The 121,896-nt window shown below is 39.3% G+C and overlaps 1 protein-coding gene, 1 long non-coding RNA gene and 1 other non-coding gene across 3 annotated transcripts; all 3 read right to left on the minus strand.

The window, feature by feature from the left end:
• Positions 1-43,580: 43,580 nt before the first annotated feature.
• LOC148594988 (uncharacterized) lies at positions 43,581-44,665 on the minus strand. Its single transcript, XR_015913276.1, has 2 exons — positions 44,616-44,665; positions 43,581-43,675 (listed from the first exon to the last, which is right to left on the minus strand). It is a non-coding gene; the product is annotated as an uncharacterized LOC148594988 (long non-coding RNA).
• Positions 44,666-46,275: 1,610 nt separating this feature from the next.
• Positions 46,276-121,662, minus strand: IARS1 (isoleucyl-tRNA synthetase 1). The gene is made up of 34 exons (XM_010217312.2): positions 121,579-121,662; positions 119,987-120,106; positions 119,162-119,318; positions 118,596-118,715; positions 117,061-117,143; positions 112,199-112,316; positions 109,466-109,613; positions 107,317-107,404; positions 106,050-106,110; positions 104,340-104,435; positions 100,679-100,801; positions 99,717-99,808; positions 96,696-96,794; positions 86,341-86,467; positions 84,337-84,410; positions 83,787-83,981; positions 78,413-78,499; positions 77,695-77,778; positions 72,587-72,734; positions 71,218-71,338; positions 68,115-68,206; positions 67,642-67,719; positions 67,059-67,180; positions 64,729-64,831; positions 64,507-64,590; positions 61,729-61,903; positions 60,879-60,991; positions 60,484-60,579; positions 58,562-58,738; positions 55,854-55,965; positions 54,767-54,892; positions 51,006-51,149; positions 49,954-50,106; positions 46,276-46,888 (listed from the first exon to the last, which is right to left on the minus strand). Exons 2-34 carry the CDS (start codon positions 120,103-120,105, stop codon positions 46,806-46,808), a joined length of 3,798 nt encoding a protein of 1,265 aa, XP_010215614.2. The 5' UTR covers position 120,106; positions 121,579-121,662; the 3' UTR covers positions 46,276-46,805.
• Positions 120,895-121,030, minus strand: LOC148594989 (small nucleolar RNA SNORA84). The gene has a single exon (XR_015913277.1). It is a non-coding gene; the product is annotated as a small nucleolar RNA SNORA84 (small nucleolar RNA).
• Positions 121,663-121,896: the final 234 nt, after the last annotated feature.

Raw genomic sequence — 121,896 nt, forward strand, 5'->3', positions numbered from 1 at the left:
GTGCACTGCAGCACCGCAGCACTCCCTTCTCACCTTGGATAAGTAGGTTAAATCCAGGACAAAAATCTAGGCCTTTAAAGCATAACATTTTATGAAAGGTAGATCATGTAATGTAAGAACTCCAGATTTAGATTTCCTAATGAGATGATCTGGGAAAACATTGTCTCGCATTAATACAACCATGTCCAGCCTAGTTTTACTTTTTATAAAATTGCTCTCTGTGTGCAGAAAGCCTTTACAGGGGCATGTTTCTTTTTGCTTCAACTATTCTAAAAATATTATTTCCTAATGAGGATCTCATTTGCATGACAAATTCTCTGTGCCGTGTCAGAAGCATCTTTAAATGAAGATGTCATGCTTAGCCAAATTATTCTGCACGCAGATGAGTTCTCACCAAACTTGGCTTCTGACAAGTTCATTTCATTTCTATCATCATGTGCTTTGACAGCAAGGTAAGAGAATCGGAGCTCTTCCCCGGTGAGAATTCTCTGCTCATACATTAACACCAAGCAAGGAGCCATCCCGTTGTGCTTGTCCCCACCTCCCTGGCCAGGCAATTGGAAGCAGGCATGTACAAAGATAAAGGTGAACCATATTTAAGGAGAGAGGAGAATACACACACACACACACTATACCTGTACTTCCTCCCTCCCCATAGATTTAGATCAAAGAATACATAGGGCTTCTAAAATTTGAGAAAAACAGCATGAATCTCATTTCTAAAATAACTTGTCTGGTGCAGCTGGAGACCTCATGTTTAAGTACAAGTGAAAACTGCCCATCTGCAGACTCGGAGCCGAGCACTTGCCATTTATCCTCAGCCTGCAATGTTTGGGAATTAAGGAAGTAGTGAAGGAAGCAGCAAATAGGCTGTTTCCAACACAACTGGAGGTGGTATCCCTAGTTTTTATCTGCTTCAGGTTCCCACTCTAATCTTCAGCTATTTCTTTTTCTTCTTTCTCTACCTCTGAGCTTTTCCATTTTCTTACATAATGCCGACTAAATATTTTACAGCCAAAGAGGATTTCTCACAGTTATGTAACTTGCATTTTTGAGGCCAGATTCTCCTCTCATTTTTACTGATGCAGTGCTCAGTGAAAGCAGACGAGTCTGTATTTAGGCGAGGGACTCAGCAAACTGCTGTATCCGCTGCAGTCAAAATGCAGGATGGGACGATAGGAAATTTTATTTCATCGATGTGCATATGAGGTTGACAATACTGAGGAAAATATCAGCATGTGTTTACAAAGTTATTAATTGTCATATAATGAGGGAGCAATTTAAGCATGCCCAGCAGATAGATTGCAGCTAAATTGGAAAAAGCAGCCATATTGTAGTGCTGAACAGCCCAGGATTTTAGAAATGTGCATCTGCTCTGGAGGCTCTGTTTCAGATACGTCAACAAGTCAGAGTGCTTCAAAGTTATTCATAGTTGAGAGTCTGATGTCCCTCACACAGAACAGCAGCAGCAGTTACACAGAATCACCAAGCTGAACATATGTTTTGAATGCATAGATTTTTAAATAATTGTATAATTAGAATATCAAGCTATTAAGTTGTAATTGACCTAACACAATTAGCTGCCTTCACTTGCAATTTTATGCTGAAAACCTGAGAGACTAAGGGAGAAATGTTGTACATTTACTTGGTTTCTCAGATCGGTTCAGGGAGACCACGTACCAAGCGGGTAGGTCCAAATTCTTCCTTCCCTATGGCATTAGCTGAATGGCAACGCACGCGCAGCTGCATAGAGTTTGCTGTTAAACAGGCGCAACAGCCCAGCATTGAAAAAGAGGGAGCAACTACTCGTCCCGCGCTCAGCACCAGGCAAACAGGCAGCTGGGCCTGGAGCGCAGGAGCCTGAAACGCTGCGGAGATGGTGCCAAACGCTGAAACGCGGCGCTTCCCCAGAGCCCCCTGCCGGTCGCGCGGCACCGGCCCTCGCAAGGAGCTAAACGGGAGAAAAGGGAAAAATACACCAAGCAGATCAGATAAGCACCGCGAGCCCTGGCAGTGTTTAAAAAAGCATCTCTACAGTCAATAGTATCAAAGACTGATGACAGAGTCTGGACATTTTATCTTCGTTTACCCCGGGAAGATTGCATTATCAGCTGCTGAATGAGTTCCCTGCATAGAGAAAAGGCCTAACATTGAGTCTTTTGTTCCAGATCTTTAAGACCCTTTTCAATAATAATAGTTAAAAAAAAACGAGAACATAACTATTCTTTGCATCTTAAATAGATGTCAAGTGAAAATTTTAAGTTTGAATACAATTGTCTATAGAAGATGAATTGAAGTGATAAGAAAAAGGCACACTGCGACCTCTCATTTTGTTAGAATATGCCATTTAGAGACACCTGAAATATGTGTGTCCCTCCCCCATTGCAAGTACCTTATCACAAGCTAACAAAATTGAAAGCCCACAAAATCAGCTAGGCATACGCAGTATAACATATAACTGCTCAAGCTTTCAGCAGAACAGAAATGGGTGAAGCAGATAATATATATGTATTTTAAAGCACACATATATTAAAAAAGAAGAAAAAAATAGTTAAAGAAGAAATTATCAAAAAAATCAAGCTGCTAGCCTCCATGACAAGCCTTTTAAGCACCTGAAGTCCATACTTTCTGTTCAAAAGTTTAGGAAAAATATGGAACCAAGAGTCATGCACGTGGCATAAGCCATATAGCAAGGGGTAGACACATTAACTCTCTCACTGAGAGGTGAAGGTTCTTAAAGAAGGGCCAAGATTGGAATAGCACTAAAAGGAATTTCAAATGACTGCTTGGAATAGACATCCTTTTTTTTTTTTTTTTTTTTTAACTCAGAAAACGCAGCAGTTTTATTTATTACTTTCCTATTGCAGGAGGAGGATGCCCTTAGCTCGAGTGAACAAAGAGAAGAGACAGAAAGAGAACATGCACTGCTGAATGGCCAGAGCTACTGCAGGCATTTTGAGGGTCTCCAAATGGCATATTTAGCAAAACAAGAGCTCGTGCCGCTGGCGCTCCAGGGCGAACGACACCTGCAGAGCCGCAGCGTTCAGTGCGCAGCTCCGCATCGCTGCCGCGGCCCTGCAAGCGCGCGCTTGCCTCCACATGTGCTTACCTCCCTGCGCGCACACTTATTTTTTGGGCCTCGGCGGAGCAGGAGGGTCCAGTAGCGAAGGAGCAGGACTGAAAGCTGCATGGCAGGCAGTGCCTTGGCACTGGGGAGAGTGACATCACACAAACACAGGCACCTCCGGCAGGAAAATGAGCGCCCAGGTACCTGCCAAGCTCCAACGTGGAAAAAGCTCAGCTGACAAAATTCTGTGCATGGACATAAAGAATTTCTTTGATACATGCCACAATATCAGCTTATTTTACTGCTATCTTAACCTCTAGGTATTACCACTCATTAATATTTTATAGTAACAATTGCACTGAAGTCAACCTCTCAAGGCACCGAGTGCATTGCCAGTCGGTGGTACCAAGGGGCTAGCAATCAAGTCAAATATTTTAACTCAAGCAAACAAAAAACAAACAAAATCCCCAAACAGCTGACTTCATTTTATATCCACCATGAGACAGGCAGTGATTGCTGACAGAAGTACTTGTGTGCAAATACAACGATAGCATCGTATATTAAAAAAGGTTAAATACCATTTACTTTCCAGGGACTTTTAGCGCATTGGTAAAGATGGTTGCTCATTCTCTCCTGCTCACTCTATACCTTCACTGGGCACCATAGGAACTACTGGAAAAGCAGTAAATTAAATGCCCTGAGCCATGACAACATTTAACATCAGAATGTGACTTGGAGTAACTTTGCCGCATTTGCAAAAACACTGAGGAAAAAAAAAGAGCCTCTAATTACACATTACGTCTGCAAAACTGGTATGTTCTTACTGGCCAGGAAAATTCACAGACTTCTGCAGAAATCCCAGCTAGCCACGTGCCTGCTACCAAAGAACTGAGAACTGTGTACACAGCAGCTCCGCTCCCTCCCAACAGCCACTTCCCCCTTCTTGTCTGGCCTTCTGAGGGACAGAACTGCAGCCTAAGTAGATTTTTTTCATCGAAGTGTAACGCTAAAATGTCAAAAACAAACACATACACACTCTTAAAGCAATCTCAAAGCCATGTAAATGTGTGAGGGTGCCATGCTCCTATAAGTAAAAAGGAACTGAATCAAGAAGTGTCTGAGGCTGCAGCCTTTTCAGAGTTAAATTTTGCCCGTGTTTAATTTTTAAGGTCAGACGCATATTCCGAATCCTTCTGACTCAAACACAACATTTAAAAATTACAAGTTCCAGGGATATCAACTGGTATAATAAAATTTAGCATTTCTCCCAGCAAACTTTGTTGCCTTAACTCCCAGCCACTGCAGCTACCACAAGACTATCACTACCAACTGACACACATGTATTTAAGTCCACTGTGAAGACGCAAAAACTTCAGGATTTAAAGCAGATAATCATCATAAAAGAAAAAAGAAAAGCTGCAAGTGATTCCACCCAGAAACAGTTCTGAAGATTCGACATTTTGAATTCCTGCTCTCCCATAGCTAAAAACGCCAGTGCATCCCAGAAAACGGTGCAGTAACCACATGAAGATGCCTCGTCAGAAAATGCAGTGTGCTTTGGGCAACGTTTTCAAGGGTATGGAACAATAAATTAAAGAGTTGATATACTCAGAAAGATAACTATTTCCCTCCCACCCCTCCCCACTGTTAGAGCAGTCTTTCCTATTTGAGTAGGATTTCACAGCAGCAAGATTAACTTTTTCTCCACGGGAGTATGACGCCAGCCTGCACACATGGCAAGAAATCCCATGTCCTATGGACTGCAGGGAAGTATTTAAGCATTTAAAATATATATATACATATTTCACAGGAGAAGAGGGAAGGAAGCAAGGAGAAAAAAAGTTTTTATTTGCCCTTCTGGCTGTGCTCCTCCTCAGCCTGAGCAAGGCTCCGCGAGGAGTCATGCTACTGGCCAAAGAGCACACCAGCAGGCAGTTTTTTGAGTTTTCATTGCAAAATATGAGCTAAATTTTAAATGAATTTGAAATAATACTTGTTTAAAACCAAGAGCAAAGTGTGGCATTTTAATATTTTTTTTTCTTTCAAAACCCTAAACTGGTCTGTAGCAAGATCCTGAGAGATACCACAAAATACCAACCCATTGCCCTTTTCATTCCCTACAGGCCTCATTTAATCATCTTTATGAGCGGAATGCTCAAGTTTCTGTATTCATCTATAAGGGGGTTTCTCCACAGTTTGGCTGAAGAGCAGGACAAAGGGAGGGGAGACTGAGTGGAGCCATGAGCTGAGTGCGACAAAAAGGGCCATCTGCAAGGAGATGGGGGCCTTTACAAAGGAGGGAAATAGGGCAATTCCCCCACATTCTTCAGCAAGGGGGACAAAGGAGTTGGTGAGCTCAGGTGAGAACAGATGGCGGGAGGCCGGAGTTCGGTGTAGGCGAGCCGGGAAGGCTGTAACTTCTGAGTACCTTGGCCAAGGGGGAAAAGGAGAGGGCGTCCCTCGGTCGGGAAATTAGGATAAAAGGGGGGCTGCGTCCCCCAGCAATTTGAGAGACCCCACAGGGATATGCCCGGTGGACTCTCCCTTTATTCGAATAAAGTTTTAGGACTCCTCTGTCTCCTTTTGGACATTCAGTTCTTGACAGCAAGATTTTCCGCACATTTACATTTTTGCCAAATTAAAGAAGTGCTATAAAGTATCAGCAAGGGGCTTGCATTAGAAGCTTCTGAAAAAGCTTTAACAGTCCAAAAATCAAAAGCATTTACTGAATAAAACATTTTTTTAGTCAGCAGCACAGCACAGAGCCTGCCACGCCCTAATGCCTGCCCAGGACAAAGAGCATCGCCTCAGACCCTACCTCAAAATGGAGAAACAGAGAAACTCTGAGATCGAGAAGGGAAGAGCCCAAAAACAGAAAATCAAAACCACACACACAACTTACCGCCATTTACCCGGAGAGCCTGAGCTTTATTTACACAGCAGGTCAAGTATTAATCTTGCCAGCTTGCCTCTGGCCACCCTCGCTGGCACCTTGTGACGGGAGGACGCTGGATGTACTACGCGAGCGGTTAGGAATTACAACAAACCAGCAGAGAAAAACAGAGAAAAAAAAATGAAACGAGAGAAAAGAGGAACAGAGGACATAAAGCACGAGACTAGAAGAGCAGAAGGGTAGCAACGAGGATGGCCAGAGGTTTCCTGGGGAAGCCCACCTGCTCGACTGCTGCATTTTGCCGCTGGTGCTCAGCTCAACGGGAGGAAGCGTCGCTCTTCGAGCCCTTTATGTCTTTGAACTGGAATATTTGGGATATTCCAGCTTCCTGGGGGTTGCCCCAGGGAGCTTTGCAAGCTCCCCCAAAAGGCTGCCCAGCTCCCATGGCTCCTGGCCCAACATCTCTGTAACGCAGGGTGAGGGGAGGGAAGCCGCTGTGCTCTGGTAGCCATCACAGGGCACCTGCTGCGAGCGGCACCTGCAAGGGGCGGAGCCGCCGAGGAACCTTCTGGAACCTCCAGTGCGACCAACACAGGCGAGTGTGTGAGCATGCAGGAAGGAGAGAAAAGAGAGGAAAAAAGAAAAAGGAAAAAGGGAGAAAAATAAAAAAGAAAAGAGAAAAAGAAAAAGGAAAACAAAAAGGAGAAAAATAAAAAAGCAAAAAGAGAAAAAAAATGAAACAAAAAGGGAGAAAAATAAAAAAGGAAAGAAAAAAGAATAAAAAAGAAAGCAGAAGAGAAAAAAATGAGGAAAAAAGCGAAAGAAAAAAAAACCAAAAAGGAGAAAAATAAAGTAAAAAAGAAACAAAAAGGGAGAAAAATAAAGAAGCAAAAGAAAAAAGAGAAAAAGGAAAAAAAATAAAAAAGCAAAGAAAGGAAAAAATGAAAGAATGGGGAAAAAGTGAAACAAAATAAAAAGGAAAGACGAAGAGAAAAGAAAGGAGAGAAGGAATAGAAAAGGAGAGGAGAATAAAAAGGAAAAAAGAAGAAAGTAAATGGAAAGAGAAACAAAGCAAAAAAAAAACCTAGAAAAAACAAAAAAGAAACACAAAAAGAGGCAAGCCCTCCAAAATAACAACAAAAAGACCAAAAAATTCACAAATTTCTGACTGGAAATTTAATGCTGCTTCATTGACACACGCCTGCAAATAAATGCAGCATTTTTAGTGGAGGTTCTGCCTGTCATTCATATATATTGAAAGAAGGGAAGGAAGGGAAGGAAGGGAAGGAAGGGAAGGAAGGGAAAGAAAATGACAGGCCTAGTTCTTACTAAGATGAGTAGGAAAAGCCTCATTATTTATAAATTATGAAAATGTTTCCCATCAGTTATATACAATCCATCTAAATAAATGTGACTAAGCTTTAAGCCAATGGCACACAGCCTGAAGTCAGTACTGGCATCGATGCAAGTCAACTTTTCTGCCTTTGGACGTTGGTCATACCTACCCAAAGAGAAAAACTGCCCACACAGAGTCACCATGCGATTTATGGCTGCTGGCATTTCTTCATTTAAATAAAAGTCATTTAATGATGCACTTCTGAATAAGTGCAAGAACTGAGCTATATAAAGGTATCTTTTCATCTCCGTTTTGAAGTAAATGAGATATGGCACACAAACCATGGGCAGGTAGTGTAGGCAGATTATGCTGGAAAAAAGTTTAAATTGAAAGTGCCAAAGGGACAAAAATCTTGGTCTCACCCCTGCAACACTGACCCCCTGTTTCACCTGATTCGGACCCTGTGTGCAGCACGAGGGGCTCTAACATCCATCACAAACCTCAGCAGAGAGGCGGTGAAGAAGAGGATGGGAGTTATCTTCCCAAAGGAGCCTCTCCCTGGGGAATGTCACTTGAGCTCCCTTAGACTCTGGTTGTGGCTCAATGGATTTTCTAGCCCACTTTCAGGGCTTTACTGCATCCCCCAGGAAATGCAATGCTAGTTTTTTATGGCTCCTTTGAATGAGTCAAAGCAGCAAACGTTATCCCAAGCAAACACAAGGTTTTTGGAAACACTAAGAAAATTAACAAGCAATGCACTAAGGCAAAATATTCCTGCAGTTGAAAGGCAAACAGCGCTTGTTCTGAGAACGAATCAAGTGGGAGGATTTAAGCCCTGGCAAGGACACTATATTCATCCTGCCCTCCATGCGGAGCTGAATAAATGGGGAGCGCTCTGCGGGTGCTGATGGCCACTAAAACCCTGCCCCTGGGCACACGCTGCAGATACGGGCAATCGTTCAAAGAGGACCACGAGGAAATGAAGGAGGGAATTGCTGAATCCCTGCAGATAAGCAAATAAACCTCATTCTCTCTAGCGAGCATCCCCAGGACCTGCCTGCCTTAACTGCATCTTCCCTATTGGAGGTCCTCACAGTATTCTCCGTGCCTTGTCATTCTCTCATAGCTCCTTGTGAAACTGCAGCAATGACATGCTGCACCTGGCATCACAGCCCACAAATCACACGACATAATCAGCTAAATAAATAACTGTTTAAAAAAAAAAAAAACACCCCACAACAACAACAAAAAACCACTTGCAGACAAGAAGAGTATTTTTCATATTCCTCCTTCATCCCTCTAGCAATAATTGTATTCTATGCACTGCAGAAAGCTAAGGAAATTGAGCTCCTTAGCTATAAAAACTACTGTACTCCTTTTCTCAAAGATTTGTCTCCAACAACAACCAAACGTCACATGAGTGAGAGTCTGAATGATATTGTACTCATGTGATTCTGTTTCTATGCAGGCTAAACCTCTCTTTTCTGTTTTGCATGACTCCACAAGTTTTTTTGAGATTTAAGAACTAATCCTATTTCACCAAAACATTTTTGTTTGCCTCAGATCCAGTTCCCCCTTCCCCTTTATTGGCAGTCAGAGAGTTTGGAGTCTTTTCAGTTAGCAGGCACAGAAACATGGAGGAAAACATTTATATATAATATATTAAAAAAAAAGAGTAATTTCTATAAAGGATGCTGGTTATAGCTCTTATGAGAACATTAAGTCTTTAAGTCTGTCTCTTAGGAGCTCTGTTTTGAAAATAACTTACTTCAAACATTTGGTGTGTTAGAAGATTGTATCTAAAGCTTACAGTACTAAAAGTATATTAACATTTTTTAGAGCTAATGCTACCGCAGTTTGGGTACACATTACCCACCACACTCGGAGCAAGGGCTCTCAAGCACTCGGGTCCAGCTGCAGAATTACACGGTCCTTGCTGCACGGCCGGTACAGCTGCCCCCTTCTCTCAGCTTGTCATTGGCTTCCAACACAGACACAATCACACCGCATTTTGCCAAAACATTTTGTGTTTCACCTGTGAGAGCACGTTGCTATTTATTCCTCCCCTGGCCTGGGTAACATGGTATTGGACAGCATGTTAGGGGAGGAGTTGTTTGCAAACAGAGGAACGCATTGCAATCGAGAAAATCCTATTTCAGTCCTCCAAGTCAGTCACTTATCCTTAGGTGTTCTTTTTGTGTGAGCCTGCGTTGTGCGGTTTTGCAAAATATCCAAGAGAGGAAAAAAAAAATCCCTTTCTTACAGATATTGGTAAAACACGCGTCAGGTCTGAACGCACCAGAAGACCCCTGGGCTTTGCCTCCCGGCACAGGGAAAATAAGATAGATGAGACTGATCCTCTACAACATTTGGTCAGAGGATTTCAGGCAGTGTTGGGCATTTGCAGCAAAACTTCCTCTATATAATTCCAACTATTTCTCCTTCCTTTCATATCTGGGGACCCTGAGCAGATCCAAAGATGAATCACTGTTAGATTTCCAACTACATTACCAGGCTATGGCACTCAGGGATGCCATTTCCGTGATTTACACAGGCGAGGCTTCTCCAGAAGAAATGGAAAGGGGAAAAATGCTGCAATGAATTCGTTGCTCAGCAGAAGATTTTTACAGAGGGAAAAGAAAGATAAGCCAAGTTTGAGGCAGGAACTGCTGAAATGCATATGCAAATTAAAAAAAAAAAAATTGGGCAGACATTTTCTCAGGAATTTTGACAATTAATACTTGGCCTGTGAAATGCCTAACAGCTATGTTAGACAGGACTGCAGGAGAGCAAGGAGATCAAAGCAGAGAGACTTTACATTTAAAAGCAAGAATGATCATTAACAGATATATAAAAGTCTTCAGAGCAGATGACAGAAATGCCACTGAGCAACATAGTCACTGATGTACATGATGTATGACTAACAGCTTTATATTGCACCTTTTCTCATCCTTTATACTGTTATCTCCTTGCTTGAAATTTAATTTCAGTAATTCTTCATTAAATATTTCTTTTTAAAGGCAACAGTTTCAATCCAGATTTGCAAATGCAGAATTTTTAACAACTGAAAAACCCAAGTAAAGAGTGTGTCACTCCTGCAAATGGCATTTGGTTAGCAAAGAAACATTCTGGGAAAGTGAATGGGACTGGTAATAATATGATGTGTATTACCTCCAGCAAGGAATGTAGCTGCAGGTACAGGAAAAATTGACCACGTCTTGGCTATATCTAAGGAGGAGGGTAAAGAAGTTGGGAAACTAATTATTAGTTTAGATCTTATTTGAAAATGAGGGAAAAAAAGTCAGGGCACAAGTTTTAGAACATAAAACATTTCCTTTTTTCAAATCAAAATATTTCTTTTGGACAATTTAATGTTTCATGTCAAGAATTTTATGTTTTAATTCCCAAATTCATCTGATTTAAGATATTTCGGAAAATGTTTGCTATTAATTGTGCTGTAAATATTTTAGGCTGAAAAGTAAAGCATTAAATGTTGCTTGTCAACAACTCCCTAATTGCTGTTTTAGATCAGTTCTGGTTTTAGCTACTTGCAAGACATTTCATTCGGCCCCTAAAGAAACCAGAGCAGACAAAGATTCCCAGCTTTAGCTCAGCAGAATCTCGCAGTGCTGCTAGTGCAGAGTGGGATGGAAGAGCACTGCTCGCAGCCAGGTAAAATCATTGGTCACACTCTTACGATACAGGTGCCCACATGACTAATAAAAATAAATCCCATTATGGACTCGAGGCATTTGCTTTCTCTAAGGCGAGTGCAAAGTGCTCTCCTCAAAAGGCTGACACTACTAAAAGGGCAAAAGATTTTGCACTTTCCTCTGGGAAAAGCTGGGCAATTGATTCCCTGTTGCCATAGACAGCAAACTTCACCTAAACTTTTACTTCAGTCCTGAGAAAAAACATAGACCAAGGAAATAGCTAAGAGACGAAAAAAAAAGAAAAAAAAAATCAGAGGAATTAGGGTCAGAATTAGGGTCAGTTTGCTTTGCATAGTGACTTCTAAGGTCTTCTCTCCAAACCTCCTCCCTTCCTCAACAATAACCATTTGTACTTCAACGCCTTTGTGCTTAGTTTGGAATGCTACGAATAATTAATATTTTAGCAAGGATAAAAGGTTATGCAGCTCGAAGTCTATTACTTGCTTACAGGGGCGGTTTACCCTCGAGGCAGCTGCTGCACAAGCAGGCCTCCAGCCCAGAACTGGAGACACCACTTCCAAGGATGAGAGCAGCCCCGCTATTATTCATTTTTATTACAGTGGTACCCAAGCACTGCATAAATATTATTTCTGTCTCAGTAGTCTCTTGCTGAGCTAACCAACAGGATGCCAATTAGTGATAATTTTTTAATCTTATTTTTAGTTTTCTGCTTCAAACATCTGTCTGCTAGTAAAATGACTAAGGTCTCTCAGCTTACATGAATGGTCCAAACAACACTCAGCTGAAGCTGAATCAGCAGCCTGATTAGATGCAGCTAAAATAATGAAGTCTTATAAGAGAATTATTAAGCTATACCTTGTTTTTTACACCCTCCTATGCATGTGATGCCAGATAGCAAAACACTCCATTCAGAAGTACAACATTCCCTTGTAGTTTAATATTTTAGCATATATTTTCAATCTTTATTTTCTACAACCAGTTGTAAAGATATAGTATTCAATTAAGCTTAAGATAAACATTAAAATTAAGATGAATAACTTAAACCATTAAGGAAATTTACACCTCAGGAACTGGTAAACAGATGAGCCTGCTATAAACTTGTCGTATGAATGTGAAAATTCAGCCTGTGCACTACCTTCCAACAGTTTAATTTATATTAATTATTAAAGGTAGTAAGTACGAGTTAGATATGAGCACATTGAGGACAAAAGAAAACAAGGGAAAAAAAAAGTTTTAAAATGTTTCCAAGTTATTTCTTTCAGCCAAGGCAATCTGTTAATTACAATCCAGAAAAGCTAGAAGTTATTTATACTTACAGTTAATGCTTTTATAAGAAAAAGATGGGAACCCAAAACAAATAAAAAATAGAAAATGGAATATATGTCTATGAAAGTATATGTCCATGTGCACAGAATGAATATGCAAATTATTTTAATTATGTATGCAAAAACCCCCAAACATTTAGGCCAAATTAGATTTTTAACAATATAAACATAAACATCAAATATACTAGCAAGATGCAAGGAAGGTACAGAAAATTTCATACAATTCAAATTGTCAAGAAACTGTGATGTATTTCTAATTTTTGCAGTCATCTCTACTATGTTTCTGTGGACTCTTTAGTATTCAGGTACGAAATGACATGTTTCAGAAGAGTATTTAGCATATTGCCCCTAAAACAACAACAACAACAGAGTAAAACATTTATTTTGTGCCCCACAAAAGAGAAAACAAGGCTTGTTTGCTCTGGATTGTAATTAAATGCCACTGAGGACAGTGTGTGTGTGTGTGTTTATGTACACGGGCACATTCACTCTTTACTGTGAACTGTAATTAAAGGGCGTTGTGTATGCGGACACTCACCTTTGGCAAATCAGACAGTATAGACAAACAGATCAAACTACACAAAAAATAAGCTGAGAGACAGAAAAAAAGCATCCTTTTTAGGCTTTCCTAAATCTTTTAGGCATTAATTAAATTAATTAATAGTTAATATATGGTAGGTCTGAAAAGCACAGCCCTCTCCTGGCTGCGGTTATTCCTAAGACTTGTTTGAATACACTCATAAACATTTACCTTTGCTGTTCATATAAATTATTATTCCTCTCATTCACATAATTTACCTTATAACTTGACATTTCTTTATTTTGCTGTGGCACCGTGAAGCATTTGGATTTGCTAATGTGAAGTTAACAATGGGACAGGATCAATAACAAATAAAATTAAAGTTCCAATTTTCACTAAAAGTCATCAACAGTTTTAAAACAACTGCTGTAAAACTACTCTAATCTTGTGTTAGTCGAACTTCTGAGTCAGTTACAAACACCGCAGAATGAATTTTATAGTTAATGCATACAACTGAGCGACTCCACTGAGAATTATTCTGCCTATGTTCCAAAGCATTTATTTATACTGCAGCAATAATTACAGTTTAGAAACGTTTAGAGCTTACCTTTCAAAATAGTTAAATAAAAAGGATTTTAACTGAAAATTAAGGGTAGTTATTGCACAATGAAATGCAGAAACTGAAAGGCATGTTTCTATTTGGGAAGGTTTGTTAGGGAGGGGGAATAGTGATTGCCATCCAAATGGTATGTTTTTCATCTCCCAACAGAGTAATCCCAAGCAAGTCATGCAGATTGTATCCTAAATGTCAGCTAGGCACTGAGAGATTAGACCACCCTTAAATCTAAGATGTACAGGCTTTTTTTTTTTTTTTTTTTTAATTCACATCTTGCAATGCACTTGGTCTTAATTGCCATGTTTCTACCCTTTTATTCTTGAACAACTGTGTTCTTCTTTGCTTCTGTATGAGAACTACAAAAGGTCACGTCATCAGGAGGGAAGGCAAAGGGATAAAAACACACTGATGTTTTCCTGAAGGACTTTTGAAATTAAAATGTGTTTTTGACACATGCTACCAACAACTCCATTTGACAGTATTATTGCCTTCGGTAACAGCATTTATTTGCAGATGAGTACTTTGTTATATGTTTTAGGCATTAATTATCTGCAAAAGATAACATTAATATGAATAAATATTAACTTTTCTCTCAAGTAATAAAGCAATAGATTTTTAATTTATCTTGCATATTCCACTGATCCGTTGGTGATATAAGAAAAACACTTCTGCTGAAATAAACCCCTGAATTAAGAGGGAGGAAACGCAAAGCACGGGTGCCCTCCCGCCCCAGGCGTGGGCAGCCGCGTCCTTGTCTGCACTGGCCTCCAGGAGACCCTTGGTGGAGGGAGAACTCCCCGCCCCGCGAGCTCGGCAAGGCAACAGGCTGCTGAGTGCAGCGCAAGGGGCAGCCTTTGCATTTTCTTTTGCAGTGGATTTTGAGTGAATTCCAAAGGGAAAAAAAACACCCTGTAGATAAATCACTACTGCCCCTGCTCTCCCCTGCTTCTGCAGTGGCTTCTGATGGAGTTTTAGGCATAAAGCCCCAGGAAGATTGTACCTCATCAGCTGCATCTGCCTGGGACTGCTTGCTTTTACAGCCTTACTGTTCCTTTGAAAATCTAAGCATATAGCTTATATAGCATATATATATATATATATATATATATATATATATATAAATAAATACAGACACACACACACACACATATATATATATATTTTAATTGGCCTACCAGCAAAGGTGAATTGTCTTACATTTAGATCTACAATTGCAGTTATTCCTTAAGGGATTTTTTCTAGCCATGCTGGAGTTCAACACGGTGTAGCTCACAAAAATGCCTCCATCCTGGCGCTTTGATATGAAGACTGAGCTTATCTGACAGAACTTGGATTTAAATCCTAAGCAGCTTTAAAAATAAATAAAGCATAGAAAAATGCCAATTGCTACTATTCTGTTTCTCTACAAGTGTATATGTATTTCTAGCCTATCTGGGCTTAAATGCAATCTGTACAGTCACAGTAACATTAGAGTTTTTTATCATTATATATATACATATATATATATAATACATATTTTTTTTCTTCTGTACAGTCTTCAAGATAGTTGGTGTTTTCTAAAGAAGAGGAGAAATAGAAATCCAAGGTGGTGGTGCAGTATTTTCTGACTCTAGGAACAAAGACTTTTAAGGAAGCTATCAAATATCAAGAAGACATGCAGAAAGACTTGCACCAGGGAACAGAAAATTATATGCAATTCCTTAATTACATTCTGTACAGTCAAAAATGACAAATTCACTTGTTAATATTAAAACCTTACATTACTAATGTTGTATTTTTGGATATACCCTTCCTAGCATAGGACCCACCAATGCTTACTCATATCACCTATGCTTACTCATATCACTTACTCATTTTCTGCTTAAGATGAAGCTCTCAAAAGGCTAGTTGAAAGATGCCATTTTGGGGGAAATAAAATTTAAATAAAAGTATAACGGAACAGAATTAGCTCTCTGAGTGACACAAATACCCGGGCTCTGAGCACAGCTAGCAGTCAGCGCTCCAGCCCTGCAGGAGCGGGCCGGGGTGCGCGGCACGCGCAGCCTCCGACGCTGGTGCCCGCGCTGCCCTCCAGCTCGGCCCGGCCCGTAACAGAAGGGCTGGAGCAGCCGCAGCCGGGGCAGGAAGGCGGCAGCCGCCCGTGCAGCAGGGGCTCGGATCCAAACAGAGGAGCTAAAGTCTGGGCAGGATTTACTCTGACTTTATGGAGATCACTGCCTTCAGAGAACAACTACAGGACACTTCTCATTTTTAGGAGAAACATCTTGCAGTGTAAAAGGGAGTAAAGATGCATCTTAGCCCAGATAGTTCAAAATGGGGTTAACGTTCCTTATGTTTCATCGCTGCCACATACTCAGCCATAACAAGCCCATCGCGGTGCTGCTCCACTTGCTGCAGCTATCGAGCTCTCCTCGCCTCGACTACTCTATTTTCAATATTCAGATATTCGACCTGCAGCCTTCCTCTATATTTATGGTTGCACAAATATTTATAGCTAGAAAGGGCACAGAAAATCGCACAGCAATATTGCACAGAAAATACTGGTTCCTTCTAACTTCTAGTTCCACATATTTAAAAAGTTTCTCATTCCTCAGAGAGGTGAAATATTATAAGCATCTCCCAAAGCATATATTTTAAGGTATGTTGTATTTAAACACAAGCCTTTACCTCAGAGTGGTCCCAAACAGCTATTCATAGAAATAACAAAACCTTCTATGTCCAAATATAGCAAAGCTACTTAGTGACTTAAATTGTTACTAATATAAGAAGCCATTTAACAAACATTGGGAAACTCGCTATCTAACAACACACTTACAAAATACTTAGTAACCAGGAGTCAGGTTGAAGAAAAACTGTAACAACTTCTATAAACATCGTTTAAAATAATAATAATAATGTAAAATGTTTAGCTAACAGCATACAAGACTATGAGAAGTTGAAGCCTCGCACAGACTATCTGGTCTCATTTGAAAAGAGCTTCAATTCCTGTCAAACTCTACTGGTACTAAAAAGTAGCTTGGACTACAGACTGAAAAAGACATTTTCTTTTTTCTTAAGCAAAATAAAATTATGCTCAGGACAGAAGTATTTTGTCCAGTTTAACACACCTCAAATGCCTACAGTCTTGCTGCAAAAGGATTACAAAACTGAAAAGATGCCATTGGCCCCATCCTGCCAAGGCACGAGCATTGCACAGGCACCCTGGAGGTGACAGGCACAGCTGAAGGAAAGGTGCCTTCCAGCGCCACGAGGAAGCTGCAACAGGAATACAGATCTCTCTGAACTGACACATGTATCTTTCCTCCCTCTTAAACTCTCATGCTCATATCCCTATGCATACACTTGTACATATGTTTCCCCATTCACTTGTCACTCATTTCACCCTGTTCATTTCAAATGAAAAGGAAGAATTCAGCAAAAAGCCACAGTATGAGGAAAGAAAAAAAGGAGGAAAAACCCCCAACCTTCCATTTCATCTCTGCCTCTGCAAAGCGATTCCTCAGCTCACAACTCATTCGTGGCTCCGTGTAGTTTGATTGCAGTCTCCCAAGGATGCAGCAGCTGGGGAGAGGATGCCCCATGGAAGGGAGAGCCCCTCGAAAGCCCTTTGCAGGGTCCCTAAACCAGCAGAGGTTGCTCATGCTTCCCCGCTACCTCCTCCTTCATTTAGTCAAGAGAAATATTCGATCATCAGGATCACACTGCTCAGCTTGACCCACGCTATCCTCAAACACACAGCAAAATCCTATGTAGGAAAACTGAATTCTCTTTCCTAATGGGACCAGAAGGTCATTCAGCCTCGTGTTTTTTTTTTTTTTTTTTTTTCTTAAGCAAATAATTGTAAGACTTTTTTTTGTTCATGGAAGTCAGCAATGGTACTTGATATTTAGCTGAAAAACATTTTCCTTTCTGGAAGCAACATTCAAATGCCCATGTAGCATCAGGGGACTAGATAATTTAAAACACTTTTGGTCATGCTTTGCCAGCTTTCATTAGAAACACTGGGCGCTTTTTCAGTGTTTTGAAAATAAAGCAGAGCAGGGACTTGGGCTGCGCAGATGGGCTTTGCTCCTTCCAGGCCCGCTCAGGCCCGAGCCCGTCAAGCCGCAGCAGCCCATTCCCAGCACGTAGCCTGCTGGCAGCTATTCGTTCTCAGTTGTTTCCTACCCACACACCTACTTAATTACATCATGTAATTTAACTTGGTTAATTTTAACAGAAGTTGTATGGCATTCCACATCCCCATTTTGGTATTTCAATCCCGTTGCGAATCGATACTTCGCTATTTGCTCCACTCGGTGGCTGTTTGTGCGGTCTGAGGTTGAAAACAGACAGAGCTCATTCTGTGGAGCTCCAAGTACCAAACCCAGCGCAAGAAATAAAAGCATTGACATTAACTGTGATTTGTAACAGCTGACCTTTAGATTCAGATCAAAATGGGGCTACTTCGAAGCTCTGTCCCCTCTAATCAAATATATCATAGAGCCGCAAAGGACTTGCGCTCAAATGTTTACGAAGATTTATTTATTTATTTATTTTTAATTGAACAAATCAAATATTTCAACCTTATTACACTAGGGAGATTTCCATGAGCTTATTTTGATTCTATAGACTTGATCTGGTTTAAATTATGAAACTGCTTTATAGCTTCCTATATAAAGATCCAGATTAGAATTCCTTTAATCAGCTCAGACGTATAATGCTTGAATTAACCACTCTTACAGTGTGCTTCTCTTGATAGGGATTTAACACAAACCAAACTGTATACGGATTTGCTCAGCAGACAAACAGGGAGGTGAAGAAGGCGCGTTCCGGCCCTGCGATGGACGCGCTGCAGCCGGGACACCTGAGCTGGGCTTCACGACGGCTCCCAGGAGTGCAAAGGCTCTTTCGGGAAATGTTCTTCCAGGGCCGCTTGTCACATGTGTTATTATCCACAAAAAAGCAGGACGAGCCGTATTTTCATTACTCCAGCCTCATCGAGGGAACTTTTTAAATATCACCCTCACATCAGCGCAGGCAGCTATCACAACCACTTTTAACATTATGGGAATTACAGGCAGTAAAGTCTCCTCAAAGCCAAATTTACCAAAAATAGCTGTCAGGAGTTAGGATTCCTGTGGCATATTTTCAAAAGTGATTAATACTTTCAAAACCTTTTAAAATACATTTTCCTTGAAGAAAATATGTGTTAAGCATTTTCTGACAAAATAGCCTTTTTAAGAGCGCTTAAGTAGGTAATTCAAAAAATCAAGAGATTTAAATGGACTTCAATTATTTGGAAATTAACTGACAGGACACCCAGCTGGATACCTGGATCAATAAGCTCACGCTTTGTATTCCTGACTATGGACCAATACCCACCGACATCAAAGGAAACACATCTTTAAATTAGTTTTTCTAAGAAAATGGAAATTCACTTTAGCAGATTCTAAATGTCCCACTATCATTAAAGACAGCTCATATTGTTAAGTGTGACTGATTTTCAAGCAAAAAAAAAAGAACATCAGAACTCTCCGACACTTTGCTGTGCAGAAGCTCTCTGAGGAAATTGGTCCATGTACAACGCTGGAAGTTTCATAGGAAGTTTCACACCATCTCCACCATTTCCCCATGAAGAATCATCCTTCTTCCCAGGTCCACTTGCAAGGATGTGGTCCCTGATTCCCCAAAGCACTTAAGCCTGATGTTTAATGCTTTATTTCAGCAGAATTCAAAAGCACATGTAAGTGCTTTGCTGAACAAGGAGGGATTTAGGCATATGCTTAAGTACTTTGCTAAACTAGGACCATGCTGCTATATATAGAAAGCTTTTTGTTCTGGTTTTATTGTTCAATGCTTATAGTCATCCTATGGCTTTGCCTTCTGTATACCTTCCCCTGCTACAGGAAAGCACTTAAGGAAACTTCTTCAAGAAGACTGAGGCTTAAAATCAGAGCAGGAGGATCGCAGAAGCTCCTCTGACCTCATCTTTCTTTGGCCATATTTAGAGGGGCATGAAAACCAACAAACAAGCGCAAAACACTTGATTCATAAAACATATGAAGCCAGAAGTCATATATAACAACAGGTTGAAAAGGCCCTTTATGCCCTCTTTGAAGAAAGCACACGCACAGGAATTAAACTCTGACTTATGAACCTACAAGGGTTCATGTCACCTTCTCCAAAAGCCCCTCAAGCCCCTTGGTTCCACCAAGAGATAACTTCAGGCAGGGCCACATCTGAAGCAGAACTTTGTTCAAATTGGAAAGACACCAACGCTGCTAACAGGCACCAACAGGGGCAGCGGGGACAAAATGACTCCCCAATGACTTACTGCTCAACTGTGATGTCTGCTGTGTGTTCACTGAGAAACCTCCATCTCTCCTTTGCAGAGCAATCTGGCCTGACCAGCTCATCTTTGAGTGCTAACAAACATATTTTCATTTTTGTTTTGACTAACCACAATACCAATTGATTACCAAAATCCCCAGTCAACTCAAAAATCTTTCAGTATTTCTCATATCCGCTTCACTGAAAACTTACTGTCAGTGATACGTAGTTGTTCCATCACAGATTTTATGAAGTCTAACACACATACACGGGGCTTCTGTTTTTTGATTTTACAGCCCAGGAGGCTGCAGGGAAGGACGAGCGCTGCTGCTTTTCGTTTGAGGCAGAGCATGTGCTGAAAGGCCACAAAACCTCCCGCTTGGGCCTTGCCAGGTTAACCAGCTTGGAGCTTCTGCCCCAGGGCTGCAGAGGGGAACGCTCTGCCCGACCCTTCCCGCGTTCAGGAGCACGGGCAGCCCCTGCAGATCTGCACATAAACAGGCAGCAAAGAGGACTCCACCATCCGTTCCTCCTGATGCATCCAAAGGCACAGTGTTATTCCCCAAAGCATATTATTCCATGCCAGAAGCCTAACAACATAACAGTCAGGAGATCCTGCATCAGATGCCAATATTCTTCAGCTGAATTATTAATGGTAACTTTTAAGCTTTTTATATCACTATCATGGGAAGATCTCTATTAGTCACCAATTTAGAGGGCAATTTTCAGAAACATCTAGCAGATACAGACACAGAAATACCAGTGATGAGCCAGGAAGACTTGAATTCATTTGGCTCTCTCCTTTTTAAAGGCTCTGCCCTTGATACATTAAGGATTTCTACTGTGTTATCTGCAGACTATTTGACAAACAGGCCACAAGCATGACTTGGAAATGGTCTCTTGATGAGAAAGCACACTCAGTGCTAAGTTTACAAATGTGATATTCTTCCTTGGAGCAGGAAGGGATTTTAACTGAAATGCTCTTCTGTTGGGAGAAGGTTCTGCTCACTCAGATCCTCAGCACTTTGCCTGGATGGGAAACCCAGAGCAAAGCGGTGTTCCCACAAGCCAGGAGCCGTGGTTTGTTGTGTGGGTACAGGCAGAAGCTACCACGCTTCTCTGCTGTTTGAGTGAGTGACTTTAATAATCTTTCCAAATAACATGAGGGATATCTTGCAGATACAAACAGTCCTTTGTACTTGCACAGCACTTTCCATCCAAAATTCCCAGTAGCTCTACAAGTAGTGATGAATTAACCCTTGAAACACGCAGGTTAAGCACATACGGTAGCTATTTAATTATTAATCTAAAGCAATAGCCCGGCAAATGTAAGCAACTTGTAGGAAGTCAAGAAGCATCCCTGCCCAAGCAAGAAACAGCATGGTCTCGGCTTCCCATCGCATGCCCCAGCCATCACATGCACCTTTTCCTCAAGCTTTTCATGCTGCTCCGTTGATTAGGAAGCACAGTGTCCAGGGGCAGTTGGAAAAGAAGGTAAAGGCATGAACATGGAGGAAGTTACTGAAGTTGCACTCACTCTGTATTTTTTGATTATTTTGTGCCGGAAGACTGGAAGAAGGCCAATGTCACGCCAGTCTTCAAAAAAGGCAAGAAGGAGGACCCAGGCAACTACAGGCCAGTCAGCCTCACCTCCGTCCCCGGAAAAGTGATGGAACGGCTCATACTGGCCGTTGTCTCCAGGCACATGGAGGACAAGAAGGTGCTCAAGAGTAGTCAGCATGGATTCACCAAGGGAAAATCTTGCCTGACTAACCTGATAGCCTTTTATGATGAAATGACCGGCTGGATAGACGAGGGGAGAGCGGTGGATGTCGTCTATCTTGACTTCACCAAGGCTTTTGACACCGTCCCTCACAACATCCTCCTGGGCAAGCTCCGGAAGTGTGGGATAGATGAGTGGACAGTGAGATGGATTAGGAACTGGCTGGATGGCAGAGCTCAGAGGGTGGTGATCAGCAGTGCAGAGTCTAGTTGGAGGTCTGTGGCTAGTGGGGTCCCCCAGGGGTCAGTCCTTGGTCCAGTCCTGTTCAATTTATTCATCAATGACCTGGATGAAGGCACAGAGTGCTCCCTCAGCAAGTTTGCTGATGACACGAAACTGGGAGGAGTAGCCGATACCCCAGAGGGCTGTGCTGCCATCCAGAGGGACCTGGAAAGACTGGACAACTGGGCGGTGAAAAACCTCATGCAATTCAACAAGGCCAAGTGCAAGGTCCTGCACCTGGGGAGGAATAACCCCAGACACCTATACAGGCTGGGGACCGACCTTCTGGAGAGCAGCTCTGCAGAGAAAGACCTGGGTGTCATGGTGGACGACAAGTTGACCATGAGGCAGCAGTGTGCCCTCGTGGCCAAGAAGGCAAATGGAATCCTGGGCTGCATTAAGAAGAGCGTCTCCAGCAGGTCGAGGGAGGTGATCCTGCCCCTCTACTCAGCCCTGGTGAGGCCGCATCTGGAGTATTGTGTCCAGTTCTGGGCCCCACAGTACAAGAGGGATGTGGAGCTGCTGGAGAGAGTCCAGCGCAGGGCTACAAGGATGATCAGGGGCCTGGAACATCTGCCCTATGAGGAGAGGCTGAGGGAGCTGGGCCTGTTCAGCCTGGAGAAGAGAAGGCTGAGAGGGGATCTAATCAGTGTCTATAAGTACCTCAAGGGATGGAGTGCAGAGGACGGTGATGGTCTCTTTTCAGTGGTGGCCACTGATAGGACTAGAGGAAATGGCCGGAAACTGAAACATCAAAAATTCCATAGGAACTTAAGGAAAAAATTCTTAACAGTGAGGGTGCCAGAGCACTGGAACAGGCTGCCCAGAGAGGTTGTGGAGTCTCCTTCTCTGGAGATCTTCAAACCCGCTTGGATGCAGTCCTGTGCCATGTGCTCTAGGTGACCCTGCGTATGCAGGGGGGTTGGACTAGATGATCTCTAGAGGTCCCTTCCAACCCTAAGCATTCTATGATTCTATGATTAATAGGAAAGACTTGACCGAGGTTTTAAGGGCAGAGATATTAATTTCAAGTGAGCATTATCACAAGTTATCAAAATTCACTACCTACTAAAAGAAACACGTGAAAGCAGCACAAAAAAGAAAGAGGATTCAGGAAAGCACCTTCAGCAAATGCAGCCAAATGGCTGGGTAAAGGCTCTTGAAGAGATGGGCTGAGAACTGAGAGGTGCCAGAAAACTAAGGTTACAAAAAAGGCTGGATAAAAAGGTGCAACAAATTATTTCCATGCAGAGGAAACCCAGGAAGCATTATAAGAGACTATTATATACCCAGAGTCTTTGAAGGTTTTGACTGTCAGAAGAGATTGTATAAAAGGTGAAATAAGAGTGTAGAAAAGAATAGTGCAAATGTGTTGGGTATGATTCACATGAGCCAATGCACAAAAGGATCAACAACTAACGAGGTGCATAAAAAGGCAACAAGAAAAGGATCTATAATTACAGCAGAAGCAAGCAGGCAACAAAGGTAAGCACAGGTTCTGGGTTTAATGGGAAAGGAGAGAAAATAATATATGTTTAAAAGACAGCTGAAGCATTTAGTATCTCCTTCACATTCTTTGAATGTCTTCATCAAAAGGAGAAAGAAGAACAAAAAGTTTGCACAAGCAGTTATAGCAAAAGGAGAGGACTACAGGCCTGAAGAAAGAGAAATAGGCTAAAACCTCTTCTAGGGAAGCTATGTATATTGACAAGACCCAGCGAAGCTCACTGCAGAGTGCTTAAGGAATTATCTAAAGCCATTCCCAAACATTAGCTATATTTTCAATAATGCACGAAGGGAGGATGAAGGTCCCGAAGGACTGAGAAGATGCAGAAATAGAATAGCGTGCAACTTCAGAAGAAAAAAGGAGCCTCATGGAAGAAGCTGCGCACCAGCCCACCTCACTAGTATACCAGGGAGATGCTGCTAAAACAAGTTAAATCACCACGTATGCAGCTGAAGAACTAAGTGTTTCAAGATAATCGAAATGTCAAACTCATCAAACTCCTTTTTGATATGGAAACCAGCCCACTGAAGCAAGGAAAAGCAGTAGCAGGTAATTTATATGGGCTACAGCAAGGCTTTCAGTACTGTCCCACGTGGCGTTTACACAGGGCAGCAAAGATTGGTATGAATTCACAACTTGCACAACAGGCACAAGCTTTTCTTAAAAGAAAAAAAAAAAGCCCAAATAAACTAGAAATGATTAGTGACAGATGACTGTCAATAAAATATAACTTCCTGTGGCATACTGCAAGAACATCTCACAGCCAGGTGTAGACTTTAGCAAAATCTGATAATGTCTGTGAATTATGCACGTAAGGTTCATCTCACCTTTAGTCCACAGGTGGATAAGATCAGAATTCAAAATAGAACTTAATATATTGAAAAATATGGTCAAAACAAGCTTCAAATAGGGGAAATGCAGATCTAGAAATCAAGTACATTATAAAATGGAGATAGGTTGAGCTGTGCTGGAAAGGATATAGAAGGCATTAAAGACCATAAGCATTATTTTTAAAAAGCCATAGGTACGGCCAGGATGTATGGCAGGAATGCTGTGCATAAGTAACATTAGGCAATCTTTCCTCTTTTTCTCCACTCAAGAAATTTGTGAAACCAGAGGGAAAAGAAAAACAAAATCTTAAAACTTCACAGTCCATGACATTTTCTTCTATTTCTTGCAAATTCATTAGCACTGGACGCAGAATCAGAAGGGGACAAGACATCTCACATTAACTATTCACAGCACTCAACCTTTCAGTAAGAATCACTCCACGCCTTTCCAGATGATTACAGTACCAGCACACAGAACCAGAAACAGGCCTGGTTTTGTCAAGCCTTTTGAACACTACAGTTACATACTGTCATGAAGAACCCAATAATATAGAATAGATGCTTTTCACATCCAATTGTGATGTTTTCTCTTAATATAACTACTTTCTACTACACAAAGGCTACAATTAATGTCAGTTCTATCTTTGGTTTACCAAAATAGGGGTAAATAGACTTGGCAAATTACTTCACACAAGCTAGAAAAAAACTGATGAACATTTTTTTTTAAATGTTGTAAATGCTTTAAAACTGCATTTGAACTTTGGGCAAAAACTTTAATGCAGCAAAATAGCTGCATATATACTAAAAGTTGCCATTAATTAGTTTTTCTGAGTAAACTTGTCAGAACCAACACTGCTTTTACTACTGCTATAGGCCCACATGATAACACCCACATCAATTTCCTCAGATGACAAAGAATAAAAATCTTCAGTTATTTGGTTCAGCTGCATTTACCTTAAGTTTCAGCAGTCACTATCGATAAAAGTGTTAAGTAGAATTACTATGGCAAAGGACATTATTCTGCACTTAATTCTCTTAAATGTCCTCGAATTGCAGTTCTGCTTGAAAAATTTTCAAAACTCCAATTATAGGAAACCATCAACTTATTGGGGATTTTCATACATTGGCTACCAACAACATTCACCTGAAACAAACTTCCTATTATTTCAATCCTCTTAAATTATTAGCCTGTCTAGGAGAGGCAAAAAAGTTTAAAATATCAGTAAAGGAGGTCTCACTTGCACTGCAAACCCTAAAAGGCGGGAGGTTCTAACACATGGGCACGCTTTGTATATTTTGCTGCTTGCAACCCTATACTCCATGCTATAGGATTTCCTGTTAGTGGAAATAGCTTTCACTGATCAAGAGCCAGTATTCGATAAGCAGCATAAAATATATATGATGGGCAAATATATCCAGGGTTACACAGCAGCTTTTGAACAGTTAAACTAGGCAGAGGCTTGAAAAACATCTCCTGCTCACCAGAAGACATCAATATGTTAGTGTTAAGCTCACTATGGACCTCTAAAAGAAATCTCCTACTCTTCAAGAAACTCTGAGAGTTCTTCAAGAGATGCCTATAGCATGGACTTGACATCAGCAATTGCAGCACCTCTCAGCACTCTCCATCCCTGCTGGATAACTTTGCGTTGGACTTTCCTTCATGGAGTTTAACAGAAGTTATCTTAGGCGTGCTAATAGATGAATTGTGCTAAAGGTAACTCCCAAACACTATGGAATTAATGACTTACTAATCTTAGAAATTTCAATGCTGAAGAGACACAGCTTCACTACTCCAGGCTTTTGCACAGTTCAAACAAAAAGCATGTGCCGAGCCAAAGCGCTGCCAGGCTTGGCCCAAGGGGAGACCCGACCGGTTCAGCCCTGCAGCTCCAACCAGTTCAACTCAACCCATGTTTGCAAACGCGGGACGGTGCCCGTATGCACACACGGCGCGCACGCCACCAGGCAGCCACATCCAGGCAGGTCACAGCCCCTCCCTCACGAGAGGCACCCGCTCAGCAAAGGCCTTTCCATCCCCAAGGGCCCAGGGCTATTATTCTTTAAGGTAGTTCTTCAGAGAATAAATAAACGCATTGCGCGAGTGACAATTCCTGCCTTACGGGGCCACAGCGCCACAGCTCTTCTGTAGAAACGTTGCAGCCAGGTTGTCTTCCCGAGCAAGGGGCCCTCCAAGCACATCTACTTCAGGAAGCTGCACGGAGACAAGCGAGGAAGCCTCCCAAATACCCTTCCCACTGTACGCATTGACCACTGCCTCCAAGCAGCACTCAGAGCCTTCCGGGCTCACGGGACAGTGCTCAGAGGACATCCCTGCAGGATGCTGCTTCTTTTATTCATTTGATAATCGTGATGGCAAAAGTCAGAGTACAGGAAACCAAGGCTATCCACGTCGATGACCTTTAGATACAAAACCATGTCGACACTTACGCAGTCACCCAGGAAAATGCCTCTAACACTTAGATTAAGATGTAGTATATTAGATCCAATAAGTGGAAAAAGAGTTCATTATGCCTATAAAGTAGAACTCAAATACTTCACCATTAAATAGCTCCATTTACGAAAAGTAAGAAACTTCAAGTAGGATACACCCAGACAAAAGAATAAGCCTTTCTGATCTGATAATTTCATAGCATATACTAAAGACTATATATTCTCCATATAGCATATGTAAAGACCTCTATGCATTTCAGTCACTACATACTAGTAGGCATGACTGTCACATCTGGTAGCTGCTAAACATAACTTACTGTTCACATTCGCTCTTCTAAAGATCTGATTTTTTGAATAATGAAAATTATTCTATCCTCCTGCATTTGCCACTTTTAATCATAAAAGAAATAACATAGTCTATAGTTATACTAATCTTCACTTCAACTTTAACATATTTTATCTTTTAAAGGACAATTTATGTTCCTCTGTGTTCTATGAATTGTGAATATTTATGGCACGGTAGTATACTATACATAAATCTTTGTTTTAGGCAGAACACTTAATCAAATCTGACACTAATTCCAGCGATAAGCTTTGTCAAAAGTTGGAACTTCATTCAGATGTTTACTTTAAAAGAAGTCTTGAACAGCTGCACAGTTTTAGTGCTATGTTCACTCTGTTCCCCCTTTTCCCTTCCTCTGTGCCTCTGGTCTCTCTGGGCCCTCCAGGAGCACCATCGGTTAAGGGCTGATAATTACCCCGTTTTCCCCTAATGGGCAATACAGATAAGCTAAAGACTTCTTTTCCCCAACTCCATTCATGACCCTGCACTTATACTGCAGATATAATGGTTCAAATAGCGAGACACTTTTGACTATCAGAATTTTTATTTTTAACTCTCTATGCTTTGAGCATCATTCTAACCTGGGGACAAATAACCAGAAAATACAGCTTTTGTTAGTAGAGAAAAACTTTAAACTAACCCTTGGAGGATTATCCGCAGGATTATCAGGAAGGCCCCTTGTCTCCTTCTAAAATGAATCCCATCAACAGGGCAGTACCTCCAAACAAGAAGAGCCCATTAACAGTCATCTCATGGGGTTTGCCAAACTCCCAGCAGGTAACAGGGCGAGGAAACAGAGAACTGATGCTCATTGCAAGCGGAGAGACACTTCATAAATTTGTGTCAATGTTATGTCCAAGTAGCTTGGCTCACCAAGAGGTAGCAGAATTGGACTTACAGCACATGAACAAAGGACAACACTAGCGATGAGATCAAAAATGACGCAAAGTTAACTGTACCTTGCACTGCAAGATTAACCAAAACATTATTTCTCTTCAGTGTTAAACTGAAAATGTTAATGTTGACGCTATACTGAACATATTGCACACTTTCCTATTACTTAGAAGGAACTTACAGCAATGCCCATGCTAGAAAAGGGCTTCTGCATTAAAGTCTGAAGTCAGTATAAAACCCACCACGCTAGTTTAGTAGCGCAACACATACATGCACAAGCAACCACAGGTATTCTTCACATAAATGTCTTGAAAAAGAAGTATAGAAGGTTGACTTCTCCTCAGGAAGCCACGTTACCTCAGTCACAGAGCAGGGAGGCCAAGGCACAAAGCGCTCCTGCGAGCACTGCCACATGCACGGCACTTGCACCACTCTCCAAGACCTACTTAGGGAGCAGCCGAGGGCTCCCAGTGTCCATCAGTGACACATTAGTATTCTTTAAGGGACTGCTGTAAACAACTACCTCTTTTTCCCATTTAAGAATCAAGTTACAGTGGTGTCAACTACCCCCCTGTTTATAAACCTGCATTTTAGTTCCCTTTGGAAGCAGTAACGTCCAGCGCTATGTTCTTTTAGGTGGCCTATCTTCTCGCTACCTTATCTTGCTCCTCAAATACCAAAGTTCACTGCGAAAATACTATAATAAAGAGAAAGTGATAGAAAGTTGTAGCACAGAAGCGGGGCAAGATGCAGTGGTGCAAGGTAAAGAAACAACACAAGTAGTGAAGAAAAAACAGGCAAAAGTTGATGAGCAAGAAATATACAGAAAGAAGTAAACTTTACAACAGTTTAATTTGGTGAGAGTGAGGATTCCTCCATTTAAAACAAAACGGGTCCTGTGAAGGCACAGAAAAGACAACAAACAGGACCTGCTTTGTGTTTATCGCGCGGTTTCCCAGTCAAAGTTTTAGGAATTGAATGCCAGGTGCTCAGTGACAGCACGAAAGCACAGCTCGACGACACCAGCGGAGGTGGCAGCGCTGGGGACTGCAGCAGGCACCTCGGCTGCTGGGTTAGCAGGTGACCGGGAAAGCGAGCTCATGCTGCAGCTCATCCCTGAGCCCGGATAACTCGCAGGACTTCAGCGAACGGCAGGGCTATGAGAGCGACTGCTGCTGAGACCGCCAAGCCCGCGGCGCGGAGAGGCTGCGGAGCGGCGAGCAGCCCCGAGCAAGGGGAGAGCTCCGCGGGCCTGTGCAAGGGAGCTGAAGGTGCTCCCAAGGTCCCTCTGCCTCCGCTCATGTCCCTGGCAGGGGTCAAACCCCCAGTTTCAGGAACAGGGCTGAGAGACAAATTGGAGAGCTAAGAAAGAATCTCTAGGACCAGCGACACCTCCTGAACCTCGGCGCAGAGAACAGGGCTCCCCGGCGCTCCCCAGACTGCCCAGTGCCGCAGCGGGTGCGAGGGCACCGGCCGTGCCGCAGGGCAGCGAGCGCAGGCCCGGGGCTCCGCCGCGCTGGCTCCCCCGGGATGCCCAAGGTGACCGGCGCTGCGGCGGGCGCCGCTCTTACCTGCGGCGGCGGCGGCGCCTCCCTCGCTCGCTCCGTGCGCGGCGGCGGCGGCGCTGCTCGCTCGCGCTCAGCGGGGCCGCGGGCAGCCTCGGGGGCGGGCGGGCGGGCGGGCAGCGCCTTCCTCCCCTCTCCTCGGCTCTGCTCTCCCCTCCCCGCGGAGCGCCGGCCCCCGGCGGCGCTGGGGCTCCCCGCAGCGGGAGCGGCGGGAGAGGCGCGGAGGCCGCGGCGGGAAGCGCGGGGGCCCGCAGGGAGCGCGGAGCCTCCCCCAGGCCGGCCGGGAGCTGCTCCCGCCGCCCTGTTCTGTAACAAAGCTCCTCGCGCTCAGTCAGTGCTCTCAAACACCTCAGGGGAAGGACGAGCTCTCGCTCCAGCTCATGGACATCGCACGTGAGGGGGCGATAGAAGAGGATTTTTACTTTGAGGGTGAAGGGTGAAATACAGACTGCCCACACCCAACGTGCAGAGAAACTAGGGCTCCTATCAGCAGTGTAGGCTAAAAACCACCCCGGAGTTCCTACCCACTCTGCCATGCCACAGAACTCTCCACCATGAGCGTTAGCCCCAGGCACAGAGCTGAGGGGATCTTTATGGGCAGAAGAGTTGCTGGCAGATGGATTTATTCAGCAAAAAGGGTTGCTGCACATCGCAGAGCACATGCAGGCCGCTAAAGCTAATGCCGTGAGCATTTTATTTGGAAACTCTGAGGTCTTCCCCGTGTTTCTGGGTGTCTAGCACCGCAGGCCACCTTGGAGATGACAGGCTGATAATTTTATTCTGATCTCTATCATGGTCACTTCCTCAGCACCATTTAAATTCCAGTCTCAGCCTTATCTCGGCATGAACTTGTGTAAAAGGAGGGCAGCCAAGAGAGCTTAAGTACCGACCCCTCCACATCCTTTAAAACCATTTCTAACATTTAAAACTAGAAGAAACTGTCACTGTAGTTTCATTAACATGCTCTTAAGAATAAAGGTTTCAACTAATCTACAATAATTACATACTTCCTAATTTCCTTTGGAGCTCAGGATCCATACCCATTAGTTTTTTTCCCCTAAATTCATTACATCATCTCTCATATGGGAGATTTACCTATTCCTTTAAATTCCTGCTTGTTTTCCTGGTTAATAAGGGCACATAGAGGTAGTGGACAGTAATCTGCTTTGTCAGGAGAACCTAAAGGGCAGAGATCATGCAGTCACCTCTTTAACATGACATGTGTCTTGGATTATTCAAATTTAAGAGTGGATCAGACAGTTTTTCCAAGGTGTCCACTTCACATGATGTTCGTTCACAACCTAGAACTTAACCTCCACACTAACCAAAAAGAGGAAGAACTTCAGGGACACCTCAAAAGAGAGAGAGTAAAGGATGTCAATTCAAGATCTTACAGTTTGGCTGGAATTACATTAGAACAAAATAGCTACTCTTTGTATTTCAGGATCCTTTATGAAATTTCTGAAACAGAGGTTAGTTTCCAAAGCATATAACTATGCTACAATGACTTATATCATACATGGCATATCACCTTCCCAAGGAATCCTTACACATTCCCAGAGTTTACCTGTAAAGTTGCCCAAATAGCAATATGAAGGATTGAACAACCTGTATCTGCCAGAAATGTAGGAGAGAGCTAAGTGCACTCAAGATCTGTCATCTTTTTCAGTGAAGCAAGAAGTTATTACACAATAGTAAATGGCTTCATGAAACACAGAGACTAGGAATAACATCTAGAAGATGAGCGTTTGGCCCACCGGCATCAAGTCCCACCCTTTTGTAACAAAGTTGGACATTCAATTATTGGAACATTCAGACCCAGACTCACTTTGCTATTACGAAAACTTTCACGGCATCTTGTTCTTCCAAGTTGTGCCCCAAATCCAGGATCTGCTCCAGTAGAAAGCAGACCCTTGTGAATAATCAATATAATGTGCAGTTATTTCACATCCTTCCACCACAGCCAAGAGCCAAAACTCCTAAATCTCTATAGCTTCTAAGAGACCAAGTAATGACAGACTAAGACTCTGAAAATTAACACAGTCTCAACACTGCCAAGAGGTTGTATATCCATCAACCAGTTAAAGTTCTGTGTGATGAAGGTGCTTTCTATATTTAACATTTGAATGTCACATACACTGCAGCAGAAGATAAGAAGATAACTAAAACCTGACCAAATCTTTGCTTTGTAAAAACTCTGTTTGACCAGAGGAGTCTTGGCCACACTGGGCTACTCCACAGCTGCTATCATACAGCTCTAAGTCAGCATTAAAACAAAGATGGCTGCAGCAAACTGCAAAATACACATTGCACTTGTGCAGGCATGAAAAAGTGCCCTTGAAAAGGCCAGGCTTCAGTTCAGTGGATGGTAGATGGACTTGACCTCACCCGGTGTCTGGAGCAATTGCTTAGGCCACACATTACACTCCGAATTGCTGACCTTGTTGGCAACAGCAACCCTGGCTGCAAGTAACCATGATTAAAAGTTATCTATTGATTTCTCTATAAAACAAATCTGATGCTTCCCTAGCAAAACAAAACAAAATCTCACACTGTGAAGTAATTTATTAAACCTGACAGAAGTTGATGATCTTGTATGCCAAGTACTTAGAAACAACACAAAAGGAGGAATCCTGCAGAGATTAAAACCTGGTGGAGGGGTCTGCAATGCCTCTAATCTAAAAACAAACCAAGAAAACACTGAACAGCAACAAGTCCAAACAAAAACAAAACACGCACCAACATCACAACAAAAAAGCAGGCTGGAAGAACATTGCCAATAGCAAGCACATTATACTATGGCAGCATCACCTAGAAAAGGACCACAATGTAGTTTTCCAGATGCATAATTTGACTTGTCCTCTCCTAAATTGATCTGCTAAATATGTTTATATAAGTGGCAGCAGCAGAAGTTTTTTGAAAAATATATTATTCCTCAACTGATTACCAATCATGAAGTTCTTTTATGTGCATGGGGGAAACTGAGAAAGCTTTCTCCATCATTCAGACCTTTTGCAGCACAGTGTTAACATCCACTCTACTGGCAACTGTCAGAAGTCAGTTATTAAAATTAAAATTTTTTTAAAAATAAGCATCATTTGTAAAACCACTTACATGTTTTGTAGGAATATTTCTGTTCACAATAACGTATATGAGACAAAATGCATGAATGGATGCTGTGCTGAAGAAAATATAATACGAGGAACAAAAGACACCGTGCTATTGAATGTATTGCAGGTATCACAATAACACAATTGATAGTTCAGAAAAAAAAAGGCAACTTTTGGCTATATTTTGAAGATGCCAATCATCAGCACAAATAACCTCCTCTAACATCATTCTTTCCGTTTGATTCTGCAACCTCCTATTTGAGTTTGTGTTCTGTAGAAAATACCCAGAGAGTAAAATGGCAACAGTTTGCACAAGCCTTATTGCTAATAAAAAAGAGTTTGAATGTGGAAGATAATTACATTTTTGGACACGAGATGCAGGCCATCTCAGAAGTAAGAGTAAAATCCAGAAAAGCTGTGAAGATGCAAAAGCAACATATAAAGGTCAATGCGGAAAAACAAGCTGACTATTAGCACTAACTTGATTCAACTTTCCCATAAATTTAAAAGTCAGCCTTTTCCTTCTACAGCAATTTCCCAAGGGGAAATAGTGTCATTGAAGTAAAAGCTGGTTGTCATCTGTGGTTTCAGTGAAAACTCATAAAACAAATATTACATAACATTCCATTTAAAAAAAAAATATCCATGATACAAAAGTCTTGCTGCGAATACAGCCTGATTCAAGAGGGTAGCTGCAGAAGCCAGAAAGGGTCCCAACAGCCTTTTATAAATACCAGGCTTTGCATGCTACTGTTTGAGGAAGAAAAATTCAGCTGCTTTGTGAATAACAACATTTCAAAATATCGTCCTTAGACTGAAGGATGCCAATTGCACTCATGCTGTTCTGCTGGGAAGCTCACTCACCTTTTATATTTAAACTCCTAATAAAAAACAGATAGCACATGGGCAAGGCAAAGCTGCCGACGTGTTTTAAGTGATTGCTTTAAGTCCCAGGTGCCAGGATAAACAACCCCAAAGCCCTTGGTTTCACTTGTGAGAATCCACGTCACTGCTAGAGGAAGCCAGTGCTGCCGTGCGACTGCTCTGCAATTTATTGACATTGAAGGCTGCTCTTTCACTTTTTCAGCTTCTGGCCAACTCCTGCTAATTAACATGCTGCCTATTTCTCCAAAGCACTCTAAAAATAGCAGCTCCGAGTCTCCTAGTAATTATTACAAATGAGCTCTGTGGCAAGCCAAATGTAAGCACTCCTGTCAGACATGGACGGACTCAGGTACATCCAAGCGCACTTGCAAATTAATCCCCCAATTACCTGCGTATTTAACATGATACGCTGCCCACGGCGTGCACTGCTGACTACACATGGAAGCCCTGATGTGCACAGCCCTCACATTTCTGTAATATCAGAAAATCACTAAGGTTGGAAGGCACCTCTAGAGATCATCTAGTCCAACCCCCCTGCACACGCAGGGTCACCTAGAGCACGTGGCACAGGACTGCGTCCAAGCGGGTTTGAAGATCTCCAGAGAAGGAGACTCCACAACCTCTCTGGGCAGCCTGTGCCAGTCTTCATCTGCAGTCTCTAATCCTTAAAGGGGATGGTTCTTATCAGCCTCTTGCCTGCACATTCAACGAATCAGCACAAACACAGACTTATACTGATTATCCTTAACTGTGATGCTGAATGTTGGAGCACTCCTCCTGGACTCTGTATGTATGTGTAAAAGCGCATATGTATATAAATGTATGTACATGTATACACACATCCCTGCATGCAGGGGTGTGCACCTGTGCACATGCATGTGGAGAATCAACAGAGAAATAGCGACCTGCAAATTCTTTGCCATGTCTCCTAAGAGCTCGAGTATCATCTTCTGGAGACATTTGCATCTTTCCTTTATTTATATATGACTACATTCCTAAATTAGGAATCTATTAGGATCAATCTCCTTAATTTTATAATTAGGTCTGTTCTCCTGGCTAACAATCGTGGATGTGTATTTTAGTGATGAATGCAAATAGCAGGAAGGAAAAATGTGGATATGCAATGCACTACAGATGAAAAAAAACTACCTCTTTTTCCTTGTTCTTCATTCAGCTTTTTGTTTCCTACAAACATTTTGGCAACTTACTGGTTTATATTGATCGGGGGCTTTTGGGTAAAATAATTTCTTCAGTTTACTAGGATAACTAGTTGTAGTTTCTGCCTCAGACAAATTTTCAACACTGTCAACAGATCACCAGGTAAAGGAGGAAAAAAGGCAAAAAGGTTCTGTACTAGTAAAGTTTGAGTAACCCATACTGATAAATATAATTAGTCTTCCCTTTCCTTTAGCGCTTTGATTAAACACTGTTTCATTTGCCTGATTTTTCTCATTCCTATCACCAAACTTCGAAGACTTTTTATTGTCAGCAACAATTTTCTGAAGAAAAGAAAAAAATAAAAGAGCATCCATACCAGAGTCTCTCTCAATCTAACTTTAACATGTCTTTTTAGCCATCTTGGATGGATCAGCATATGAATGAGCTTTCTTTTCAAGTGCTTTTCTAGAGTGACTTCAGTCTCTCCAAACTTACTAGTCCTGGAAATGCCACCTTATTGACAGTATTGCCCAGCCATAATTGGGTCAAAACTAGCTTTCATAAATCCTCTTGTCTGCATTTTGGTTGCTTGGTTTTCTCTGAGAATGAACAGGTAGGGCTGACTACTAAGACTTTCTCCCTCAACACAGCACTTCTGTGCTCTCTAGTTACTCTTAACAGTTTCTCTGCTTTCTCTGATGGTTCAGAGAGGAACCAGGTATCTTCCCAGGTGGGAAGGGCGAAAATGGGCTATTGCACCGACACTGGAGCAAGGCAAACAGCGATGCATCTGCTGAATGAAGTTGCTTCCTCTGAGTTTTCTATTGTTACTGGTTTATTTCTCAGTATACCAATGCTCATTAGTTATTTCTGCCTTTAGCATCCAGCAATAAGTAAAATTAAAAATACATACTCGATTCAATCTCATGGGAACTTCAACAAGGAAAATTCATAATATCTGCAGTAAGGCAAATGTAACAGGTTGAGATTAATGTAGTGAATCTACCAGGGCAGTGAAAAGCAGTATCTTCCCAGATAGTCTAACAGTCTTATAATCTAAAAATAAGCACAGAAGCTAGACTAAATTGTATATTCAGTTATGCAAGATGAAAAAAGAGCAAGTCCAGCTAAGAAGACACAATATTTGGAAAAAGGTTGATGAATTGCACAGGACAAGAAGCATACCCTTAAGCGAAACGCAACTATCTTACACAGTACAGCAAAAAGGCACAAGCAAATCACCAGCTGTTCCTTAAAACTTTTCAAAAACTATATATACACACATTACTTACTTTTAATGAACTGTGATGGCATATCTTAATCAGAAAGTCTAAGCTAAAGTAGTAATTATTACAAAGTTCTACAATTACAAGGGGGTGTTCAAGTAAATGTACTTAGTAGAGATTAATACTCTTTGAATTATATAACTTACTGGGATCTGAATAAAAAGGAAGCTACAGTGGCATGCTTTTTGAGTTGGCAGTCTTAGTGGTTTCTTGGTAGTAGGCATACAGGACAAAGCTTCACCAGTCTCTCATCTTTTTCCCTCTTTTATTCATTTATCATACAGTTACAGTAAAAACAGCAGGGAAATGAATTATGCATATTTTTTAGCACACTGAAAAGTTAATGAAAAGTTAAATACAACTTATGTGTGTGACTGCACAAAGCACTTATTTGACCTTGCTAAGCTTTAAGAGGCATTCTAAGATTAGCTTGGCATGTATTTCCAGTGTACAAAAAACACAAAATTAGTTCCTAAAATGCTAGTACAGACTGTTTCATGCCTAAATCCTCATTATGTTCGGGGTATTTATAGGAAATGACTCAACTTAAAAGTGGGTAAAGTAAAATCTCCTTTTATTGTGGAAAAGTAGTGCTCATATATCCAGGTGCTTACTCGTCAAGCTACAACCTTCAGTAAATCAAGTTTTGCACAGCAATGATCAGAGACTATGCAAATGTTTCCCCATACCAATTTTTGTCAGTGAGTTCTAAAGCACCATAACGTTTTGTGGTTTAGCAAACAAGGTTGGAGAGAGAAGGGAAGAAGAAGAAACAGAGAGGAAGGAACTGAGCTATTTCAGGATTTGCATGTGAGTGTTAGAGGCCCAGAAGCCCAAGATAACTCTTTCAAAATCCATCTCACCTTCTCTTTTCCATCGTTTGCTACATTTCATTTTAAAATTCATTTTAAAGTTAGGCCTTGACCGTATTATTTAACCACGGGGGAAAGCAAGTTGTTTGGTAATGACTAGAGGTACCACGGGCTGAACACATTCCCATACTCCTAGCAGTATGTACGCAAAATAAAAATAGAGTAAGAGCTTTTTCTTGACACCTCTATGCAGAACATCACACTTTAAGATCTTATATACCATCCTGTCCTGATTCACCATCCTTCCAAGGAAGCTAGCAGTAGGAGCTGCTTCTGTTTATCCATTTGTGAAATGGAGACAATATTTCAAGGAGATGGAGAAAGCCATATTTGGTATGATATTTCTGGAAAGTTTCAAGGGCAGACGTTTGGATTTAGTACTTAAGATGCAAAGAAATTTTTCATTAACTCTGTTGTGCTGAGAATTCTTGGACCAAGTTTCCTTTTCGGCCATAAATGCCCCTCTTGAAATCGGAGGAGAGGCTAAGAATGAAACTAGAGTTTGTTCCTCTCTTTTGCAAGGCAGGTTAGAGGCATTTCAGGTCTAGCTTTTATTTAATATTAAGCCTCATCCGCAGACTAGGTCGGATGAAGGATGTTACACTGTTGTGTCTCAAAACAGAAAATAAAGTTTACTGCCTACAGCTCATCTGTAATATTATGGCCATTAGGGAAAATATCCAGTAGAAAATGATAAAGAGCACTCAAGGGATTCACATCAACCAGCAACCACTGCTCTTGCCTTAGATCCTTACTGATCTGCTATTGGCCTTTATTTTTTAAAAATCGTTAATACCTTCATTTCAAACTAAAAATTGACTCTCCTTGATGGCAGCTGTATCTCCACCTGTCTAACCTTTTAATTTATTCTTCTTATTAAATTGCATTGATTTATATGTCTGTATGTCCTATATGTTTATACATTCCTGATTTCCAGCCTAAAAACTCCTTATATGTGTCTGAGAAGCAGCTGCAAAATTCATTCTTCCAGCTGCACCCCTTGTGGAATGTTCCCCCCTGTCACCTCTGAATTAATAAAAACGCACTGCAGCTATTCCATGGCTGTGGCATTAGCCATTGAATCATGACATTAAATCTATTTGAAAACCGGATTTAATACAGAATTCAACAGCCTGCTGATCAAGTGAAGCATCTTTCTGTAAGCAAACAGCCATTCTTCCAGAGCTACAGGGACTTTCTATTAAGCTCAACAAAAGAAAACAGCATTTCCTAACTTGCTTTGGAAAATCCCTAACATCCCAAGATTTGTCTGCTTAAGAACCTGGGTAATGATACACTGTGGGCTGGGACCACTGCTCGTGCCAGGGCAGAGCGCTCTGCAGAAACGCTCTTCTTCTGGGGTACAGCCCTTCATTTCCTTAAGCAGCAGCAATAGTGCTAACTGGCTGATCTTGAAAAGCCCTGTTTTCGAAAGGCATCAACTACGATCTTCATTTTATATCACCAGCTCTCCCCTTCCTCCCTTGCCAAGAGATTAAAAAAAAACACCAAACTCCTCTGATGAGAAAATCTGGTATAACACATGAAAACACTGACGGATCAGTAACAAAGACACTACTAGCTACCACTATAAGGCTTTCTAATGACTCTTTGAAAAAGAATAGTATATTTTTTTTCCAAAGCAATTCTTATTCCGTGCAAAATGGTTTTAAACTGGCAATATGTTAAGCATATTATTACAAGGCTATATAAAATCTGCTTGGCATTATATTATCCTGTATAAATTATTTTGACCTCTCGTCACTCCAAAACCCTAAAACTATTCACTTAAGGAGGCAATCTTGCAATACACATTTTCCCTTGTCCTTTCTTTTTATTATCTACATTTGCATGAAAATATTTTTTATTTTGTTCTGGCATCATTATCCTCCTATTCCCTCCTGCTATTACGATAGAAGCTATTAAAAAATAAGCTAGTGACTCCTAGGTCAGTTTGCTTTAATATCATAGAAAATTATTTTGGATTCACACTAAATAGTGGCTTCGGGAGAAAGACATTGGACAGAGCTGATGTTTTGCCATGGAGCTAAGTGGAAGCAGGAAAATACCCACAGGCTGAAAGCTAATGCATTAAGTTCAAAAATGCAAACTTATGGAGCAACTGGCCGATTTCTTGACCTCCGAAGAAATCACTACTAACCTTCTTTTCCCAGCAACCCCTCTATTCATGCAACATCAGTACTTTTAATTAGTAAAGCTACATTTTCATTTCACAACTCCCACACATCACAGAAGTAATATGAAAGTAATCAGGGTTGGAATTAAGTCATGAGAGCCTGAAAACCAAGTCTTCAAGAAGGCCCTTAATATTTAAAAATATACACAGACACTACTAGCTTCAAAATGTTTGTTATCCTTAAGGATAACGAATGGTAGTGATGGTACTTCTTTACTAAATATCCTTAAGGATAACGAATCCAAAGTCCAAAGTATGTTGGTGACTGAAAAAAAAATGCTGGTCTCCAGCTCTTGGATTCATCAAGAGATGGCTAAAAATACTCCACACATTTTCACCTGGGATAAGCCTCACTACTTATAAACACTTTCCCATTAGAGCTGTGCATCTTTTTGTTTTGCAATCTGCTGAAAAAAAAAAAAAAAAAAAAAAAAAAAAAACCTCTTGCAGCAACATATTCGCTTTGAAACAAGGTTTGAGACATGGCCCTCAGTGGCAGGCACCACGCTCCCATCTTTCAGGTTAGGCTCCCTGTCAGGTCCTGCTTAAAGTAGCTTCAGGACTAATAATCTCCTGAATTTGTAGGAAGAAAAACAAGAGCAGCAGTGCAGGAATGAAAAGGGAGCCATAAAACCAGTGCAGGGTGGCCGGGTCCAAGCACGACACAACAGAACATTACAGATAAACACAGGAAGCCAGGCAATGTTCTGAGATCCTTAGGGTCCTGCTGAGCAACTTTAGGGTGGTGCATCTGCTGAAAGTCTATCCTGGCCAAAGTCATGGATGCCTACACATCCACTGAGAGTCCAGGTGAAAGTAATTTGCATTGCAATAATAAAGGTCAGTGCAAATATTTGACGAAATTGTCAAATTCAAGCTTCGTAAAACGACTGTTCCTTCTCATGCACTTTTTGTGTTTAGACTTTTTACTTGGTGCTACATAATATAAATAATTTTTTATGCATTATTTATTCCTATTTTAATGCGGAAGATGATTGTTACTGATTATCTGTTATTTTCATTAGGGAAAGGAAAGCATCACTAAGTTTCATGTAGCCTGAAACAGGCATTTTTGATTTTTTTTGGGCCAACATACAGAAGTGATAAAAAATATCTAAGCACACATTCACAGAGCTGGGCTGAACTCAGCCATGGAGCTGCACGGACTGAAACCTTCCATAACACTGTGATTCAGTCCTCTGCATTAGCAAAGTAAGAAAGTTAACAGAGGCCACCGAGGGAAAAAAAATAAAGCGTGCATTTTTGGGCATCACTACACTTGGAAGATCAGAAATACAGATGTAGTGAGACCTTTCCACCACCAGAGAATACAGCCTTGCTCACATTAATTAATCTTAATGAAGTGCTGGAATTAACAGACATTACACCGCTGCTTTTTGACTTTTTCTCCTCACAAACTGATCATCACTTTTTTCTTAATTCAATTAGAGAGAGAGAAACAGACAGTTTCATCTGAAGAACAAAGATCAGGACCAAGTTCCTGTCAAGGTTTAGTAACTGTCTCTCCTAACGACATACACTATAAGCTAAACATTCTACTTCATCTCCTCTCCGTTGTCCTACCTTTCATATAGACACTTTCCTCTGACAGAGCTGATGATTTAAGCCAGATGCCAGTTTTTCAGCATTAAGTGAACGACAGATTCATGAAGGTCTCCAAAGAGTGACAGCAAAATCTGCCAGTGCCTCTGGCTTGTACATGTAATAGCAGTAACCCGAACGCAGCACAGCCTGCTCTGGATATTCAAAATGCAGGTCTCTGAGTCGATCAGCATTTGTGCCAGCATATTTTTTAGATGACATTACATGACATAGTTAAATATAAAAAACAGAACAAAGGGCATATTATAAGGATCTGGACATATCTCAGAACTAATATGCATTTTCTTGTCTACAGTACTTTTCATAAATAATGACGAACAGAACCTCAATGTCAGGAATTTTTTAAAGCCTTATTTTTTCTCTAGCTGGAAAAACAGATAAAAATGGGTCTCAAAAAGCTTAGAGAGGTCTCCCCACAAAGAACACACGTTTCTGGAAGACCACCTCAAACCCTGTTCTTATACTCGCCCTCGAAAAGTCTGGTCATCCTCCTAGGCCATCCCTTCCTGGGGCTAATTACTCATATAATCAGAAAGTTTTTTCCTGATGTGTGGCCTAAATTGCCATCCAATTTAACCGCGGGCTTTTTGCCTTATCTTTGGTAAATATGAAGATGAGTTCATTACTATTCTTTTTGCAGCTACCACTTAGTTATTTGAACTTATTGTATCTCACCCTCAGTCTTCCCTCTGTAGACTAAACAAGTCAATTCTTTCAATCTTTCTTCATAGGTCATGTTTTCAGACTTCATTCCTGCTTCTTTTTATTGGACTCCCTCCACATGGTCAACATCTTCCTAGCATGGGTCCTGAAATGGGACACAGTGATCCAGTTGAAGCCTTATCAGTCCTAGAGCGGAAGGATTGTTTCATTATGCTACAGATGACAGTTTTGTTTATCCATCCCCAGGATTTGCTTCTTTGTTGTTTTGTTTGGCAAGTGTATGAAATTAACTCATAAGCCCAGTGCTCTTCAACATTTAGGATCCTTCGCCCTTGTCTAGATTATTTCACGTCCATAAAGAGGGTTTGCAGAATAAGATACCCTAAATTCCATTAGCCATGTATCTTAATTTCCCTTCCCGCAGTCCGCAATGCCTGGCATATTACACTTATAAGCAATAGTGGCTGAAAGAGGCCACAATGCTGAGGGTTGCCTGCACTGTTAATGACACAGCACTGCCTTTCCCTCTACAAAATAACTGGCTTGAAAAGTAAAGGAAATTTGTCCTTTAAGGGTACTGCAGATTATGTTCTAAGGAACACCTTGTGCACAGATGTCTGGCTGTCATGTACCATCAAAGGTAGCAAATATTAAGTGCCAGGGGGCATTTTAAATATCTGGGAGATTCTAGGGACTGAGAACCAATTGCAAAATGAGGGCAATTTATAGAACTCCCTGATCTCTAACCCCAGAAAAATCTTATAAACTCAACAGATATTTAGGGGCAGTTTTATTCTAATTGCAGCTTCAAGGAATTTTAGAAGTCTTCAGAGGAGGGGGGTAATCCTAACTAGAACTACTAGAACTCTGCTCACTTAACTGAAGTACCCAGACCTGCTGAAATAGCACCCCCCACCCCAACATCACATACAAGCTGTAATTATATTGGTTACTTAAACATTTTAACTGAGAAAAACTAACTGGAGACCTGCTCATTGAAGACCCACCCTCCCCCAGCTTTGTGCTCAGCCAGTAATGACAAGGATACCCAGACTCCACCTTCACCCAAGAACTACAGAAAGCTGAGCTGCAAGGAGCTGTAACAGCCACTGGCTGCTAGTTAGCTCAAAAGAGGAAAAGCAGAAGCTACAAATTCATTTTTCTAAGTTATCTTCTCTCTGCAAGGACATCGCAAGCAAGAGGACACCGATGTTCCTTATCACTTCTGCATGGCAGCAAGGCACTAGATGCAGGTATCGCCCTGCTGCACACTCAGCTGGAAGGAGGCAACACGTCTGTCCCGCGGGGAAGAGCGGCGCTGCCGCTGCCTGGCCCTGCTGCACCCAGCTCAGCCCCAGCAGAGAGCACGGACGCAGCCCCGGCACCAGGCTCTGCCCAGGCCAGGTCCTTTCATTAAATCAAGGATGACAATTCGGACCAACCACTGAATACCCATCTGGAAGAAAAAGGACAGATGGGAGAGGAGGAATGGGGAGGGAGAACATTTGAGACATTGCAAAGGGGATGCGGGGAGTGGAAGAAAACAGATGTGTCTGTTTTTCTGTTTTAAACCACAGCACTGTGATTGCTAGACACAAAAACAAATCTATTTGGTTCCACTGCCTGCAGCTCCCAAGCTGCACAGAGCTTGCTCAGCAGCACCCAGCTCCTGCAGCTGCCTGCGCTGCTGCAGAGAGCAGGGGAAGGTCAGGAACCTCCCTGCAGGTTTCAAGAAGAAAGTTCAATAAACGGTATAAAAGTGCTGCAAGCACCTAGGTGCTCACATTTTTTCTATGCAGAAAGAGGCAATAGTGGTCCAGGACCAGGACCTGATTTCCATAGCATAGCTATTTGAGAGAGAAGTTAATTGAAGTATATAAATCATGAAGAGTATCACATCAAGCCAAAATGCTATTATTAGCTTAACCTAGATGAAGTTAAGGAAGTGAATTAGCAAAAAATTAAAACTAGCAGGAAACTTTTCTCACTTTAAGATCCCGTGAGGCAAGTTCTCTCAAGAAATAATTAGATATTAACTAGGAGAAAAGAAAGGAATACTAAAAACAGATGTAGAGAAAGAAGGTAGTAGAAAAAGCACAAATTCACCCTACTGGGTCACAACTTGTTCCTAATACTCTGTCACCGTGATTTAGAGATGAGATAGCTTATCTGACTAACAGAGCAGCAGCAGCTGAAAGTAGAATTAAACTGTTACTCTGCAACAACAAAAAATCTTATTAATTGCATGCTACGTATGTACAAGGCTGATGCAAATTAATTAACCTAGAAGTCAACTTGAGCAGTACCTTCTGACAAACTTTGGTCTCATTCTTTCATTCCCTGTCATAAGCTTAATGAATTTCCCCCTTTACTAACCTTTACTGCTCCTACCAAAGACAGAAGCAGCATTTACAGGCAATTCCGGGCTTGTGATATAATCAGACTGGAGACAGCAAGAGCACATCTCAGTTTCTGTTCCAGCCAAGGGAGGCACAGACTATCATGCACTATTCCTGACCTTGGAAATTAAGTCCATAACCCTGGAAAGAAACAGGCAAGTGAAACTTTGTGTTCATACAACACCCACTTCACTGTAAAGAATCAATATCTTAATATAAAAAGCACACTTAAGTTACATTACAATCAAGTTATATTAAGATCTAATAAGTTTAATTTAGTTTATACTGCATGCCCTCTAAAAACATCTAATTTAAAGGTAGATAAAGTTATATAGGTGGATAAAATTCTCTTATTTTTAAGCTCAAGCCTCATTAGCAAAAGAAAAACAGATCCTACTGAAGAATTAATCTAGCCAGCTTCTCTGAAGACAGCTTCAGGGCCAGCTGGAACATACTCCTTGACAAGCCAGAGTTTTGCATTTCTTTGAAAGCCAATCCCATGTGCCACACTGCCGCCTGAAAGGAGACACCTTCGACCCGACTGCCGTCCCCACTGGCACCCTGAGAGAAAGCAGAAGCACCTCCTTGTGCTCTTCAAGGGTGCTAGTGCTTGCTTCCAGCTCAAGGAACAGGAATACGTATACGTGTCTTCCACTAGTGGGAAATATAGCTAGAAGACACTAAGACAAACTTGAGACATCTCTTCAAATTCAAATCTGAACGGCTGGGTAGGCAGCATCCTTCTATAAAGCAGTGTCCAAACACAATTGTTACACAGCGCAGAGGCTTTGTAGGAGCCGTACAACATTGTGTTTTGCCTCATATTGTTGTGATAAGAGTAGAAATCCATGGAAAAGGGCTTTCTCAGGCCATGTTGAAAGAAGTAGTAATGAAATTGCAGGGAAAAAACACAATGTTTCCCATCTAACTTATACTCTGTTATCATCCCATCTTCCTGGAATAATGGCTTTTCTCCCTCAGGTTTGTATGGGTGTTGACCAGGATATGCTGCACATAAAAGTTTATCAGCTTTATTTCTCATTCAGCCCTTTCCAAGGAGTAAATAATTTAAATCTTTTACCTCTGATGATAAACTTTATCAGGATGTTTCAGTCTTTATTTTAACAGTGCTTCACAGGCGGTTTTCTTCTGCAGAGCATCTTCATAGAGAAAGATTAAGTATAAAATCAATAGAAAGGCAGTTTTCATTTTCAGCATAAAGCAGTTATTTAGCTAAAGAAAAATCTAGGAAACCTATTTCACTATATCTAATGCAAAGTAGGAGATTATCAGATTTAGGTCACAAAAAGCAGCCCTTCTCTGCATGACAAACTATTTTTTAACATTAAGCAGCTACAAGTACATTTGAGAAAGTATAAAGGTTAGGATAAATATTTTGTCGTCTTCTACTCGTTGCTGATTCAGAGTGAATTCAGAAATCTTCGCTTTGCAATCCCTGAAGAGCATATACATAATGCAAACCACTCCACAGAGTTACACAGACACCAAAACCTAAGTCCCAAATAGTTCTTTAAAAAGGCAAAAAAAAAAAAAAAAAAAAAAAAAGACACTCCCTTTCTGACAGTCATCATGAAAAGAGAGAGCTTGTTTCATCAAGAAAAAGGCTATATTGCAGTCTTTTACCAACTTGGTTTACTCTCTATAAAAAGTAAAGCAAAATCACTCAGGATCAGCAATCTTTCCTTCACAGAAGGTATATTTTTGATAGGAACTTTTTTTAATGTGATAAAATGTATCAACATACATTGGAACCCTTCTTGATTTCCATGACATTAAGCCAGCAAAAAGATAAACCAGCTTACTTGAAGGGAAAGGCACTGAACAATGATCAACTTATATTAAAATGTACAGGCCAGTTTTCAGTAACTTCAGGCATCGACATTTTTATATAGATATATATATATAAATGCTTTTTATGCTGAATGCTGAGCAGACTTGATCTCCTTCAAATGAGCACTTAATAGCTTTGGCATTGGCCACTAAAGCATAACTACTACATAGAGTATTTATTTTTAGTCTATGCTGGTAATACCACACATTTCAGAAAAAAATAAAAGCTTTGATTCTTATATTTGTAGCTAGGCAAATATAAATGAAAGATGAGAAACAGCAATGCAAAAATATGCTAAGCAAGTCTTCATTATTCTTACAACACATTGTTCCTTGTTAATACTCTTGTTTGCAGTTTATGAAACCTTGTTCTTAGAAAGCTACTAAACAGACACAGGAGTGAAGGCAGTTGCATCCCTTCATAGGGATTCTGTACAGTGACATGTCTCAACAATGATTAACACTATGAAATTCTGTGAAAGTTGTGTCCAATTCCCCTTCAGTCATCCAGCATTATAGCCAAAAACATCATCCTCCAGCTGAAAAAAAGGCTGCCTGCTATTTCACTTAAACAGGTATAAAAGCTAACACAAAAATTTGACAAAATATACTGATTATATCAAATAAAAAGCAAAACAAAACAAACACTTAGCTCTAATTCAAACCTAAAACTTGTTTTGAAATCTGAAGAAAATACACATACAATGCAGCTCCAAAACCCTAACTCCAAGAAAATCTCCAAATCTGACAATATCACGACTTAGTCATTAAAGTTTGATACTCCTCAGATTTCAAGTTTCCTCTACGCTTTCTTCAACCCATATGAGGTGTTATGTGTCATCCCTAGAAAGCAAAGAAACGAAAGTACTCCAAATTCAGGGAAACGAGACTTTGGAGAAAAAGCAAATTTATTGTTCAAACTGTTGGAATTTGGAAATATCTTAAATCAACCACCACACACTTTAGGAAAACCCACCTAGCATGAATGAACAAAGCTGGGAACCCTTTAATAATTTTCAAAGCTTTTGTAACATAGTGTACGTATGATAGAGCCTTGCACATAACCCACCGTTTAGAAAAGCAAAGATGCTCCCTGCGTAACACGCAGGCAGAGAACAGCGTCACTGAGGTACTAGTCTCATTTCAGCCAGGTAAATTACTGCATAGATAACTAGCGTTAAGGAGCTCGGACATGACTCTGAACAGCTTTTACAGTATCATAACATCATGAAAATACATTGTATTTGAAACCAAAGAGCAGCATATTACACATGCACTGGTAGAAAACATCCCGTGTTCAATGCGAGATGTTAGAAGTACGATACACAACTAGGATGTTAATTTGAAAGCATACTAATTCAATTCGGTTTCATTTCTGTGGAAAAAAGTCTACATGGTCTTAATCGTAAAAATGGCATCCTTAGCATTCAGCTGTGGTGGGTATAACACAGACATATACAGTCTTCATATTCAGGATCTTCATTGAGATGTCCTTTGTAATCTCTGAAACAAAAGAAAAACAAGAGACATAGCTAGTACTTTCTTATATATTAGAGCTATCAATACATCTATTTCTTTATCCAGGCAGTTCTACCAGTTTCCTTGAAATGTTGAGCTCCAGTTCCCACATATTAAAACACAGTGCACTAAAGGAAAAGTCACCACATGTTGGGCTTCCTACTGCAAGAGTTTAAAATACTGCTGGAGGTTAAGATGCCCAAGTTTTCAAAGAACATTTCAGCTCCCAGCTTCACATCCATATGGAGTGACATTCAGTTCACAGAATTATTTTGTAATGCAACAATGTCAATATTAATAATCCAACACAAGGCACTGAAAAGCAGAGGTCTTCACAAATACCATGTGGGAACGGCCGCAATGGACAGACCAACGAGCTGTCTCCTCTGTCCCTCTCCTGCCCCTGACAGAAGCCAGGGCAACAAGTTGATAAAGGAGTATAAGAAAAATGCATATATTAACTTGAGTTTTATACTTTATAATTGCTTGGCAGAGAAATTAATGCTGCCATCCTGTCAAGTATGCCTCAAGACTTTCACACCACAGTGGATGAATTCCTAATTTCCTTTTTTATAGCTTTGTACATAGTCTGGATCAATAAAATCTCATCAACAAACCTTTTAGAAATGTAACATATATCCATAATTCTGAGTCAGTTTCCAACTACTTATTAAACACAATCACACAGTAATCCTGCCTTGCAGCTACAGAAGAGAAGCCCAACAACTACCAAGGTCGCCACTACCAAGGCTATTAACAGGAGGCCTCTTTCCTGCCAAGCGCTCGTTCCCAGCCCTTAGATGCTTTCCCACCGCCCTCGGGCTGTGGCAAATCCCACCAATGCCAGAGCAGCTTATTTTTGCTGCAACCTTCCAATTCAAAACCAATCTGAGTACCAAATGCACCTGAAGTCTCTTTCTTAAGCAACGTCAGTGCGGTAACCATTAATACTTCCACTGAAAGCAAAGCAAAAGGATATCAGAGGTTTACTGTGTTACTCTGCGCACTAAAATCCATGTAAACAGCGAAAGCAAATAAAAGATAATCTAAAACTCTGGCACTTGTTAGTACAAATGAAAGATTAATAACACTGAGAGGTGTCAGGTGCTTTGCTGTGCCCAGCGCTTGGCCTCCCAGCACCGACATCCACGCTGGGCTCAGGGGCCTCCCCTCCAGCTCACAGAAATGAAGAAGCTGCGCACGGAGGGGGTACATTTGTGAAATGCCTCCACGGAGGTAATGGCAAAGCAGCTTAGTTTTCCACAGTACAGTGTCCAGACTGAAAGTTGATTCTGAAAACGTCAGCAAGGGGCTCTGTTCCCATGCAAAAGTATGTATGTCCTTCTGATGTGCATGTCCCCATCTTGCTTTGAAAGATGCTTCATTTTTAGGGACAGCAAATACAGTCTGCATGAAATTTTAAAGTTGATCTATTAATTAAATGATTAAGCAGCCTTATGGATCCTGCTAATAGGGTTTTAAGAGTCCTCTTCCAGTGTAGCACCCTGTTTTGAGCAGTTGTTTATCAAGCTCCAGAGGTAAATAACTGCAGGCCTAATCCAAATCAACAGTTAAGTTTTATACCCTCATTATCTTTTCTTCTCCAAGAAAAGATAATCTCAGTATGTAGAAAACTTATTTTGATGTGTTAATTTCACAAATTTGGTCTGAATGCCTTTTCTTTCTTTTGTTTAGGAATTTTGAGACTTTACTATTGCCCTCTGCAGTTACAGATACGTGAAATCACAATAAAATGCAAAACTTCAAAAACCAAACCTCCAAATTACATAGAGTTAATATTTTCAACAGTAGTTAAGGCAACAATCACTATTACTTTTAAATTGGAAGGCTGATTTACCAACCTAATGTCAAAACATTCTCTTTTCTGTGTTAACTTCTCCAAAGGAAGATTTGCACCAAATAAATCTTATCAATCTTATGAATGGGTGATGCTCATCACTTTGGCATTTATTTACAGATCATTTTTCCTATATTACAAAGGGAAGAAAGGGTGGATTGGGGAATAGTTCCTTTTGCTCTGTAACTATGATTAAAAAACCAAAAATGAACAAGTATAATACAATCACATAATTTCAGCAAGGTTTTGCACACACACTTTTTTGTTTATGAGGTTATGAAATGTGATTAGTATATTTTGTTCTTATACTTTTTGTAGCTTAAAAACGCTATACTCAGTTTCTCTATACTTCTCTTTATTTGTTGACATCATTGAGCATGTCACTTATTGTGAGGCTAGATCTTTAGCTTTTATCTTTCTTACGCATCACAAATGCTTCTTTTTAAGCCTCATCTTCAGACTATGTTTTCAGAATATTTTCATTCTGTAGGGATATATCTGACTACAGGGTGAAGCTTTCTGCTTCCCGGGGACTCTGCAGGCAGTGCAGCTGTCATACCCTAGGAGGGCTGAGCTACACAGCTCTGGGATAGAACCTGATACTGTTTTGCCTCCATGCCCTTTCTCCAAAAAACCTAGAGTGCAAGTGCATGTGTCTTCAACAACATGGTTGTTACAGGAACAATTTGAGGAGGTTCTTAAAATATTCACTGTTTAAACTCACTTATTTCTAGGAAACCATTAGTCATATCAGGAAGTAACCAGTATTTACACTGCTCACTGACCTTTCAATTACAAAAGGAAGAATCTTTTTGAGAACTGGTCTTGGTTATCTCATCCCCACCTTGCACCACTCATTCCAATTTCATATCTCTTGATATGTGTGGTTATATTAAATTTTGTGGGGCTGTATTCTGTGGCTGTAACAAATTTTCTGGAAATTATACTTACGGATCTACAGACAAGGTCACCTGAGGAAAATATATTAAAACTTTGAAAGCATAGATGCATATGCATAAAGGATTCTATTAAGTAAACAAAATATTATCAGGCAAAATATGAAACCAACAAAAATATCATGCATTTACTTAATAAATTAAACCTTAGGCAAAGAATTAGGGAGCTGCTTCTCAATAAAAACTTCCAAGCATTCTCAGACATTACAAAAAGCAAAGCAAAAGTCTGTGCTTACCCTGTGTTTGTGCTTCATCTAGGAACAACTTTAGCCTCCTGCTTCTGAGTCCAAAAACTTTTGCCGTTTCATGTAGAAGACCTTGATATGTTAATCCATTCTGACCAACAGGGTTTTCCATTAGAAGAGTTCCCACTGTTCCTTTCTGACATTCTAACAAAATAAACAGCTGTATTACTATTGGCAAATAGCAGCTTTATTTGTTCTTAGTAAATTAAAATCTAGGACTTGTTCATTAATCAACCATACCTAACTACTTAGAGATAATTATTCATTAAATAAATCCATGAATTATCAGTCCAGAAATATAAATACTTATTAACAACTTGACTAATAAAAGAAAATCTTCCAGCATTCCATACAACAGTCAAGCGAATGATCTGGAAAATGCCAATGGAAGATGTGAAATTTTTCCACAGAACACATAAACCACTATTACCTGAAGAAACTCATACGAACACCAATAACTACATCATTAAATAAATAAATAAATAAGTCCAGCTAGCTTCTCAGCAGCTTCAGCAAGTTGCCCACGGAATAACAGCCTGGAACAGATGCATAACAGAGCTTGGGCTGGCACAATATTTTTATCTTTTCCAATGAGAGGTTTCACAGTAAAAATTAGGAGATTAGCAGCTGTGAAATAGATTTATACACTCATATCTATAACTTCAGATCAAGTTAATAATATGTCTCTCTTGGCTTTTAAATAACCTTGACTTGTGATTCACAGGCTGTTTATAATCTCCCTGAGAAGAACTTGCTTCTCCTCAACTGTCCTCTTCATTTTCCCACCACTTTTAGACAGAGCCTTTTTGAATAAGCTGCATAAGAGATCTGATGGCCCAAAGCAGAAAAACAATGTTCAAGGGCTCAGGTTTAAATGCCATTCCTTATCTCAGACCAGCTATTCTTTCTCTATCACAAAAGAAAAAAAGTCATCCCCTACCAATGAAAAATACACACACCTATCTCCATCAGCAAGCAAGAGGGCCCAAAACTTAAGCCAGAAGGGCATTGTGCAAGCGAGAAGTGGTTTGAGCCCTACACACCTTGTGGCTGCGCATTCAGCAGCTGCAAGTTGATATACTGGCAGAGGAGAGCGCCGGGGGAGCCGGGCAGCGCCGGCGCTGGCCCCGCTGTCACGTGGAGAGTCTTTCCGCTGAGACTGAGCAGGTCAGTTGTGCTTATCAGTTCTGGAAAAGAAAATGGGAGCAGTCAGGCCAGAACAGGGGCACTCACATCCAGCTCTCGTGCCATGAGCTGGGAGGAGTCTTTCCAACTACCCGTTTCACTGTGGAAGTGCCTCCCTCTTTGGCATTCTTTTCTCAAGAAAGTACATTTCTCTGTTTTGGAAAATGGAATTTGGGCAGAAATACTTTGTTTTTTTTAATACTGCAGGGTACTTGACCAGATGTGGAAATCTGTTCTAATGTCAACGCAAAACTACAAACTCATATTTATGCAAATAGATTACTTATTTAATTAAAAAAGTTAATAAAAACAATTTGATGAATTAAAATAACCTAGAAATCATTCACTTAGGCCAAGCCTTTCTCTCTCATTAGATCAAGGCCTCAAATCTTTCCCTCCATCCTAACTTAATTAGCTGAAGCACCACTGGATGTTTGTTACCATGCAACATCAGGGACTTTGCTTGGGTGAACTCCAGGAGGCAATAAATACAAAATCAATAGCTGGACAAATCCTGAGTAAAGTGCTCAGTGTTAGGATTTATTACTGCTTAATGTCAATGCTAGCTGATGATTCTGTAGAGGTCTCCAGCCACACGTATTGAGAAAACAGTGGAAGAGATGATCAAAACAGGATCCTGACTCAAAGGATTTTAAAGGTGCTACACTAAGCCCTGAAAGCAGCCAGACCAGACATTAGTAAGGCTTCTGCAATAAAATAAAGCATGTAAAGTTTCATTCTGTGCTAAGTACGTGAACAGCTGCCCCATCTACCACAGAGGTAAAAACAAAAAACAAATCCCCGCCGGTAGCACCAAAAGAACACAAGCTAATTAAAGACACAGAGAATGAACATCACCCTCTGCCACTGCAGCTGCTAAAGAACTCCAAATACCAAGCCCAGGAAGAATTAATAAATTTAATTTCTTGCAAGAATAATGTACTTGCTGGGCAGATGGAGCAGGCACATCTGTCATGTCCTTCTAACAGGTCTTCATTACCCATCAGTACTACTAGCATGCAGGTTGCTGAGGCTAAGCCTTGGAAAGCTTATTTTCCATACGTTCACAAGGACTGATTTTGAGGGATAGAAACAGTGCTCCCTTCTTCCAAGAACATTTTTTAAAAATAAGTAAAAAAATAAATAAGTAAAACAAAGGGATGAGAAGTATCAGACTACAAGCTCAAAATTTGCCAAGTCCCACAGATGGTAAAGTGCAATGCCTAAGATAGGATGAAAGGTTCCCATATCTACCCTTAGATTGCTTTCCAAAAATGAATTATACGAGCTGCTAAAAACAAAACATCCATAAACACACACCCATTTTTCCAGTTTTTGCAGTGTCTACATATTAAGAAATAAGTTATAAAATGTCCAGGTGTTTTATCTGGAACAGCACAAAAATGCTAGCATTTAAAGAGCAACTTTTTTTAAATTGCAAAGCTAAAAAGAAAAAAAGAAGGCAGGAGGAGGGGGTGGAGCTTCACTGTTGTACCTCAAATGCAGTTTTCCAGCCTGGAGAGTCTAGGACTGCTCCTTGCAGCTCCCTGAACACCCCAGTGACATGAGCGGCTGCGCGCGGGGCTAAGGGCTCTGCCAGTTCCATTTACAAGAAAGCAATAAAAGAAAAATTAGCACAGCAACTAGCACACCAACCAGATTTCCTCATATGGAAAGGGAGGCAGCAGCAGCTTTTCCGAGCACCTCTTTAAAGCAGCCCTGCTCACAGTTCACATATAACCAGTATGTACCATTTTTTCCCCCTGTATATGATACACTTGAAAAGCAGCAGATATTATGAGCGCTCATCAATATTAAAACCACTTTTAAAGTCAGTTCTCATTGCAGCTGAGACTTTCTAAATGGTAATACTCTCCTAAGGTACCTGGCAGCCTCATGGCCTTTGAAAAATCCAATATATAATACTAAAACAGTACTAAGAATAGAATTTTAAAAATGAGTCAGCTAAAAGTTAAAGAGAAAATAAAATAAAAAGAAGATTGGTGAGGGGGGGGAGTTGCCTCCTCCCCCCTTTCTTTAACACTAAATGATTCACAGCTTCACTTCTTGTAAGAGACTCCTTGCCCTGAAAACTGCAAGGCATACATCAACAAATACAATTTCACTAAGTCACAACTTTATTTATTCACCAATAGGTTAATAAACCATCTGCTATCTGTCACCTTTCTCCTGTAATAACATCCTATTACAGCACTGCCTATCTTGCAAACGGTCTTATTTTTCTTAGTGTGGTTTCCTGTCTTTCACCCATCAACACTTAAAGCTAACCAGGCACGGGTCGTTCTTTGCCTTTACCCTGCCTGAGGGGGCCCTTCCTTGGTCTCCGCGCTCATTCCGTCTCAGGTTAGGAAATGCTCTGCTAGTAGCTCCCTACATTATATAGCTAGGAAGTTTAAAATAAAACAAAATCCTCCAACAACCAAAGAAAAGTCACAAACAAAAAAAAAACAAAAATCCCCCTATCACACCATAAAGGGGCATGGACTGGTGCTCCTTGGTAGCTCTGTAGCCATCCCAGCACAGACACCCAACAATAAAGGTAACCACCCTTCTAAATATTGCTTCAGAAACATTTCTTTGAAAATACACTAACAAAGGCTTCTATAGCCACAAAACTCCATTTTTGGCACTATTTTACACTTTGCTTTTGTTGCTCATTTTAGACTAGAATATATGGAAACAGGCAAACAATATTTGAGCTTCAAAATGGACCTGTAAATAACCCTAACAACAAAAAATGATCACTGCTGAAACAGCTCTGAAGTCACATCATGGCATGGTCACTACTTTTTGTATTCATTAAGTCATTTGATTACTAGGGTAATCTTGTTCTTAATATACTGCTTTTTAAGATGTCATTTTTGCTAATATATCAGAATATTATATGTAATGTAATAATAAACCAGAATCTCCATCTTGAAGAAAGCAAGCCAGCTTGCTGCTAAGGTCTCTTGGTCACTAATTGCAGCATTTTTCATAACATTTTGCTTCTCTTGAATCAGCTATTTTATCTTTGTAATGAACCCAAATTATGACTCTATATATAACTCATGGAACATAGTTCATGTTTTCATTTATTAGCAGAACACAAACTCATGCCACAAAAATATTCTGATAGATTTTCCTAAATGGAAGAATTGCAGAAATTCTCAAACTTCTCTACAGTGAAAAACAAAATTTTTTGCTTTCCACAGAGGAATCTGCTTGCATACAATTTTAACTTCTTACCCTGCCCAATGATGCATTAGGAAAAACAAAAATCATGCAGAAGCTGATGGCAACTTGCCATTAATAAATAGTATGGCCAGGAACTAGTAGAAATGCTTTTTGAAATTGTTCAGTTCTCAACAGGACACAGCTTGATCTGAGATGGAAATAAAATAAGAGAAGATAGCATCCTTTATCAGCCGCTTTTGAAAACATTTCTATGTGGCTATAAACACATTCTAATAAACCATGTACTAGAAAATAAAGTATTTTCTTATCTATTTTCTTGGCAATTTTGTATACCTATAGAAAAAATATATATACACTAAATTACCTAACTCATACCTACTGCTAAAAGGACTTTCAATTTTTATTAACATACCCCACTTACCTGTTTTTCCATTAAAAATTGTCAGTTTTGAATTCTGAAGACCAAAAATACAGGACACGGCATCTACAAGCCTAGGGAAGTTCAAGGTATTATCTCCTTTTGGATTCTCCAGCAGCAAAACGCCATCTAAAACCAAAATTAAGAAATTACCACACAACATGAAAGCAATGTCTGAGTTTTTCTAACAGGTTGTTCTAATGACTTTCAGTAACTTAAGTTAAAATAAAACTGGTGATATGACATATTTCCAGAAATTTCTGTAGTAGGAAAGGGAAAGAGGGAATAAAACAGCAAAATAGCAAACTTATTATTGCAGATTAAGCATAATGGAAATAATAATTGTTTTGTTAACAAAGCTCTCAAATTACTATGTCACTGAACTACTTTATTTAGTTAATTATCCAGTATTGCATCAATTTAAAAATGGCAGACTGCACTAAGATCACAAGCATAATTATTTAGGTAACTTCACTATAACTGGGTAAATAGCTTTGCAGTCATATTAAACAAAACATGCTTCTTTTGACATTCAAACTGCAAATACATCTAGAAAAGTATCTTGCTAGAGTGCATTTATGTTCGTCTTCTTTTAATGTAAAACACAACCATGTAATACACTTAAGAATATCATTGCGGTCAGTTAAGGAAAGTATTTTTGAGTTTTCAAAAAAGTAATTAGATTTTCTCCTTTAGCTATTTAGTTTTATACAGTAAACAGCACTTGTTTTTTCCCCTTACAAAAAAGCATTCCCAGAAAGCATTACACTACATACTAGAAATTTTCCCCATATATACACTCTACGTAGATGAATGCATAAGTATATATATAAATATACACATCAAAACCCCTTTGAGGGCATATAGGAAAATAACAGAAGTGCACACACAATATTTTCATCAGGTCTGCACTCGAAAACATGTATTCTTGCTTTTTTATGGATGTATTACAAAGAGCTATTTAAAGCTATTACTGGACAGGAGCTCATACATCTTTCAAGAAATCTCTTGACTCCATTCTTCATGGCTGAATTTTGTGAAAAGTCTTATTTCTAGATGACCACTGACAAACCAAAAATGACATCCCTACCTTGCTCTGCTCCGTTAACGCAAACTTTAAGGTTGACATAGGCGCAGGCTGGACCAGCAGAGTGACACAAACCACCTCTGACCAGTGTTATTTCTAGTTCTGATCCTTTCAGCTAAAAAATATTAAGGAAAACACTGATTACTTAAATATTCTTATTTAAAAATAACCCAAATGCCTTCCTGAAATAAATTGCATGAGGATATTGATTACTAAATGACATTGATTAATAACTCACATGAAGATATTGATACAGCCCGACCACATTCAAATTATTTCCACAAGACAAAGTTTTCCCCTCAGTGTTCAGGTGTATTAGCATCACCATGACCTCTTCTTCCTTTTGATTGTTTTCAGAATTTTGGTGCAAAGATTCTGCAAGCTGGAATTGCACACTTGGATCTTGTGCCTGCTTTTACATCTCCACCATCCATAAAGCATTTCCCTTGTGAACGCTGCTCCTCGCGCCGCCTCGGCGCAGCGAGCCCGAGCACAATCCGGCTTCAATCCCCACGTTCAGAGCGTTTGTGCCAGGGCTGCCAGCACCGAAGCGCATCTGCAGCTGGGAGGCCGATCAGGGAAGGGGACGAGCGGTCGCCCGGTCTGATGCACCAGGCTACAAGTGAATTGTTCCTAACCGCATCTATGCTTAATGAACCACAAATGGCTAATTTCTGCACCAAAAGGACTTCTCCAGAAGGGCTTTTTCATTTCAGATGTTTGTATTAGCTGGCACTGATGTGACAGGAGAGCTGCATCAGAGCAGAGCACGCAGAGCCAAACATCTGTCCTCGGCACTAAATCTCTGCAGTCCCCTAAGTGAGGGGAAGACTTGAAAATTGCACCAAAACCTCAGTGATCTGATTCCATCTGCCACCTCTATTTTACATCCTAAATATCTGCCTAACACAGCAGAGGCATATGAGCTCTGTGACATTAAACTATAAACTTATTCATTATTTGCAAAAGCCCGGTCTGAAATCGTACCTTTGTGCAAGTCCCTGGCCTGAGCCACACAGCTCCTGTCACTGACTAGCTCATAATTCCACGACCTGAGCCCATGTCTGGGTTTGCGGACAGCCAGACAACTGCTACCAATTACGTCAGTAATAACTAGCACCATCTGTCCGGGGAAGAGCTTACTACACAGACAGCATCATTTAAAACAAACGCAACCAACTCATCTCTTACCTTTGCACGAAATGATTTTGTTCACTAGATTCTGATTAATTAAGTTTTCAAAACAGAGGAGAGGTAGAAAACCATATTTGCATATATATGAAAGTATTCACAGAAAAAGGCAGTGAGCATTCAGTTCAATACACTATGCAACTAGGTCAGCATCAGGCTATAAACACAAGCATTTTCCCGGTACTGCACTAGGGAAAGTTCACAACATTGTATGGCACTAAGGGGAAAAAAGTCTGACTTCCTGCCTCTAAAAAAATATATATATATATGCACGCATACACGTATGTGTGTTGGGCACTTTTGTATTTATATACATACAAATAGTTTATTTATGTATAAATATATATAGTTATACATGTTTATATTTGTATATTTATATATTTAAATCAAAAATCAAGAAAAATAAAAAACAAGGACAAATAATCACGTTACAGAAACCATTTTAAATTAATGTCTTCTTTCATTTTCCCAACCATCTGTAGATAATCACTTAAGTACATGATTTCATCCACATTAATTTCATTTTTTTCCAGCTGTTCTACATTCTAATGCAGAATTAACACTGACATCAAACTGTCCACCAGCATCATCTAGGTTTATACTCTTCACAATCACTCAGATAAGTACTGAGAAGAAAAAACAAAATTTTGGCTCCAATCCTTCAAGCATAATGTTCTCCACTTTTATGTAAGGTTTTTCTCTCATGTGATTATCACCAAGTGAAATATTAGTCTCGGAAAAGGTCAAACACGCACAGTTTGTATCAAATTTGTACTCCATTAGAAAGTTTAAAATATTTCCTTACACATACTTGTTAGCAAAATGGGTGGCACCTATCTTTTCTTTTCAGCTATTCCCAGGCAAGCCATTCTGCAATTCAGATTGGCAAATTACTTCCTGGTTTAGCATGTCATTTAGTGGGGAGAGTCCATTTCATCCATGATTCTGATAGAAGTGCCTTTTGAATATGTCAAGTTTATGTAAAATGAAGGCAAAAGTATTGCCGAAACATCAGAACAGCCAAAGAAAACCAAAACGATTCAAATAAAGTGCTGAAAGGGTATCTGTAAAATCTGGGAAAAAACTGTAGCATTACGAAAGATTGAATTTTAGAAATACAGGAAAAGGCAAGCTTAAAAAAAATATCAAACAACTTTTCTAACACAGAAGTACATTAAAGTATAGAAACTAAAGCAACTTTATTTTTGCAGTCCAAGAGAGGATCAAATCAAGTACAAAAAAACATCCAAGCTCTCAAACTTAGATAGGGACTGCTTGTGTCAATGTCCCCAAACGCCACCAAAATTTTGGCACCCTTAAGTCTTCACTTACGAAGACAACAGACACAGAGCCCAACTATTTTCTTTTTAAACCAAAAAGATGAACATGGAAAACCATAAATTTGATAATATTCCCATGAATAAATTACTGGCATACACATTTTCTGTAATTCAAGTGTCTTGCTCAGTTAAAAGCAGACGACAAAATGAAACATACAATCAATGATTTCCCTTTCTTACTTGTGTTGTCTCCTGGATGAGAACTTCTTTTGAGGTAGGCACTGGGTACGGCTTCAGGGCAGCCTTCACTGTTGCAAAAATGAAATCTGTGTGCTCCTTAATAACAGTGTCCAAGTAGTCACCTTCCGGATTCGATCTGTAGTACACGGTAATCTCATCTGTAGGAACCAGATTTCGCTGAGGGACAGACCAAAAGTATTAGTAATGACAATAAGATGAACCTGCTCAGACAAAGTCCAAGAAAGATACTTGCCAGGCTTTTTTTGAATCTCAGAAAGACATGAACCAGACATTTGTTACAAGCCTCCATACGAATGCTAGAACAGATGATTCCTCTGCCAGACAAGCAAGAGAGGCTTCAAATGTTACAAGTTTTTTTTTTGAAAAGGCATTGACAGAAAAACTGACTGTATTGAGGATGTTTCAAATTCATTATCAACTCACCCCCCTAAAGAACTGAAAGTCAGTCAAACTCTTTTTTTTAAACAAAATTTTCATAATCTCTTAGCTCAAAATTAACCCCTCAGTTCTGGCCATTATTGAAGAACTGCTCAACATAAGACAGTCTTCAAGATAGTTTGATGGCACTTTTGAAGATGGTCACCAGATTTTTCTTGTTTTCATACTACTTATCTCATATACTGACAAATATTTCAGAAAAGTCATAATCTGAAAGGTACACTTATTGGTACTGAATTAAATCAGAATACTTCTTTAGCAAGAAAACGGCTACAAGGATAAAAAAGTCAAAATAACTGCACAGAGATAACTATTTTCCATATCTGCTAAAAATACTGATTATACAAATGTCATCTCAGCGATTATTATTGCACATGAAGCACCTGTTTCCCCCCGCCCCGCCTTGTACACTTAGCTACCAGGAACAGGAAAGAAAGAACAACAGAATAAATGCATTTTAGCAACATAAGTTAATAAATAAATAGCCAAGACTGAAAACTGTGTTCTGACTTTTTTTTAAATTAGAATAAATTTTGACTGTCACCACAGAAGTAAATTTAATTCATCCAGTAACGTAGGTACACTCTCATCCAGGCGATTACATAATTTACCTTCCTGTTTTTATTCTATCAAGTATTGATATGAGTTTGTAATTTTTTATACATGCTCTTACTGAAGATTTATGCAGTCTTTACTGTTTTAAAAAAAAAAAAAATCTTTTCCCAAAATCAAGGCCCAAGGAAATTGTCTCTACATACTACAAAGAGCTCTGGCAAGTATAAGATGCAAGTTCTGGCCTATCACGGTCAACAAGTTAACCGAGCAGCAAAACTGTCATCACCTCCCTGCTTCACTGGCGCAAAGTGCAGATACCCAGTGCAGCTCGTTCTGGTTTAGAGAGAAGGAAGTTACAATGCTTCAAGGTGCCTTAGCATAAACATAAAATAGCATCACTCATACACATGATGAGAGAAACTTAAGAGTCAAATCATTAATGTTGACATACAAGTGGTGCCAGAAATGCCTCATAGAAGTTTGCTGCTTTTAGAGCCATAGGTTCAGATGTCTGTGTGCTCACCAACCCAGCTGATACCACACACAGAAAATGAGGCAGAACATAATACCTGGCAGGAGGAAAGGCATGCATGAGAGCTGGTTAACTGAGACTGAACCACTCTTATGAGGACGGAAAGAAAATATGAGGTTCTTGGCACAAAAGAAACATCAAAAAAAAAAAAGTTAATTCACTATGGATGATGTCGAATCATGACATAAGCTCATGGTCCAACTCTAGCTACTTAAGAAAACAGAAGTTTATAATGAAAATAGCCATTTATGTCAGATCAGAATGCCACACATGAGAATAAATGATATAGAGTCTCACGTTTCAGTTAAGGTTAGTTCCCTGCACATATTGTCCAAAAACTCACTAAAAATAAAGTTTTTTTCCATTGTTTCCTAACCTTTTTGCGAAGCTTCTGAATTCGATTAATCACTTCCCGGGCAACTCCTTCATCCACCATCGACTGGTCCGGGGTAACATCTAGCAGAACTAAAACCTGAGGTAATGGACAAAAGACAGTTGAACAGATGACAAATTTAAATTAGCCCGTATTAATTCACTCCCAGGCACAGTTATGTTTTTAATAGAATCACTTTGTTAGGTCATATTGAAGACAGCAAGAGAGTGCTTTAACTACTCAAAAATCTAAAAGATAGGCTTATCATATTTGCTTACCATATTTGCTCTTTGGTCTTTAAAGACCAAAGAAAACTACCCCAGCTTCCACTTCGAAGTTTTCATTTTGCTTCTAGTAAAATACTTCCCTTAAAACATGAGAAACAACCAGTAAAATACCTGAGCATCAGAATGTGCCTCAAACTGGGCAGATCCTCCAGCAACCTGATCAAAAGTATACATGAGACGAAGATCTTCCGCATGCAACTCATGTCCTTCCACAACAATGGTGCCTGCAAAATAACAAGTGATGAACTTCCTTTATACAAACACGCAAATACTTTTCCAAAGAAGCATAAAACAAGAAACAAACTTCAAATATAGGGAACACACTACATGTGCAATACAGCTAAACAGCAATTAAACACCGGTAAGAAACACCAAACTATTCCAAATTCAGATTTGCTATACACCCACAAGCAACAGAATGAAACTGAGTAAAATATAAAAATAACCTGCATATTGAATTCAAGTCAAAATGTTATGTTCTAGCAGCTAACAAACAGATATACCTAGAAAATTGATGCCCTCAACCACACAACACTGCAACTGAAAAAACACCTCTAGAACAGAAACTGTCACAGGTATACTCAGTTTGAATTTGACTTAGTCTTAGGGAACTTCTTATTTTTTATTCCATTTTGTACTTATGAGAGTGCCTCAACAGAACAGAGGAAGTATACAATATCTGATCACTTTCATTCTACTGCTGAGAAAACTACAAAAGAAAGAAAGAAACCAACCCTTTTTCTTCTATTCTCATTAACATCAAATTTAATTGGGATGGCAAATGGGAAATAGGCTTCAAGTTCCCTGAAGTCCATGGAAAAGTAATTTTGCATCTGTTTCCATAAATGCTTAACATACACAAATTAAGAATAATTACAGAATTCTTCTTATAGATTCCAAATCCTTTGGCTCTTCGTCAGGTCACCATTGCCATCACTTGGTGGTTTGTGCCACCACCTACCCGTCTCCTGGAATTTCTCCAGCTGCTCACTCTTCAGCTCCTTGATTGCAGCCATGACCAGCTTAAAGGCACCTTTCAAACGCTTCCCGAGCACCATGTGATCCGGTTCTGCTCTCAGCCGGATTCCGTATTTATCTTTATCAGTGGATAATGTCACTTGACGTACATTAAGCTCCTATGTAAACATACCAATAAAAAATAACAAAGCTGAAGAACAGCCATCACAGTGACAACTGTTGGAGAGTACAAGAAAGGGTAGTCAAAACACTCAAGCTGCTAGTTTTCTATACGGTTGCCCTAATGAACAGTAATTTGTCAACACAGACTAAACCAGCACTTCAATTTTCTTTAAAAGAACATCCCATTCTGATCTTCAGCCTTTAGGTCAAGATTTCTCATTCATCAGTAAACAGTTATTGGCTCCCAACTCAAGTCAGATTCCCATACAACACAAGCCTCATTCCGTGCTGCACCGTGCCAGAATTGAGAAGATAATTCAATTTGTGGCGGCAGCCAAACAAGGTTAAGCCCTTCACTATCTTCACCAGAGTCCTAGGCCTCATCTTGCCACTACCTCAAAACCTGGGTGTACCCCTATCTCAGCAACGCATGCTGCTTTTCTCCCCGTAATTGAAGGTGAACTCAGCCGTGCTATAGAAGAGCCGGTGATATAGCAGAGGAGACCAGAAATGTTGATGCTCTTTAGTGAGCAGAAGGTTGTAGGGGAATATGTTTGAGGTTTGGAAAGTTATGAAGGCAGTGGGCAAAGAATGTCCACCAAATTCCCTAAATACACTCCAAACTAGGGAGCGTGCAGTGAAAGCAGTAGGACATTGGTTTAAAAACAGATACCCAAATAGTTTCCTTGGAAGCTAGTGCCGCAAGAGGCAGAGAGTGCATATCAGCAAGTTCAAAAGGAATTAATCAAACTCACGATAACAGGCACACAAAAATGTATTACAGGGAGCAGGCAAGGACTTGCCCTTGAACACCTTTGAGTGCAGTCACTGCAGACAGCCAGCTGTGAGAGAACTGTACTGCAAGGAGCAGCCAGGCCCTCACACCCTCCCTGAACAGGCTCTGCTGTTGCAGGACACAGCGTGTGCTGCTAGGTGAGCCATTAGTCTAAACCACTAAGGCTGCTTCTGATGCTCTGAGTTACAAAACATTCCTCATCACCTAAGAACACTAGAATTCATCATTAAAAACAAATAAATAACCTTCACCCTGACCATCATACAATGCCAAACTTGAAAACACACAGCAAACTCCTATGCTTCATGCTGTCTGAACAGCAAATGTACTGCACATTATGAGTAACAGAAAGAAACATCATTTTGGTTTATCGCCTGCAACCTGCGTAACACTGAACCCCAGCGCTGGCCATGGGCACAGAGCCCCTCTACTCTCAAACTCAGCACGTGCGCGGAGTGCCGTCCCCTGCGATCCCACAGGCTCCGTCCGTCACACTGCCCGGAGCTGGGGGCTCTTAATGTTTACAGAGCCACTGGAAGGATGCGGAGAGTCACATCAACGTGCTGCAGAACTGACTGACAGCTGCAGCATTGCAAGTCTTGGCCCAGCTCCACAAGCAACAGTGGTACATCCTGAAACATTGGAGCGTCTTGAAAATTATACAGAGGCCATGATTTCAAACGCCATAGTCAAATGACAGATTTGACTACTAACAACCATTGATTTACAAGATGTTTTGAAAGCACCAAAAACTATAAAAAATTGAAAGGCTAACATAGCTTCTGCCCTACCCTTATTAAGGATTTACACCAGGCTCATCTATTATATTTGTTACTGTAGTTAAAACACTGTTCCCTTTTTCCACCACTGTTTGATGTCCTCTTGTACATCACAGATGTGAAAGAAAAAAAAGCTCTGGTACTTGTAATGAAATTTGTCCAAGAAAAAACAGCATTTTAAAGCAATCAAAACAGGCTTCATGTTCATAACACAACTTCCTCAAGATGGTACTGCAGTTTTAAAAGATTTATAACATATAAATAAATTAAATTAACTTGTTTATAAACAAACTCCTTTTTCATCTCACTTAAAATACTACCAATTTTTAAAAGACTGACTAAAAGCTGAACGCTGAATCAGTTTACAGAAAGTCAGCTCAGAAAATAAGAAGGGCTACTTTTCTTTTGAATGGCAGCACTTTTATGCTGAGAAAGATTTGAAAGTAGGGCAGGCTGCATTTCTCTAATGGGTAAACATTAAAGAGAGTAAAAGACTAAGATCTTATCCAGTTGACATGTTATTTCCTAAACAACACTTGCAAAAATTGTTCCCTTCTCTCCCTTACTTGAGTTCTCAAAAATCAACTCCTCTGCTTAGAGTCAAGTGATCATTTTTTAATGCCCTTTAAAAGAGATTAGGTGTTTCACAATTTATCTGTTTTTGACAAACATATAGTTAATATTGTCTTATTTTCATTCAGAAAATGTTCTTTTTTCTCGATAAGGACAAAAACACTTCAAATGACCTCTCAGTTATTAACAAAGTCTTCAGTTGTTAACAAATGGTCACTTTGAAAGATTAATTATCTTTTAGTACTACAAGTGACTACTTTAAAATCATCGCCCATTCACCATTATTTCTGCACATAATTCTCATTCACACCCCTTCCATTATAAATTTTAATTAATTTTACTTAGTGAGTTATTAATAAAGACAATAGGGAAGGTTACAGACTTTTGTTTGCTTGTCTTCTAAGGGTACCTGACTTGCATAGATAATGTGCCATCTTCACTATGTTCTTACCTCAAGGATGTATTTCTCCAAAGACCTGATGTTTTCCAGAGCCTCTGGATCCTGGTGGATAACAACTACTTCTTTCAGAGGATACTGGGGATGGAAGAGAAAGGAAAGAGGCTGTTTTCTGCTTGCAATAGAAAACAGGAGCTTTTTTCCAGACTTATCCCAAAGTTACACAGCTATTGCACATTCACAAGGTCTTGGGAAGTGGTGTTAAGGAGTTCTAACCTTTACTGGTATGGTTTTTCTATCTCGAATTACTCGTCCGAGCTCAATGACAGACTGCAAGCAAGAAACGGCACTTTCAATTTTTTTGTCGATCAGATCCTCCCTAGATTGAAAAGGAAACATTACATTGGTTCATCTTCTTTGAGTCTTTGCAAGCAGATTTAAAGCATTTTGCCCCATCTCACAGGAATTTCCAAGAGACTGGATTACACCCTGCTTGGGGTAAAGTGAAAAATGAACAAACATGTTTTTTTCCTCTCTGTGGGAAAAAGAGCATGGAGAATGAATTTGCTCCAAAACAAAAAGGAGAGCTATTTTTAAATCATCTTTTATTAGCACTGCACACAAGATAATGATGGTCTGAGTCATACTACCTACTTTATTAATATCTAATGAAAAATAAAATTTACATTAATAATATGCGGAGATGCAAAAGAGATTATAAATAGGATATTTATAATGATAAAAAATATGCAGCCAACTTGCTGGATCTCAATTTATAATCTTTTCTAGGAATCCTACATATTTTAACTTGATGTTTTAGACAGCCCTGTCATCGTTCCTGGCTTCATCATTTTTTCTGGCTTCATTATTTTAACACCCTTCCATTCTGAGGCAGCTTGCCTTTTTTAAAATTATTTTTATTTTTTACATAAACTGACATGCACATCTTGCTTCAAATGTACAAGCAGCCAATAGTTCTGAAAAGGTTCTGAGGTTTTCCTGCTTTCTTGAATAATTGTATAATTCAGGCAGATCCTTTAAAACTGTATATATCAAGCATCATATCCAGACAGGATGGACTGGTTTAAAAGACACTGATGAACAAAACAAAGTTGTTGGCTGTTTTGTAAGTGGAAATGGTATTGGGATGAAAACAATGCTGTCAAGGATTAGCTGGAAAAACAAAATTGGCAAAGCAGTACAGAAAAACTACCACCTGGAATGCCCACGTCTCCTGCACCAGGGCTTCCAATAAAATATTAGTGCTTATCTTCAGCTTCTATTCTTCTCAAAGCCAGTCTCCAAGATGGTTCTTTGAGAAGAATCCTGAGGTCTGCAAATTGTGCTATGGGGAGTCTTGCACTTGTAAAAGGTCACATAACAACATTGCATCATTTCAATATCCCTTGCCATTACTCAGCATCATTGTGAAACCACAAAGCGAGAGCAGCTTTTTTGGATTTCAAGCATATTCACAGAATTTAATGCAATCAATCTGTTCAGACACTAGGCAACCACACAAGACCTCACCGGGGGTTGTAAAATAAGTATGGAATCACATGTAGCTGTAAAACTGGCAAAGTTTGTTAGCTTGGTAATTATGGCTACTAATATATAGCTCCGTGTGTATTATTAGAGGTTAAAATACTATTTCCTATAGCCTAATGGCTCTAGTATTAACCAACAATACTGTCTTCATGCAGTCATAAAAAACATTCAAAGAAAAAAAATGCAATTATGTGCTTAGCATCTAAAGGTCAAACTGTAAATCTTGAACAATAACTTAATTTTGAGAACATGCTTTCGTACCTGATGGATGGAGAAAAAAAAAAAAAAAAAAAAGAAAAAAGAAACATAAGGGACCAGTAATTTACACAAACTAGTAGTACCAAAAAGCCAACCTAAGTAGCAGAAAGAGCAGAAAGGCACTCCAATGCAGCCGACGTGCACGACGCAGCAGCGAGTCACTCGGCACTAACAGGAACAAGCAAGTGCCCAAGCCACTTTGCAAGCCCTACGATAACTTTGTGCCTGAACTGAGTTCCCACAAAGAGCTCAACATCTTCCATTAGTCCATATTACAGGAGCTCAAAAGCATTTCTGATAACTAACTGATGTGTTTTACATTCTTTGATTACATATTCTTTACAGCATGCTCCTAGGGATCAGAAAATCAGCACTATCATTATGCCAATCTCAGACTCCTTATCACAATAACCCTCTCCGCTAACTACATTTTGCAGTCATCTGAAAGAACATACACTGTGCTCAAAGGATATAGTATCCATGAAAGAAACATTACTAGAATGCTTAAATTCTTAGCCTGACATCTGAAATATCAAGGTTAGCTCTTGTCCTTGAGGGTTTTCAGATTGACTGGAAATGCAAAAAGGAAAAAAACATGCTTTCCTTGTATTTAGTGACTAATAGCAGACTTAAATGCACACACGAACTTAATTTAAAAGAGCAGCTTGATCAAGCGACTATTGTAATACTGAAGTCTCCCCTGACTGGACAGAGGACTTGTCAAAGAAAACAAAACAAAACAGAAAAGAAACAAATTCAAGAAAAAGAAACAATTTTGCCATGCAGCAGTTGTTTCTTACCTCACTTGGGGAAGCATGAGGTAGTGGATGCTTTCGGTGTTCTTTTCCTGAACTGAGCCTGGATCAATGAGCGTCCTCAGATTCTGATACATCAGTTCAGTGATGAATGGAGTATATGGTGCCTGCAACATTGCAGTCATTCATTCACTAGTGTTTCTTTATTGTTTGTACACTATGAACTAGCAACGCTTATGAACTGCGTGAGGACAGGTCAGGAAGAACGAAATGCCTACACAAGGTCCTCAACACAGAGCTGATTTTAGCCAAAATGTTGACTACAATATGTGGTGAAACTGGTACTACTTATTCACCTTCTTTGGGAGCTTCACCTGTACTCTGGGCATCAGATAAGAAATCCCAATATCTCTTTTTAAGTGAGGTACTATCTGCATTCTTTACAGTACCATGGACAAGCAAATAAAGGAGTGGAAAAGTGAATTATGCTGCACAGAGCAATAATGGCACATCCATCCTCCCCATCCAGCCTCTGGGTTCCTAGTTTATGTAGGAAACAGAGATGCATGCTTTTAGATTCACTATGCTAAAAATGTCAAATAATTGCGATTTACTGTAAATTCCTTACCATAAGTCTGCACATGGAGTATAAGACACTAAACAATGTTTCCAAAGCCATAATGCAGTCTTCAGTCCCATTCTCACCCTTTTCAAAACATTCACCGCATTACAGAAGATGAAGGAGAAAAAAAAGTTAACTACATTTTTTTTTAAATGCACTCAAACATTTGTACTTTCATAAACATTCAAGATATCACATCTCAATTCAATAAACTGGTTTTCTGAACTGCATCCTTTATTGCTCAGTCCCATCAAGCAACTGAAACTGAGCAATTCTGCATTTTGTTTATGAAGAAAACCAAAGAAAAAAAACGCTTTGCACACACATAGGTTCATTTCATCTCTGCAACCACTTACAAACTGATCATCTGAAAAAACACAGCATAAAGATTTTAAATAGCACCATGTAGCTGCTATGGTTTAAATTGGCACAGATGACTTAGATTTTGTTTACAGCACACCATAGAATTAGATACATACCTTTAACCTTCTGCGATTCATTCTAACATACCAGTTGGTCAGAATATCAACAAACTTCACTAGTCGAGGGACTACAGTGTACAGCCTGTAGGCTAGAAGGAAAAACACTTTAGTGTAGGTAACACTTTCTTTCTGCATCAAGTTCCTCACTTAAGTCAGCTACTGAAAAGTGAGGTATGTCTTCGAAGTTTCATTACACTTTTCACTGCATTTTATAAAAAAGAAATACCTTTAAATGTAGAGCACTAGTATTTAAATCTAAAAAGGAAAGTCAAAATATCTACGTTACGGTAGGAAAGACATTATTCATGTGGAAATCTGTATTCCTGCAAGATTCCCAAGCCTGTTCTAGTCAAGAATTATCTAGTTACAAGGATGGTTAAAAAAAAAAAAAAAAACACTCAAGAAGTAAAAGTAGTATATTTTTACAGGAGATCAAGATAGCCTGAAAACATGACTTTTTCCATTCAATTCCTAGTTTATAAACCAAACTAAAAAATCGTAGCTTTGACTTGAGAAGGAGGCATGCATGTATGGGAAAATGTGCACAATTTACAAGATGTGCTTTTGTAAAACTATATGCTATAGCAGATACTGTAAGGTAGGAAAAGGTCGATAGCAAGACTTACTGTTTCTAAATTTTCACAAATTTTCACCTCTTCAAAGCATAAAGAATGGTTTATCATCATATTTTTCCATAATAGAACTCCATTATTTTACCACTCTATTTAATATTAACACCCCCAACTCATGTTTCCAACATGAAAGCTGAGGTTTCGAGGAGAAAATACACAGTACTACTGTTCAAGAAATAATATTCTATTTGAATAAGGATGTTAACATCCACTAAAGCTAAGTCAGCTGCATCAGATGCTGCTTAAAAACTTGTGCACACACATCTACCTAGATACAAGCTCTTCTAAAGGGACTGTTTCTACACTGCAGTATTCAGCACCTGTTAAACCAGGTGATACCTACATGATAGCAAAACGAGCCAACCTCTCTTAAACCATACACGTTTGTGCATATAAACACGTTTTAAGTTTTGCCAAATTTCCAGGAACAGCGTGTAACAGAAAGGAGCATCATCTCAACTGGCTCGCATCCTCTAACTGCCCATGTTCTGGGAAGTTTCCCCCAAGCCACCGCAAGAGAGGTCTTGGTACACAGCTACCTTTTACAATGTTATTCTAGGCTGCCTGAAGTGTCCAGAAGTTGGAGCATGCTAAGATCACCCTTTTTATGGGAGAACTAAAACAAACCATCAGGAATCTTCAAGGACTCTGTTTAGACTGAAATATTGCTGGTATTTCAGCCGCTTGTAGAAACTGGGCAGAATTAACATAAATTTGACATAACAGAAACAAACTTGGCAATAATAGACTTGTGAACATCTTTCTGGAGACAACCAATTGGTGTGAAATTGAATCGAATTATAACAGGCACTTTAGGAAGGAGGAAGAAGTCAGGCTGAGTTGCAACATTTTCTTGCCTGATCCCTCCTCAGCACTGCAGGTTTCAGGCCTGTATGTTCTTGCCCTGATCATACACATGGGTACACGCACAGCACATCGTTACAAACGGAGCCATTTGCTGGGGGGACAGTGCCCAAACCCCACCAGTGATGCTCCAGCTCAGGCCTTGCCAACGCGGCACAGAACAAACTATTTCATGCATCCTGCAGGTGATAGTGTTGCCTGGCATTAGCTCAGGGCACTCAGTCATCGAGCTTTGCCTCCATCATGCCACATCCACAACAGCTTCTGCATTCATTTATTCAGCCTTTGCAAAAATCTCAGCTTCTGAAATGAAGCTTGTGCATTGTATTTAATTATCTCCTCTGTGCAGCTCTTGAGGTTGTCAGTGGCCACTGTGAGCTTCCCTTGCCTCTTTCTGGAAAGGACATTCTCCCTACTTTAAGTCACATGAAGTAGAAATTGTGTTCAAAATAGATACACATATATCCAAATCTAAACTTTTTTTTTTTAAATTAGCATAGCAGACTATCACGAGGCAATACATTAAATGACTGTATCTCATTAATACTTGCCTGACTGCCTGAACACCTGCCTGACTATTCAGAGAGTTTATAGAGAAAGATAAACTGAAAAAAAAAAAAGTTCCGTATATTGTTCACTGCAAAGTGAGATGTGTCACTCATTTGATGAATGCTATGAAGACTATTTCTGTTTAAACCCCACACTCATGCACAAATTCACAAATTATTCTTCCACTTTCCTCCAGACTATTTTTCTCCTCATGAGGAATCTAGCTTTGCCCTGGACAGGCCGTACAAAGTTCTGGTTGGCAACACATGAAACTCAACACGCAACTCCAAACTTCCAAACTCCTAGGAAGAAGCTGTGTCTTTTGACAAGGGACCGTTCTCACTACATGCCTGCTGGTAGCTTGATGATTCTTTCTCTTCAATGAGATGCTTTTAAATGATCTCACCTTGTAAGCTCTATGGACTAGACTAAGTAGTAGGGGGCTTCTTCTCTTGCACCTCCTATTTCACAACTTAAATTATCCTAATGTGAGTATTGAGAGGTAACAAAATATGAAAAGGCAAAGCATGCAGGAAAATATACCATTAAAGTATCCTTCTAAAACTGGCCAATATCCTAATGATGTCCCATCCTGCTGCTCACAGTTCCAATATAACTATAAAGAAACTCTCTCCATGGAACTGTGTAAGTGAACACTCATTCCCTATGCCCGTGCACTTCTCTGTATTCTTCATTTAGCTATGATCACCACATTTTCTCCCTTTTACAGGTTTCCTCAATCTCATTTGGCTTTATTTTTACCGCTCTCTTTCAGTTACTTTTATAATAATGACATAAGTTGTCTTAAGCACTGCAGAAAATGTTACTACAGCAACAAGCTACACCACTGAGCACACCAGATGAGTGGTGATTCTCACCCCTAAATACAGGGGCTTCATTAAAACAGTATTCTATGTATTAAGGTTACAGTTTTCCTTTCTTTTACCTGAACTGTAAGTCTCACATGAAATCTGCAAATCTATAAATGAAATACCTATTTCTCTAATTAAAAAACAAACAAAAAACAATAAACACACATTTGTATATGCGCATACCTGCCATTTCAGCTTTGAAGAACTGAATGAGTGATTGGGTGAAAGAAAGAATCCATTTATCCATGATGTTATTACTCTCCTTAACTGTGTTTTCATTGTAAAGGAATTCCCTTCCCTCATCCTATCAACAAAAAAATACAAAAAAGTTTTCAGGTCATACAGGTATATACGAAAAATTCTATACCAGACCATGTCATCTACTGTAACAGTTTGCTCCCCTCACTCTAATGTGCTGGTTTCTAAGAGAGAATATTAAGTTCCAGAAGCACATCTGCAAGAGAAAGTCTCACGCTGCTCCTGAACACATCACACCATACCTTCAACTACAGCAAGGCCAGTGATTTGCATTTGTTAAAGCAGACAAAAAGCAGCACAGCACACAGGGGTATGCAGCATTTCTCTCCCTGCTTGCAGCACAAATCTCAGGCATAGCGTGCCTGATTTCACATAATCCTTTCATCTAGGAGCATCTGAAGCATTTTTGAGAAAGGTACTGACTTTAAGAGATCAATTCTATCTGGGGAAAGGGCAAAAGAATATACAGTTATTTTCTTAAGAGCACATGACAATTTCAACAAAACTAACTAGGTTAAAACAAAACAATAAAATAATAATCCCAAATGAAGGAGAAAACAGCAGATTTTTTTAGGTAGTCAAAGTGTAATTTGTGCACTTGGTAACTTGCTGGAACAGTGAAGTCCACAGCCAGCTGAGAAACTTCATACTACTTTGCTGATTCTGTAGGGCAGAAAAGCAATTTGGAGGGAGAGAAGTAGAAGGGCATTAATTGGACACTACCCCAATTTTAAAAACCTTCAGAGTTCAGACTAAGAACATATTTGGATTATTTGACCCAATACTTACGTAATATAGGAGAGAATGATTCTTACATTAGAAATGCACGTTCGCACATGCCTAGCCCTGGAAGTGCAGCAACCCAGGGCACCACCAGCTCTCCCAGAAATGTGACCAGCAGCAGCTAAGAAAACCAAGGCTCCGCAAGCTTACTGATGCCCCAAAATTCAAATCACTCTTTTACTCTATATGAACACTAGCACCAAGTTGGCCTGAAATAAGGAGGCAGTAAGATCACAGGCAGCAAGATCTGGGAAACGTAGGTTTTTGTTGTCTCAACACTTTCCTACCTTCTCCTCCCTCCCTGCGTATTTGTCAAGGCTGTTCAAAAAAACCAAGATTAGCTCTATCAAGCAGAGTGAAAACCACAGGTAATGCAGAAATCAACAGCAAGCATACACGAACAGATCAGGTCCCTTCAAACCTGCACTCCTCTGTGATTACAATTCACCCCAACAGTGGCCAATGCACAAAAAAGCTTCCGATTCCCTTGCGGACACTCCCAAGCGTCTACCTTGTGCTGCAGGACCTGCACGTTCTGAATCAGGAAGCGGTAGGCGTTGTACCAGGGCAGGAAGACATCCTTCAGGACATCCCTCACGCCTTCCTCTTTAAATCGCAAGTTTTCTGCTCTTACCACAGGAGAATTGATAAGGTATAACCTGAAAAATAACAATATAACATTTAAAAACTTAAAGTGCATATAATAGTAAAACACTTAAGAGTGCTGCAAATTAAGAGCTGCACTGGAAGATGATGATAAAGGAGAAGTTTCACGACATAAATCCTAAAAACGACAATATTGCAAGCGTGTAGCACCGAGCGTTTGACAGTTAGCTACCTAGTACTAGAGGATTATTTTTATAATACTACAGTTAAGAGTTGAACCAGAACGTAGATTTTCATTTTTAGTCTAAAAGCTGCCTGACACGACAACACATGCCCGCATGCTATAGCAACAGGACACGTGGCAAACACACAAGAGTTAGGGTTCACCTTTGGAATGGCACCTATTACTTGGGTAATGTTTTGTACTCCTTAATAACTGAAGCGCTAGTTCAAAGTTACTGATTCTTCACTTCTGAATCAAGCTCCTTTCACAAATTTTATGAAGGCTCAAGCACACTGCAAATACAGGACTAAAGGAGCAAGGCGAATTGCAGTGAAACTCTAAGAAACAGAAGTTCTTAAGAAAAGTTCTTCAAGAAGAAAAAAACAGATGTATCTCCTGCAAACACAAATGTGCCTCAGCTCCAAAAGTAGCTCCAAAAGAGCAAAGCAGAAGACTCAGGTGACGTGAGCTATTAGAACCAGGCTCCTACAGAATGACGTAGGCCTCTACCTAGGGTGTTCACTGACACCATCTTGTGTGCCAAGATCCTGCCCAGGTCAGGTTCCCTGAAACTAACAGTTTCTCACATGAGAGGCACGTCTCCAGCCTGTAACATGCCTTGGAGTAATATTCTTTGGGCTTAAAAACATACACATTACTCCCTAAAAACAGACACGCTAAAGGAAATGGCCAGAAACTGAAACACCAAAAGTTCCACAGGAACTTAAGGAAAAATGTATTAGCAGTGAGGGTGACAAAGCACTGGAACAGGCTGCCCAAAGAGGTTGTGGAGTTTCAGTCTCTGGATATCTCCAAGGCCCACCTGGACACAGCCCTGTGCCACGTGCTCTAGGTGACCCTGCATGTGCAGGGGGGTTGGACTAGATGATCCCTAGAGGTCCCTTCCAACCTTAAGCATTCTGTGATTCTATGACTTTAGGAAAGAGAACCCTAGTGATTTGGGTTTTAGCAGCTTCCACCACACAGTGTAAAAAAGTTATTTTTCTTTACAAAATTGGCTGGGTTGCTTTTGCTTGTTTTAATAGAGACTGAAAAACTTGATTTCCCTGTCCAAGACAGGTAGCGCTGCCAGCTGCACAGGCCATGGCTAATGCGATTCAGTGGTGACAGGAATAGGCTGAAGTCCTTGAGCGCAGCCACAGGGGCAAAGCCATCGGGAAGGACACCGAGGGTAGGTGTATTCTCACTCGCTGTTCAGCTTCATATCCAGGACACGGCTAAAAATGACCTTATCTAAATTTGTCCGTCAGCATCAAGAAAAGAAGAAACTGCTGAAACACATGTTCCAGGCTGGGTTAAATCCCTGCTGGGATCCTCGCGGCTGACCCTGAACATGAATTTGCCTTCCCTGTAAAAAGGGTCTTTATTCCATTTGTTTAAGATCAACAGTACTATTTTTCAATACATCTAATTTTAGAGCCATGGCAAATCATACTAATCTGCTGTTTTCTCCTGAACATCTACCCCTCTAGAAAAATAAGAGCTTAAACTTAACCCTACAGATTGTATCTGACTATCTGATACTGATTGTATCTACACAGTGTAGCTACTAAGGCTTAGCTCGTTTCCAGAAAATCTGGACCTAACACACTGAGACCTAAAGTGAGAGAGTCTGTTCAAAACAGGTACAGAGGCCTCCCCTTCTGCCAGGGAGCAGTGGGGAATTCAAAAGTGATTCGGGAGTTTGAAGGCATAAATCATTGCAAAGTTGCACACAGTACCAGCCTACAATGTAATGGCATGAATACGTATCACCTTATGTGACACAGCTATTTCTAATTAGCTGAGTTAACAGAGAAGTTCATCTTTGCAAATTACCCCATCTTACTCCTCAAACAAATATTCTGTCTGCAGAAAATCTGCTATCTATCAAGTCAACTCAAAAAATCCCACATCTTAGATAATATAAAGCTTGAATCAGAACTGAATTTAGCGACACTTGATTTAACTTTCCAAGTATGAAAAAAAACAAAATTCCCATTTAAATATCTTAGCATTTCTCAATAAAAATGATTAACTCATTTAACAACTCATTTTTTAAGCTAACATATCTTTATGGGTATTTTTATCTTTAAGAAGCTGTAAAACCTCAAGGTAGGCTGATAGAGCACATTCAAGGAAAAGAGACCATGAGTTCTTGAGAAAAGTGTTCTTGCAGCCATGAGCACAAAAAAATGCAGCTATCAGGGCAAAAAGACAGAAATGCACAAATACAAATGGCACAGAAATGAGCATTTTAAGAATGGTACTTCAAAACTCTATTTTTAAAAATGACATCTGATTTCAGATTACAAATGTACAAAAGCACAGAACAACTAGGCATGATATAGACCTATAAAGTCTTTAAATTAAACCCGGATTTGTAATGGCATATTTAAATCAAACCTCCTGTTCAATTAATTGTACATGTGGATATTACTTATGTTTGACTTCTGAAACAAATCATAACTATGGTCTTAACACAAGAGCTGTTGTGGCACTAAGGATACCACAGGCCTCTTACAAATTTGGGGTTGGCATAACACCTGACCTGACTTCAAACTGTCCCCGTCGTTTTCCTCCTCAGGAGGCAGAGGTGGGAAATATTCAGAACCATAAAACCTCTCACAGCCATCTCAGCAGAGCTCTCGGGAGAATCCAGTAACAGAAGTCTCCCTAAGATACCTCTTAAGAAGAAACTAGAGAAAACTGTAGCTCTCCAAGGACTTAAAAACACATAGTAAACATACACTGCCTTAAAATAGGCCATTCCTAAAAACATATTCAATTCCGGTACCATTCCAATGCAAAGATGCTTATACTAATTATTATATGGAAAGAGAAATAATACTCTGAAAAGAGAGTAAGAGAAATAAAATTAAATTCCTATCATTTCAGTTAAAACCTGGTAATATAACCCATCAAGCAGAAATTAAAATTTTCCTCAGATCAAACCAGAATCACCAACCTATACCAATATACAGTGTTTGTGTGTGAGGGAAATCCCTGCTTTTCAGCTGACTAAAGCAGTAGTGTGTGAGTAGCGTGTGGCATTATGTTATTTGTTCTGCATTTGAGGAATGCATTGAGAGAAGTCTAACACCGCTTATTTTTAAGCTCAGAACACAGCAAAGGAAAGACCCGTTAAACAGCCTGACAGGCAAAGGCTCTCCTTCCACCAGACTTCAACTTGGACACCTACCCAACCTGAGGCCCTGCCGCCAGGAGCATCACAGCGTAACCACTTTTGGAAATGCACGCAAATCTCACACAGGAGTCAAGTCTGAGGAAGCCTGAAGTTGGGGAGATTAAATTCACTGGACCATCAAGCTATTTTTTCTGTCTGCCCTTTCCATTCAATTACATATTCCTTTAAGCAGCTTACATGTAGATTTTCTGCTGATCCGTTTATCAAGTTACTGCTGAGGATACTTTAAAATACTTCAGAAACGGTTCTGCAAAAGCTAAAGTAACTCTGCAGGGAAGCAGTGCCAAGGAAAGAAAATTCAATTGTAGCTTTTGCTATAAACAGAACACATCAAGCGCTTCAGTGAATAAGCACAGACAACTGAATTGCAGAGCTCTTTCCATAAATGAACCTAGTCGGTAATGCTTTTTACTCTCCATGTGGGTGTATGTATAAATAAATGTGACATTAAAGAATGAGTATACAGGCAGAAAAATGAATTAACTTTCTAATCATAAAAATGTGAGTAACAGAAGCATAGCCTCTGGTGCCTGAGTTCGTTTTTTTTTTTCCCTCCTTTTCAAACAATCTAATTTTTTTTTAAAATTAAATGTCACCTGTGATTTAAAATCTCAAATATGAATCATAGAATACTCCAATCCTTTTCAATCATACTGCTTCACCCACAGATTCACTGATATTCTCTTAAATACACCTTAAATTACTATTAAAGAACTATCTTGATCAAATATAAAAGGTCCACACAAATCCCTGCTGTAAACATATATGAGCAGATATACTTACTATGTCAATTAAATGCTAAGGCCTGAAAAATAAAGGACTCTGTTTTTAAAAAGGATCTAGAGCACTGCAAGTATCATCTTTGTAAGATGAACGTAGTGTTCACTCAGCCCAAACATTACTACATATATTGTAGCATACTATTAAATACGCCCAACCATACAGTGTTTTTCTTCTGTAGTAAGAATTACACAGCTTTTCAAAAAGGCACCAATGCTGCACATGGTCAGTTACTAATGTCTGTATCGTACCTTTACCTCGAAATGCTGATTTTTGGCATCTAGCCCAAGTAGCAGGCTATTGCATATTTACATTTACACACTCCTGCAATTTTACCAAAACACCTGAAGAATTGTGGCTTAAATCTGCTTGATTGGGACTTAATGATTTCATAAAGATTTCATTTAAATTTTTACTGGGCAAACTTGGTAACTATTAACTGCAATACCAGAGAATACCAGCTTGAGCAGAATTGTTCTACATCAACTGGTCTCTCTCTCTCTCTCTCTCTCTCTTTCGTGTGTGTTTAAAAAAAAACAGTCTTAAAGCAGTGCTCAAATTTGCTCATAACCAGGCTGAAGGAAGATGAAAGCAAGACACAAAGTGTCTGTGACTACTGCCAGTTCTCTGAGTCATCCACTCTTTCAGTATTTGGCAGCCATTGGGCTCTAGAAGGTTCTAAAATTACCTTTCTTGCTACTGCTAATTGTCGAAAATCCATAAGTAGTTCTTCTGAGAAGTGTTTGCTATGAACAGAAAGCTTACATACTAGATTGTACATTAATTTTTAAAAAAATCTTACCTTAGTGCATCAGCTCCATAACTATTTACAACGTTCATTGGATCAGGGTAATTCTTCTTCCTTTTGCTCATTTTTTGGCCATCACTAGAAAATACCAGAGTGCAGAAGTAAATACCCAGAATTCTTGTAATATATGGGGAAGGAAGAAAATCCCTCCTTCAAAATCAGTTCAGCTTTTCCTGTCTTACCTGTTCTTGGCAGCAAAGGCCTGATAACATACTAGTAAACCATTTCAGTATGAGATTTGAACCCATGAAAGCACCTGAACACTAGAGACTCAGGCGACAAAATCAATCAGTCTTTTCCCAAGATAAGTTAGGAGACAATAGAGGGGAAAAGCACCTTTGTTTTGAACCCCTCTCTCCAACCTGCTGTCAAAGCAGAATATGAAAATAAAAATATGGGATTATGAATGTTGTTTTAGATGCAGCTTTAAATAAATTACCCCCTTTACTCTGCGTAACAGGTATCATTTATTTTCTGTGCCCTCCTACGCTGACTCCATTTTTTTTTAATTATTATTTCAGTAAGCAGAACTTCCTGCCTGTTGCATCAAGTACATCATGTAGTTGGGACATGTATATGTCATGCTCTCAGATGCCTCTTGCCTGCTGCAAAGCTGGTACCCTCCCTTATCAGATGCAAAGCCCATCACAGATTTGATTTGCAATTTACGTATTTGCATAAAACATGTTTAGGAAAGGATTAATATACAAACCTGGCAAGAACTAAGCCATTTACAATTACATTCTTGAAAGGAGGCTTTCCAAAAAGAGCAGTGGACAGCACCAACAAAGTGTAGAACCTGAAACAAGGACAAATATAAAGTATGTCTTAAAAATGGCATATCCTTCATTATAACTGGAATTTTGGTTCTTTTGTTTTACTCTAACACATTTCAACTGTAAGTATTTGGAACATCTACGTGGGCAAAGACTCAGAAGAGGATCTTACTATATGTAGATATTTTTCCTCTGTGTAGTTTATCATGCAGTTTGCTCAAGTTGATCTATCAGCCCAAGATGCCTGATACATTATAGTAGTAAGCATTAAGAAAAGTTGTGAAGAAATTTGTAGCATTTTTAGCTTTTAATATAGAAAAGAATATTTTATCCCTAAGCAAGCTCCCTATCTGCTCACTGTAAAGCTCAGGACACACAATCAAGCAATAACACACAAGATAAAACAGGATGTCATGGCCTTTTTGTTGTTGTTTATGCTTGTATTTTTCAACTGAGCACATGACAGAGATGCTGCTAAGAGCAGAGGCAAGTTACCAGAGAAGAGCAGCACCTCCTCTGGATCAAACTGAGCTGCCTAAACTGGCTGCTTCCTCAGGTTCCCCACAGCAAGGGGCAGTAGTTTAACAAGAAGAAAAGGAGACCTTTTGATGCGCTTACCATAAGTCTGTAAACTATCTAGGGCACTTGAGAATTTAGTGTTGGAACAAGCACAGGCGCCTACTGTTCAATCTGTCAATACCTGATTGTATTTGGAGAAATTAAGTGGAGGTGCGAGATGATGTGATAATTTCACGCTCAAAGAAAGAACCTTCCCAAAGGAGATGTCTGGGAGCTTCTGCAGCTACACTAGCAAGAAGGATTTTCAAGAAAGAAAGCAAATACCAGCATCAGGCCACAGCTTTTTCAGTTAAACAAGGCTATCACCCTGACTATTGCTTAGCAATCTTACAACAGCAGATGATTTTATGAAAGCTAATTGATTTAGACTTAAGGCACGGGAGGTTATGCCTCAGAACTACTCAGTTGCATGTGTAGTGGAACACCACTCAAGAATATGCAGGTGAACCTTTTTTTTTTTTAAAAAAAAAAAAAAAAAATCTAAGGTAGTTTTACCAGAAAGCTGTCTGTAACTGGAAACATCTCGCGGCCACCTGAGAATCCACAGCCCGGGAAGCAGCTCTGCATTTACAGAGCAGCTTGCGTGGCAGCCCCGATGCATCTCAACGTTCAGAATTACTTTAATTCACACTACAGGATACAATTGCCCGTTATTAGGTTATCTTGTAATTTGATGAATTTTAACCAATATCTTTCCCTCGCACATACACACATGTGCTCAAAACTCCCATCTTCATTTTTAGCCTTCAAGAAGACATCGAAAACTCATTTTTTTTCTCAGACCATCAACATGTCAAGCCTAACAGCCTTACAGCCCCTTCAAATCGGCATTACTTCCGTATTTCACATGAGAGCACCCACTGACAAACCCATATCAGTTTTTGCAAACTGTTGCCATTTCTCAAACAACTGCAACAGGTGGATTTTCTATTAAAAAAAAAAAAGCGTAACTTTTGAATTATGTATTTCTTACAGATAGACGGAGAATGCTGTGAGAATACATACAAAAACCTCTTATAATTTGTATTATATTTGCATTGTCAAACCTGATAACTAATAAGGGAAACTCAGCTATGAGATACCTCAAAGATGACTAACTACTGGATTGAAATTGAGACCCTGTGACCCGCTGGCCTACATGGCTCTTTTCTGATCTCCTCTCATATCATCCTTCAGAAAATTGACTTCATTCATCCCTAACGTTTTTATAGGTTGACTCCTGGCACATAATTTCACATATATCTTGTCCCTAGACACATTTGTTTCTGACAACTTCCTACATTTATCTTTCTGCTACATCTTCCTCCAGCGTATCTCAGCCTGCCTCTCAGCTACATCCTCACAGATCCATAGCTGTCAGCCAAGAGAGAAAAAAAAAAAAAATCAGCAAGACAAACAGAGATCCACTTCTCATCTTATCCTCCTGTCCCTGCAAGGAGAAGGGCTCCCACACAAACTTCTCTGTTCTCAAGCACCGGGGCAACACCACCATGCTGAGATTCACACCAGCAGCCTTCAGCTGCGAATCCCTTGCACATCATCACTTCCTCACCATGGCTATAAATCTTGTCGCATCTTCCTGCTTGAAGTCAGAGATGGGGCCTTTGGGCCTTTCCAACCAATCTGTTCATGCTGCCATTGTCACACTGCAACCACTACACCACTGCTTCCTCTGGCACTGAGGGAAGGGCTGTAATTCAGCCCTTCTCATACCCATGTGGACGGTCATTGCAAGGCCGCTCTCCTAGCTCAGCGCCGCGGTGAGCTTAATTGTATTCTTCTTCCTCTTCGTTCTCTCTCCTTTTCTCTGCACACCCTCCAACCTGACCTCTTTCACAGAGGCACCTCTCCTGCAAGCCCCACGCCTCCAACGCAGCACCTTTAGCAGACATGAGCACAGTGGGATCACGTACTGAAGAAGGGGGTTGGATGTTTCACCCACAAATGAGAGATGAGTCTATGATCACAGAGGAACTAGGCCAATGTGAGACTTCTGAACAGCCTACAGCACCCAACCATGGGGCTTGTAATAAAGCCCCATGGACATACGCCCACAACAACACGGTCTCAGCTTGTGTTATCATCAGTTTGGATCCGTTTGCATTATCATCACTTTTTTCCCCCGCCCTCCCAGAATCAAATTTCAGCTGAATCAGAGAGTGGTCTAGTTCAGTTTGCTAAGGAAGGGAATGCAAAGCTGCCTTTCTCAGCAGCAGCTCACAGGTCACTGTCAGCTACTCTGAAATCCCCAGGTTACTTTTCTTATTTATTACAGAAAAAAACAACTTGTAAACTGGGAAAGTGATAGCTTAGCAGAGCTGGATATTGCAGTGGCTGCAGTTCAGGTTAGTATCATGACAACGCCTCTGTAAAGGTCTATTTGGTGGCAATCAGAGGTTCCTGATTCCTCCTGGAAGCAGGTGGGATCAGACCCGTCCTCACCCGCCCCGCGTCCCACCCGCCTCACGGCGCTGGAAGGGGCATCGCAGCGGGACCCACACGCCAGCCCAGGCTCAGAGCCCGCCATAAACCCTGAAACCCAAAACCCCACAACTCTTCTGTATTTCACTGCAAACAGGAATAGATTTTTTACCCAAATAATACCCAGTTAATTTTAAATCACGTTTGATTTTTACAGTTTAGTAGTTCTCCATGTTTTAAGTTTGATTACATATTGTAAGAATATTTCTTACTGGTTTTTATTTTTTGGCATCTAAATTATAATCATTTCCCCTTTATAGTCTGAAGCAGGGAGAAAAATCAGCTTCTGACTGGGCCTTTTGCCTGCTGTTAATCATTTTATGTGGCTTTATCATTTTTTATTTGTCATTTCTCTCAAGTGAACTTTTATTCCTTAAGATATTTTTTCTTCTTTTAATGCTTTCTTCTAAGGTTTGAATTCTGCTTTCATAGGCAAAATGATCCACGTTGCACAAAAGGATATTAATAGTGCATGAAATCACAAGTATACAATGTTTTTGCTATTTTCCTCCATTCCTTCTTTATTTTAACACTGCAGTAGCTTCCTGTAGTCCCCAAAGCACAGCTGCTGCAAAGCACACAGATTTTTCTCCCAAGAAAGTCTGAGAAAAAAAATACCTATCACTTCTCTTGGAGATGACAGAGAAGATTTACTATATAAAATTGAATTTTTTATATAACGCATCCAGTAAACTAACTTCTCCTCAAATTAACAATGCTGCATCAACATGTGAATGCAACATTAAAGAAAACCTAAGAAACTAAATGAGGAAACACAGAGGTCACTCTACATACTGAATACACCACTCCTTGAAAAGCAACAAGCATAAAACACTGATTAAAACAGATAGAATTGAAGGCAGCAAGGCCCAAAGGCTGCAATTCCCACTGGCACTGAAGGCTACCACGGCAAGAACTGCAGTATATGCTGGTGGGAAGCACAAAGTTCAAGCTCAATGCAAACAGGTGGTTTTACAAAGATTAATTTTACAAAAACGTAAAAGAAAATATGAGTAAAAGCCCAGATAGAGTATTTTGCCATTGTGATGATAAAAGTCATAGAAGATTTACAACAGATTTACCAGGATGTCCTAATTTTGAGGTACCAAGCTGGAGATGCACCATGAACATCATGCACTATACAGAGAGCCACAATGCAGCTGTATTCTGGAAAAGTGTCTAATAGGCCACGAGGAACCTGTGTTTAACCCCGCGAGACTGGAAGGCTTCCTAACTGTCAAACTTGCCCATGTAACTTTTTTTTCAATCGTAAGGTGTTGTGAAATGAAGATGCCTTTCGTCATATTCATGAAACTTACTTTAAGATTATGGCTTAAGTGTTGCTCAGATTATTGCTCAAGTCTGCTGGTTTTGACGGTACACACAAATCTTGCTCTCATTCCAGCAACAAAGTACAAAATTAACTGTTTTGTCACTCTTTGGTTAGAGATTGGGCAGGGGAGGGGGTGCTAACTACATGTTAGAGGAATTTCGTTTACTTGACACTAGTAATTCAAGTTACCTGACAGAAACATAAGTTCTACTTGAGAATAACCTACCAAAACTAGAAAAAACAAACATACGAATTAATCTTAAAAAATCTGTCGTCACAGCCAACCTCACAAACTTCAAAAATAGAACAGATCCCAGAAATCTAAAATTATTTTTATGTAATTCTATACATGTGTGTATACACAGACATATACTTTGTATAGGTAAAGGAAAACATTACCCAGAGAACAGCTGAAATTAAACAAAAATGATTAATGATTAAAAAGCATTTATCCACAGAGGAATCAGTGAGTAAAATCATCCAGAATTTAGAAGCAAGGTGACAGCTAAAAAAATGCTTTTATAAACTATAACAAGATACCACTAACACAATCTTTGACTTAAACTTGGCTTCTTCCCACTGCTATAAACCAAAACTCAAATTTAGTCAGGTGAGAATTACTAGTGTATATACTAGCTTGAAATGTTGAATTCCTGAAACGTCAGCTTCCATTTCAATTGATTCAACTGCTTCTCTGCTTCACAGAATTACAGACGGTTGAGGTTCACCTAGAACACCCTGTCCAGAAGGTTTTTGAGTCCATTTGCTAGCAGACCTTCTTCCTACAAAGCATTGCTCATCAAGTATTAGAGCATTTTGCTTTTTTACTGGGGCTGGAGGAATCACACTGTTCACTATGCAAGATGAACAGATCATCCAGATAAGAGTAAGGACAAAAATATGTGAAGGAAAATTACCATCCTCGGGTTTGGTCAATGCCTTCACCAATGAAGTCAGCAGGGAAGGCATCTTCAAGCTCCCTTTTGTTTTCAAAAGGATAATGGACCTGTGCATAAGGCATGCTTCCACTCTCGAACCAGCAATCAAAAACTTCTGCGATGCGACGCAAGGAGCCCTTGCCGCAGCGTGAAGGGATAAGCAGATGATCAACACTACGAGAAAGAAAGCGACAGGTAAGTTCCAAACCAGAACTAGTACAAAAAAAAAAAAATCCATGTTATACTTGCATATTAGGTAAGAGGTGAATTATTTGTTTTTAATCTTAGTAACTCGTACAAGAGGAAGAATTACTTATTTCAACATTTCTTATAATTCAAAACTATTTTACAGATACAACATTGACCAAGCCTTAGACAGAAAGAAAAAAAATATATAAATTTTTAATCACAAATCTTAAGTTATCTTCTATTTTCCCTAAATTGGTTTTCCAGGGCTTGAACACAACCCAAAACTTCTTACTCTTGTTTACGCATTTTTTACAACAGGCTCACAGTCCCTGTGACTGACCTTTCTCGATGAATATCAGCAACTTTTGTTCCTGTCAGTTCTTCCAATTCTGCTATGGATCCAACACAAACCACCTGAAAGAGACATTTGAGAAATTTAGTCATTAATTTGCATACTTTGCAGATTTGCTTTTTCATATTTTTTTTCTTTCTTTCTTTTGCTGAAAATCAAGCAGATCATAGGTCAAGTAATACCTTGCAAAGCAACTGAAAAGTCAACACAGATCTCTCATGCAATCCAACAAAGCAGAAAGCATCAAGTTAGAGACCACTGCCCTGGAATTAATACAATTACTGTTCCATTAACTGGAGAATTGGAAAAAAAAACTGTTGGCAGGTAGAAAACAAAGATTTTGACCGTTTATTTTGAAAATAAACCACAAACTATTAGCTCTGAAAACAACGTGATCTTGACTTTTGTATAGAGACAGGAGTTTCAGATCCCAGCTTTATCTGAGGTTAAATAGCTCGACTGACTACATTTTTTTTTCCTCAGGTACACTAGACTGCTCAAATTAATTGCATCTTATTCAAGGTTAATTCAAAATCAATATTAAAAAAAAAATCACAATTAGGAAAGGGGGTTGATTTTAAAAATCCACAGATTTATCTTACTTTTTTGCAGCAACACACACTATCTAGCAAAACAGCAATAAAGTTCGGCAACAGATTTGCATTGACGTCACGTAATGTTGATGAAACATACAGTTCTAAAGCTGTATGTAGGAGACGAGAAGGAAAGCAAAGCTTCCTATAGCTTGCTTTAAGTCTTAATCAAGCTTAACACTCCAGGGCCCTGCAGCCCTCTCTCATCAAGCAGGAGTCATGATCCACAAGCTGCAAAACTGATCCAGAGCGCGAAGGGCTGATCCCACGCGCTATCGTTCCGATTTAGAGTTCCCTTGGAAATAACTACCTGGCTTTTGCCATGCAGATCTGACAGGGGAGCAGTTAAATGTAGCAACACAAAAAAGAAGAGCTGGAAGTAGGTTAAACGTTTCTCACAAGGTATTTTTCAAAGTTTCTCTTAGGGTACTGAAAGTCAGTTGGGGGAACAGTCAATTCCTATAGCTAGCCTTGAATATATACATTTGTAAACATTATAAACATTTTTAAAAACGTACAAAAAACTGATTAAACCGAAGGGATTTGGTATATGAAATAAAAGCAAAACAAAACACCTGTCTAAAAGCAGAGCAGATAAAAAGCACATCTGTACAGATCTGCCTTTTGCACTATCTCCACAGGGATCCTAGCTTAGCTTTCCACTTCCTCCTTCCAGCATGAGGAATCTTGTCACGTGTCTAATGGAACTAATCCATGTGGCAAAAAGGCCCATTTTACCTTGAGAAAGGGTCTGAAAACTCAATATTTTGAAGTTTTGAAAACAGTCATCACCAAAACTGTTAATATATTCATTTGTGAAATTAGCTTTATGCTGCCAACTGCAAGAGACATTACAACGTAAACTCCCAGAATTTGTACCATTACAACTATATATCCTCCTAATTCCACTATATTCACTCTGGAATATTTGGCAACGCTCACGCTTGTAATACTATTACTATATATTTTCATCATTCTATGGCCAACTGGCTTTTTCATGTCTTCAGCAATTTGTTTGGCTTTAAGTAACTGAGCATTTCCAAAGGACACTGGGAAGACTGATAACAAATCTCTTCTTTGCCTTTCTTAATTCCATTAGTTTCCCAATTATTGCAGATTCACTCAGGAAAGATCACATAAATTGTAACATGAAAGTAAGAAAGAAAAATAGCTTGCAATTTTTGAACAAAAGTGAGGTAAGTGTGCCTGAGTGCACACATTTGCACACTGATACATATATCTAATCATTTATTATAGATACATGCATACAATCAAGATGTATTAGTAGGCACGGAAGAACTGCAAAAGCCAAAAGATGCAACAACAGCCTATCAAACTAAGCACTCAATTCATAATTCAGAGAAGCTTTTCTGCCAACTGGAAGCTTTTGTCTTCTTACCTCTTGGAAATCATCACTGACCCACAGAGGGATGGGTGTTCCCCAGTACCGGTTCCTGGATATAGCCCAGTCTCGCGCATCTTTAAGCCAGTTCCCAAAACGCTTTTCCCTCACAAAATCTGGAACCCTATTAGGGAAATAAGACAAGTATTCTTTACTCACTGCATCTGATCTAAAGGAAAAAATAGCAATATTTATATTTAATTTCTTATACATTGCAAGGTAATTACTGAATGTTGCACAATTTGGGGCACAGTCAACTTAATGCATGGGCTACTGCAAAGCATTTTATTTATTTACTACAAGTAAAGCAAAAATATTTTTTCTGCCTTTTTTGATCTTTCATTAAGCTATAGGGAAAAAGTGAAAAACACCATGTTCAGTTTACTCTAAAATAAAGCAGTAAAGATGCAACTAACATAAAACATGCCCATTAAAGAGGAAACAATATCTAAAAGTCTTTGGAAGATTATGACTAAGTGTAGATAACAATACTACTACTTTAACTTACACACAGCAAAAATAACAGTTACCAATTTTGACCTGGAATCAAGTTACAAAAGTTGCACAAGTGTTGCATGGCAGCACCAAAGAAATGCCTTGCATTGTGTACAGACATTATCTTTATAATGCTTTTAGATTTTGAGTAAGAAAAATCCCAGTTTGATATATTCTGCAATTTTTTTTTTTGCCTATTTCAACTCCACTCTTAATCCTCAGTTAAAATAACAATGATTACATAGATAGTGTCAGTGCTTACTGAAAAAAAAAAACCCTCTTCTTGAGCACCAGTAGATCCGGAGAGGTTTTAATAACAAATATTCAGCATATGGAAGTGTCTTGGAGCCCAAAGGTAACATCCCAGTCTGATGCCTAGCAAGTTTCTTGGGTATACCTGATGGCTTGATTAGGAGCTGATTATTTATTTTCCCTTATGATGAAAACAAGCATTTAATTGCTTACACAATGATTATATGCTCAATGAGGAGAAGCAATGGGATGAGGTCAACAGCAGATCCTGTTCATGTCTAAAGATGCATCTACACAAACCACATTCAAATGAAGCTGTGGCTCACAGGAAGCAACGGCGGGAACTTTGGGGCTTATGGCAAGGATTCACTAAGGGGTCCCATCAGTGCACTAAGATTCTCTCACCCCCAGCTTAGCCATAGAGCTGCAGTGAAGCTGGGGTATGTTAGAACACTGTCACAGAGGCACAAAAGCTAGGAATGAACAGTTAACAACAAATACGAATGAAATAAAGACTTATATATTTTTTTCCAGAAGTACTTGTGTTATTTTGAAGCTGCTATTTTAACATCGCTCTTGAAAATTCAGACAATGGTGTTTTTCTTGAAAGTAGGTCTATTTTATTTTGGAGGACTGTACCTGCACTGATTGTACATAGGCTCCTCAAACCACTAGTGGTAAATATACACTTGTAATACTCTCATCCAGAGACATAATATTACAGATGGGATCCAGAGCTTGCACTCTTTCAAGATGCCATGAAATTTAGAGTTTTTGCATGTACAGAAGCTGAGATATATGATATAGACATGCTTAATAAAGAAAATCTTTTACTTGCATTAGTTCAATTAAATTAGGCGTTCAGATAAAGGCCTAGATAAAATTTAGTAACATGGTAAGAATTACACAAGAATTCTGAAGATTCAAATCCAGAGACTGTTACAAATAACAGAAAGTCTTCATGATGTTTCATCTGAAATATATATTTTTACATATTGTGTAAACAAGCTTTTACGTCCTAAACCTAGCGCTGTATATTCAGTATTGCCGCAGGCAGGTGAATAAGAAATATGAAGCCAAGAATTTTGGTTATCCACAAGAAGGCCAACATTTTTATCAGTCTTTCAGAACGAATGCTTCTTCTCAACCTATTTGTTACAAAGATGCGCATAGAAAACTCTGCTCCCTCAACTGCTGCTCTCAGCAAAGAGATTATAACTATGCTTCACATTTCATTGTCCAGAAATACTGAAAAACAATTACTTGAGGGAAGAGAGAAGATGACACTTGCACAGAGATTCTGGCGTGTATCTCTCACGGTGCTTATTGTTTCTGACTTCCAGCTTTTTAGGTTTACCAACAGGAATTGTGAGTATCCAGCAGAAATCTACTGATGGGAAATTTCTGCCATCTCTGAAGCTTCACGCGTCATGACACCATGTGGAGGTCTAAAAGCTACATGGTGCCAGGTTGTTTCATATGAGGAGATTACTAAGAAATAGTAAATCTCACTCTTAATTTTCCCAGCTTTCCTATTTATTTCTAGAATTGTTTAAACTTCACAGTTATCTTCTGTAACATTTAATGAAAATAAGATATAATGATCTTAAGCAAACTTATGATTTTAAAGAAATTCAAACTAATATTTTACACGACATCAGTACTTCTGCTTTGAAATTCAGAAATATACACAGGCTTTCACAATTTGTTTTAGAGCAGGACTCTCTGCTGTTACCTTCCCTTGCTGACCTTAAGAGACCCTCTCTCCAAACACCAGTGGAAACTGTTTTAAGAAGATTAGCATTTGACTAACATTCCACTAATGTGGAAAATTTCTCTTTACATCACTCCTAAACTAGTTTCCATTTTTCAGAAGTTGTTAGACACCGATTATCTGAAATTATTAGTCCCATTTAACACAGCTAGAGGCTGAAACAATCCCCCCATGACATTAAAATGCTAGGAGTTTTGACTCTGCCTCCTCAAAACATGCATGAAAAATTAATTTATCCCCAAAGTGGACATTAACCATGAAAATGTAAGCGGTAAGATCTCTCTATCTCTCTCCTTCTGAGCTACAAAAGGCCATAATTTACCTCTTCTGGTGAAATCGTCTGACCCTGCTGCCAATTTTTAGTGGCTTCTTGATTATGAACCACATCTGCAACAACGATTTGTTGCCAGTTTAGAGGTACAATACAGAAATAACACTTGCACGGCCATTAAATAGAATAAAAAGAGCCTGTATCTCCAACACATTTCGAGCTCACCACTCCAAGAGTTCTGACCACCAAACAGATGCTATTTATATATACACTCAGAAATAAAGGTACAATCCACAGTGTGGACCAAGCTTAAGCAGACCCCTCTAAACCTCTAGAAGAGCAGCCTTAAACCATGCTGTTCTCAAAGCCCTTCCCTTTTATTTTCTCACTAGATTTAGCTACAGACAGCTCAGTCTGACATTTCTGACTTATCTACATATCATAAAATATCAAGACAACATTAATGTAAGTATTTTACTAGGCTGAGATGACAAAAGAGAATAACTTTGGCAATATCATTACTGCATCTCACCATTATGTTAGGCAGCTCCAACTTGATGTTATTGCAGTGGACTTTTTTTTAAAAAAACTGTTTCTGCTTGTTTTTATTTTTATACCCCTATTCTCTAGGATATTTTCTTGGTACATCTCTTGCTAACTTTTAAGTAAATATAGTATTCCTCCAAAGGTATTTCCTATGAATTAAATATGCATTTTTTATTCTCGCATAAAAATGCAAAGCAACAACTAATTTCTTTGATTTTTTTTAAGCCAGCTCCCACATACTGAGGAGTCCTGCTTCCTTAGAAGCTCAGGTGAATTCTGCTCCCTTTTCTCCCATGCTTTAACTAAAGAAAGTCGGCCTCATCCTGAGACTGCTCTATATCCTATCTAATCCATCAGTCCACAGTCTGACATAATTCCCCATCAGTTTTCCATCTGTATTTGCACGTACACTGCAGAGCTGTGACTTTGATGAGACTATGATGAAGCTAGGAATCAGTAGGGATGCTGTTGCTTGGCTTTCAGGAAATTTCAGGCCGTGTTAAATTACTTACCAAAGCCCAAAGCTAGAACAGTTCTAAAATTAATGGCTGCACAATTCATCCAAATGCACCGACCTCTGTGCATCAAAATAGAAGGATATCCCCCAAAACTAAACCCTACCACCACCATACCCTTAAAAAAAAAAAAAAAAAAAAAAAAAAAAAAAAAAACCTTAAAAACACCACCCAGATAAATATTTATACTTACAACACACAAAGACATAGGAAAACAGTGATTTAACATACAATGAAACATTCTTTTCCACCAGGTATTTGTCACAAGCTTTCTTCAGCTGGAAAGCACAGATTTGAGTTGCAGGCTGAAGACTCCACTGCATCCAAGCTTGAGGTGACAAGCAGGGATACTAGTGCCACACTGAGCATGGGGCAGCCCACTGCTAATGGTGCTGAGGCTGCAGCTTGGCCTTCCACGAGGTTCGAATCTGTTCAGATCTTTCCAAGAGTTTGCAACTGCAATCAGATCACTTGCTTCAACCTGCTAGAGCCCCTCAAACAGTGCCGTCTCACACGTGTTTCTTTTTATTTATTTCCCAATTGCCCTACAACTTATCTTTTTTTTGACCTTCAAATTCCCCTGCAAAGTGACAGATAGGATTTCATATCCCTTCTCAAACATTTAGCAAGGTTAAGGAAACTACTGTCTCAGCAGGTCTGCAGGCTCTTGATTCATGTCTTTGGAGTGGTGGGGAATAACAAGCATTTCTACTATCTTGCCATCCAAGGTATTGCACCAAACAAACTTCAAGACACGGACATTTCAGAAACTGAGAAGTTCTCCCAATCTCAAAACTCTATCTTGACAAGTTACAATTGACGAAAATTGGTCATCTGGTCCAAATTTGTATATCCATTTTTGACCTTTTGCTCCCATTTTCAGGGGGTATTGCATAAATCTAGCAAAAAACTAAGTGTTATGCAAAACAAATAACCACTTTATTAGGCATTTTGTTTTTTCTTAGCTTCTCCCACCACCTCTGCAAAAATCAAAAATCTAAAGTGAGAATTCCATTTGATCAGCAAAGAAAACAGGAAGAAAAAAAATCCAGCCCTTTAAACAAAATCTGCCAGCCAGCTAAAACAGATAAACCTCTTTTCTTGTCTTCCAAGTGTGCTTGCCATAGAGAATCCAAGTCACGCAAGCAGAGCAGGCATTTGAAAATAGCAGGAGGGATCGTCTCCAATTCCCAGAACAGGAATCTGGGCGACTAGTGGCAAGTTACCACTGCTGCTGACCCAGTTAGTTCTCACTGCTACCTATACCTAGGGAACAACACTGCCTAAACAGGCTGTATTTCCTTTTCAATTCTTCTCTTCCCAAAAGAAACAGGCAGAAGGGAATAAACAAAATCCTTACATAAACCAGAAGGAAAAATTGCTAAAAAGAACGTCTGCTCCTTTTCTGTACATATTCTGTACAGAAGTGTTTCTCTAGCATTCATATGACAATTGGAAATATCGGCCTTGCTATCCCGCTCCCAAGCTGCGATGTGCTCTGCGTGACTGGGTGCGCTGGCGCGCGTCCCTCCGCTCACAGGAGACACGAAAGCTGCTCACAGCAACATTGTCCCTCCTTTCTGGGAACACTAACACCAGTGCTGAAGGAATACTCATCAAATATTGCAACAGCAAAAACCTCACGTTTTTATCATCAGTTGAACTAAACGGAGTCTGATTCTTTCCCACTCTTTAGTATTCCCCTCATCAGCTAATTGTGCTCATGACATTCTTTGAAAAACCAGAACAACTTTAGGTAACGGAGAGATTCACGTCACAAACTGAAGGAAACTCTTAGCTTACCAATTATTTGAGAAATAATTGCACAAGAGTTAGACCATAATGCCAAGTAAACAAAATACTACCCTCGAGAGTGTAAATCAGGAATTCAAACACCAGCCTAGCATCCAGCATTTGACATGTGTCAGTGAGAGGATCATCTCAAATTCTCCTCCTTTTTGATAAGCTGGTAATTCTTTAAGTGACTCCTGAAACCAGAAGCCATTTACATATCTGGAAACGAGGTTATTCTTCAAGGATACAACCGAGTTGTAACAGCAGAACAACGTTGATTAAATAATTATCCCAAGTCATTCAACTAAATGTGTACTGATGTGTCTGAAATCACAGCACAACACCTGTTAAGATTTTTTTTTTTTTTTTTAAGTTAGGTCAAAATTTTTCTTCTATTTTCAAACATGAACCAACACTTAGAAGACAGAAAGTTTAAACTTCATTATGTTAATTTCCTCTAATAACAGGACTCCTTCAAAACGCCCTCAAATTGATTTCTAATAGTTGTTAATTCCAGGAAAGAAAACAGGCAACTACTCATGCCCTTTTGACACTTTGATTAGTGCCAACTTACACAGGGGACCTAATTAAATGCCCTGGGGTGGGGTGGGCAGGGGACAGCCGAGGCCTGCGGTGAAGGACACAGTCCCTGCACTGCAGCGGCCTCCTCCTCTTCCTCCCCAGGGCAGGGCAGTGTCTGCAGGCAGGGCTGCCTCCCGACGCAGCAGAGCGGTCCCCGCTGCCGCGGCGGGGCCGGCGCAGTCTGCGGCACCCGCGCGCGCAGGCCGGCGCAGTCTGCGGCACCCGCGCACGCAGGCCGGCGCGGCGGCGCTTTTCCTCGCTCTTTCCTCCCGGTCCCCATGGCAACGAGGCTGTCAGCGGCGCCTGCAGTGCTGCTGCGGACTGCAGCACGGCCGCGTCCCGCCGCAGCCAGCGCGGCTCCGCGGCGGCGCCGAGCGACGCCCTCACCCCCAGCTTTGTGCTACGCGCATCCCGATACCTGGGTTATTTGGAGGACTCGGGTACCAATGCCATTGCCATTAAACCTCTTAATCTCAGCAATGATGGCAAACCCACCTGTGCTCTCAAATCAATGCCAAATCAATCCTCCATGCTGTTGTTCCTCCTAACGAGTTTTCCTTGGAGAATCATACATAAAATCACTGGTTACGAAAAGCCTTTACACAGTACTACCACCTAGTATTTGTTTCAACCTACTTACATAAATGTTTGCCATGCTAAAAAGGTGGCAGACATCCAACATACTGCAAACAGAGCTTGTGAGTTGCCCAAGAACATGGTATTGTAACTGCTTAGAGAACTGACAGGGTTCAAGCACTACCCTACTTGGTAGCAACAAGTTGGTGGCAGGTGCTGCTCAGGGCTGAAAGGACATCTCGAATTGCCACCACTGCCAAAGAGACTTCGAGAGGCAACAGCACCATCAGGCTGCAGCAGAACCCCGGCTGTGCAAAGACCTGGAACAAACCTTAACATTTCCAGTCCTCAACTAGTCTGGTAACAGACAGCAAGCAAACCCTGTGCCTTGCGCTGCACTTGGACAAACGGGAGGCTCTCCCTGCAGCAGAATTTTCTCATGTCTCGCACTACAGCACCTGCTTTGCGCTTTTCCCCAGGAAATGCTGCCACCCAGTGACTGCCCAGGGCACCAGCTCAAACTCACATGTGGAGCCACACAGGAGCCCAGTGATTCCAAAAGGAGACACACAATTTCATGGTCATTTAAAGGACAAAAATAACCGTAAAACCCCATATAGGATGCAATTAAAACTGTCCAATCAGAAAAAAAAAAAAAAGAAAAAGAAAAAAGTGCGAGCACTTGACCCTAGAATTTAAATACAAGACAGTCTACAGCACACTTAAAAAAAGCCTAACTAAAATAACTTACAAATGTATGTAGAAATTACACAGGTTTTTCATTTATTCCTTATACAAACTCTGAACCCCATATTGATAACAAATTAGTCCTATATTGCTCCAGGAATATATGGTAGAAAGATATTGCTACGTCATTATTTAATTCATGTAAGCTATAGCTAAGTTCATTTTGAAAAAATTAAGATACAGCTGCTGGCTTTGAAGCCAAAATAAAACTCAAAATATATTAGCAGCCTGTTAATTCATTAAAAAACTAATTAAAAATGCAATAAGGTTGCAAAGCTTGGCCAACTAAGTTTAATCTATTTCATTAAAAAATATCTAAAAAGAGCAGAGCTATTCTTAGGGGACAATATACCTATCAGTCATTCAAGGTAATAGGAAAGCAACACAGTCAAGCTCATTTTACAAAGATTAATATGGCCTGAAAAGCATTTATCCCCATTTTTTTTCTCCTTCAGGACATACTGAAGCCCCAGAGAGTCCAAAAATAATTGTTTTGAAAAACTAGGTATTATTCCTATGACACTTCAAGAGACCACAGCTCATGAAAAGAGGGAAAAAAAGAAAAGAAAAAAAAAAAAAGTGGCAGATTTGGGAAAGAATGGAGTCCCAAGAATCTAAATAACTTGATATTAAGGACTGCTAGCTTAAGAACCCTAAACAAAACTGGTCACAGTGAAGAACATGGAAAGAGACGCTTAAGCAAAGAGTCTTTTCTTTAAAGACTGTTTTTTTAAAAAGCCATCTTTAAGCAAAAGCCACCAAGCATTTGAACTACTACTATAAATTCACGCAATGGAAAAACATACCAATATGATATTGTTAATAATTTGATGATGATATTTATCCATTTGTGGCCATCTCTCCTAAAACAGGATTCCTGATAGAACAGGGTGCTATTTTGCAAGAATTCCCAAGGAAGCAGTTTGACTTCAGTTATAGTACTAGCTTGCAAGTCAAAGAACTGCTTGAAAGACAATGGGGCTTTAATTTTAGGCATGCTGAATATTACCAATTAATATAACCCTCGGGGTACACTAACAATGCTGTTTTTCTCACCTAATCTTTGCAATGACAGCTCGCACGTGTGGTTCCAGGTGTAACCCCACTAATCAACACCCATGTAGGGCCCAAAGGAGATGAAGGAAGGTGGCAGCAATTTATGAACTCTTATGAGTATCTCCTGGATGAATAGAGGTCATTCTTGACAGTTTCTTCTTGAAAATGTATCTCTGGAAAAGCAGAACTAGCTTAACTATTCGAACATTTTCTTCTCCTCATAGGGTCATTACATTTTTCTTATGTTCATGTGAAAATTAAGTATGCAGGTCTACTGCCAGCCATCAAAATGGTAAAAGCATCTTGAGAAAGCTAATTAAAGCTAAGAACAAACACTTTCACCCCCTCTCCAGCTTATTTTTCCCCAAAAGGAGGATCACAGTATGTTGTGTTATGGAAGACTGAAAGCAATACTTAGTAATCTATAAAATCTTTCTTCACATCAAGCATGTGCTTATTGCAAATTAGCAGGACAGCTTTGCAACATTTTTGAACAGTCTATATCATGGTTCACTAAACTTTTCCCATAGATTGCAGCATTTACAGTGCTCGTACGAGGTAAGGAGTTACGCAGAAGCTGCTCATGGAGAATTTAATTGCCAAGCATTGTCCACCAAGAAACACAACATAAGCTGTAATTGCTACAAGTTGAGTCACCTTCTTGAACACGAACACGGCTGCAGAGCAGAGGCACAGAGCAGCAGAGTGCTGACTGCTGCAGTCCTTGTAGCGAAAGGACAAAGGGCAGCCAGCGCCGCTGAACAAAGACATCGCCTCCACGTGGTCCACCACCCATCGCAACCGCTCCGGACACGACGCAGCAGGGAGGGGAGGGAAGGCAACAGGGCAAGCTGGGGAAAAGCAAAGGTTATGAAGGGGAGGAAAACAAATTTATGGTGCGCTTGGGGCACAGACCCCATCACCAAATCTCAAAACTGTTTTCATTTCATTTTTGACTCAATATATTTAAATAATTTAGAACTATTTGTTTTCTATTTCTTCTTGCATGTTTCACACAAATACTTTTCCTTCTATGCATATGGAGATTTTTATTCCACTTGTAGTGTATTTTTAATCAAACCACTGAAAATGAATTTACGTATGCTTCAAAATCTAGGGCAAGAGGAGGTTGCTTTAATTCAGATGCACCCGGTAAAGTATCAACCTCATCTTGTAATAACGAGATGAAGAAGGTTGTCTAAATATTTGTTTAATTTGAAACTTTAAGTACCCAGAGTTAAGCTCTCCGACTTCCTCTCTACTGAACTTGTTTGGGTGGCTTAACTGCATTTCCACGCTTCCTCACATCAAGGTTCCTTTGCAATTTTCCTCTCAGACTGAACTTCCTGGGCTTGCATCACATGGTTTGATGATATTTTTCATAATCTTGCAATGTATTTCATTGTAAATTATTAGTACAAACTCCACCTTAATTACATACATATATATATATATATATTTTTTTCCCTCTCTCTCATAAGTAAAGAGAGACTTCTAAGAAGCAAGTAAGGAAGGGGGCACAATTGTTCATGCACTGGGCTCATGTGCAGCAAGGAAGATTTCGAGGCCCATTCAGGAAGCCTGAGATAAGAGACTGTCCACAGCTAGTTGTTAGATCCAGTCTGATAACACTGATTCAGAAGGACCGAATGGAAATACAGTACCAAATGAGCACGGCAACAGTGAGAAAGTCTGTCTGTGGTGTTTGTTTCTTTAAAGAGCAGAGAGATGCAAGAGACATTACCAGTAGCACTGCGCATTATTCTCTAGTAGCTTCTCCACCATGTGCTCCACTCTCACAAACCAACTTGGCACAGCTTTGTATATTAACGGAGTATCTGACCTATAAGAGAAAGCGTTGGGTAAAACACCAAAACAAAAACATTTTCAGAGCTATGGAATTTATAAAGTGTTCTTTAAAATATATTTTTGCACATCTCAAACTCTTCTCCGCAGACTGAATTAACTGTTCAACTTGAAGTATTATTATACTTAGCAAAGCTGCACTTTTTAACTGTTATTATTACTATTACTACACAAATCATTACACTTAGATGAACTACTATATAAAAACTCTTTCTGCATAGATTCTTCAAGTATCCTGCAAATTACAGGGTACTTCAAGAGTATGTTAGTTTTACTGACTATCTTGTTTAAGATGCCCTAAACAATGATGCAATAGCTGGATGTTTTGCTAGATTCTGTACAACTCTTAATGCTGCCATAAAGTCGTCCAGGTCCCACTTCAACTCAACTGTCTAACTTGAGATCTGTGTGGCCTCAATACTTCACAAAGGACCAAGATCGACCAACTCGATTTATTAACAGTACAAAACTGGATGCAGAAGCAGAGCCAAGTCTCCAACAGCACTCAGCTGCAATGCTGATGTGAAAACTGAAAGCACGTTCAAGCACAGACAAAATGTAGTGCAGTTTTTAAAAAAACATACACAGCTACTTACATATTTAAAACAAATTATTAAAAAAGAGACATCATAATTCCCTTCCATATTACTTTTTTGCAGTTCTTTTGTCGGCCCTTTTTTTTTTTTTTAATGTTTTGGGCAATTAAAAAAGAAACAAACGAAAAAAAAAAAAAAAAAACCACACACACAAAAAAAGGAACACACGGAAATAAAACCCTAGATCCCCAGACCTGAGGACTAGTCTTCATATGCTAGTAAGAGCTGGTACTTCTACCTAGAATTCAAGGAGCACTTACAGTAATGGACCTGTGCACTGTATCTTACGTTAACACCGAGCTCATACTGAACAAGTAAGTATGTGAAAGATGAGACAAAATGTTCAGGCAAAATACTGGGATGATGCAGTGAAAAGCACCATCCAAGGACACAGGCTTTAAAACAGGTAAAGTATAACAAGAACACCTTATTTCAACAACTTTAAGTGTGTGCTGTTTTGCTCTGAGATGCAGCTTTACAATGTATGTTTAATATCACTCAGCTTTAGAATATCATCCTATCACACACAGAGACAAATTTTAAGGTCAGGACCAGCACCATCTTTGGTGAAGGACAATGGTGGCCACGTTTGTTTCCAAGTGCATCCTTCAGAATTGCACTAGAGGAACCAAAGCACCTAAGCGAGCTCACTGTTCCTTAACAGGGCCATAAAACACTCCCTGGAATGGGACAGGGCAGGACTTTTATACAGGAGGTGAAATAGAAGCTGGAAAAAATAACAAACAGTACATCTTCCCCAAATTATTTTCATATTTGTTTTGGACTGCAAACATGTTTAAAGCACACGAATGTCATCTTGTTCCATCTGCTTGTAATTTAAGGAAAAAAAAAAGATATTGATCAAATGTTATAAAAGAATGCTGCTTTGCTTTGGTTTCAGTGGCTTAAAAAGACAGACCTTTGTATCTGTCAAAAATGGAGCTTCCCAATATTGCTTCCAAACAGAATAACACTCAACAGTTGCAAGGGTCACTACAGCCATCATGACTGTTAGCTGCCTTTTTAGGGTTCCTAGATTGCCTTCGATCTAAATCATATGAGGATTTAGACTATCATGACCTCAAATGCACATGTGTTAGCTTCATACATGATCTCCTTTTACAGCAATCCAAATAAAGAAGAATTCTGACTGAAAACTGTCCCCTAGGTTCTTATCAAGCTGTCTCTGTTTTCTTTTCCTTTAAACTTAAAATTTGATACAATTACTACATATCACAGAAAAAGACAATAGTGCAGAAGGGCTCTTATTTATGGTGCATAGAAGGAAGAACATCTCTCAATATATTCAGGATTTAAAAACTGCCCAGTTTCAGGGAAAAGCATGAACAATAGCACATTAAGTAGAAGAGTCTAATTTCAAAGTTTTCCTACATTAATCAAAATAACTTATAATGATGTTCGAAGTCAAGAACTACTCTTCTACTTTTAGCATATTCCAATTATGGTTTGATTTCTGATGGCAGTGAAATGAGCTTTTCAAGCTGAATCCATTATTCCATTCTTCCCACCAGATAATTTGCTGCTAGGTGCTGCCTGCAACTTATCATCAATCAACAAAAATGTCAACAGAGTGGCAGGATTAAGTATGTTCTACAGAATCAGCACTTCTCTTACTGGTTTGTCTCAAAAGCCCATGACTGTAAATCTGAATTGTTACATAAGAAAAATAAAACGGTAGCTTGGTTTCAGAATACCATCTATCAAACCGTGTCCCACCTCAGCAAGGACATAACACTTGCAGAGCACTTCCCCTCCCTTCTCTAGATAGCTCTTGGGGAAGAACCGCCCCCCAACACACACAATCACACTCCTGAAAGGCAAGTAAAGGTTACTCTTGCTATAAAGCAAAGAGAAATGCTCACTGCTAAAGCACTTCACCTGGTAGCATTAAAGCTCAGTATAGAGAAAACCTTTTATCTCTATCAATGCAAGGGCTGAATGTATCAGACATCTATCAAAACTTGCAAGTGACTACAAAAATTCAACTAGATTTTAAAGTGTTTCTTAAAACTTAACCAAAAGCTTTCAACACAGTACACTAACTAAACCTGATAACTTTTTAAAATTTACTCGACTTTTATAGAACTTTGTATTAATTTGGATTTAACTCAAAAACAGAGCACCTCTTAAGTCAGTGGTCTTGACTTGTGGTATTTCCAGTCTTGTTGCTTTTTTTTTTTTTTTTTTTTTTAAATGTATTGGGAGGTTAAACAAATGGACAAGAGAAGAAACTACTCAGTTACAGCCTTCCATCTGAAAGCTATGTGCATTTCTCTCCTTACCTCCAGCAGAAAGGATAGCTGTGCTTAAAACTACTGCTGTGAACCAGTCTGCCTTTCTCTTTCAGTAACTTAATGATGTTCTTATCTGCATCCTAGAAAGACAGAATAAAAAGATTTCCTTGGAATACAAAACTTTCATTATTTCATATTTTGGCATAACAAAAACGTTTAAACTAGAGAAATTACTTGCCCCCGATATCCTGGTATATAACATGAATCCCCATCTTATCCTTCACTGTGTTTCAACAGGACAGAACTGCAAAATACAAACTATCTTCAGCACTAATACTAACCAGAACTCACATCAAGTAGTATTTTAAATCTTGCCCCCCAAAAATCAGAAGACTTGATAAAAGAAGCCATATAGGTGCCTCCTACCTAATATTTAGGCTTCACACCAGCATATTCCTCTAACACGTGACCCCAGTTAAGAAGTTGATGTTCTAACTTTTATAGCTACCTACTAACTGCAGACATTGATATTCTGAGGTGGGGATAAAGACTGTGAAGACTTGTTCTTTCTCCTCTAACCAGTACAATAAGACTTGTGTAAACTAAATCACTCTGGAGACCTTTCCCTGACACCCGTGAATTCAGACATTATCTGAAGGCCAAGGGAATACCCTCTGGTGTACGCAAGTCTACAGACTACATATATAACTTTTTTTAAGAGCCAAGCAAAACATTCCAATTTGTACTACAACAGATACAAACCACATACATTTCTTTTCTTCTCCCTTTCATTAATTGATTTATAATATCACTTATGTTTCAAAACCCTTATTTATCAAATATTGTGATGAATAAGTTCAACCTGACAAAGTATCAAAAGACGTTTTGTTTTTTCCAAATACCAAGGAAATATTGAAGACAAAGCCATTCAAGTAAACAAACAAATGCTTCTACCCCTCATAAATATTATTTTAAATAAAGTAATAATATACAGCTGCAAAATCACCAACCTTCACATACTGTCCAACAAAGTCAGCCACTTCTGCTGTGAAGCAGCCCGATGCATCAACAGGACAAACAGGCACAGAATCTTTCTGAATGATATTAAAATCCATGCAGACTCTGTAATCATCCTGCAAAAGAGAAAAGTACAAAGTTACAGAAATCTAAAACATGAGTTAAAATACTCATGCCTGGAAAGAGAAATTAAATATTAAATGCAATCACTGGACAAGAATAGCAAAATACTCGCTCATCACTATTCCAAAACATGCACAGGAAAAGCGAGATTTTTAAAGGATAGTACTTTTATTCATGACAAAGACTTCTTATTCTGGATACATGCACTTTCTCCCACAGTGTAGAGGGCACGTGTGCCTCTGTGCATATATCTAGACAAACACACACACAGGTAGTCAACAACTTCAGGCTATTACTGCACAGTAAGAGAACTGACAATTCTCTATGCCATACTATTATTCCAGGCAATAAAGACTGCATAATGCACAAGCCTGGGCGGCATTTTTCATAAGGCAGGTAGTTTCAATCAATTGAATTCCTGAATTCGACATTAAAAAATCCCATTTTCTCAACATTTTAGAAATATAATGTCTTTAAATGTATGCTTCTCAGTCTTTCTTGGCCTATACACAACAATGCTGAATAAACACCACATATGGACATCATCTCAAACTTAGCTTTAATTTTTGATTTCCTGTAACAGTAAAGCAGTTGCTTTAAACTTCTTTGAACAAAAGTAAGCAACACTGGAACTGCAGGAAGGAAAAGAGCTAAACAAAATTTTAAGGGAATAGAAAGGTTTAGATTTTGATTTTGAGTGATGAAGTCTGAGGTTAAGGTAAGTGCATGACTGCAAGTATGACTCCAGGGTTCCCACTTTGTTGCCCTGAAGGGGCTAGAACTTTCCTGGGTGTCTGGGTGGGGGGCGATGAGCAGGGAAGCAGTAGCAGAACAACTGCGCTCAACATTCACACAATTGCTGCATTCACCTCAAAAAAAGGTCCTCAGGCTGCATTGAGCTAGGTGGCTTTTTGAACTTTAGATATCCTTATATTGCTGATTTGACCAGACAGGAAGAAAGACTTTGGGCACAAAAGCTGTACTTTTGGCTGTGTAAAATGGAAGCTGCTGTGACCTTGTCTGCCAAACCTGGCTGCAGCTGAACAGTCAGCCTCCTCCACGCTTAGGGCTCATTTACCTTTTGTAAAACAAGGACACAGCAGCTATTTGACAGAGTTGCACTCTAAAGCATTTTTTCCAGCTTGATCAAGGAGATCATTTAAGCAAGTGCTTAAATGTTTTGGTAGCAGAATTTTCCTTCCCTAAGTCTGACAAATAATGCTGATTACAACCTTCTGAATGGCAAAGCAGGGTTTCTAGACCCTCTCTGTGGTGGTAGCAATGATAATTTCTCAATTACATGCTAGACCTAGCCCACACTACCCACAGTTTCCAGTGCTTCCCCCCTCCTTCAAGCTGGATCTGGCAGACATTGCCAGCTGACCCACATTACACTCCACATGTCATCAAGACTCCTTTGCAGAGATAGCGAAGTTCGTTGTCACGAGTGCTAAGGCATTAGATGTAGAAATTAAAAACCACTTCAACTCAACTGCTCTTCAGACCACAACCCCTTCCCACTTCTCAGGCGCTGTGGGCAGCCACGGTGCCTATTGAGCCTCCCTTTGGTCAACCAGCTACTGCAGTCAACAGATGAACTGAGATAAGCCAGTCATCAGTCGAGTTTTCAGCAGCTATTAGTGCAGAGATACAGCAAGCAGATTGCAGTGCTAATATGTAGACCAGATGACAGGACTAGCATCAACCCTGATTAACAGCCTTTGAAGAAGCAGCCAGCATAGGGCACATCAAAGCCTGGCACACTGACAACTGAACTAAGCCATAATAACATACCTTCTACTCCAGAGGACCTGCATCAAGATGTGGGACTGTTTGATTTGCATTGCTGATGTGGTCAATGATATACGAAGGGCTCTACTATTTCCGCTTTCTACGATTAGTTTTTTTCTTTTGAAGAGCTCAAACTTAAAAATAAAAGTCTTCTAGACTGACCTGCCACTTGTTTTAATGAAGGTTTGCTTCAGTAAACACAAGTGAGAAATACATTCAGGCATGTATCTAAACCCACAACTGCTAAGTTCTACTGCTAAAAAAGACTAATTCCAGTTCTTTCTAGGACAGAAAACAGCATTCACTTCTGTAAGACTGTCACAATTGCACAGATCTTTCAAAAGATTACACACACACACACATTCACCACAGAATTATTGATACAAAAGTGATTGAGAGCTCATGGACAAGAATAACTCAAACCTTTTCTATTTGAAAAAATAAAAAGCGAGAAACTGAAGTGACTAGGTTGACTTGAGAGCTTTTATAACAAATTAGAGTATTTTTTCATTATTGGAAAGAATGCAACATGACTATGAAATTTCTGCGACTCACACTCAGAGCATTCACATCTAATAGGGCTTGATGAAAACTAAAATACTACTAAAATTAATTGCAGACAAACCATTCATATAAAGTGCCTTAGCTGCTGAGTTTTAGTGTCATATTAATCTGTAGATACAAAGGCTTTACAAAGAGGTTTGGGGTTATTTTTGAATGAGTTGTCTTGTTCTGTGAGCTTTCTTTTTCATTTTGATTTCTTTCCAACTGAAATAATTGCACGCTACCTGATATTGTGGGATAGCTTATATTTGGCAAAAGCTTGTATTATAAAAGGGACATCTTTTTATACCAATTTCCATCTCGATAAGGGAAATGAAACATTAAAATGGGTTCATCCTTCAGGAAAAATACATCAAAATGACACAGAAAAAGAATAGGGTATTTCATATGAATACAAAAAGGATGTACAATTAATGCCAGCAGTTTCTGGAAATAACGACAGAGCAACTGCTTCAGAGATCACCAATTGCTAGCAATTGGCAAGTCTTGAAATTTTTTTGAGGGCATTTTTTGATTATGGCTGAAGACAGGATCCTGTGACAAGGACAATGAGTCTGAATTACTGCTATGACACCAGTACCTAAAAACTGAGATGATAAAATCCATGAAAAGTTATTCCCCTCAACCTTCAAAAGAAGAGACAGAAGGAAAGGGCAACAGAGTATCTTAGTAGACAAAAAAAAAGAACAGAGCACAACAAAATCCTTTTACACCAAGATATAAAGTCTCAGTACGAAAGACTCAGACTCTCTTCTGGCTTTCCAAATGCACAGAGTGTTGAAACAGAAGCTCTAAAGGAGCAATGTGCTGAGCACAGTTATCATCCAGAATTATGACTCAGCACAGCAAAGTTTCAGTAGCAGTGCAACAGGTCATTTCTTCTTAAAGATGTAAATTTAGGCTTTTAAAAAGCTAAGAGCAATGACATTCAGAAGATATCGTGTGGAGTTCACTTCACACATGACAAGAACAACCAAAACAACAGACACCTAATGTCTCTAATATAGCACACAAGACAAGAGCACATACAAAGAAGTGGCTATGGAAATACAATTCTGTATTTTATATATATATTTATATAATTTTTAATATCCCTGTCACCTTGACACATAGTTCACAGTAGCATAAAAGACTTGAGAAGAAAATTAGCATAATAAGTATATAGTTCATACTCACAGCACCAAAATAGGGGGCCTGATGTACAACACCTGTGCCTTCCTCCTCCTTCACATAACTGTCTACCACCACAGTAAAAGCGCCATTATCTTTGCACTGTAACACAAAAAGATGCATTCTGAGAACACAGAGGAGCTACATACAATTGTCCATCTTCAAGAGTCATTAGCTGCATTAGAAATAAATTACACACATTAGAGAGTGATAAACCTAATGTTATGTAACCGTTTCCCATAGCTGAGGCACCCAGGTTGTCTGTGTCATTTAAATGGCATCAATTACATTTAAACCTAAGACCTCCCTAGGAAGCCTCCTGGAGTCAGCTAATCTTCAAGCCTGGAATCAACACATGGTTCAGCGTTTAACAAAATACAAATCAAAAGGCTCCTATAAATGAGGATATAATCAAGTTGCAGGCATTCTATACTAAGAGTTCTTTATGTCTACCATACCTTCCAATTACTTTTAGATTTCCTTTATTTCCTCCAGAGAAGATGGTAAGTATCAAATAAAAGAGAAAAAAAGAAAGAAAAAGGAAGAACTAATCTGAAAAACTGCAGTGTGTTTAGTATGGACATTATTAGGAACAAGAAGCTATTTTCTGTTGCTCAATTAATACAAAAGTAGCAAGAATTATTGCAAGCAATCACAGTCAAATCAGATTTGTTACAGAATATCAGATTTGACTTCTTCTGAAGAGAAAGATTTTGAAAATAAAAAATACATTCTGAGAAAAAGCATATGCCAATCAGCTCCTCTACAGCTATTCCAAAAAAATTGTCATGTATTCCCAGCCATTGCACAAGCAGTCTAGTTTACTGGATTCAGCTACCTGTTTGACCTTCTTCTAGAAATCGTAGGTTCTGCTTCCTATACAGGTGACTGCAAATGAATAAATCCCCAGATGCTTGGCTAGCACTACTGTAATCCATTTAAAGTCTTGGAATAAACTGATTTTCTAAATAAATAAATATATATATATATACTTAAATACATCATTTTGTTACCTCTTCTCTTATTATGCTTATTTTAATATCATCTGCATTGCTATCATTAACTACGCTAGATTTATGCAGCAGTTAATTGCTGCACAGAATGATATCCATAAAGACCAGAAACACTAACATTTATTCTAGCAAAAGCCTTTAATTCTTTGATAATCACAGACTTGCAGTCTTTTCCCTTGTCCACAGTCAAGTCCTTCTCCTAATTTGTGCACTTAAAAAGCAGAAGACAAGCTCATCAGACAAAAAGTTGAAAGAACAATGTCTATTTATTTATGTTTGGGGAAAATTTCCCTGTAACCTGAAGTCCTGAAGTCATGCCAGTGTTCATCATTGAATTCTTACTCTGGATACATCTAAGAGAAAGGCAGACAGACAGAAACAAACAAACAAAACCCCCACACAGCCAACCATCTGTTTAACCTTTCACTATGAGTTAAAAGCTACCTTAACACAGCATAAGATTTGTTATTAGAAACATGATTTAAGATATATACACACACTACACATATATATGTATAATATATATGGATAGTAGTATAGTATATATGTATACATAGAATATATATAGTATATACACTATATATGTGCATGTGTGTTATCACATATACACACATATATACACGCACACGTAACAAGAAATACAGAGTTGGTTCTACTTCTGTATTTGTATCCTATGTCTAAACACCAAACTGAATTAACTTACCTTAATAAAATATTCAAAGAGTGGTTTATATTTCTTGCCTTTAAGAGCAATGCCAGGAAACCTAAAGAGAAGGACACACAAATTAACAACTGGCCAACTGCTTAGTTTAGAACACTGTTTTTCCTATTCTCCTTTTCCCCCTCTGTAACAGCATTTTACTTCATCAGGTTAAAAGAGTATTTTCTAAAGTGGTTTTGTCCATTTTTATACCTCAGAACTCAAAAGTAAGATGAAAAACCTAACATGCTAATGCATCTCTAGTAACAGCCAATGGGTGTATCATGTCTTTCAATCAAGCAACCATTTTAAATTAAATACATACACAAAGCATTAATAAAATATATTTGTGGTAAAGTTGAACTAGGAGCTTGAGGATTTAAAAAATGTAATTTCCAGTGGAGCTATTTCTTATAGCTCGGTATGTTCAAAAGAATTCAGCACAAAGGATCGTGACATTGGGTATTACGGCATCTAAAGCTTGGGTCATTTCTTGTCCTGAAACTAGGAATCTAAACTCTCCACAGACGACTGGGGTGTCACATATGCCTAACCATTCTGAGAATAAAAATGAAGATATGGAGGTTGGCCCTTCTTAAGTTGTGTTCTAACTAGGTTGCTGGTGGGGGATGTTGTGTGTCAGTGTCATGTTTCTTTTAAACGGAAGATTAAAGCACTTGGACATACAGAACACCTAAAGAGTGTCAGACAGGCTATATCTCTGTTTAAGTTTCTGAAGTTATGAAGCTTCAAACTGCTTGGTAAAAAGAGGTATACATTTAACACATAGCAGCTATCCAATCTGAAATTAAGTATTTCATTATTTTCCACTGAGCAAAGATGAATAAGCAGTCTTCAAGAAGCAATAAATGCAACTAGCTAGTTAAACTGGGTAGTCAAACAGAGAAACCACATCTGCTTGCTGGAGACGATGTTTTGTTTTTCTTTCCTATTTCCTCCTAAATGCTTTGAAAATGCTCAGAAAACATTCTACATTTGGAATAACATGTCTAGTTTTCAGACCTTTTCAACATTTTCTGAACAACAACAATATGCCACACACACCTTATGCTTTATCTGAAGCTTTGTTTTATCAAAGATCGTAAGTTTCAATTCTTTTTACAGATTTTTGGAAGACATAAACAAAAAGAATCACCATACATGGAAAGTCATCTTCACGTAACTGCAAAACGCACCTTCTAAAAACATTTCATTTCTGATGGATAGAAATACAGGAAGTTAACAGATGTACAGTAATTTATGTACTTGCCTGTCAAGTACCTCATATTCAGTGTCAGATTTGTACAGGGCTATCAGCCTGGCTTCCATCAATATGTAGATCTTTCCTGTGGCGTTATCTAAAATATAAATAAAACAAAGTTGCCTAAATCTAAATTTAATACCCCAATTTGCACCACTGCACTTTTCAATTCATGCAAGATGATATCACATTAGCTATAACACTACTCAGAATAATCCTGCTGATAAATGAGAATTTATTTACCTGGGATTTCTTCCCCCACAAAAATCCTACGGGCATTCTATATAAACAGTATACAAAAGTTAAGTGCAAACAGATACCATAGGATCAAATCCAGTGCCTTGATATTCAGCATTTTTTTAATGTTCAAATGCCATAACTGCCTTATTTTGACTACTAACGTGTATCCAAAGAAAAGCAATTCAGAAGTTTCACCCAGAATAATCAAATAAGAAAACAATTCAAAAAGTTATAATAAAATGGATAGTTATCACATAAATTAACTAAGTTGACACCTGTTTTAATGCCTGCCCTCCCTTTTGTTCCCCGTGATATAATATTTCCTTCTTTTTTATGGTTGGCTCTCTTTTTTAAGAGAAATTAGTACAAAACAAAAGTAACATGTTAGAAAGAAAAGCCTTTTTCTACCTCCCTCATCTCTTCACTTCAACCACGAATAGTATTCAGACCCTACTCTATCAATTTCAGGATCTCTTATGAGCACGTTTGTGTACGGGCTACCTAATGACAACCTTCCTCACATCAGCTTCATATTTGCATTTGCTCATTATCACAGACCACCAGTTGGCTACCAAGACACTATGCTCTTATTTCCTCCTATAAATAGTGGAGCTAAAATATATTGTCATGACAAAAATGAGCAGTTTTGAAGAATGCTAGTGGCATTTTGAGAACATTAAACAAATTATTAAAACAGGGAAGAGAATTCTACGGATGGGTTAAGCAAACCTCATGCAACAAACCAGTAAGCACAAAATCTGCTCAAGCAGTAACTAGTTTACATGCACCATATTCTAGGAATCTAAGAACAGTTACATCAAGGTAACACCCCTTAAATCATTTCATATATAAACTCTATGAATGCTTAGAGGCACCCTAACTTCCATTTTCCTTTGGTCACCAGTCAATCTCAGAATAAAGGAAAAAGAAAAACTCAAACTCCTCAACAGCTCTTTTTTTTTTTCCCCCTCAAATCTAAAGTAAATGCTGTAGTTAACTTGAATCTCCATTTTTACTTACTTATAGTACAAAGACAGAGCAGGTCAGGAGTTTGGAAGAACATGAAAATAACAATAACAATGCAGGAAGTATTTTTTTTCCAAATTCCTATTTCTTTATATATATATATTTAACTAAATACAGACATATGTGTGCGTGTGTGTGCCTCCCAAGTGAAAATGAAGACATCATAATATATTCCTTTGCCAATTAAAAGACTGGGTGTGCAAACCCTGGAAAACTATTTTAAACAGTAATAAAAGAAAAAGTCTTTTTTTTTTTTTTTTTTTTTTTTTTTTTAGGCACCCCATGTGGCTATATACATTTCTTCAGCTGGAGACTCATGAGAGCTCACCTTGCTGCATCACTTACAGTGCTATTGACATATTTGGGCACATGTACTCTTGCACTGGAAATCACTTTGGAATTATTTGGGACTTACACTACGGTGTGAATAAATACATTTTGTCAGCTGGAGACAGACATGAAACACTGTGTCAAGAGCATAAAGCTGCTCAGTTACTTAACCAAACTGCCACACAGCACTTACCTGCTCGTGGGTCTTGAGCCTTTCCTTCCCCCGCAAAAAAGTCATGGGCAGCTAAAGTCACATTATTTTGCAGACAGAGAAGCGTGTCTCAAAAAGCAGTTACAAGAGCTGCTCTTGCTCATTATATTATGCAACAATTCTTAAATGCAGGTAACACAGGTTAAAAAAAAAAAAAAAAAAAAAAGGGGGGGGGGGAAAAAGCTGCAGTACAGCGAGGATCTCATCCTGTAGAATAATACTTAATCCAACCCCAGCAAAATCCTGGACACTTAGCATAAAACAATCTATCAAATAAAAGAACAAAAGCACATCAACACAGGTACCATAATAAAAAGCATTCATTATATTTCACCTTATGTTAACACTTGCCTCTCAATTTTATATATTGTAATTCTGGATTAACACAAAGGGCCAGATTACTAGGTAAAGTCCAAGGAGTTGTGGTCCAAGCAACTAGAGATGCACTTTCATCTTCATCCAGTGGGAAGCTCACAATCACAGAAGGATCTTGAACATCCTTAAATTAGACAGAACAAAGTCAAAGGAAACAAACCAGAAAAGAGCCCAGGAGTTTGCTGTGTGTATTAATATTTCTTTGATTTGTGCTCTCTCATTGAGTTACTGTCATACATGATACCAGTGCAAGCTGTCGGTCTGACAGGGCCACAGTTTATTTTTAGAAAGTTAGGATTAAGGATGAAATTTTGGGGAATTAGATGCCCAAAACCAGAGAAATGGGTGCCAGTTCCCTCAGGTATCTCTTATTAACCCCATTCTAAAAAGTGAAAATAACCTAAACTGACAAGAGATCAGCAGCAATTCCTCAGCTACTGCTGCACAAAGCTTTTTCCTGTCTTTCCTCCAGGGAGGAGGAAGAATAGCTGTCCCTTAAAGATGCATTCTGTTCATAAAAAAATATTGTTAGTGCAATCCTTTAGTAAGAAACAATAGTTAACGACAAAAAATAGGAGGTCTGGGTAATTAGAGTATATCAGTACTTAAAACAGCAAAGGATCTGGGAAGGAGATCTTCATTAGCTACCCTGTAAAATCTTACCTCTGAACACGCCTAAAAGAACTCCTTTAAGCAAGTACAACCCTATTCAGTCTTTTCAAATACTATAAAAAACAGATTCAGAAAGGAAATCTAGTTCTGCAAATGTGGAAGCTCCAAATTAAGAATTTTTCACCTAAATTAAGAATTTTTTACACCTAACAAAAATGACTCTCTCATACATAAAGGCTGAACACCCAAATAGGTTACCTTGGCATTTCATAGTACAAGGCGCTTTGGTTTCGGTCCAGCATCATGCAACAGTTAATTGCATCATGGAACAAGCAGCTATTTATGTCTGAGCTAAGGGCTGTTCCAGAGGGAATATTCTGTGAACATCTGGTGCAGTCAACAGTAAAAACATAAATATTACATAACTCTTGAACTGTGCTCAATGCCAAGGGAAGATTAACCCATCACTGCAATTCTGTCTCTACCAGTTACTACACGACAGTGCTTCATTTTCTGAAGCACTAACTTGACCAGGTAGAGAAAAAAAAAAAATCTGGAAAATCATAAAAATTAACACCTCTGGACCACCAAACAACATAGCTGTTCAAGTTATCTGCTCACACAGTTACACTTGCCTCAATTTGAAGACTATATCTCTTCAGTAATAAGATGTGGCACAGATTTCTCAACTTTAGACATCTAATTCAGTTTCTTATCATGCTCCTTTAATGTGTCTTATTCCCCATATGATCAGCAAACAAAAGTCAAAGCCTGCTTTTTACATCTAGAAAACTAACAGCTCCCTTACGCTCATAACTGGCCTTGCCAAGAATAAATGTTATTAGCTCACAAACCCTTATATCTCTTCTCCAAAATACCACCTCTGAAAAACAAAAAGACAACTTCTGCATCAAATGCTACAAGAGTAAATATCTCTACCAGTTCTAAAATAAGAAATAGTATCAAAATATTTTATAAAAGATTTAAAAGGGGAAGAGAGCTTTATTTCATGAAAAAAGATGCATAAAAAAGCAACCTTTTTGGTTTAAAGAAAGTTCAGTAGTTTGAGTCTATATGAAGTGCCAGTTAATAAATACAAGCCAAGGAGTTATTTCAGCTGTGCCTTTTCAAAGGGGTCACGAGCATCAAGATATCTTTGTCCCACTTTTCTAAATCACAAAAACACTGTTTATTTTTCAGTCAAGTATCTGTCAGCAATATAAAAAGCTCTGTATCTGTGGACTGCATTCTATTACAAGTCTATTTAAATATTTATTTTTAAAAATACCAGTTTTAACATATTAACCTTTGTAAGCACAACATGAAAAGGACCAGATGTGCAATTTGTGCTAACTTTCTGCCATAACAAAAGCAGAAGATTTACAACATAGAGGACTGAATAGGGACTGGAAAGGATACAAACCTTCTGTCCACTAACGCAAATTTTGGAAGATTGAGGCACAAGATCTGCCTTCTCAAGTTTTAACACAACTCTGCTGCAAATGAGAAGCTGCATCCAGTTGTTCATTATTTGGAGATCATCTTATAATTCATGCTATTCTATCTTTATACTTATAGTCTTTAGGAAACGTCTTACCTAAAATATTTACAACTGAAATCAGTGATTCTTAGAAGAGCTATTACTACACCACTTTGCTACAACCAAACACAACCTTGAACAACGCCTGGTTATCCCCTCACAAGAAACTTCAACTTTGTTGAAGATCACGTTTGTGCAGATCCGCACAAAAATGGACAACTGCAGCTCTCTTAATAGATATTTACCATGAAAACCAACAGTGCAATGCTCCTCTTAGGAGCCTAGAGAAGAAACAAGAGCAATTAACTAGAATAAAGCAAACTATAATTATACATCTGTAACTAATGATCAAAAAGAACGGGGAAGGAGGGTGAGATGAACTGATGCAAACAAACAGCAAAACATAATAAAAAGTAGCTGATTTATCTAAATTTTTCCTGTCAGCTTGGAGTGTACAACGATGCTTCTACCAAGCACAAAGTAGGAGAGTCTTCCAAACCCAAATACAAGAAAGTAGAGGAATCTGTTAAGCATAATGCATGTGTACACTGACGTACCTTGTAATTCTGATGAGACTCGAAGTTTGATAGTGGAGTGTTGCATGCAGTTGAAAAAGGCATGACTTTAACCCCTCTGTACACCAGGCCTTTGTCATATAGCTGCTTGAAAACCCACCTGGAAGTAAACAGGAACACAGAATAGCACTTGGGGTTTCAAACTCAATAAACCAATTGCAAAGCAAGGACCTGTTCTGTATTGTTTGTTTTTAAGCTATCAATGATCAAGTAAGGACAACATCTGTAAGTCAAGAGGGAAAACATTCAAATAATCAGCACATACAGAGAATAACAATCTTACACTAGTGTTCATTTTTAGCGCGGTTCTTATAAAATGAATGTGATCACTTTTCTCGTTAATTTTTAGCATTAGGGGATTCTGCAGTTTGATTTTCCATGCACTAACTGAACAGCACAGAACAATATGTAGGTGAAACAAATCAATATTGCTGATCAATCCTCAAATTGTTTAGGTACAAGGAAAAAGAAAATCTTTAATTTAAATAACAAGGCTAAAGTTAGCCATAATTTAAAGAAAAGACAGAAATATATAGAGATACAGGTGCTTACTTATCACACTACCTGGAGGACAAGTTCCAGCAACCAGTGCTAAAAAGGGAAAGGGACGGACTAGAGATACTTGCACTCGACTCAGGGCATACCCATGCCTCAATCTGAAGAGCATTTCTGCACAAGAGGGCACAGCTAAGCACGCAAAACAAGAATCCGGACTCAGTTCTCATCCAAGATCAGATTCTTGCATCAAGCTTTAATTCTATTTACGCAATCTTCAGCACAGCATGTACTATCTTTGAATCCTAATCTCTCCTTGAAATTATCAGCACAGTGTATTATATTACAGTATGACAGATGTTCACAGTGAACAGTAGCATAAAGTGAAATGTAGTTTACGCAGCAAACACTGCAGCAGTCAGATACAGAGAAATGTTGGGGTTTGCCCATCACATGGTCATCTGATGACCTGCTAAAACATCATCTACCACCACATTGTGACCTTTCACCAAAGGCAATCAATCAGACTTGTACTGTCAGTACTATAGAACCCAGGTTGGCTACCCTGAAGAAAAAGGTGGGAGAAATAAGCCTTAAATAACCATACCAAAAGTTGACTGAATTTCATGTTCTGCAGAGTCTGGTCATTTCAAAATGCATAGGCAAATTGTTAAATACCACTTGTGTTAAAACCCTTTTTTACTCCAAATATGGTTTTAAACCATCCTGTTTGCTTTTCTGTGTCCCCTTCCAGATGAGCAGCTCATTGGTAGGCAAACAACCCCATCCTGGCAAGCAGCACTTTTCTGCAGGCTGTCATTTTGTGCTTGAGAGCCAGGCCTATACTTGAGTGTCTTGTCTTTTACTTTTGAACGCCTAATCTTCAAGGCACGAAATGAAAGCAGACCATTACACTGATATCTATCTGCAGCCTGAGACGCAACAGCAGAAGATAAGCACTGGCTGCTGTCATGGAAAGTCACACAGTATCTTAATTGGAATGGCTGTAGATCAGACAGCTGGCAAAAATGCAGACATTCAGTCTACTGAAGCTCATCAATGGACCTTTGATTAAATCCAAAATTTCCTAGGAGCAGTCACTGACTTGAGAAAGTTACATAATCAGAGACCGGTCTCAGAGGGATAAAGTGCAAGAGGCCCCAGCAGCAGCAAGTTCTGCACAGAGAGGCCAAACCCAGAGGCCTTGCAGAGCTGTGCACTCTAATGAAGGTGGCTTATTTTGCAGGCAGAAGCTAGAGGTACCACTGATGAAGTACTAAGTGTGACTGCTGCCAAGCTGTGGTTGCCTGACCCCAACCCAAACTCAAAACATAGCAATGATTGTATCTCAGTTATTACAACAGGGACTATATTCACTTAAATCTACATAGATATAAATCCATATTTTATTGAAAAAATAAAACAATGATTAGTGAATATGACTTCATCAACTTTCAGCATATCCATGTCAGCAGACTAATGAAAGTTAATAAAAAGATATTTTAAATGTACACTTACCAACTCAATATAAGAACACAGACCATAACACTGATGGCATCCACAGTGAAGTTGTTCAACTTTTTTCAAAGACCATTAATTAAAATATCTTTAGACAAGAAAGCTCCAGTGTCTCGGCTTTCTAAAGAACACTGCCTACTGTCAGTGTAGAAGGAAACTACTCAATGAAACAGTGAATATTTGGCTATAAATATAACTGCAAATTTCAGAAAAGGGAACCACTAGATGGAGCTACCAAGATAAAATTCCAAGCCAGCATCTCCCTCTTGTGGTAATTCCACCCTACTTCAAAGCAAGAACTCCCAGTTTTTCCCACTGCTGAGCAAACAGATAAGCTTTCAAAACACTTCTGAGCTCTCCTTGCATTTTATAATTACTACCCATTTGTATTTTATCATCGTAACTGCTGCCTTCAGGAAACCACTGCAACATAATAATGAGAATTATAATCAAGTCAAAAGAAGCCCGCTTCAGAGAAACTGGTTCATTAGGAAAAATAAAAAAGGAGGAGGGCCAGGGGGCAGACATCCGAGATAAGTTCCTGCACAGCACCAGAGGGGTACGGAGAACAACTCTCAAAGACCTTTCTGCTAGCAGCATTGCCCACCTAAAAAACAAAGCAATTGCCAAATATTAACCTATTTCTAGCAGTAAGAGTCACTTGACTGTCTATAGATGGATATCTTGCTTAGTGTAACAGTTCAACATATGAGACTTTGGAAAATGGCCTCCTAAAACCTGCTGAAATTTCTATGCTTGGAAAGCTTTGAAAATTTCCGGGGGGGGAAAAAAAAAAAAAAAAAAAAAAAAAGATTCTGAGCTTGTAAGCCAAACATAAACTGCAAGTCTTTCTGAAAAGATAAATAATAAAACCACAAAAGCCCTTTCTCGCTATTTATATTGATAAATAGAAAAAAGTTTAATTTCTAATTTTTCTTTTCTGTAAAGTGACCCAAATCACATTGGCATAATGTGAACACCACAAGGATATTAATAAAACTCCTAGGGTGTTTCTGTTTCCAAAGGATACCAAAAAGATGCTAGAGTAGCATCCTCTATTAGATGCTAAATCAGGCTGCCCTCTTCACATGTGTATATTCACTTCAAAGAGGAGGATTTAATTTTAAAGCTTCCAAAGTTCTTAATTCTCTACTCTTAGGGTATCGAGTGATTTTAGATTTGGCACTCTTCAGAGTGGCTCAATATTTAAGAATTTGCTCAGGGTCTGCAAACTCCTAACTTTCAAGAAAATGAAAATCCTTCCTAATATCAGAAAATAATTCTTTAACTCACATGAGGGGCTTAAAAAACGAATTGCAAACTTGATTACTACTGTTACTAATTACAAAACTCAAGATAAGGTTAGGAAAACACCAGAGAAGAGAATCTGGAAGTGAAGCGTGTCTGCACTGTCGTGAAGACTTGCTGACATTTGCTGAAGATCAGGCACCCCAAGCTTTGCACTAAGTTAAAAATTCCTCCATGTTGGGAATGCAGCTGGTGCACTGGACACTAGATGGTGCCGAGAAGCTACGCAAACGGGGGCTGCCGCTGGGCACAGGGAGCAAACCCCTCGGCTCTGCTTCCACCCTCAGCACAACGCAGCAGGGTGCCCCACGGCCTCCAGATGCAGCTCTCAGCTGGCCTCAGAACTGCAGACAAGCAGCCATAGGTAGAGACCACTGTAAAAATCATTTAGATGATGAGCAGATATCCAAGTTCTACATCATTAAAACTTAAAAGATCAACCCCAAGTGTTTTAAAAACAGGCAGAACCCACGATACCCATCACGTATTGCTGCTTAATACTGCACATGAATACTTCAGTACTACAGGCACTAAGCACCAATGCTCTCCTGAAGAGAAACTGCCAAAATGCTGTGGCTTTTGATCCATAACAGAATGAAGTTTTGTTCTCAGTCAAGATTTACCAGACCAAACTTGCATTATAGTTTAGTCAGTCACCATGTTGCACAGAGCCAAAATACCGCAAAAGCCGCCATTTTCAACAAACTCCATTATAAAACATTAAAAAAAGTTCTCTAGCAGCCTTGACTTGTACAATAGCTGCAGAACAGGACAATATTAATATATTTCTGATGTCTGAAGCCTAAACTATTTCAAGGCTAAAAAACATGATAATATGATAGCCACTGCTAGAAACATCATCAATATACAAGAAAGATGTTAGACAGTTCAATACAGTCACCAGATTACAGTCACTGAAGAAGTTAATTTGCAGTTTTGTCTTCTTACTTACCTGGACGTTAAAATGTTGCAGCTTAAATTTAAATTAAAAGAATAAGAAAAGGTATTCAAAAATAGAAAAATAAGGAAATTCTAAGAGAAATACCCCAGATCACCATCAAAATAAACACTTCTAATGGATATAAACTTTATGTAGCTTTAGGAACAGGGGGAGATTTTCAGTGTGATGATAGCCTAGATAATTTGATTTCTTGGGCAGCCAGGATAAGAGTGCTAAGAGCAACAAGAAGGTAGAAATGTAACATCATTTCTTAAAGAGAGCAAATAAAGTATTATGAGATGAGCAGAACTGTTTTTAAGTTGACACAGAATAGTAAGACTTCAGGGTAGAATAAGACACGTTTGCCCATATTTTTCTAAATCAAAACAAAACATCCTGCTATTTCCCTATTATTTCACATCACCTTTCAATAAACAGTGGACAAAACACTTAATTAGGCACACTCTAAAATAATTCTAGTGATGCAGGATCAATATATGTTGGCAATAACTGAAATATTTTTAACATTTAACATTTTCAACTAAATTGATAAAGCATATGCAATGTATTTAAGTTAACTTACCACACAGATTCCATGAACTCAGGATAAAGAGTTTTATAGTCATTTTCAAAGTCAATCCAGCGTCCTAACCTGGTAACATTGAACTGTTAAGAAACAAATAAAGTGACTTGAAAGACATCCTAATATAAAAAAATCACGGTGCATTTCCAATATTTATCCTACAACAACAGCTTGAGTTAAAGAGAACAGTGTTTGCACCACATCACTGAAATGGATCTATATTTAAGCCTGACAAGAGTTTAAACTAGCATCTTTAAGCAGACAAAAATAAGCAAAGGAAGTCACGAACATACAATAAAATGTAGATCACATAAATGTGTACAACACTACTAAATAGAAATGGCGGAGCAAAGACAATTTCTTAGAGTTCAGCTGAAGTTCAACAGCCTGAAATTTGCTTGTGATTGCTGTGGCCTTATTTTCTATTTTTAAACCTACTGGTCAAAGACAGTCAAAATCCAGAGCACAGAACAGCATACCAACTCGGCTAAAACTCACTTGGAAAGCTAATCTGGTTTATATCAGAACACAATCAAAGCTGAAGACAAAGAAATACTGGGAGAATTTGGTACATTACGACAATGTATGAAAGTTATTTCAGGGCAAACTACCTTGTTTGACTTCTCAGAGATATGAACTGAACTGACAGGTGTTTGTCCCTATCCAAGGATAGCTTATATTTATGCCCATTGGCACTGAATATGAAAACTAATGAGTTAGCTATGCAATTCCCTTGGACAAGTGGTACTCTCTTGCTAATTTTCCAACTATAGGAACTGTCAGCTCTGCAAATAACCAAGCCTGGAGGCACCTGTCCTGATATAGTTACACATAGAGCAACTAGACAGTCAAACTACTAAACTGAGAACGAAACAAGCGAGTTCTTCTGTCTCAATATTCTCACACAGTTGCCGAGCTCCTGAGATGCATCAGTTGTGCTCCTATCCTTTCAGTCACTCTGGTATTCTACTATTAAGATCTCAATAGCTGTACTAATCACTAGTAGCAGTTAAGAACTTAGGTTATTCCATTTGGTCTCAGAATTAAGAAGTCTCATGCATTCAAGAAACATGCACACATGTTAGTCACTCCAGACAGAAAACAGACACCACTGCCAAAAGGAATGCCAGAACTCCCTCCTAACACAATCCCAAAATATTTGAATTTATTACTGCCAAGTCACAAACCAGATACTGAAACAAATTTCATTTATACTCTGAAACCTATTTCAAAGCAATTACTTGCTTTTTGAGAATTAAGAGATTTTTTCTTTGCTTTAAAAATGTTTTAAAAGGTTAAACTTTTGGTTAATATTTTGCTTTCTGTACCTGCTAACTTTAATTTACTATGCTTTTAGTACCTGGTATTTCACAGTGCTGGCTTGCCCACTATTAGTAGCCAGTATTCATATTTTAATTAGTAATCCAAAATGCATGGAAACATACACATAAACACACAAACAAAATCTATTCACCATCAAAAGATTAAGTTCTGCTGTGGGTTCCTCCAGATACATATACAGCCATTTTACTTACCTCCCACTCTTTAGAGTATCTCATCACAATTCCTCTGCACTGGGCATTGTATTCAGCAATCCCCATCTTCGCCACATCCTCCGGTCCCTTGATGCCTAAGGTTTTGTCGATTTCATACTCCTGAGAGCATTAAAAACCAACAACAACAACAACATCAAAAACTTCCAGTATTTCTCCAGATAGTTTCTTTGCATCTCTCTGCATTCTCACATCAAAGCCAAATGGCCTCCTTAACCCTTTTGAAATTTTACGAGCATTGCACCTGAAATAAGGAGAGGTTTCAAAGGAAAATCCTGGTATACTATCAAACAAACTGAACACCCACTACTTGAAACACATTTTGATGAAACAGTTAAAGTAGTGGATAGAGTAAGTGAGTAGGGCACATGATCAGGAGGAAGCATCTGAAATCACTACATACAAAGAGCAACATAGTGGGTGAAGAACTTGCAATTTTCCTTTCAGCAGAGAATGCACATGTAAGAAGAGAAACATGACTGATGAGTACATAACAAAATGGAAAGAGGAAGCAACAGAAATATTTGTAGGTCAATTTTTTCACATACCACAGGTAAACCATGGCAATCCCATCCAAATCTTCTGTCGACATGAAAACCACTCTGATGGGCGAATCTGGTTACTATGTCTTTAACAGTTCCTGCAAGAATATGTCCGTAGTGTGGAAGCCCGGTAGCAAATGGTGGGCCATCATAGAAGTTAAACCTAACGTACAGGAAAACATTCTTAATTAAAATTAAGCATCAAATCCTCAAAAATGATAGGTACATCTGTGCACCTGCGGTTCTCATATCTTGCTCGAATAACATCAATTTCTTCCTCTATCAGTCAGCACAGGCGTCACCTTGGCACAAGTGTCATGGGAATAAAAGGAATATTTCAACCCGCAGAGTTCCTGCTAGCAAGTTCTGGCAAGATTTTATGGAAGTTCACCATAACACTACTAGGCCACTTTAGCCTTAAGTGGAAGTGCATGAACTGGGTATAGCTGAGGCAAAACAAACCACTAACAGAACGAAAAAGTCAAACCGAACACTACAACTTACACATACCACTTCTCCTGAACTGCTCAAAATGCCAGCTCGCTGCTCCATAATTTACAAACCAAGGTAAGAGCTGCTCTTTCTTAACTGCGAGTTTTTTCATAAACCCACCAACCAGGAAATGAGTTTTGTTGTGACTGTTCCTACACTTTTTAAGACTTTATGAAGGGAAATATAAATAGCAACTGATATGATGGCAACATTAGCCAAGGCTGCTACTTACAAAGCAAACAGCAGTTATCTAACCTGAGAGGAAGGCCAAAACACACACACACCACCAAAATCTTGAATTGTTACAAACAATTGCTGGAACTTTCATCAGATTCTTACCTAGGTCTGTTCTTTGATTGCTTCAGGCATTCCTGGAAGCAATTAAGATTCTTCCAGAGCTGCAAGATCTTCTCTTCTTCATTTGGAAAGCTTATGTTTTCTGGAACTTGATGAACCATTCTTTCCCACAGGAACAACCGAACAGAAAGAGGAGAAAGAAAAAAAAAAGATTGAACGGAAGTGAGAAAAATCAGAATGCAACTTAGTATCCTACAGTTCCATGTCACCAAGTCACATCCTATTCTTTTAGGGAGCCTATTTCAGTACAGCATGGAAGCAAGCATCACATCCTTAAACAAAAGCACATACACCATAGAAATCTGCTATCTTAACACTTGAGGCAATAGAAGAGTGTTCCCCACAATAAAATTTAAGCAGAAAAAATCCTCTTCTACTTTTTTCATGTTAACCATGTCATTTGCCCCCACTAATAACCCCAAATTATCAAAAAATACAAGAAATTCACTATTTGCTACACAGGTGAGGTGGCAGAAGGGAGAGAATCATGGTCTGACATGAAACAGCACAGAAAAGGTGTACTGGTGTATTCTTAGAAAAATAATAACTAGTCCCAACACAGAAAGCCACAATACACTATCTGTGCAAGAGTCCCCATCACCACATTCAAAGCACTCAAGATAGCACTAATTAGGCCTGTACCATTTCTCATTGCTAACAACTCTAAGGTCACAGGACAGAGACAACTGAGCTGACAAAAAAATTCAGCCCTCAAGTTTATTTACCAGAAGCCAGCCAGTATACTCGCTCATTTCTCCTAATCATAAATAAATAAATGGGACTAAAGATCTGCACATCTTTCCTACCACAAATCCATATTTCACAATTCAGCTAATTCACAGCTGTAAACTCCCCAAAATCTGGCAGATTAAATACATATTTAAGTTTTGGTCTGTGACTGTGACCGGGCTATGGAGGCTGCTCATGTATCACAGATTCCATGCGTAAAACCACAGTGTCACTTTTGGCCCATTTCTACTAACTGAAGCACTGCACACAGAAACCAGTGTTCAGCAACCACAGGGCACAAATTCATGCATATTCTTTCCAAACACAGAATAGAAGAATGTCAGAAATGAGAAAACAAAAATAATTATGAGACTTAATACATACCAGCTGATTGTCACAGGTCATTTTTTTGAAGTTACAAAACAGAATAACAAAAAAGGCAAGACAAGTTCAGAGCTCATCTATATCTCAGCCGTAGCTGAGGAAAAAGTGAGATGAAGAAACACATTCGGGCAAACCATAACCAGTTTCTGTACTGATGCATGAATAATTTGGCATATCCACAACAGACAGAATTCACTACAATCAATTCAAGTATTTTGAAAAAGAATCACAAACAACTTATCATTTGAGCTCAGCAAGTGAAAACATGAGAAATTAAACATTGTACAAATGTAGCTGATGAGATAACATTTCCACACAAGACTCCACTTAATTTAGTGAACACAAAGATTTTTTTGGTCAGGCAAAGAGAAGTCTCTCTGCTCATATTCTGTTGAGAAAAAGTATTTGAGTTTAAGGCAATGCACTTTTGGAGAATATTTGTGTTTTTTAACGACACTCACTTTTTCTAAAAGACAGTAACATCCAATAAGAAAGTCGTCAAATTTCACAGGCTGAATTACAGTCTTGCACTAATGCTGACTTTCTTGTCTAGAAGAAAAAAATGCAAAAGTGATTAAAATCATGAAAGCAAGTTGCAATATGTTTTAGCAAGTTAACAATGAAGTGAATCCATATTTCAAAATTGCAGAAAACTTAACATGTGGTACATGTGTGGGGACTGTTCAAAAGGAAATTGGATTACAAAATACTAATTTCGTTCGTTGAAAACCAGAAAAGACTAAGCAGCAATATGAACTAAAAGCGTATCTAATAGTAGC

The sequence above is a fragment of the Tinamus guttatus genome, unplaced genomic scaffold (genome assembly GCF_059628265.1).
Source record: "Tinamus guttatus ecotype Peru unplaced genomic scaffold, ASM5962826v1 Tinamus_guttatus_pri_ptg000169l, whole genome shotgun sequence".
In the NCBI taxonomy this organism is placed as follows: Eukaryota; Metazoa; Chordata; class Aves; order Tinamiformes; family Tinamidae; genus Tinamus; species Tinamus guttatus.

Coding starts and splice junctions, on each gene's coding strand:
- IARS1 (XM_010217312.2), bottom strand. CDS start 120,105: ATGGTTCATCAAGTTCCAGAAAACATAAGCTTTCCAAATGAAGAAGAG. Junction 68,207..71,217: donor CTTCAAAGCTGAAATGGCAG/GTATGCGCATAT, acceptor TTTTCCTTCTAG/CCTACAGGCTGTACACTGTA. Junction 67,720..68,114: donor TGAATCGCAGAAGGTTAAAG/GTATGTATCTAA, acceptor TGTTTTGAAAAG/GGTGAGAATGGGACTGAAGA.